Here is a 144,179-nt window from a genome sequence, read left to right as displayed (position 1 = left end):
GAAGATGATGCTTCTCTAAAGACTGGTACAACACACATAAATGGCTGGAATACTCTCAGAGTAAAGACTCTGCTTCAGTCTCCCCTCCTCAGGTGGTTCAGTATTTACATCTAAAGAGGGGTTCAATCATTGGAAAAAGGTCACCTTCAAAGATGGGGGACTGTTAGGCCATGCCAAATCTGAAGCACATACTAATACCATGTTGGCATGTGCAGAGTAATAAAAAATCCTCTTCAAGCACATCCTCTCTGTCAGCCTCCTTAGATGCAGAATACAATAAATTAGTGAAGGAAAATGGAGAGTACATTAAAGTTGTTGAAGTAACCCTGCTCCTCACAGCTACGCAGAACATAGCACAGAGAGCACATAAAGAATCGGAAGGTGAGAATAAAGGAAATTTTCTCTCTATTATGGAACTGCTAGCCAAACACAATCCCACAGTCAAAAGAAAAATGACAAGTCAAAGAAATGCAACATATCTTGGGCATGATAAACAAAATGAAATAATTGATTGTCTAGCTGAAATGGTCTGCACTTCAATAACTAGTGAAGTTACCCAAAGTGAGGCTTTCAGCATTTTGGTTGATGAGACTAAAGACCTAAGCAAAAAAAGAACAGATGTCCTTTGTAATAAGATACTATTACACTGAGTCAGTATGTGAGAGCTTCCTTGCCTTTGAGGCAGCACAGCGCCCCGATGCTGCATCACTTTCACAGAAAAAATGTTGCAGAAGCATGGCCTTGACTACAAAAACCACCTTATAGGGCAAGCATATGACGGAGCCTCAGTCATGAGCGGAAAAAACACAGGTGTGCAACCATGCATGAAATCAGAGGCCCCATTAGCTATTTATGTGCACTGGAATGCACATTGTTTAAATTTAGTATTAGTTGACAGTGTGAAATGCATCCCTGAAGCTAATTGCTTCTTTTCTCTTTTGCAGAAACTCTATATCTTTGTGTCAGGGTCATTTGTGCACCAAAGATGGCTTGAGGTACAGAGAGAGATCTTTCAGGGGGCCCCAAGAGAGTTACAAAGACTGATAGATACACGGTGGCCATGTAGGTATAATGCCTGCAAGACAGTGAGAGACAGACTGCCAGCCATCATACGTCTACTAAAAGAAATATCAGAAGAGCAAAATGTTGACAGAGCTATAGAGGAAAAAAGGTTTATTAGCCCAAATAGATCTCAGGTTTGTTAGCCTCCTTGTAACATTCACCAGTGTTCTTGGTGAGATGAAATATCTGTCAGATATTTTACAGTCCCCACAACTTGATTTGGCACAGCTGTCACACTTGTTGACTCTCTTGTTGACACATTGGAGAGTTACAGAGAAAGCTCTCTCTTTAATGACATCTGGGAAAATATTGTAACTCTTACAGAGCAATGCAACATCAGTGCCGCACCTCCAGGCCGTCAGGTTAGACCAACCTGTTTGCTTGAGGGGCATTACTTGTTCACTCCAATAGTTCAAAGACAAGTCAGCACAGAGGAGGAGTCCTTTCGGACAGGTCTGTTTGTTCCAGATATTGATGTGTTTCTCTCTGGTGAAGAGAAGATTTTCTAAAGAAAATTGTGTCATAATGAAAGGGATACAGGCCGTAAATCCGTGCAACGCCACATTTGGTGAGAAAGATGTAGTGTTTCCTTTTGCCTCACAATACAACTGCAATACTGAGGATCTACAATATGAGATGCCCCAGCTTAAGCACATTCTTGAGAGGAAGCAAAGTAGTGGTCAGGAAACACCAAAGGCATTAATAGAGCTCACTGTCTTTCTGGAGCCATATAAGGAGGTCTTCCGGCAAATGTTTAAAGTGTGCAAAATTGCACTTGCGTTACTTGTGAGCACTGCAACCTGTGAGCGAAGTTTTTCTATGCTAAAGTTAATCAAAACTGCCTTGAGAAGTACCATGACTGATGAGCGTTTAAGTAATTTGGGTGTGCTGAGTGTAGAATCAGGGGCTTGGGCCATAAATCTTGATGACTTTGTGGATGTGTTTGCCAAAAAACATAGCAACAGGCGAATAAAGCTGTTTTGAGTAATCAGAATCAGAGACTATTGATCCCTGTTGGGATTTTCTTTTTGTAACAGTAATAATTATTTTTGTTTTACATTAAGCAAAGATGTAAATGTTTCTTACACATACTGTATAGCCTGGTGATCAGAATCAGACTATTGATCCCTGTTGCGAAATTCCTGTTACGTAAAGCAAAGATATGACTGTTTCCGCATTTGCTTTTATTTATATCTGCCAGTATCTGCTTTCCCCCAGTAATTGTTTTGTTCACAATAAATGTACCCTTTATTCCTAATATAATTACACAATAAAACGGAATTGTTGTGCAATTCAAAATGTTAACTGTACTGTTATTAGTGTATTCACATTAGATCATTAGTAATATTAAATATAACACAATAAACCAAATTATATCATTAGGCGTTTCCTCAAGTCTTTCTGATAGTTTTCTACAGGCAGGTTTACTACAACAGTAGAATAAAATCCTGAAATTATGGCTCTCAGTGTCAGTGTGCCACCCCAAGAGTTTAAGTGGCTCCATCTGGCCACCCCTATGAAAGATTTCTGGAGGTGCCATTGCTTTAAGAAGCGCAGATGAGGTGAGCGATGGACGTTTGATAGCCATGGTTCTGAAGGTGCTTCCAGAGGTATTTAAGCCATTTGCTATTTATATCACTCAAAGCGAAGATGGAGATAAATTGACTTTTGCAGAGACTAAACTCAGAAGCTATGAAGACATTGAAAATATGCACGCGAGTGTATCTAAAGACAATGTGATGAAAGCTAACGTACACTCGGGCACAAATTGCGCACCTAGAGTTGCAAATGATCCTGGGGCCGGAAGTTCTGAAACGTGTGCTTAAAGTGTGGGATGAAAGACCACATAAGCAGAATCTGCCAGTGGAAATGGTGCAGTCACTGTAAAAATAACACACACAGCAACAGAACCTTCAGGTGGAAAAAGCAGTGGGACAACGCACGCAAATAAGCCGAAGAGGAGAATGGCGCTGAGAAAGAGTTTGCTTTCCGGGTGAGTGACGCTGACATGCAAATGGACGACAACAAGAGGAGAGGTCTGATGGTGGACGCCGGAGCAACGTCACACATTATTACTGACATCAGGAAGTTCCGGAGGTTTGATGAAAGTTTCCAGGCCGAGACACGCTTCATGGAATTGGCGGATGGAACAAGGTGTGTTGGGGTTGCTAAGCAGTGAGGAGAAGCGGAGGTGTATTTGATCGACAGCAGAAGTCGACGTCTTAAAATGGTGCTGAGGAACGCACTGTACATCCCATCATATCCGCACGACATCTTCTCAGTGAATGCTGCCACATCCAGCGGAGCAACTGTAATCCTCAAAGAAAGAAAGAACGTTCTTCTCAGACAGGGTACCAAATTCCCCATTCACGTAGGTAACAAACTATTACTTACCGACCACAGACAATGAATGGGGATCAGAGTAAAAAATGTTATGACTTACAAAGTAGGCATGAAATTCTAGGAAATTGCAATTATGGAGATGTGTTGAAACTAGAAAATGTTGTCCATGGCATGGAAATTAAAGGAAGAGGTAAACCTATGCCATATTGTGAAGTCTGTACAAAGGGAACATTTGTTCAAACAAGGAACAGGAAGCCAGATGCAAGAGCTAAAGTGCCACTGGCAATGGTTCACACAGATTTAGCAGGACCTATAGACCCAGTGTCCAAAGATGGTCACAGATATGCATTATCCTTTACAGAAACTGGAGAACCTTATTTGACATGGCTAGATGTATGTTAATAGATGGTGGACTACCCAAAATGTTATCGCCATATGCAGTTCTGACAGCTGCTGTAGTGCGAAACAGACAACCTACTTCATGTTGACAGGCAGACAGCCTAGCATTTCTAGGATGCAGAAGTTTGGATGTGTTTGTTATACTTACAAACAGGAGAAAGGAAAGCTTGATTCAAGGTGTGAAAGGGGCATTTTTATAGGTGTCAGGTATTAATTAGTCAAATTCAGAGGAAAGAAGTATGACACAGGGTCTCTGTTCTTCTTGCGCAAGAGGTAGCTCACACTTTGCAGTGCAAATCTACAAAGTGTTGGCACCTGATGGAGTTGTTCCCCAGAACTCCTGCATGTTCATTTGTTTTGGAAAAATTAAGTCATATGCTATACTGTTTTAGTAAAACTAAATAATAAAAGAAACACAGAGACTGCGCAGTTTCTTTGCCCGGTCGGAGAGAGGTTCTAGCTTGCATCACCACGAAGACTTCTGGACTTTTTCTCCCCAGAACAGGGTTTTTATTCAACAGCAAGGCGTATACATTTGCAAAGAAAAAACACACTTTTTATCGCGTCTCAGTTGAACTCTTACACCTGGCATTCAGCTGGCTGTTTGTCCTTCACACTGTTCGACCTTTACAACGTTTCCTGTTATTCTACTTTTGGCTGTTATCTGCAGACTTGTACAGAAATCTGCAGACATACAGAAATATCTTCACTGTTGCAAGGCAGATTATAGCTAAGTCAAACACACACAGGCCTGTTTTGAGTAAGCCACTAAGTTACACAATACATTTTATTTCACACACTATTAAACATAACTTGAGCATAGCAATGCAGACCCTATTAAGTATTTTAAATGTTTTCCAACATCACCCCCTTTTGAAGTCTCAATAAGACTTCACCCTAAAATGTCCGCAGATTATATTTTAAGCAACTTTAAATCTTCAGCATGCCTTCCTGCTCCTCATCATCACTGTCTACCTCTAGCAGTGGCATCATGGTGGGATGTTGAGAAGCCTTCCCTTCAATAGTGGAAGTGATAAATCTTATAACCAGAGATCGAATACATGGCACGCAGCTACACCCACACGTCACCACAATAGCTACAAACACAGCAATAGAAATGAACAAAGACATTATCAAACCCTTCCAGTGTCCAAACATGCCCGTCATCCACTCCTCAAGGGGATTATCAATTCCAGAATGTTCATGCATGGTTGCGGAGAGGGTCTTAAGTCCCTCTAAAGCCTTTGACACTGAACCATCCGGTGCAGTGTTGTTGGGAACAAAAGTGCAACACATATCTCCAAACATCGCGCAGACGCCCCCTTATTCTGCTAACAACATATCTAATGCCATTCGGTTTTGCACAGCCATGAGGGAGGTCGGTGCCAATTGTTCAGACAGGCATTCTACTGCATCCCTTGTTAGGTTAGCTAGACGTTAAACATTGTAATGGATGTAGTTCATGCGGTCAACATTCTTATTTGGTGTCACCGGGAAAAAGGCTGCAATTATTGGGATATTTTCAAAACCTGCTGAGACTTGATCTGCGATTTTATATTCATTTGGCACTCCCCGAGGTACTCCTATGGCATCAATGTAAGTGGGGGAGCCCTGACTCAGGTCAAAGGTTCCTGCGCTCCTTTTCATGACGTGCCTTCTTCTTCTACGTGTTAACGCCCTGGTCTTATCATGAGTGGTCGTAGCAGATGTTATATTAGGTCCTATCAGGACCAGTGGTGCCTGTAGCCTAACCATGGCACACAATCCTATGGCCTTTTGTGGGATATTAGTGAGCAGTCTATGGTCTCCGCAATAATACTAGAGTCCTGACCTTGCCCAACGTCCAATGCCCCCACCTGAAGCGGTCCTATTACACCAATCTAAGGGGATCTGTCCCACATTGATTTTAGGGTTTTGAGCAATAAAATTAAAATAAGTATGAGTGCCATTCCCTTTTTGAGGGGTAAATGGTCCTGTTTTGGTGTTATTGGGGATGGGAGGAAAGATGCTGGCTAGTGTGGTGCAGTTAGCTGGTGTGGCCTCCTTAGTTAGTTGTATCATACAATTGTAACCCCACGTGTCCTCTGGATACAGAGGGGTGGGATCGGTGGTAAGATGTGGTCGGGCCGAGGCACAGGCCACACACTCAGTTTTGCTTTGTTCTTTTGCTGTTTGTGCTATCCACTGAAGCCAAAGGTTATCTTCAGTATATCCTGTGGCCATTTGGATTACCTCTATAGGTTTCAATGTGGAATAATCAAGTTCCATCACCTGGGGTTTATTTTTTGGCCTAACTGTCGGTGGGACGGTAATTGTATTGTCCTGTTGCACAGATGGTGTTTGAAAATTAATTTTTATTGGTTCCCATGTGTCTGTTCCTGACTGCCATACTGCAAGAGTAAAATACTCTACAGAGGGTTGAGTGCAGTTAATGTACATGGAGAGCATAAGGGGGTTACGTCCGTTGCTAATGGCTCCACTTAGCGTGCCGCGCTGGATGCTGATATTTGTCAAATTACCGGGTACTGCTTTTTTATCAGGAGTCCATCCAGAGCCCGTCCAAGTAGTCACCCCGCTCCAAGAGCCACATGGTGGGGGCCTGGGCAAGGAGTACCTCCGTTGTTTACAGTACTTAGACCATCTTTCGTCCATGCATAAATAAATGGCATAACCTTCCCACCCGGTTCTGCCATTCCTGCAATTCACCACCAGACAGAGGTCAAAAGAAAAGGTGGTTTTGGCCCCACAAACATAATTGAGCTCTACCCCCTCGATTTTATCCATACACCAGTCCGCTTTTCCCTTATTGGTTGCGCGTTTGAACATTTGCTCAGTTTGGCGGCTGTCAGAGCATGTCTGGAATGGAAGTCCACAAAACAAACCCAAAATCACTGTAATAATGCAAAAAGATATGACACACAAACATCCCATGACCCAACCCTTAGAGGGTTTTGGTCCTACCCTTTGGCTCCCCATGATTATTCCTGGTAATACTTGTGAGTAATATAATCTTTGATCCCTGTAAAAAAGAAATTAATAGATACAAAAGTTTTAGTTCAGTTTTTTTTATTTTATTTAGTATTTTACAAGTGGGAGGGAAAACTATACCCCTTTCAGTGAGAGGGAAACTCAATCACTGCCGCCTCTTCTCCTGATGTGCTTTCTCCTCTTCAGCTCCAAGGTGTAGACTGATCTGGAGCCTTGCGTTCTCACACCTGGGGATTATTCTGCCCCTTCAGTGGTGTGAGAAATTTGATCTTCCTTCCCAGTGTTTTCTCTTAGGTTTTCCTGGACCTCAGCGAGGGATCTCTGCGGAGCGTCTGTTGCTGTACACTGACTCCAGTGGTACCAGGTGTTGCCTTTACCCTTGAGTCTCACCGCATGTGAGGTTCTTTCTGTGACCTGGAATGGACCGGTCCACCTGGGTTCTGACCACTTCCTTTTGATCACCTTCAGCAGGTCCCACTCAGCTTCCGAGGTGGTGGTGCCGGCTCTGGTCTCTGGTTCCGCTGGAATCTGTTTGGAGAATGCTGTGACAAGACTGTGGAGAGATCTGTAATAATCACAGTGAGACATAGACTGTTCACATTCATTTAGAAAAGGTAGCCTGGTTTGGGGACCTGGAAATGGTCTCCCTGTCTGCAGTTCATGTGGACTCAGACCATGCCTCTGATTCACGGAGCTTCTTACAGACATCAAGGCTAACGGCAAGGCTGTGACCCAATTCATTTTGGTCTGTGCACAGATTTTAGCCAATTTGGTCTTGAGGGTCTGATTCATTCTTTCCACCTTTCCCTGGAACTGTGGATGGTACACTGTCCCAAAGGAATGTTTAAGTCCCAAAAATGTATCCGCTTCTCTGAGCTCCTTGTTTTTTAAGTGGGTGCCATTGTCTGATCTTATTTTGGCTGGAAAACCATGTCTGGGAATGTAATGATTTATTAAACACTTTACGACAGACTTGCTGTCTTCTTTCTTTGTGGCCCATGCTTCGGGCCAGCCTGTAAATGCATCCACACACACCAACAGATATCTGAACCCATTCACTCTTTCAGTCATATCTGTATAGTCAATGATGATTTCTTTCCCTGCAATAGGATCCACTGGGAATTTCCCTGGCGCTGGCTTCAAGGTAGGTTTGGCATTGAACTGTCTGCAAATTTCACATGAGTTTATCCAATGCACTGCCATTGGTTTTAAATAAGGATGCCACCAGTGTTCGAGATTTTTTATCATTTGTGTGGTCCCTACATGCCCCATGCCATGGGCTTCTTCCAGGGCTGCTGCAGTGAGCCCTGGTGGCAGGATTGGACGTCCGTCTGGACTTCTCCAAAGTCCATTTTGGTCCTCACTGCCTCCTCTCGCCTTCCACATCGACTTTTCTTCTGGTGAGGCCCCCTTTTGTAGTTTCATTAATTCCTCCAGAGTGGGCTCTGGTATTCACCCTACCTCTGAACACAGCAATATATTTTTTGGTTGATACCCAGCACACTGCTTCGCTGCTTGATCTGCCGCCTGGTTACCCTGTGCTACTCTGGTATTGCTGCTGTCATGTCCTTTGCACTTGATAACTGCCACCTCCTGTGGTAATAGCAATGCTTCAGCCAGCCTTTTCATTTCCTGTTCATGCTTAATGGGTTTCTGTCCTGCTGTCCTGAACCCTGTTCTCAACCATTGCTTTAGTTCAACATGCACTGCACTTGTGGCATATGCTGAGTCTGTGTAAATGTTTACTTTCTGTCCTTCTCCTAATTCTAGGGCCGCAATCACTGCCAAAACTTCTGCTCTCTGTGCTGATTGTGTGTCTGTCAGCCTTTCCGCTTTAACTGTTACTGTTAACTGTTAAACTGTTAACTGTTAGTCCGACCCTGAGTCCTCCACCACTGCATATGCTGCTTTAAGTCCTTGTGTGTCATGTCTGAAACAGCAACCATCTGTATACAGATTTCTAGCATCTGTCAGAGATGTGCTTTGTAGGTCTTGTCTGATTTTTTCATTAAACTCCACTTTTTCTGCATAGACACGTGGTTCTCCTGATGTCATTCTGTCTGCCATGTTTATGCCTTCATGTGTGTATGTGATGTTAGGAGCTTCCAGCACCCTGCTCAGTCTCTGTTGTCTCAGTGGTGATAGTGTGAATGTTTTTGAGTTCACAAAAGCCACCACTCCATGTGATGTGAGAATATGAAGAGAGTGTCCCATAACTACATGGGCTGTTTTCTGGATTATTTTAGCCATCCCTGCTGCATGTCTGGTGCATTCATGATGTCTTTGTTCCATGTTGTCCAGCATAACACTTATGTACATAAGAACAGTCCTAGTACCCCCTTTTTTCTGAAACAGCAACCCATTCGCTGTGTGTGCTGTTACAGAAACATCCAAATAGAATGGCAGCGTGTAGTCGGGGTGCACCAAGTGCGCAGCTTGAGATAAGTTTGTTTTGGGAGTAATAAAAGCTTCTTCAGAGTCTGTGGTCCATTCCAAGGGGGCAGTGAGATTTTTCATGCCCTGTTTTTTCACTAGGTCTCTAAGGGGAGCTGTGAGATCAGTGTAGCCGGGTACAAATGATCTACTGTATCCTGTAAGGCCCATAAATGACAACATGTCTTTTACAAAAAGTGGTTTTGGATGAGAAAGTACTGCAGATTGATGCGCAGGTGACATACCGGTCCCTGGCTGGGAGATCACCCTGCCCAAGAAGTCCACCTGTCTTCTGCAGATTTGAAGTTTAGCTTTACTGACTGTATAGCCTGTCTTGGCCAAATGTGAAAGAACAACAGCAGTAGCCTCCAAATATTCAGTTACATTAGGTGTGGCCAAAAGAATGTCATCAACATACTGGATGAGTGTAGTATGTGGTGGGAGTGGGCAGTCCTGTAAGGAGTCTTTAAGAACTTGGTTAAAGATTCCTGGGGAGAGAGCAAAACCCTGTGGCAAACGAGTGTATCGGTACCTATGTGATCTATAGGTGAAAGCAAAAATGTTCCTGCATTCTTCAGCTAAAGGCAGGCAAAAGAAAGCATTGGCCAGGTCAATGCATGTAAACCATGCATGTTCAGGATTAAGATTAGTGAGAGCAACATAAAAATTTGGAACAGGGACAGTAGGAGTGGACAGTGCTGCATTAACGGCCCTCAAATCATGTGCCATTCTCCATTTCCCTGTTCCTTTTTTCTCAACTGGTAAAATAGGGGTATTCCACGGGGAGGAGTCCGCCGACTCTAATACACCGGCATTCCACAGACCCTCAATTGTGTCCTTAATGCCCAGTTCAGCAGTGGGTTTATGAGGGTATCAGGACCTCCAGATTGGTTGATAAGAAATAAGCTGAAAAGTAATGGGAGTACAGTGTATGAGGCCCACGTCCGTGGGACCTTCTGCCCAGAGTGTGGAGGGCATGTTTTGTACAACTGCAGCTGCCAGTGGGTGATCTGATTTTTCTCTACCATGATGTCTGTCTAACTGTACATGTTCCAGGGTGCCTACATCTGTGGAATGATTAAGAATGCGACAAGTGTTCCCTGAAGGTGAATAGGAGAGGTTAGGAGTAGAAGAGAGGCGCCAATCCTGTAGGGAGAGGGAGCGTTTTAACACACCCCTAACTCACGTGCTTCATGTCCTGGATGAAGGGCTAAAGAAACGTGTGGAGCGCCATCAGACCACATTTTAAACCATGCTTCCTGTTCTTTGGATAACTGTGCAGAGGCGACAACGCCTTCTGGAGCTACATAAATGTCAGTGGTGACAATGTCCCACGTCTTACCCCCCAGCTCATCAGCAAAGCTTTCCTGGTAGCATTCACAGTTATTTCTGTCATAAAACAGGGTGACATGCGGCGGGTTGGGAGGAGGGATATAGGTTGCCAGGGTGGAGATCCAGGACTTCCACCGAAGGAAAGAAGAGAGAACACCTCTGCATGCTGTGGTTTCTGGGTGTAGCAGGACCCAGTAAATATCAACCATACAGGTCCTTCTCAAAATATTAGCATATTGTGATAAAGTTCATTATTTTCCATAATGTAATGATGAAAATTTAACATTCATATATTTTAGATTCATTGCACACTAACTGAAATATTTCAGGTCTTTTATTGTCTTAATACGGATGATTTTGGCATACAGCTCATGAAAACCCAAAATTCCTATCTCACAAAATTAGCATATCATTAAAAGGGTCTCTAAACGAGCTATGAACCTAATCATCTGAATCAACGAGTTAACTCTAAACATCTGCAAAAGATTCCTGAGGCCTTTAAAACTCCCAGCCTGGTTCGTCACTCAAAACCCCAATCATGGGTAAGACTGCCGACCTGACTGCTGTCCAGAAGGCCACTATTGACACCCTCGAGCAAGAGGGTAAGACACAGAAAGAAATTTTTGAACGAATAGGCTGTGGTTCAGGGTTTATCCCCCTATTTCGGTTCTTAGGGGTTTGGTATATGGCAGGACCTGTTTAGCCCCAGAAAACCCCATGACAGTGGTAGTCCTTGTGGAGAGAGTGTTGGGAGGGGCTTGTTTGATGGTTGAGCATGTAGCCCCCGTGTCCACTAGATAAGGAAGACTTTGTCCATACACCGTCACGGACAGTAAGGGGTCCTCAGTCCCTCTGTCCGGGGGGTTCTGTGGGGACCCTCAGTGGTGGTCTGGCCAGAGACTGGGCTCATCCCAGGCTGGCAGTTGGAGTGAAGGCTGCTGCTGTTGGCCTCCACGGGGTGGACCACCTCTCCCTCTGCGGGGGCGGGCTGGACCCTGCCATCCATGTCCACCTTGGGCGTTTTTGTAGGGACATTCGCGGCTCAAGTGGCCTGGCTCTTCACAATAATAGCACACATCAGCATTTCCCCACCGCCTTGGCAGTCCTCTTTGGATTCCCCTTCCCCTGGGCCCACCCCATCCCCTGAAACGACCAGCATGTCCCTGATGAGGACCAGAGGTCATAGGCCCCTGTACAAACGTGTCCTGGTGGCCAGGAAATGGAGGAGCTCGTGGTGGTTGGGACACAGCACCCTCATACATTATTTTAGGGGTTTTATTTTCTTTTATCTTGTCCCCTGCTTTTTGTTTTGCTTCAGCTAACTGCATTTTTAGCAATTGTGTTTGTAATGTTTTAAGTTCTTCCTCATCTTTCTTGTTTTCCTGTCTTATTTTAGATAAATGGTGAATTAAAAAAACTCTCAGCACAGCGTCTCTGAACCAATCCCTCTGTGAGCCCTCATTGGCTGGATTAGTTCCTGTTTGTGTTTGCCATATGGATTTGCATTGATCCAAATATTCTCTTGGATTGGTGTTTGGATTCCATTCAAATTTAGGGATAGTGCGCCCCCTGGTTACAGGGTATAGGTCCCTTAGCGCGTCCCCTATCCACTGGGAATACTGAGTGAAAGGGTCTGAATCTGGGGCTAGGGTGGTGTAAGCTGTAGTTTCAACCTCTCTACAGGTGTGTGGTTTCATGCAACGTGCGGCAATTGCACGGTAATCACCTAGGCCTTATGTGGTCCCTGCCGTCAGGGAATCTAAGGTTTGTAACCAAATTGAAGCACCCTCGGTTATGGGAGGAAGCTTGTCACAGAGTGTAGATCCCCCAGGGAAAAAGGCTTATATTTGCGCTGACCCCCGGTTCCAGGCTGATGAAGCAGGGGCATCTGTTTTTTATAGAACCCGGGCTCCCCTCTTGATGCCACCTGACGGAGGACGCGTGGTTGCATGGTTTGAGTTTCTGGTTGGGGGGCACTGCGCTCAGGTGTGTCTTCTGGTGGTTCATGTAGGTTTGAGACGGCTTCATCATTTTCCTGGGCCTCACATTCTACACTAGGAGTGAGTGAAGCCCAAGGAGTAGATGTCTGTGGTGGAAGTGTGGCATCAGGCCGCCAGTCACCATACACAGCAACAGTCACTGAGCCTACTTGCGTAGATGGGGCAGGTGTTGCCATGGTCATGCTTTGGGGTGAATAATCTGTGCAGGGTGAAGAGGGTGAGGGATGGTGCTGAGAAGGAGTTAAAGTTGGGATGGGAATTGTTACACCATCCAAGATTTCTTGCAATCTTCTTAGCTTAAACACATCTGGGCTTATTTGAGTATAAGAGCCAACAGAGAGTGCTTCAGAGCAAGCTGGGTCAGTTACAGACAGAGAGTCTTGTGATTCAGATAAGAAAGAAAATAAGTCCTTTTTGTTATTCTTGTGGAGCTGTAGCAGCGGGACAGTAGGTGAAAGCAGCCTGTGGGCTGGGCAAGCCATGAACAGTTACATGCCCTTTTTTGACGTCAAGTACAGAGTACAGCCCTGTGGGAGGAGATGTAGGAGGGGTAAGAGACTGGGCAGGACCGGTGGGAGGGGCGTATGGAGGTGGTTTTTCAGTTATTTCCTAATTCCTGTCAGTGTGTGGTTCTGTATGTGTGGTGTCAGTTTTATCAAACATTGCATATTTTCCTCCCTGCCATATTAACACCATCTGAGACCAGAATGTCTCATTTTTTGCTGCCTTGTCCCTTGTCTCTTTGAACTTTAAACCATCCACTGTCTTTGCTTTTCTCTTCTGCGAACTCCTTTTCTTTTTTAGCTTTCTTCATATTCAGCCAAAACCATCTGCCAACACTCTTCCTGCTCTTTTCATCTGTACCATCTCTCTCCAGTTCCTCTTGTATTTTCTGGTTCATTTTCTTAATCAACTTTTCAGCCTGTTTTTCCTCCTGAGTCTGTGCTGTACCAACTGTCTTACAACATGCACCTGTTCCTTAAACGTTTTCCAAACCGGTGCCTCTGCACCCGAACCTGAGTCATCCGTCTCCCTATCAAACTGTCCGTCCATGTTTTACACTTTTATGTATTGTGGCCAGCCGGAAGATATGGCACGCTATGTCCCGAGTTTCCATCCCCTTTGAGAATGTTCTAATGAATTCTCAAGACACCACAATGTAATTTACTATATGAAACATTCAGTCAACAGCAATCAATTATCTGTCCTTCTGTTAACACCGCTAGGTTTTCAGTCAACCGCTAATGAGAGTTCTGCCAACTGCAGCGTTTTCTCTCCGTTCGCGCTCTCACTCACTCCGCCTGACAACGTCTGTGTCACAGATTATGTTTTCTGTGCACAGCTCATACGATTTATGTGTTTGTGTATTATGTACTTTTCGCTGGAGTCCACTAGATGTCCTCCAAGTCTGACTATTCTTGCTGAATTATCCTATTTCAGCTCATAACTTTTCGGTGAACTGGTCTTGCTCCAAATGTTATTTATAACACATTCACCCTTTCTGTTGTTGTTATAGGTTCACCTTCCCTGTTCACAACCACTTATAGCTTCACGGGACTTTAGACTATGTGTTTTATGAATTATCACATCTGTTATCTGGTTTTATTGAGACAGAACTCGAATAAAACACAGCATTCAAACCTTTGTGTCTTGCCCGATCTTAGCTTCTGCCTGCTTTAAACATAAAACTCTCAGGGACTCAAACCCTGCTGAAAGGGACTCAAACCCTATTTAAAGGGACTCAAACCCTATTTAAAACCGCTTTCAGGATTCGGAGCTGCCCAAACTCCGGGCCTTTAACCCAACAAAAATCACGCTTTTTCGTCAAAAAACATGTGGAGTTGCCAAACTCAGACAAAAGTAATTTCTTTATCCCTTAACAGTATATCAGTTACTCTTCATCCTTTCTTTAAACATCATTAAGTACTAAATTTAGCAGAGTTTTCCACTTACTTGGACATCAGTCACCATTTAATTTAGTCCTATTGAAAATGTCAAACGCAGACGTTCGATTAAAACAGGTTTCTGCTTACCTTATTATGCTGTGATGGGTACCCGGTGTCAGATGTCCGTTGGTGGATCTCTGTTTTATCCGAATCTCTCTGCTTTTCCCGAAATCACGTCGGGGTCACCAAGCTGATGGAGTTGTTCCCCAGAACTCCTGCGTGTTCGTTTGTTTTGGAAAAACTAAGTCATATGCTATACTGTTTTAGTAAAACTAAATAATAAAAAAAACACAGAGACTGCGCAGTTTCTTTGCCCGGCCGGGGAGAGGTTGTAGCTTGCATCACCACGAAGACTTCTGGAATTTTTCTCCCCAGAACAGGGTTTTTATTCAACAGCAAGGCGTATACATTTGCAAAGAAAAAACACACTTTTTATCGAGTCTCAGTTGAACTCTTACACCTGGCATTCAGCTGGCTGTTTGTCCTTCACACTGTTCGACCTTTACAACGTTTTCTGTTATTCTACTTTTGGCTGTTATCTGCAGACTTGTACAGAAATCTGCAGACACATACAGAAATATTTTCACTGTTGCAAGGCAGATTATAGCTAAGTCAAACACACAGGCCTGTTTTGAGTAAGCCACTAAGTTACACAATACATTTTATTTCACACATTATTAAACATAACTTGAGCATAGCAATGCAGACCCTATTAAGTATTTTAAATGTTTTCCAACACACCCCTCTCCCTTTATTTATACATGCTGGTTTACACACAGTTCAACAAACATTCAGGGGGTGTGTGTGCGTGGGGTCAGAAAGGTTAGGGTTCATGTGTCTTGATTTTAAACAGAGGGGGAGTGGGGACTTGGTACGAGCAGCCCCTAGATGTTGCTTTCTGTGGCATGTAGGAGGGAAAAGCACTTAGAGCAGACATTGCTATGAATCAGAAAAAGGCGGACCCAAGATTCAGCCAGACACAGTACTGAAAGTTTAAAAGGTTTATTCAGCCACAGGAAAACGTCACACAGGTAACACTCCTCACAGCTTCCAGGAATCACTGAGGCAGAAAGAAGGATTAGTGACCTGTAATCTCTCCAGATTTTGCAGATATCAGAAAAGCCACTAACCTGCTTTTGTCTTGAGTGGAACTTGAAACCCAGAGGGGAAACTTCAGTGGGCGGCAGGCGATGATCTCCACAGCACAGGTAAGAAGTGAATCCAGGCTGAATAATCCGAGGGCTAGGCTGGCTCAATAATCCATGGACAGAAACAGGGACAACGATCGGAAAGAGAGGCATCAGGCAAGGGGCAGGCAGAGGCATAAACCAGATACAGGAAACAAGGTCGACAACCAAAATCCAAATAGTTTTAGAAATGTAACTTCCTCTGCTTTTTAATAACTTTTAATAACTAGAATAATTGACCCTGAATATTCCACAATGAAAGAGACCTTGCTTCTCTAAAAGAATTAACTGGAAAGTATCAAATGAGCTAAGTTATCACCCTTTTGACAATACTTTTCTAACCATAAAATAATATTTTAACCCACTATATCTGTCCACGTCAACCAAGTGTGTCACATGAGCAGCGGTTAATAAGCATTCTTTGTTGCAGAAAATAGGAAAAGATTTATGCAAATGTGTGTGTGTTTGTACGTTACCCCCCTCAGTTTTTAAATCGCTCCAGAGTCAGTCATGGCACACAGTCCTCTATCAGTCCAAAAACAACCCAGGCCCTTCCCGGGTCTGTTGGTGGGACATTCACTCCTTCCTTGTCCACTTTAACTTCTCCAGGAGGGAGAAAGAAGTTTGCTCCGGCCTGTTTCTCTTCTGCTCGCATAAGATGTGCTTTCAATATAAATCCAGTGTATCGCTCTTCTGGCTCTGGCAAACAGCATGGATCATTGTGCATCTCAGTGGGTTTGGGCCAGACTTCTTCTGAGTTTCGTTCTGGTGTAAACACACTGTGATTTGCAGCAGGCAGACAGGCAGGCAGACAGGCAGGCAGGCTCCCTCTCTCTCTTTCAGGCCATGCTGAAGAAGTGTCTCTGGTGGAGTAGCCATGGGAAGGGCAGGTTTCTAAAGTCTAGACTCAAAAACGCAGATGTTGCACTCAAATCCCATATATATGTGTGTGTGTGTGAGACAGAAGAAAAAGTTTAGTATAGCTTCAGATTTTGCACACAGAAATATTATCAGTCAGTCAGTTGTCCACCTGCCTGTCACTTCCTTTCATAACATGCACTATACACCTTTCTTTTCCGACTAATCGCAATATTTAAGACAAACGAAACTTCCTGCAGGAAAGATTTAACTCTTTAACACCTTAATTGATGCACTCTGTGCTTTTTAATCTTTTTCTTATGTTTTTTATTTTTCTCATCTCCATCCATCAACTGTTTTACTTGAAACTATTTAAACTATTTAACTTATTTATACTCAAACTTCCACTCTGTGAAAAACCAAAACCAAAACCAAAACCAAAACCAAACTTACCTTCCCAAACTAAAGCACATTTAACACAATCATCCCCACCTTTTTCTTTCATTTTTTAGGAGATGATGGTTAATGTGTAATAAAAATAATATACATTATATCATACAGAGCAACTTCTCACCCAGATATATTTGTACACAAATACAGGTCCTTCTCAAAATATTAGCATATTGTGATAAAGCTCATTATTTTCCATAATGTAATGATGAAAATTTAACATTCATATATTTTAGATTCATTGCACACTAACTGAAATATTTCAGGTCTTTTATTGTCTTAAAACGGATGATTTTGGCATACAGCTCATGAAAACCCAAAATTCCTATCTCACAAAATTAGCATATTTCATCCAACCAATAAAAGAAAAGTGTTTTTAATACAAAAAACGTCAACCTTCAAATAATCATGTACAGTTATGCACTCAATACTTGGTCGGGAATCCTTTGGCAGAAATGACTGCTTCAATGCAGCGTGGCATGGAGGCAATCAGCCTGTGGCACTGCTGAGGTCTTATGGAGGCCCAGGATGCTTCGATAGCGGCCTTTAGCTCATCCAGAGTGTTGGGTCTTGAGTCTCTCAACGTTCTCTTCACAATATCCCACAGATTCTCTATGGGGTTCAGGTCAGGAGAGTTGGCAGGCCAATTGAGCACAGTGATACCATGGTCAGTAAACCATTTACCAGTGGTTTTGGCACTGTGAGCAGGTGCCAGGTCGTGCTGAAAAATGAAATCTTCATCTACATAAAGCTTTTCAGCAGATGGAAGCATGAAGTGCTCCAAAATCTCCTGATAGCTAGCTGCATTGACCCTGCCCTTGATAAAACACAGTGGACCAACACCAGCAGCTGACACGGTACCCCAGACCATCACTGACTGTGGGTACTTGACACTGGACTTCTGGCATTTTGGCATTTCCTTTTCCCCAGTCTTCCTCCAGACTCTGGCACCTTGATTTCCGAATGACATGCGGAATTTGCTTTCATCCGAAAAAAGTACTTTGGACCACTGAGCAACAGTCCAGTGCTGGTTCTCTGTAGCCCAGGTCAGGCGCTTCTGCCGCTGTTTCTGGTTCAAAAGTGGCTGGACCTGGGGATTGCGGCACCTGTAGCCCATTTCCTGCACACGCCTGTGCACGGTGGCTCTGGATGTTTCTACTCCAGACTCAGTCCACTGCTTCTGCAGGTCCCCCAAGGTCTGGAATCGGCCCTTCTCCACAATCTTCCTCAGGGTCCGGTCACCTCTTCTCGTTGTGCAGCGTTTTCTGCCACACTTTTTCCTTCCCACAGACTTCCCACTGAGGTGCCTTGATACAGCACTCTGGGAACAGCCTATTCGTTCAGAAATTTCTTTCTGTGTCTTACCCTCTTCCTTGAGGGTGTCAATAGTGGCCTTCTGGACAGCAGTCAGGTCGGCAGTCTTACCCATGATTGGGGTTTTGAGTGATGAACCAGGCTGAGAGTTTTAAAGGCCTCAGGAATCTTTTGCAGGTGTTTAGAGTTAACTCGTTGATTCAGATGATTAGGTTCATAGCTCGTTTAGAGACCCTTTTAATGATATGCTAATTTTGTGAGATAGGAATTTTGGGTTTTCATGAGCTGTATGCCAAAATCATCCGTTTTAAGACAATAAAAGACCTGAAATATTTCAGTTAGTGTGCAATGAATCTAAAATATATGACTGTTAAATTTTCATCATTACATTATGGAAAATAATAAGCTTTATCACTATATGCTAATATTTTGAGAAGGACCTGTAGTTCGGATCCAATCGGCCAGAAGCCGCAGGCAGGCACTAGGACTCCCCTCCGTAAAATGAAGGTGGACTGAGGGCAACGTCTCAGGCTGGCCAGGCGTCCGTGTTCCCTCCTGCGGTTTCCTCTGGCACGTTAGATCCTGTTCGTGACGCTAAAATTGTAGTGGAATCTTCTTATCAAAGTGGGGTAGAAATAACTCATTAAAAGAGCACCGGGCTTTGTCTTTATAAGTTTTATTCAGAGGCATTCAGCGTTTGAAGACCCTGTTACTGAGCTTAGTCAGTGAAACAGAGCCCCGATCAACATTTAATTTCATTCCCTTCCGGCGAAATGCTACCAACTAAATTATCCAGTTCCTTTACGGCGGAACTACCTAGTCGTTTCTGATCTCCTTGCGGCGAGATCCTACTTAATTTTATCGCTATTTCCTTCCGGCGAAATAATACCTATCCAATTGCTGTCTCCTTTCGGTGAGACACTACCAGCGACTTCCAACTTTCTTTAATATTAGACAAAACGTCTCACCTCTGAGCTGACTTCTAGGTGACTCTCTGGACCCCCAGAGTCACCCGGCGTCGAGTGAAGCAATTTAATCCACCGGCCCGATGTGAATTTACACACCGGGGCTTTCAGCCACCAAGCCTAGGTGCTGCTGTACGGTATCGCTTCCTCGGCGTTGGCGGTCCCCAGGGTTCTTTAGTCACTGCAAAAAAAACAAGATTAGGTTAGTTTAAATAATTATCCGGCATCGAAGGACCAAGTTTATGTTAGGTATTAATTAGTCAAACTCAGAGGAAAGAAGTATGACACAGAGTCTCTGTTCTTCTTGCGCAAGAGGTAGCTCACACTTTGCAGTGCAAATCTACAAAGTGTTGGCACCCCTCTCTCTTTATTTATACATGCTGGTTCACACACAGTTCAACAAACATTCAGGGGGTGTGTGTGCGTGGGGTCAGAAAGGTTAGGGTTCATGTGTCTTGATTTTAAACAGAGGGGGAGTGGGACTTGGTACGAGCTCCCCTAGATGTTGCTGATAAAAGCATAACTCACTCGTCTCCCCCATCTCCCTTTCTGTGGCATGTAGGAGGGAAAAGCACTTAGAGCAGACATGAGTGATAAACAATACAAAAGTTTTCAAACCCTAACAATAGGATATGATAAGAATAGTCCAGCCTATATGGTCTATTATCCAAGCAGTGTGAAAATTCAGAAGCACAGGCTTGTGGAATTTCTATCCAAAGGGAAAGGTGAGACAGATGCAACTTTGGTTGATGATGATGATATGGTTAGAGTAGGTCACATAGCAACCAAAGTGCCAGATACTAATCCAGAAAATGTTCCTGACCGTTAACTAAGCATAGGAGATGACCCAGTGGCAAGTTCCAGCCATGCAACAAAACATGAGCAACCACCTGAAAGACGATACCCTGACAGAGAGAGAAAGAAACCAGGTTATCTGAATGACTATGTTTGTGGCATTGATGAGGATGTAACCAATATTGATTATTGTTGCAAACTAATTAGTAATGTACCACAAACCTACAAAGAAGCTGTAACATCAGTAAATGCAAAAGAATGGGTTATAGCAATGGATGAGGAAATGCAGTCATTAGACAAGAATGTCACTTTTACCATGGCCAACTTACCAGAGGGCACAGCTGTAGTGGGGGGTAAATGGGTGTATGCAAAGACAATGAATGGTGATGGTTCAGACAAATATGAGGCTAGATATGTTGCCAAAGGGTACAGTCAGGAGAAAGGTGTGAACTGTGATTAAACCTCACCAACTGCTAGCATGACAAGCATCAGAATATTAATGCAAAAGGTGGCACAAAAGCACATGTTTGTTCACCAGATGGACGCAAAAACTGAATATTTACATGCTCCAATAGAGTATGAACTTTATATTGATCAACCAGAGGGCTATAGGAAGGAATCTCAGAAAAATGAAAGACTTGTGTATAAACTGCAAAAATCCCTCTATGGGCTTAAACAGTCTGGCAGAAACTGGAACAAAATGTTGCATGACTACCTATGTGAAATCAAGTTTGTTCTAAACCCTGCTGATCAGTGTGTTTACTCAAAGATTACTGGTACTGAAAAGTTGTTTATAATCATATGGGTAGATGATTTGATCATTGCTGCCAGTGATATGAATACCCTTAGAGATGTGAAAGAGAAACTTAAGTTCAAATTTAAAATGAAGGATTTAGGAGAGTTGACACATTTTCTCGGTATTGACTTTGAGCATGGTGCTGACAGTATTAAAATGTCACAGTCCAGATATGTGGGAAAGTTACTGAAGAGGTTTGACATGCAAAACTGTAAGCCAAGGATGACACCCTGTGAACGGGAACTCAACTGTGCTGATAATGCTGAAGTAATGAGTGACGTCAGAAAGTACAGGGAGGCAGTAGGGAGCTTAATCTATTTGTCAACATATACAAGACCAGATTTAAGCTATTTAGTAAGTAAACTGGCACAGTATTTAGCAAACCCTACCATAGAGCAGTGGAATACTGTCAAACATGTTTTTAGATATCTAAAAGGCACGCAAAATAAAGGACTATGTTTTAAAAAGGGTGCCAGTGAAAACCTTATATATGCATACAGTGATGCCAAGTGGACAGCTGATGTAACAGATTGACAAAGAACTACAGGTTACTGCATGAGCCTAAATAATGATGGTCCATAAGTCTCATGGAAGACCAAAGGTCTACTCTAGCACTGTCCACGTGTGAGGCGGTGCATGGCACTAGCTGCTACTATACAGGAGTGCCTATACCTGAGACAACTGTTATTCAACATGGATGGTCTGGATTATTTAGCTAAGGTCTATGAGGATAATCAAGGTACCATATCCTTAGCCAAAAATCCTGTATACAGACAAAGGTGTAAGCATATTGATATTAAATATCACTTTATCAGATCAGTTGTAAATTAAAGAAAAGTTAGTCTGGAGTACTGTCCAACTAATGATATGGTTGCAGATGTACTAACCAAACCAGCAACACAGATTAAGTTAAGGAAGTATGAAATATTTATTTTTGGTGTATCAAAAATTTATTTGGAGTTGAAACATTAAGAGTCTGAGGGTTGACATTGAGAATGTTTTTTTGTATTTAATGCTCTCATTTGTTGTTCTGTTTTTCCATTGGTTTATTGTACGTCACGTGACATGTCTAATTTAATGCACCTGTGTGAAATAAAAGATGTGTGTGCTCCTTAAACAATGGGAGAAACACCACAGAACCGAGTTGAGCGTTATGCGTGTTGTGTTTAATGCTGCGCCAAAAAGTGACTCTGAACACATCTCTTTTGGTATTGCCCATTTGTCAATCAATTTTGGCAGAAACTATGGGACTTTATTCACAACAACATTGTACAACATTTTGCTTTATTGTGGGAGAATGTGTTGTTTGCCCTCCTCCAAAAGAAGCCAATTCCTCATTCATCTTGTTATTCTCAAAATATCTCATTCATTCTTTACAGCTTTTAAAAATGAGGTCAAGCAATATATTCAGACAATTAAAGACTCTGATAAAAAAAGGCACATAAAACCACTGAGATTTGTACTGCAATTTATACATTTTCAGATCCATGAATCCCTAGCATTCCTTTATATTTTCATCTGTTATGTGAACTGTTTATTATTATTTTTATTGCTATTATTGTTTTCTCTTCGAATGCTGACGCTGTACTACGTATGGTTATAGATAAAGTTTTGGAAAAAAAATAAGGTCATAGACTTCCAGCTGATCAATTTCGCATATCGGCCCATTTTATTTCTCGCTTCGATTTTGTAGTCCAAGCTCAAGTATGCCTAGACTGAAAGAGGAGAATTTTGGTTCGGTTGTTGGGTGTATTAACCCACACAATTCATTACACCGTCCTCCAGCATCAGAACCTCTTAAAAATGCTTGGTTAAATGTTATTTTTCATGGAAATCTACCCAGATCAGTGAGGAAATTCCCATTTTTCTGAATTCAAGGATGAGTGCCTTCAGCAACCTCCACCAGTATCAAGAAGGATTTGCTGAAAGACTTCATCTTCTCCTTCTGTCTATAGAAACAACAGACACAGCAAAGCAGTAAGCTGCAAATAACGCTAAAATGAAAACAAACTTTATTTTAATAATAAATGTATTGTGTGTTGATATGACGTCCTGGCCATTGTTCTGATAGCAGTAGCATCGTTCTGCTTATGTTAGTTCTGTGTGCTGCTTTTAGCTCATTGAGGACAGAACCGTACTGCACGTTTTAAATAGTATTATTACAATAAAAGTTTTGTATTGTTTTTGCTGTTTTTGTTTTGTTTCTGCCGCACAAGATAATTGTGATCATGCTACAAAAATGGCCAAACTGGTTAAAGTGCAGTGCTCTTTGACCTGGAGGGGGGTGGGATGTGAAGCGCCTCAACAGCATTTAAAAAGACGGCACCTAAACGAGTTGCTCTCAGACGCACCTCAGAACAGGTAAAAGAGGAGCCTGTGGAGCAACAAAAACAAGGAATTCAGACCAAAGCATCGCAGTTCCACCATATATATAGACCACACTGAATGATTTAAGACTGGGAAGTCTCCTTTGAAGTGGGGAACACCATAAGCCTTCCATACCCAGGGAAACGTCGTGTGCAGCCATTTCGACCAGGAGGTGAGACTGGGGAGCATCTGGGGAGCATCTTCTCCCGATCCAGATCAATAAGTACTGGTGCCCCCCAGGGGTGTGTTCTATCCCCACTCCTCTTCTCTCTGTACACAAATGACTGCACCTCATCGGACTCGTCCGTGAAACTCCTTAAGTTTGCAGACGACACCACTGTCATTGGACTGATCCAGGACGGTGAAGAGTCTGCATACAGACAGCAGGTGGATCGGCTGGTACACTGGTGCGGTCAGAACTACCTTGAACTGAACCCACTCAAGACTGTGGAAATGGTGGTGGACGTTCGGAGAACACCACCCCCATACACCCCACTCACCATCCTCAACAACATTCTATCGGCCGTGGACCATTTCAGGTTCTTAGGAACCACCATCTCTGAGGACCTGAGATGGTCTTCGCACATAGACACTGTTCGAAAGAAGGCCCAGCAGAGACTGTACTTTCTGAGGCAATTCAAGAACTTCAACCTTCCACAGGCGCTGTTGGTCATCTTCTACACTGCCATCATTGAGTCTGTCCTGTCTTCATCCATCTCAGTGTGGTTTGGCTCATCCACAAAACAGGACAGGTCCAGACTGCAATGAATAATCAGGACTGCAGAGAGAATAATCAGAGCTGACCTTCCCTCCATCCAGGACTTATACAGGTCTAGGGTCAAGAAAAGAGCTGCCAAAATCTCTGCAGACCCCACACACCCTGCACATAAACTGTTTAGAGTTTTACCTTCAGGCCGTCGCTAAAACCAGCTGCCACAAAGACAGTTTCTTCCCCCAGGCTGTTTCTCTGATGAACATTCAATAGAGTACAGAACAACAGCATACAGATGTTGCAAATGCACCCTTTCTATTAGATATGTGTATATTGTACATTGTAAATTGTAAAATTGTATATTCTGTAATGCAAAAACAGAACAAAAGAGCAAAGTGTACCAGAGTCAAATTCCTTGTTTGCATGCACGAACTTGGCAATAAAGCTGATTCTGATTCTGATGAAGGAGAGGTAGACTCGATGAGTGTAAAGAGGGGCTAAGGGCAGATAGTTCTGAGTGTGGCATTGAGTGAATATGTTCCAAAAACAGCTGGGCAAAAATCTGAGCTTGGTATTAATACATTCCTGCAGGGCTTCTCGATTCCGAAACGCCAACGGGTAATTTCCATGGTTGCTGGTTGACGAAGTGTTTTTAGGCCTAGGAGTGTCAGGAAGGCGTGTGCGATTCTGCGCTGTGGCGTTGGATCCTCTTGTGGGGATGACAAGGCCCCAGCTGGTGTGGTTGCTGGTCTGCTGGGATGCATCTGGTTTAGTGGACACATTCTCGTCACAATTTAACTGATATTTCCCCCAAAATTGCCAACGGGGAAACCAGGCTGGGCAACTCACAACTCTGGAAGGAGCCTTGTGGATAACTACAGGCTCCCAATAACCTTGGCCTTTAAACTGTACCAAGGGCCGACAGGCTCAGTCGCAGTGCCACTCCGGGACCCCTCGGTCAGGGTGAATCCAATTGCAGCGAATTGTACGGCGGATGAGTCGGTGCAGGATTCTCACCCATATTATTACACCTTCGTCAGTGAGTTCAAGGTTGGAGATAGACCAGGTGTGATTGACAGGTTGTTGGGTCATGGAGTCGTTTATCCATGCTGGGTTTCTCTGTAGAACCTTCTTCAGCCTGGTGAAATTGGTTTTTTGGCTTTCACAAAATAACACAGACTGGTTCTTTACGGGAAGGTATTCTGTCCAAGGCAAAAAGACGTTCAGAGAGGTTGTGTTCCACCAAGTTTGGTTGGCATATTTTGAAGAACCATGAGCGACCTTAACATGGGTTAAGTTCCATGGTCCCACTCCAGCTTGGTAAAGTATAATCAACAAAAGAACGATGCCAATAAGCAAGGCAAAAAGCCTAAGCAAAGTCTTCAAACAAGACGCTTTATCCGTTTCCATAGCTTGGGTCGAGTAGAGGCACTTGTGTTGTCAGGGTCGTCAGGAGGCTCTTCGTCTTGGGCATTAAAAGTAGCTAAGTAACTGAGAGGAAATATATCCGAATAAGTCTCTGGCATGGTTATCCTCAGGAATAGCCTGCTAATTCCAGTTGATCTGCTTCTTCAGTTCTGTCCACTCGTCCTTTGAGCAGGGTTTGATAAATGGGTGATGGGTAATGCAATCCAGGTTCCAACCCCTTCCACACCCATGTCCACTGGTAGACTGCCCAGTAGTCAGGTTGTATTTGTGGTCCTGCAAGGGTATATCCGTCTATGGCTCGCCTTTGTCTATAGTTCTCATAAGCCAACCCCACTTCTGACAAGGTACAAATTGACGTGTACAGTGGGTGGCCGTGAATCTGGAGTTCGACCCGACGGCCTGGCCGAGCCGGAGTGGTACAGTGTGGGTGTGGAGGGTTAGGGTAGACCGTGCCTTCTGTCATCGAAATGGGTAATTGGGTGTTGTTGAAGACATATCTGCCAGGTTGGCGCTCTTTTCCCTTGACTTCTTTTGACATAGAAGGTGATGTGGCCCAAACTACAGTTCCGGCCATTGAAACTTCATAATACATGCCTTGTAATGGTTCTTGATAATGTGGTCCCCATCTGATTCCCAGAACTGCTCCTTTTACTTTAAGGTGGACTGTATTGAATATCCATGGCAGGCTTTAGGGTGAGATTATAACTTGAGTATTCAGCGGGTGACGCCCTTCATTGCCAGGCCAGGACATTGAGCGATATGAGAGGAAAAAGTTACTTACATCCCATGGCAAGGCTTGACATTTTCCAGCATGGTCAGGCTTTTGCAGATCTGCTTTTCTGGCTGGCTGTAGACTCATCTTCCCTTCCTTGCGCTGGTCTTCAAAAAGATTTGCTGTCAGCATGCAGCTGGCTCTCGTCACTCCTAGTTATCCTACAGTTCTCTTCCTAATCTGCTCAGTCTTAAACTTTACACAGTATTACACATTCCATTGTCAGCTTTTTGCATTTACTTTAAAACACAGTTACAAAACCATCACTTCATTCTTTTTATTTATGCTTCACAAATGATCAACGTTATATCTCTTTCATATATAGCTGATTTTTTACTTTAATTATCAGTTCTTAACCATATTTTAATCATACATCTTTTAACTTGATAATCAAAGATTACTAATTTCATTTAATACTCGTAAAAGAATGGAAAATCATCATACATCATTTCTTTGGATACACTTGTTTATATTTTTGCAAAAGATAAGACAGATAATATGTGGCTCCACACAGGCCCCTCCAGTCTCTCAGACCCAGAATATGAGAATATGCTTGTTTTCACTCTCTACTGCTTCAACTGTGTATTTTAATAATTATTGCATGGATTACACATAAGGATATAAGGATATTTATTGTAACATTTATGGAGTTAACTGTGAGCAGTTACTAAATGTTGCATGGATTACATGGAAAGATCTCACCTTATTTTGACACTATTTCTATCAATTTCTTTTCCTTTTTCATATTAATATGTTTGGGAGGGAAAAATCATATATTCACAACAGGTTTCAAGGTGGCTAAATTAAAATAATAAAAGAGAGCTTCCCTTTAATGTGTATCTTTGTCAGTCTTAACCATTTTTCTGCAGCCTTTCGTCCCAGTGCAGTTTTACTCATGGAGCTGTCTACAGTGGAATATGAGCAGTGAGTACATGGAGACATGGAGTGTTGCTATCCGCCCTCTCAGCAAGAACAGACGGCAAGGCAAGCCACCCCTGCCTGCAGTGAGGCACGGAGAGAAAGTGTCTGCCAAATATCCAACTTAAGACTAACATCTAACTTAATAGTGAAGGAGTAGAAGCGGACATTTGGAGGAAAGGAGAAGGACTATTCAATCAAAACGGTTTGAGGGTGGAGTTGGAAGTCAGACCCCGCCCAACATCTGACCCCTCCCCATCCCGCGAGCTGCAGCAGAGACCTTCTCGCAGGTGGTCTCTCAATGCAATTGATCAAATTTTCTTGACGAGAAGACATGGTGAAGGAGAGCCCAACTTGTACGGGCTGGACGTTTTTCTCTGGATACACAATGGACTCCTGGCAGAAGTGGAGGATTGTGTATTTGTCGATAATGTCAGTCGAGGATGTTGAAGATATGTATATAATTGGATGTTTGATATCAGGATTTCTGCTTTTTGGAGTCAGCGGTTACCTGGCATATCGAGAAATTTGGAGAATGTCAGCAGCTGCGGCAATTGTGAGGCTGCCTGGCATGTATGATGGGATCTTCAGGGTGATCAGCACTCAGACTGAGATGTTACGTGAGCTGAATCGCAGACTGGATGTGATCCTTACACAGGATCGCAGGCAGGTTGCGGTTCCTGGACTCAGGGGTGAAATGGGCTAAATCTTGGAGAAAGCTGTTCGCTCGGATCTGGCGAAAGACCAGGAATTTGACTGTTTGGATTTGCCTTTGAGAAGCACTAGCGAGACTCTCAAGGCTGATGGAAAATTAAGAGTCTGCCTATCCCAAATAATTGTTGTTTTTCTGAATCTGGCTCCACTGCACAGCCTTGATGGCTGGCTATCTTCAACCTCTCCTGGAAGTTATGTAAACATGACGCTCTGCTCCCTCTGCCCCCTCCCTTCCCTGAAGACAGCTGTGGACCTGCTCAGAACTTTGTGGCTGGTTGATGAACATTCCAACGTACAATCAAGGACAATGGCCTCTGTGACAGTGCTTCATGGACTTACTTGCACACACTCACTTGCACACACACACACATGCTCAAGATAAATATATGCACCCCTCACACCACCTTCACTGTTCCCGGCATGATGTTGTTTTGTAAACTTGTTGCTTCTTTGTGCTGAGGTTTTTTGCAATCTCAAACTGTATCCTGCTAAGGATAAAGTGTGAAATATGATTTTTTTCCTCTACTTACCTAATGTGGCCTCTTTTCCCATCTAGCAAGGGCAGCGCCTGTGAGTGGGCAGCAAAGCCTCGGTGACCTGTCCCCCCCTTGTCTTGTGTCATGATGTATGTTTGGATGGGTTGTACTGGAATTCTAATTTCCCCTCGGGGATCAATAAAGTATCTTTGAATTGAATTGAATTGATGACTTTCAGGAGGACCCACTCGGCTTCCGAGGTGGTGGTTCCAACCCTGGTTTCTGGTTCTGCTGGGATCTGTTTGGAGAAAGCTGTAACAAGACTGTGGAGAGATCTGTAATAATCACGATGAGACATAGATTGTTCACACTCAGTGAGAAACGGTAACCTTCTTTGGGGGCCTGGAAATGGCCTCCCTGTTTGCAGCTCATGTGGGGTCAAACCATGTTTCTGATTTATAGAGCTCCATACAGACATCAGAGCTAATGGTAAGGCAGTAACCCAATTCATTTTGGTCTGTGCACAGATTTTAGCCAATTTGGTTTTAAGGGTTTGATTCATTCTTTCAGCCTTCCCATGTGACTGTGGATGGTACACAGTGCCAAATGAGTGTTTCAGTCCCAGAAATTTTTCCACTTCCTTTAGTTCCTCATTTTTGAAATGTGTTCCGTTGTCAGACCTTATTTTAGCTGGAAAACTGTGTCTAGGGATATAATGATTTATCAAACACTTCACCACAGATTTGCTGTCTTCCTTTTTTGTAGGCCATGCCTCCGGCCATCCAGTAAATGCATCCACACACACCAACAGATATCTGAACCCATTTACTCTCTCAATCATGTCTGTATAATCAATGATAACCTCTTTTCCTGCTATTGGGTCTACTGGGAACTTTCCAGGTGCTGGCTTCAAGGTTGGTCTAACATTGAACTGCCTGCACATCTCACATGAATTAATCCAATGAATTGCCATTGGTTTCAAAAAAGGGTGCCACCAATGTTCAAGATTTTTCAACATTTGCGTTGTTTCCACATGTCCTACTCCGTGTGCTTCTTCTAGGGCTATTTAGTAAGACCTGGTGGCAAGATGGGACATCCGTCTGGGCTTCTCCAGAGACCACTCTGATCCTCTGAGCCCCCTCGGGCCTTCCAAACTGATTTTTCCTCAGGAGAGGCCGCCTTTTGTAATTTCATTACTTCTTCCAGGGTGGGTTCTGGTGTCCACCCTGCTTGTGAACACAGCACTATGTGCCTGGGCTGATATCCTGCACACTGTTTAGCTGCCTGGTCAGCTGCCTGATTCCCTTGTGCTACTCCGGTGTTACTGCTGTCATGTCCTCTGCATTTAATGACGGCTACTTCTTGAGGGAGCAACAAAGCTTCAGCCAACTTTCTCATTTCCTGTTCATGTTTAATGGGTTTCTGTCCTGCAGTTCTAAATCCTGTCCTCAGCCACTGTTTGAGTTCTATATGTACTGCTCCTGTAGCGTATGCGGAATCTGTGTAAATGTTAATCTTCTGTCCTGCTCCTAGTTCCAGAGCAGCTATTACTGCCAAAACCTTTGCTCTCTGCGCTGATTGTGCATCTGTCAGTTCCTCTGCCTGTACTGTGACAAAATCTGTCCCTGTGTCTTCCACCACCGCGTATGCTGCCTTAAGTCCTTCTGTGTCATGTCTGAAGCAGCACCCGTCTGTGTACAGGTTTCGGGCATCTGTTAGGGATGTACTTTGTAAATCTGGTCTGATTTTTTCATTGAACTCAACTTTTTCTGTACAGACATGTGGTGTACCGGTAGTTATTCTATCTGCCATATTTATTCCTTCATGTGTGTATGTGATGTTTGGGGCCTCCTGCACCTTACTCAGCCTCTGTTGTCTCAGTGGTGAGAGTGTGAAAGCCTGAGAGTTCACAAAGGCCACCACACCATGTGATGTCAATATGTTAAGAGGATGTCCCATCACTACATGAGCTGTTTTTTGGATTATTTTAGCCATCCCTGCTGCATGTCGGGTGCACTCATGATGTCTTTGTTCCATGTTGTCCAGCATTACACTTATGTACATGAGGACTGTCCTAATCCCCCCTTTTTTCTGGAACAGCACACCATTTGCTGTGTGTGCTGTTACAGAACCATCCAGCTGAAATGGCAACGTGTAATCTGGGTGTGCCAAATGTGCAGCTTGCGAGATGCTGGTTTTTAAGTTAATGAACGCTTCTTCAGCTTCTCTGGTCCATTCAAGCGGGGCAGTGAGGTTTCTCATGCCCTGTTTTTTGACAAGATCTCTTAAGGGGTGCAGTGAGGTCGGTGTAGCCGGGCACAAAAGATCTGCTATACCCTGTGAGTCCTAGGAAAGACAACATGTCCTTGACCAGGAGTGGTTTTGGGTTGGACAAAACTGCAGTTTGGTGAGCTGGGGACATCCCCGTGCCAGGTTGGGAAACTACTCTGCCCACAAAGTCAACCTGGCGTCTGCAGATCTGGAGTTTGGCTTTGCTAACCTTGTAGCCTTTTTTAGCCAAATGTGACAAGACAATTGTTGTTGCCTCAAGGCATTCAGCCACAGTGGGTGTTGCGAGGAGAATGTCATCCATGTACTGAATCAGAGTGGTGTTTGGTGGTAATGGGCAATCTTGGAGAGAGTCTTTTAGAACCTAATTGAAGATTCCTGGAAAAAGCGCGAATCCCTTCGGCAAATGAGTGTATCTATACCTATGAGATTTATGCGAAAATGTCCCTGCATTCCTCAGCTAAAGGAAGGCAGAAAAATGCGTTGGCCAGATCAATGCAGGTAAACCAGCAATGGTCAGGGTTAAGATTTGTCAGAGCAACATAGGCATTGGGCACGGGAACGGTAGGGGTGGCCAAAGCTGCATTTATGGCCCGTAAATCATGTGCCATGCGCCATTTACCTGTTCCCTTTTTCTCCACTGGCAAAATGGGTGTGTTCCATGAAGAGGAATGAGCGGACTAAAACGCCTGAGTTCCAGAGGCCTTCCACTGTATCTTTAATGACTAATTCTGCTGCTGGTTTGTGAGGGTATTGGGGCTTCCATATTGGTTGGTCGGTGGTCAACTGAAAGATAATGGAGGAACATTGAATCAGGCCTACATCTGTGGGTCCCTCTGCCTAGAGGGTGGAAGGCATTTTATCCACAATAGCAGCTGCCAGCGGATGGTCTGTTTTTTCCCTACCATGGTGCCTGTCTAACTGAACATGCTCCAGTGTGCCCACATCCGTGGAGTGGTTGAATATGCGATAAGTGTTACCTGAGGGCGAGTAAAAACTGTCAGGGGTTGCCAAAGGCTGCCAATCCTGTAGGTTCAGGGAGCGTTTTAACACACCTCCAAGTTCAGTTACAAGTCCCCGATTTTATTTTATAAGATAAAATAGTCAAGTTAAAGAATAGGAGAAAATATAAGATAAATCTATATTCAATTATTTCAACATTCACGTGCTTCATGACCTGGGTGCAGAGCCAAAGAGACATGAGGCACGCCATCAGACCACATCCTAAACCACACTTCCTGCTCTTCAGCCAAGTGAACCCCGGTCACCACTCCTTCTGGTGCTACATAAATATCTGTGGTGACAATGTCCCAGTGTGTACCCTCTAACTTGTCAGCAAAGCTTTCCTGGTAACATTCACAATTATTTCTATCATAAAACAAGGTAACATGCGGGGGGTCAGGAGGAGGTACATAGGGCGCCAGAGTGGAGACCCAGGGTTTCCACCGATGGAAAGCCAAGAGAATGCCTCTGTGCGTGGTGGTTTCAGGTTGCAGCAAAACCCAGTATATGTCAGCCATTGAGTCCTGCAGTGGCTGGAGGAGGTACTGTCCATGTAAAAAAGAAGTGTTATTGCCACAAAATAACTGGATGCCATTGGGCAGGTGAACCTGCAGTCCATCAGTCCTGCATAAAGTGGTTGCTCCCAGTTTTATTAACATGTCTCTACCCAGTAAATTTACTTGTGTGTCAGTGGAGACTAGATAACTGTGATTCAGTGTCTGTCCACCAATTTCAGTCTTTAAGGGCTTGGTATATGGCAGGACGTGTTTTGCCCCTGAGAACCCCATGACAGTTGTAGTCCTGGTGGAGAGTGTGTTTGGAGGAGCCTGTTTGATGGTTGAACATGTGGCCCCAGTGTCCACCAGAAAAGGAAGGCTATTTCCGGACACAGCCACAGACAGCAGGGGGTCTGCAGTCCCACTGTCTTCTGGGGTCAGTGGGGACCTTCAGTGGTGCTCAGGCCAGAGACTAGGCTCGTCCCAGGCCGGTAATTGGAGTTGTGATCCGTGTGCACCGCGTGCTGAGCCACCTCTGCCTATATATGGACATGCTGGAGGAGCCATGGCGGGACCATAACACCCATACCCTCCGGGTGGACCATTCTTATGGGGGCAATCTCGGGCCCAGTGTCCAGGCTCATTGCAGTAATAACACACATCAGAATTACCCAGTCTCCTCTGTGGTCCTCTCTGGAATCCCCTTGCTCTTGGCCCTCCCCGTCCCCCAAAACGACCAGCATGTCCCTGATATGGGACCGGGGCCTGATGCCACTGTCCTGCTGTTTCTCGTTTTCCAGGAAATGGAGGAGCCTGAGGGGGCTGAGACACTGCCCCTTCATACATAATTTTAGATGTTTTACCCTCCTTTTTCTTTTCCCCAACCTTCTGTTTAGATTCTGCTAATTGCATTTTCAGGAGCTGAGTTTGTAACGTTTTTAATTCCCTCTCCTCATTTTGTTTTACCTCTTTGAGTTTAGATAAATGATGCATCAGATGGCGATCCCATACTCCAGTCTCTGATCCAGGGAGGTCGGGATTATCCTCCATATTAGTTTTAACCTGCAACGGTAACCCTCTTAAGACAGCATCCCGGAACCAGTCCTTCTGGGGACCAGCTCTGTCTGGACTAGTTCCTGTCTGTGTTTGCCACATGGATTTGCACTGATCTAAATATTCTCTAGGATTTGTGTTTGCGTTCCACTCAAATTTTGGAATGGTACGTCCTCTGGTTACTGGATACATTTGTCTAAGAGCTTTGCCTATGAGAGTGGAATAGAAAGTAAATGGGTCCCCATCTGGTGCTGTTGTTGTACCCGCAACAAGCTCTATGTCCCTACAGCTGTGTGGCTTCATGCATCGTCCAGCAATGGCCCTGTAATCACCTAGAGCTAACGTGGTGCCTGCTGTCAGGGAGTCCAGTGTCTGTAACCATATAGATGCACCTTCTGTGATCGGGGGCAATTTATCACACAAAGTGGTGAGATCTCCCAGTGTGAATGGCTTGTATCTTTTTCCTCCAAATTGTTGTTGGAACAGTGGACCCATATAAGAAGGTTTGGGCTGGGTTCGGGGTCTCATATTATAGCCATGTCCAGCAGGGGGAGGAGTAGCCTCAGGTACTGGTGGCATTGGGTTTGAGGGAGATGACATAACTTCCTCATTTTCAATTGGTGCCTGATTCTGTACTGTAATAGGTGGTGCCTGCATAGCAGCGTCATAATAAGTTACTGTAGTCAGTGGTTCTTGTTTTACCCATTTCCCTGACACTGACATATTAACTGAGCCCTCAGTTACATCTGATTTCAGAGGTGTGACCAATTCCATATCACTAGGTGAATGGGAAATACACGGGGTGGAACACTTTATTGGGCCAGAAGCTGGCTGCAATTTGTCCCGTAATACCCGGTCAGCAAATGGGTCAGTTAGTGGAGCCTGTGAAATGAATGAACCTCCAGAGGACAGTGCAGACCCAGCAGTGGAATGTAAGCTCACAGAGACGGGGGCGGAGGAGGAGGAGGGGGCAGGCGGTGATGGGCCAGGAGGAGGCTGGGCAGTTACTGGCGGGAGATCACACACGCTCACGTGTCCCCCAGTAACTTGCAGTGTGGGGTATAAGCCAGTAAGAGGAGAAGTGGGGGCTGTGGTGTGTGATAAAGTGGGCTGATGTGCGAGAAGTTCATATGATGGCAGCATTTCAACTGTACTGCTATCTTTAATCTGTCTGCTTTTCCTGTCAGTCATCGCATGATCACTATGCCACAGCAAACCCATTTGTGACCAAACTTTTTCATCTCTTTCTGCTTTGTGTGCAAGTTCCTTCCACTTTCCTCTTCCCAACCACCTGCTGTCTCTACACTGTTTATCAGCCAACTCTTTCTCCTGCTTTGACTTTTTCACCTTCAACCAAGACCACTTGCCAACATTCTCTCTATCTGTCTTGGCTCTCCATCTTTTGACAATTCTTCATTTATTTTAGAATCCATCCGTTTAACCAACCTCAGTTCCTCTGTGTATTCATGTGATTTCTTAATAGCAGCTTTCATTACTAGCAGCTGGTTCTCTATGCTCTTCCATGGATCATTCTGTTTCTCTCCACGATTATCAAATTCACCTTCCATTCTTATGACAACTACTATCCTTTTTTCTAAAAAATATATTTTTAATACGTTATCTCAGTCACTCATTCATTCAGTTCTGACCGACCTTCAAGACACCAGAACACATTCACCCCCCAGGAGCCTGTTTTCAGTGGCCAGTCCTTGTTATCACCGTCAGGTTACCAGACTGAACACGTATCCAGTCCCCCAGGCCTTTCACACTGTTTTTTTAAGCCGCAATGGGAGCCGCTCGCTGCTTGTCGTTCTTCCCCACACACACAACCGCTTTCATTCACTCGTGTTTTCCTAATTAGTCTGGTCTTGCTGGTGTGTGTCTCCAGCTCACAGCTCATTCACTTTTTAACCCTAACAAGTCTGTTGTTGGTTATTTATATCCAACTCACAGCTCATTCATTTTTAACCCTAACAAGTCTGTTGTTGGTTATTCATATCCAACTCACAGCTCATTCATTTAACTTTTATTTCTTTCTGATCTTGTTGGTTTTACCCAGCTCACAGCTCATGGCCGGTTTTACAGTTGTAATAACCTCTGTTCACAGCTCTTAAGAAAAACATCTCAAACTCATAGGACTTTTCTATCTGTTGCGGTGTTATTTCCACCACTTACAGGTCCTTCTCAAAAAATTAGCATATTGTGATAAAGTTCATTATTTTCTATAATGTAATGATGAAAATTTAACATTCATATATTTTAGATTCATTGCACACTAACTGAAATATTTCAGGTCTTTTATTGTCTTAATATGGATGATTTTGGCATACAGCTCATGAAAACCCAAAATTCCTATCTCACAAAATTAGCATATTTCATCCGACCAATAAAAGAAAAGTGTTTTTAATACAAAAAAACGTCAACCTTCAAATAATCATGTACAGTTATGCACTCAATACTTGGTCGGGAATCCTTTTGCAGAAATGACTGCTTCAATGCGGCGTGGCATGGAGGCAATCAGCCTGTGGCACTGAGGTCTTATGGAGGCCCAGGATGCTTCGATAGCGGCCTTTAGCTCATCCAGAGTGTTGGGTCTTGAGTCTCTCAACGTTCTCTTCACAATATCCCACAGATTCTCTATGGGGTTCAGGTCAGGAGAGTTGGCAGGCCAATTGAACACAGTGATACCATGGTCAGTAAACCATTTACCAGTGGTTTTGGCACTGTGAGCAGGTGCCAGGTCGTGCTGAAAAATGAAATCTTCATCTCCATAAAGCTTTTCAGCAGATGGAAGCATGAAGTGCTCCAAAATCTCCTGATAGCTAGCTGCATTGACCCTGCCCTTGATAAAACACAGTGGACCAACACCAGCAGCTGACACGGCACCCCAGACCATCACTGACTGTGGGTACTTGACATTGGACTTCTGGCATTTTGGCATTTCCTTCTCCCCAGTCTTCCTCCAGACTCTGGCACCTTGATTTCCGAATGACATGCAGAATTTGCTTTCATCCGAAAAAAGTACTTTGGACCACTGAGCAACAGTCCAGTGCTGCTTCTCTGTAGCCCAGGACTGGGGAATGCGGCACCTGTAGCCCATTTCCTGCACACGCCTGTGCACGGTGGCTCTGGATGTTTCTACTCCAGACTCAGTCCACTGGTTCCGCAGGTCCCCCAAGGTCTGGAATCGGCCCTTCTCCACAATCTTCCTCAGGGTCCGGTCACCTCTTCTCATTGTGCAGCGTTTTCTGCCACACTTTTTCCTTCCCACAGACTTCCCACTGAGGTGCCTTGATACAGCACTCTGGGAACAGCCTATTCGTTCAGAAATTTCTTTCTGTGTCTTACCCTCTTGCTTGAGGGTGTCAATAGTGGCCTTCTGGACAGCAGTCAGGTCGGCAGTCTTACCCATGATTGGGGTTTTGAGTGATGAACCAGGCTGGGAGTTTTAAAGGCCTCAAGAATCTTTTGCAGGTGTTTAGAGTTAACTCGTTGATTCAGATGATGAGGTTCATAGCTCGTTTAGAGAGCCTTTTAATGATATGCTAATTTTGTGAGATAGGAATTTTGGGTTTTCATGAGCTGTATGCCAAAATCATCCGTATTAAGACAAAGAAAGACCTGAAATATTTCAGTTAGTGTGCAATGAATCTAAAATATATGAATGTAAAATTTTCATCATGACATTATGGAAAATAATGAACTTTATCACAATATGCTAATTTTTTGAGAAGGACCTGTATATTGTTCCTTCTGTGTTTATGCAGACGTCTGTAATCTGAGTTTTCACAGAGAAATGTCTTCGTTACTCATCAGCATTCACACAGTGTATTTTGCCTAGTCTTGTTCTCAGTTATATGTAGAATTTGAGGTTTCTCAATCCCCTCGGGCCTCTAACCCAGCTAACAGTAGTCCTCCGTCGAGGACATATGCTGAACCGTCACGTTCGAGAAACTACTATATTTTTCCACACAACACCACCACTAAATCTTGTAATTCTCTTAAAACAACATCCTATTCACCAGTTTAAATCCTAGTCAACATTTATGACACTCTTTTTCTTACGTTTTGGTGGACTTCAGACTTACTAAGACATCGGACACAATATTAATTTAGCCTATCGAAAATCCAAAAGCAGAGTTTGATAAAACAGGTTCTGCTTACCTTTTCTGTAGTTTTTGGCTAGCCTGTGTCCGATGTCTGTTGGTCCTTGTCAGTGATCCCAATTTTTTCACTTGTTCTTCCAAATCCTGCACGAGCCCCCAAGTTGTCGAAGCCGTCTCTGCTTCCCCGGGTCCGTTGATTTGGGCACAGGTTTCAAAAGAGTGAAATAAACACAAAGTACAATCAGCTTATGTTCACCTCTGTGCAGAGTGAGAGAAAGATGCCCCAGCCAAACACCTGCGAGCAACAACTCTGGTCTCTCTCCGCTTCCAGCTCGTTTTGTTCAGTCTCAAGGGTGTGTTCAACATATGCATATATCATGTCACTCATGTATAGCATAGCAGTTCCTTAGGTCCAAATAAGGAGTGCTTCTGGTTATTTTCTTCTAGCAAGCTTGTCCTCCCCTATCTTCTTCACCCCCATCCACTAATCCCCTGTCCTTCACCAATTTATGACCTTGCACTTTCTATGCTTCACTCCCCTCTGCTTGACTCCCCTCTCCTCTATCTGCACATTCCAGTTATACACATAGATGGTTTATATTCTACCACCCATACTATAGATAAAAGTGGTTCTATTAGCAAATAATTCAAATATTCATTAGAATTATTAGAAGTGTCAATAATTGGATTCTCAATATAAATATAGGTTTATGATACAAATTTCATTTATTCTTCTTTAAATTATGCAATGAGACAGCTCCCTGTGAAAGAGAACTTACCCTTCGTATGTTTGAGAATGATAAGATTTTTTAAAGATAAATGTAATTTATGTATGAAGCCATCATCAGATCGTTACAGATAACTCCTGGACCCTTGATAGGTTTATTGTTATCTGCTAGACCTGAAATGAATTGTGGTGTTGTCTAAGTGGACACATAATGGCAGACATATATAGAGGGTAAGGTCATTTTCATTGAATTAATGTTTTGCTATAAAAACTGATCTTTCTGCAGTGACAGTCTTGGTAAAAAGAAAGTACAACCTGTTTAAGGGTTTTATGCCTCTAGGGTTTTTTGAAGTATAATCATTTTGGTTTCAGTTGCTTGATAGAATCTGTAGTTTGTTTTGGTAGACTCAGATTAAATTTAAATTATTTTACAACCTAGTAAAGGCCTAATCACTTACAGGTCAAAACCCTTCACCTGACTGCTAAGTTACATGATGAACTGCAATGCACTTACGTTTCCTTGTCATGTAAGCAGCAGAAAGTAAGCTGCTAACAGAGCTGCTGTGGTCAGTGTGGTGCACTGTGCTACTATTAATTATTGTGTGACATTGTCACATTAACGTAATCTGGGTGAAATAAAAATAAATAAATCAATACAATTCAAATAATGTTTGTATCATTGCAAGAATGTCTTATATATTATTTTTTCATGTATGGAATGATCCAGTGGAATAATTATAATTCAGTTTTATTTATATAGCACCAATTCACAACACATGTTGTCTCAAGGCACTTCACAAAAGTCAGGTACATACATTCCAATTAATCCTAACCATTGAACAGTGCAGTCAGATTCAGTTATTTATTCAAATTGGATAAAAAGTTTTTCTATCTAAGGAAACCCAGCAGATTGCATCGAGTCAGAGATTTGTAGCATTCCCTCCTCCTGGTTGAGCATGTAAAAAATAATCGTAAATAATTATCTGGCAGACAGTCCAGCCACAACTTAAGGCAAGGGGGGGTTTAATGTAAGGGGGTTAGGCAGAAGGAGTGGAGAGATGCCAGGGTTTTCAGTGCAAACATTCAAACATTGACATGAAAACATAGAAAATGCACATTACATAAAATATATTGTGAAAAACATACCATCTGATATTCAGCTAAATAGATGTTTATACATGAATGTGTTAAAAACTACTACCGGTGCCGTGACCCGGATGTCGTGAGCATAACCGAAGGAGATCGCATCATCAGCGGGGACAAAGGTAATCCGTTTTTACTTGGCTGTTTCCCCGCTGTATGATGTGATGAACCTGAGGTGTATTTAAAGGGCCGCGCTGAGGTGGTTTAGAAGAGCGGTTGGGATAAAAAACTCTGTGCCCCAGAGCTGGTCGCTGGCCTAGCCCCCCTTCTATCGGATGCAGAGTTGCGGATTGTGCTGAGACTTCTACACTAGGGATTTGGCTCACCCAAAACGTGGATATAGTTTAGTTGGGGACGTTTGGACTTAGGAACGGGTTGGCTCACCCGGAGGTTTGCGCTCACCTCAAACAGGATGCACTCATAGGAGCGGTTTGCCCCGCCGCGTCAAAAGCAACCAAATGTGTGGCCTTGGTCAGGACCTAAATGTTACACTCAGTTAACTGAGAATCTTTCTCTTTGTTGCCGGCAACCGTAGGGTTTCAACTATCTGCTTTCTTTTATTTCCCTTTTCTCTCCTTGCTCTGCACAGTGTGTGTATGCGTGTACATGTATGTGACTGTGTGTGTTTGGCTGCGAGTGGTGACATCATCGCATGAGCTGTTTGTGAAATTTTGAGGAAACAATTATTGTGATTCGAACACTGGTTGGTTTTGTGCTGCAGTTATCAAATAGTAACATGGAGGAGTATTATAGGTTGTTTGAGGATGTTGACAGGGGAAATGGTTGGAAACCCCTTGCAAAACAAAATAGATGAATTGTAGCGTATTTGGATTAATCATATAGATTCACACGACGTTAATAAAGTAAAAGAATGTCTGGAAAATGCTGTCAAAGTGAAGGGAAATACGTATAACCATGCGCGTAGTTAGAGCTGGGCGGGCTTCTTGATAAAATACATTTAGAAATATTAAAAAGATGCAGCCACAAAATGGTATTGGACTTCACATTTTTATTTAAAAAAATCAGCTGTGTTCCATATACTCACGTCCCGTTCCACAATAACCTGACAATGAGGTAAAAGGAGAAGACAAAAAATAGTTATTTGCGCACTTGTGGCTCATTTCAGAGCAACCGCGGAGCCAACCGAAGAGTGGGAGGCTGGTGTGTTCAGGAACAGGTGGAAGCAGAGCGGTATAACCCAGAAGAAGATAGTGATAGAACCTGAATGCTAACACGGAATGGGCTAAAACGTTTGTCAGCAAAAGTCAGATTAAGTTCTTTTCTAAATACCTCAAAATGTGTCATTATTTGCTCCAGTTATTCAGTTATTTATTATTTTTCTTCAGTCCTAAACTCTGTTTCTCCTTGTCCTTCATTCAGCTTCAGAACCCATTGTTCCAGTGGAATTAAAGGGACACGTTGCTATTTCTTGTGAACACTGAAGCCACGTTTTCCACGTTGAACATTCCTCCATCCAATAAAATGTCTTCTCTGATGGGGTGAAACAGACTCTGGCTGTGTTTACACCTCTTCACACTATGGTTGGAAAACAAAACCTGTTGCATTCATTGGTTGTTTCGCCTGACACACCTGTGAATCAGAGACATTTTGATTGCAGTTGGAGCAACAATGCTATGTTCCATGGATGGGTTGGTTGTGACTTTTCCAGATGGAACCATGCCCTGAAGCACATCAGTATTTACTGCCGTCTGTAGAGGAGCCCTTTGTGACCATTTATCAGGGATTCATTGAGCCTGAAACCCCTTCTGGTGCTGGGGTGAGGTCCAGTTTCCTTATCTGGAAAGCCTGGATTCGGGCCCTGGCTCCTTGCGCCCCAATACCTGCTCTGCCACGTGTGGGTAGGTATTAGAATGTTTCCACCAACCACGGACCCGCGTACGCGCAGAAGGCAGACACCTCGGATTGCTGGGTTCAGCGTCAGAAGGAGGAGGCTATGAGCAATCTGCCGACCAACCTGGAGGTTGTGCCCTCTCCACTTCTGCTGGAGGAGATGGAACTCGCACCTGCTGGTCCTGGGTATGGCCGCGATGCGGTGGACCTCTTTACGTTCCTGTCTCGGGAGGCGGACAAGTCGTTGTGCCGTTCTGCGGGGCTGTCAGTGCCGCAGTCGGCTTATGATGGATCCAGGTTGGCGATTCCAGTTCCGGGGACAGGACCCCTTCGTCGCCTTTCTCCGCTTGCTCCCCTGGCTGCGCACTCTGGTCTGGCAGTGAAGCCCTCGCCCTCCTCTCGCCGCAAGAAACGCTGGCGTGGAGCACCTTCCTGTGGTGCGGCTGGGGAGGAAGTGGTTTCCCAGCCAGCCTACGTGAGCGCTGCGGCAAGTAAGCCCGCATCTTCGCCTGCCACAGCACTGTCTCCCAGGCTCGCTGCACCTCCACCCATGCCGTCTGCGCTCACTCCAGCCCGGTGTTCTGAGGCAACACCTGACGAGCTGGAGCAGCGTTTGAGGTTCTACGCACGACAGATAAAGAGCTTCAGGAAGACCAGCCTCATGTATTCCTCTCCTGAACTGATGGACAGAATCAGGCAGATGGAGAGGGATTATGAGGCTGCAGTAAGGCAGTTTTACTGCCGTCCACCTCCTTCCACGCCAGTACTCCAAGGAGCTGCTGCTGCTGCAGAGCAGCCCACTTCAGGTCTCCAGGAAGCTGCTGCAGAGCAACCCACTTCAGGTCTTGAGGAAGCTGCTGCAGAGCAGCCCACTTCAGGTCTTGAGGAAACTGCTGCAGAGCAGCTCACGTCAGGTCTCCAGGGAGCTGTTGCTGCTGCTGCTGCTGCAGAGCAGCCCACGCCAGGACTCCAGGGAGCTGTTGCTGCTGCTGCTGCTGCTGCAGAGCAGCCCACGTCAAGTCTCCAGGGAGCTGCTGCAGAGCAGCCCACTTCAGGTCTCCAGGAAGCTGCTGCAGAGCAACCCACTTCAGGTCTTGAGGAAGCTGCTGCAGAGCAGCCCACTTCAGGTCTTGAGGAAACTGCTGCAGAGCAGCTCACGTCAGGTCTCCAGGGAGCTGTTGCTGCTGCTGCTGCTGCAGAGCAGCCCACGCCAGGACTCCAGGGAGCTGTTGCTGCTGCTGCTGCTGCTGCAGAGCAGCCCACGTCAAGTCTCCAGGGAGCTGCTGCAGAGCAGCCCACTTCAGGTCTCCAGAAAGCTGCTGCAGAGCAACCCACTTCAGGTCTCCAGGAAGCTGCTGCAGAGCAACCCACTTCAGGTCTTGAGGAAGCTGCTGCAGAGCAGCCCACTTCAGGTCTTGAGGAAACTGCTGCAGAGCAGCTCACGTCAGGTCTCCAGGGAGCTGTTGCTGCTGCTGCTGCTGCAGAGCAGCCCACGCCAGGACTCCAGGGAGCTGTTGCTGCTGCTGCTGCTGCTGCAGAGCAGCCCACGTCAAGTCTCCAGGGAGCTGCTGCAGAGCAGCCCACTTCAGGTCTCCAGAAAGCTGCTGCAGAGCAACCCACTTCAGGTCTTGAGGAAGCTGCTGCAGAGCAGCCCACTTCAGGTCTTGAGGAAACTGCTGCAGAGCAGCTCACGTCAGGTCTCCAGGGAGCTGCTGCTGCTGCTGCTGCTGCTGCTGCTGCTGCAGAGCAGCCCACGCCAGGACTCCAGGGAGCTGTTGCTGCTGCTGCCGCTGCTGCAGAGCAGCCCACGTCAAGTCTCCAGGGAGCTGCTGCAGAGCAGCCCACTTCAGGTCTCCAGGAAGCTGCTGCAGAGCAACCCACTTCAGGTCTTGAGTAAGCTGCTGCAGAGCAGCCCACTTCAGGTCTTGAGGAAACTGCTGCAGAGCAGCTCACGTCAGGTCTCCAGGGAGCTGTTGCTGCTGCTGCTGCTGCTGCTGCAGAGCCGCCCACGCCAGGACTCCAGGGAGCTGTTGCTGCTGCTGCTGCTACTGCAGAGCAGCCCACGTCAAGTCTCCAGGGAGCTGCTGCAGAGCAGCCCACGCCAGGTCCACAGCCAGGTCTACAGCCTGACACACCACAGCCTGACTCCAGGCCAGACACACGTCGCAGAGGAAGTCGTAAAAGGGACGCCCCGGCTCAAGTCATCGGGGGCCCCGGCGACGCCTCAGCTCGTGTTCCTAGCCTGCTGGGGTTCAGTGAGGAACTGGTCTTTGTTCTGGCTTCAGAACCCTGCGACGAGGGGTTCGAGGAGGAAGCGCCGCTGGACCCTGTTCCGGAAGGGTTCAAGGAGCAACTAGTCATCATTCTGGCTTCTGAAACCTGCAACGAGGGGTTTGAGGAGGAAGCGCCGCTGGACCCTGTTCCTGAGGGATTTAAGGAACGTTTTGTCCTCATTCTGGCCTTTGAACCCAGAGATGAGGGTTCGCCAGGCTCTGCTTCAGCCTCTGCTCACGTCACTGAGGGTCCGGGCGACGCCTCAGCTCCTGCTCACGTCACTGAGGGTCAGGCCGACGCCTCAGCTCCTGCTCACGTCACTGAGGGTCAGGCCGATGCCTCAGCTCCTGCTCACGCCACTGAGGGTCCGGCCTCTGCTTCTGCTCATGCCACTGAGGGTCCGGCCTCTGCTTCTGCTCATGCCACTGAGGGTCCGGCCTCTGCTTCTGCTCATGCCATTGAGGGTCCGGCCTCTGCTTCTGCTCACGCCACTGAGGGTCCGGCCTCTGCTTCTGCTCATGCCACTGAGGGTCCGGCTGACGCCTCAGCTCATGCCACTGAGGGTCTGGCTGACGCCTCAGCTTCTGCCTCTGAGGGTGCGCCAGGCTCCACGCCTCTGGAGTTCCACAGAGCGTCTGGGAGGTCCCCTACTGTGCTCAGTCAGCCTCCACGTCTTTGGTGCAGTCCTGGTCGCCCGCCGGAACTCTGTGTCTGCTCGGGATGACCTCCTGGTCGCCCGCCTGAACTCTGTGCCTGCTCGGGACGACCTCCTGGTCGCCCGCCTGAACTCTGTGCCTGCTCGGGACTACCTCCTGGTCGCCCGCCTGAACTCTGTGCCTGCTCGGGACGACCTCCTTGTCGCCCGCCTGAACTCTGTTTCTGCTCGGGAGAACCTCTTGATCGCCCGCCTGAACTCTGTTTTTGTTTTTGGCCCTCCTACCAAGGCCCCCACCGCCCGCCCTGGTCGGGTTGTTTTTGTTTCTGGCCCTCCTACCTAGACCCCCACCGCCCGCCCTGGTCAGGTTGTTTTCTTTTTGTTTGGACTGTTGTGGGCATCTGGTATCCGCCCTTAAGGGGGAGGGGGGGTTCTGTCATGATGAAGGGTTGTTTGGTGTTTGGTTTCGGGTTTCTTATGTTTTTCACAGTTGAGGTTTTGACAATGAATACAGAAATTAGTGCATCCACAGGATTAACTAGGAAGCCATCATTATTCTGGACATTGACAGTGCAGGAAGAGATACATTTGCATACAAAGCAACAATGAGAAATATTCCTTACTGAACAGGAGGAACAGTTCTTGAGTGATGTCCCTGATAAGTTATGGTCAAAAGACCCTACTGATGTGGGTTTAGTAAAAGGAGTGTTACCTGTCCAAATTAGAGCAAAAACAGAATACAGGCCCAGTGTAAAACAATACCCTTTAAAACATGATGCTCGTGAAGGAATAAAACCAGTAATAAAGGATTTAATAACTGCAGGGGTGATAATAAAATGCGAGGATTCACCATGTAACACCCCCATTTTTCCAGTTAAAAAACAAGCTCCATCAACAGGATAGTGCATGGTACAAGACTTACAGGCAGTTAATAATGCAGTTGTTCAGAGAGCACCGTGTGTTCCTGATTCTTATACATTATTAAATTCCCTAAGACCAGATGCTAGAATATTTACTGTAGTTGATATAAGCAATGCATTTTTCTCTGTACCTATAGATAAAGATAGTCAGTTCTGGTTTGCATTTACCTTTGAGGGACAAAGATATACTTATACCAGACTACCTCAAGGCTACTGTGAAAGTCCAACTATATACTCTCAGGTAATGAGTGCAAGTATGGCCAAGTTTGACCCTCCAGGAGGTAGTCAGGTTTTACTATATGTTGATGATGTGCTATTAGCCTCTCCTGATGAGGAGACTTGTAAAAATGACACAATAGCATTATTAAAACATTTAGCAGAAGAGGGACACAAAGTCAGTAAAAAGAAACTTCAGTTGTGTAAAAATGAGGTTAAATCCCTAGGCCACAATCTTAGCGCAGGGGGACCCACAATTGTAGAAGAAAGAAAGACTGCAATATTACAAGTTCCAAAACCTGTAACAAAAAAACAAATGATGTCCTTCATTGGACTAACTAATTATTGTAGAAACTGGATGCCAAATTATGCATTAAACAAACTAATGTATGAGGAAGAGCTGAAAATGACGTCTGAACTGAAATGGAGTGTAGAAGCTGAAGATGGAAATTAACATGATTGTCAAGAATTAGCAGAAATAAAAGCAAAAACAAGAAGTGATTTGCAGGATCACGAAATAGTATGTGAATGATTTCTCCAAAAAAGATGAGAGAGGGAAGATACAAACAGGATATGCATTGGTGACAAAAGATATAGTGTTAAAAGAAATGCAACAACAAAGCCCACTACAGGAGATAGAAATGTGGAAAAAACATGGAGCTGCATTAAAAGATGAAAATTATATTTGACCAGATAATAAACCTGTCCTACCAAAGAACCTATATAAATGGGCGGCAATATTGAGCCATCGTGTTTCACATGTCTCAACAGGGAGGAATGGTAGGACAGATATATTAATATTATATAACAAATGGATTTAATTCTTAATTCTTATTAAAAAATGTTTCGTAAAACATGTTTAACATGTGCAAAACATAATCCACAAGGGAATTTAAGACCATGAAGGGAACAATTTTCAAAACCAAAATACCCTATCAAACAATTCATATGGATTTTATTGAGTTAAACCACAGTGAAGGGAAAAAAGTTCTGTTTAGTCATTATAGATGCATTTTCTAAACGGATATAACTATTTCCAACTAAACATTACAAGCACCTCAGGGCTAACACCCTATGAAATGTTATTTAGAAGACCATACCGATTACCACAGTTAAAAAAATAAGTGGGAGTTAGATGAAGAAGCTAACCTAGCTGATTATATGAGGAGTATGTTAGAAAAGCAACAGAAACAAATTCAAACTAATGAAGAATGTTCTATTTCCCAGCAGGAAAACCAACTAGTGGAACCAGGAGACTGGGTGTTAATAAGGAGTGTAGAAAAGAAACATTGGTAATTCACCTAAGTGGGAGGACCCATATTAGGTATTATTAACCACTCCTATAGTAGTAAAATAGCTGAGAGATAAACCTGGATTCACATTATACATTGTAAAAAGGTCATTTCGGTTGAAAGCTCCACCAGGGGAAATGATTTACAGACTGATAATATGGTGGACCCAGACATTTAGAGGCTGGAGAGACCCGAAAGTCAGTGAAGAAAATTAAGACACTGGAACCACTTAGAGGAGTCAAACTTTCAGCCAAAATGATTTTTAGATGGATGAACAATGCTGTCCGTTGCTGGGTATTTATATTGTTTCTCATATTGATTTTTTTATTTGTCTGGTACTTCTGGGAACCAGTCAAGATAAAACAGAATGTAACAACACCTGCTATGAGTAAGGAAAGGGCAGGATTATAGAAGTTATAAATGGTACTTAACTAATGACAGAAGAGACACCTCATGGTCCAGGATGGTAGCTGATGAAGAAAACAATTGGACACCAGAGTGGGGCACCACTGCATATGCTAGTCATCAAAAGAAGTTGTTTAAGCTCCATAAAGCTGATAATGCAATCCAGGTAACAAAGCGAAGAGAGTAAAAATTATGTTAGGAAACTTAACCACAGATGACTATTGTCGAGGTAGGAAAACTTTACTAGCTGTCCGTTAACTCTTACATTACTCCTCACCTCTCATCGACTCTTTTTATTTGGCACCCCAAAGGACAATCCTCAGTCAGAGATCAGTTGTATGTTTCCACAAGTTTTATTAAAACCAATCTAAATTCAGAGAGGAGACCTCACACTTACACGGGTACCTGGAAATGTCTGTGTGTTGTCTACTTTGGAGGCGCGCCACAATACCTTTATATACCCCTCGCTGCTATGCAGTACACATTGTTGAGGTATTTAATGCTATCACTGATATCCTTGCGGCCTCAACCTCTCCCAGTCCGGATGTTGTGAGAAAGAACAGATGAAGAGCAGGAAATTAAGATTATTAAGTTTTGTTTGGAAGATACTAAGTCCAATGATTTCTAATGCAAAATGAATATACAAAATAACACAATAAAGGAAAATTACAACAAGAAGAGAGAATTTATGTAAGGGCCCTTACAGAGAGAGATGGATTTTCAGCAAAGCATGGCTGTCTTTACCCAGATGTCTCTGTCATTACAAGTTTTCAGTACATCTTTATACCGTTGACTTCAAAGCTTACTGACTGTGCCTTCCCTGTTCCATCAGGTGTTGTAAATCAGCCAAGCTCCCTTGTGGCATCTATACCATGGCCAAAAGTTGACATTTATTGTTTTATTGTCCCTACAGCCAGCTTTTATGGCTTGCAGCTGCTGAGAGAACCTAACCCCTGTTTCACCCATGTGCCACCCTGACCCCTGCTGTGATCTCTCCCCAAGGCTCACTCATGTTAAATCTCAGTTTAATGTTCTCACATGCAAACTAAACTAATAACATGAAATTACATGATTTTAATTCTCAACAACATACACAATCATTTTGCCTGCGGACGCCTCCCAGCAACAATACAACAGTTCCTTATATCCAAATAAGGAGTGCTTCTGGTTATTTTCTTCTGGCAAACTCATCTTCCCTGTCTCCTTCACCCCCATCCTCCATCTATTTACGACCTTGCCCTCTCTCTAGCCTTTCTCCCTTGTCATTCACTAATTTATGACCTTGGACTCTCTATGCTTCACTCCCTAAGCTTTCACTCCCCTATATCTGCACCTTCCAGTTACACACATAGATAGTTTATATTCTACATTACACACATAGATAGTTTATATTCTACACTAGTTCCAGGTTATTACTGGAGTATCAGGAACAAATAATAACTGGTTATTGATGGTAGAGTAAGCGGCTAACATGAAAGAGATTGTGTCGTGTGTATGGGTCCCAGGCTTTTGTTACAAATAATTCCAGCTGTGATACCACAACCCTGTGTGATGGAAGTAATGAATCAAACTAATTTTAATGAAATGTGTCAGCACAAGAATTCTGTTTTTCCTGTAATTAGAGCAGATAAGGATAAATCAGTATTCCATAAACGGGTCAACACTGGAAACTACACATGTATAAATATGACAGAGAGAGGAAATAAATTGGGAAATCTCACTGCAGTATGGTGTATTACAATTGTAAAAGTAAATAAGTATTTTAAACCAGTCTCTAGAGGAGACATTTGGTGGTGGTGTGGTGACGACAGGTTGTTTGATTGATTACCTTCAAATATAATGGGACTCTGTGCTCTAGTCACTTTATTGTTACCAGTTTCAGTATATCCTATGTTAGTAGATGAAGTAACAGATGGACTATCTAGTGTAAACCCACATGATTGGTGTGATAGAAAGTGCAGAGCAGTAGCTTGGCAGACTGAGGGAGACTCTACATACATAGATGCTATAGATGAAGATAAATTAACTGATCAAGTAGCTGCATGATTTGAATCAAGTATCTGTAGGTGGTGTACGATGAACAAAAACGTAGACAGGATCAACTATATCCATTACAATGTACAAAAACTAGGAAATTGGACACAAAGTAGGTTTGAAGCTGTCCATGACTAATTGGCTTCAACTTCCCTGATGGCATTCCAGAATAGAATTGCTTTGGACATGTTGTTAGCTGAAAAAGGAGGAGTTTGTGCTATTTTTGGAGAAAAATATTGCACATTCGTACCTAACAACACTGCTGCTGATGGCAGCCTCACTAAAGCCATAGAAGGTTTGAGATCTCTAAATGGCAAAATGAAGGAGCATTCTGGAGTAGACACCTCGATGTGGGACTCCTGGCTGGATGTGTTTGGGAAGTATAAAATTTTAGTATCATGAGTAATAATTTCCTTTGCAGTGTTTGCTGCAATTTTCGACATTGTGTGGATGTTGTTGTATTCCCTGCATTTGTTCTCTGCTTAACCGTCTCATCACCACAGCTATTTCTCCTATGGAAGACAGAGTTACCCAACTCTATCTGTTACTTAAACAGCAGGATGATGAAGATGATGAAGATGTGACGGACCACTTTTCTGACCTGTACCCAGATCCATCTCTATATGAATCTGTGATTTAAATGTCAGTAAGTACCTCTGAGTATAATTGCCTTTGTACTCATGAAAATAATCTTACAGTTAAAAAATCCGAAAGAAGTGGCTGTTAAGTGATATGAGAATATGAGCAAATATAAGATAAACAGGGAGGAAATGTTGGAATAATTGAATATAGATTTATCTTATTTTTCTCCTATTCTTTAACTTGACTATTTGATCTTTATAACCTTTCATGATGTTTGTGTGAGTAAAGGATGTGATGAGTTTGTCTGCAGGCAAACATCAAAAGTGAAGCTGAGGAAGAAGCAGTCCGCAGTTGAGGAGGTCATAAAAGATGAAGGCTGATTGTGCTGAACGGACAACACACTGATCTTAGGATTGGAGGAGACTGTGGAAGTGTGTTGTTAAAAGATAATGGTGTTTATGACCTGTTTACAATGCAGCTGTTTTTCCCATCCTAAGAGAGTAACGTTCTTTGTAATTAGGGACCCCCGAAGAGATAATAAAAAGAGAGGGTCGGACAGATGGTTTTTAGAGCGGTAGAGAGATTTGTAACTGAAAACACATCTCTGTCCGTTCTCCTCGCTGCAAGTGAAATAACTAATTATTTGTCTTTCTCTTCTTTTTGTGATGTTATAAGTATTTTAGGTTGTTTAAACCTGACAGAATCAGGATTGGAAATTTGAACATACTCTTGATTTTGGTTGTGTGATCATTGAATGTGGTGTCTTTTCTGTCAATTAATCTTTGGAGCATTGGGTATATGCTATTGTTGTTTTATGTACTTGATGTATGACTTTGAATCAACATTTCTGAGTAAATCCCACAGTGTGTGAAGGTTATAAACTCCTGGGCTAAGTGGGATTGATCTGATATAAAGAATGAAAATGGTGATGCATGGTTGGGATGTTAGTTGTATATCAAAATGTGGAGGAGGTTTCATAATGTCACTTGTAGGAATAATTGTATTCTTGATATATGATGTTTTCCAGAGTGGTGAGCACCCCTCCAGTCCCAATTTCTGCAGCCGTCATCATCTACTCCGGAAAATGACTGAAATATCGGACACATGCATTAAAAGACGTGGAGGTATTGAACTAGATTATGTACTTGGCTCAGACACCATGTTTCAGTTTGATCTCTGTTCTGTGTTTACATGTGAGGGTAGTGAGCTAGCCTGGACTAAATATAATGTGTATCTGAGTATCTATCAAAAAGGTGCGGTGGATGGTATGGAGAACATCGGCATGCCAGCCCAGGGTTTTGTCATTCGGGACACTAAACAGGGAAGAATACTGTCAGATAATCCATATGCAGAAACATTTCAGCATTTGGTGACCTTGGCTAGAGGACAAGCGAAGGGTAAATTGACAACTGGAGGTGTCAATCCAATATTACTCAGCATTGGAAGAATACAGAGCAACCCCTACCACAACCCTAATATTACAATAAGATCACCTACTCTTAGATGTGGAAATATGAGTTCCGGATTTTATATGTATTTAAGAATAGATTTGCCAGGATGGCTTGCACGAGATCAGGGTAGAATTGTTAGAATTAATCTTGTTTCTGTTATGGCCATAGGTGGTGAAGTGAAAACCGCTATGGTTCAGATAGACTTTAACACCTTAACCCCGGAAGATGTTATCCAAGGGGCTCTGGGATTTACAGAGTCCAATTTGTGATTGACGTGGATGGCTCAGACAGCATGTGAGGCCATGAGCAATTGTATAGCATGCTAGACCCACTCTGGTCACTGTACCTGCCCCCATATATGAGAGGATGGATCCACTAGGATTTAAATGCATGATTCTATTAACTCATGGTAAAGAAAACCCTGCTTGTCATACCTAAGCAAAGATGTTTCCGGTTATTGGCAATAGCTCACTGGTAGGCCCTTTTTCTCCTCAGAGGGAGGGATATGATTATCCCTGTTTCAATTTTACAGGGGTTACTGAAGAACCACAGTTAAAATTAGGAATTGTCTCTTCCTCATGGTGCAACAAAACTTACCCAGCTGGCACTGTAGGGCACTGGGCCAGAGAAGGTTTATATTACTATTGTGGTGGAAGTGTTTTATTACCCCAAATTGCCCCTAGGGCAGTAGGAAGCTGTGCAATGGTGCGGCTAGTGGCTCCCTTACTGCTGTGGGGGGAGAAATCTCCACATGAAGGAATGGTGAGGAAGACCATATCCTTTGATCTTATGGACAGCTCGTTAACTTATATCGATGCAATAGGTATTCCACATGGGTTCCTGACAGGATAAATTAGTTGATCAAGTGGTTTTGACAATTTACCAGTAATTTCAGCGGTTTTTCCTGTAACCCCAAATAAAAATGTAGACAAGATCAATTACATACATTACAATGTCTTAAGGTTGGCAAATCTGACACGAGATGCGGTTGAAGGGTTGGCAGAACAGTTGGCGCCTACTTCTCTTATGGCTGAACAGAATAGATTGGCTCTGGACATGTTGTTGGCTGAAAAGAGGGTTTGTGTGCAATATTTGGTGACACGTGCTCCAATTCTGCTCCTGATGGTTCAGTGACTCGAGCATTAGAAGGCTTGCGTACTAAGAAAATGCATGAATATTCAGGAATTGGCGGGAGACTGGAGAAGTGGTTCACCAACACCTTTGGTAAGTATCTCATTGCTGAATTCATTGTCTGTATTTTTGGTATTCTTGTAACATGTGGATGTTTTTGTGTGCCATGTATTCGCTCCCTTACTGTACGACTCATAACGTCAACTATTGAAAAAGGGGCACGCACTCATGCAACTCCATATAATATGATGCAAAATGTTGTTACTGAAGGTTGGGAATTAATGGTCCAGTTGTAATTCATGGCTTGCCTTTGTCCCTTCGCAGAGTACTAATCTTTTGGTGTGCATTTGTTACTATAATTCCTACATTTTTGAATATTGACCTCTTTTGCAGAGGTCAAAAGGGGGAATTGTTGAGAATTAAAATCATGTACTTTCATGCTATTAGTTTAGTTTGCATGTGAGAACATTAAACTGAGATTTAACATGAGTGAGCCTTGAGGAGAGATCACAGATCACAGCAGGAGTCAGGATGGCACATGGGTGAAACAGAGGTTAGAAAGTTCTCAACAGCTGCAAGCAGTAAAAGCTGGCTGTAGGGACAATAAAGCAATAAAGGTCAACTTTGGGCATGGTATAGATACCACAAGGGAGCTTTGCTGATTTACATCACCAGACTGCATAAGGGGAAGGCACTGTCAGTAAGCTTTGAAGTCAATAGTATAAAGATGTTCTGGAACTTGAAAATGACAGAGACGTCGGGGTAAAGACAGCTATGCTTTGCTGAAATCTGCAATCTCTCCGTAAGGGCCTTATGTAATTTTCTTTCTTTATGTTATTTTGTATATTCATTTTGCATTAGAAATCATTGGACTTATGATCTTCCAAATTAAACTTGCCTTAATCTTAATTTCCTGCTCTTCATCTGTTCTTTCTCACGACATCCGGACTGGGAGAGTTTGAGGCCGCAAGAATATCAGTGATAGCATTATTTTACCTCAACACTACACAGATAGTTTCAGTTCAGATTATTTAGTTAAACGGCGCTTATTTACAACAATGTCGTCTCAAGGCACCTCAAAAAGGGTCCCACTGATGGTCATTGTTATACTAAAAACCACAAGGATTGGGGTACCTCTCTCTGTCAGACTAATTATAACCATTGGAAAAGAGAAGGAGTCATACAGGTAGCAGAAATGGAGGGCGTGCTTGCACCTCAACCATAACTGAGCTGGTTTAGGCTAAACCCGACTCTCCCTTACTCCAATCAAAAGGGAGGGAGGAAGGCTCCCTCCCTGATAAACTAAGCCACTCTAACTATAAGCTTTATCAAAAAGGAAAGTTTTAAGCCTAGCCTTAAAAGTAGACAGGGTGTCTGCCTCACGGACCAAAACCGGGAGCTGGTTCCACAGGAGAGGAGCCTGATAACTAAAAGATCTGCCTCCCATTCTACTTCTAGAGACTCTAGGAACCACCAGTAAACCTGCAGTCTGAGAATGAAGTGCTCTGTTAGGAACGTATGGAACAATCAGATCTCTGATGTATGATGGAGCTAGATCATTAAGGGCTTTATATGTGAGGAGGAGAATTTTAAATTCTATTTTGGATTTAACAGGGAGCCAATGAAGGGAAGCTAAAATAGGGGAAATATGATCTCTATTTTTAATTTTCATCAGAACTCTTGCTGCAGCATTTTAAATCAGCTGAAGGCTTTTAACTGCATTTTGTGGACATCCTGATAGTAAAGAATTACAATAGTCCAGTCTTGAAGTAACAAATGCATGGACTAGTTTTTCAGAGTCACTCCTGGATAGGATATTTCTAATTTTGGCAATGTTCCGGAGGTGAAAGAAGGAAATCCTAGAAACCTGTTTAATATGGGATTTAAATGGCATGTCCTGGTCAAAAGTAACACCAAGGTTTTTTACTTAATTACCGGAGGTCAATTTGATGCCATCCAGGTTAAGTCATTGACTAAGCAGTTTATTTTTTAAAGACTCCGGTCCAAAGACGACAATTTCTGTCTTGTCTGAATTTAGAAGCAAAAAATTTTAAGTCATCCAAGTTTTTATATCTTCAAAACATGCTTGTAGTCTATCTAACTAGTTGGGTTCATCAGGATTTATGGATAAGTAAAGCTGAGTATCATCAGCATAACAGTGAAAATTTATCCTATGCTGCCTGATCAACCCAACATCAGGAGGCTCTTGCTATGGTTGCTACTATGAAAGCTTCTGAGAAGACTGGTGCTACATCCCATTCATTCCAGAAGCAGGTCAATCTGGAATGAATGGCATTCTTGGCAGCACTGCATGGGATGTATTGACTAAGAACAAAGTAGCTCACATCATAAAATTTGCCAGTCTTTTGGATATGATGCTGGGGCTGTCATACCTGACACACTTGAAAAAGGTTACTTTTAATTAATTGCACAGGGTATTGTTAAGGGAAACAACTTGGTATTCATAAGAATACTTTTACTCTCTTATGCGAAGTGTACTTCATTATATATTTGCCAATTTGATATCTTGCTCTTCCAGGGTGATGATGCAAAATACACATCAGAGGAGATCACGTAGGAGATGGTGAAGGTACTATCAGATGAACTTTGTCAGAAAATCTTCCCAGGCATGCAAAATAACCCATACATTTTGAGTGACGAGACCGCTGATGTTGCTGTTACTAGGCAGCTTATCACTTTTGGCTGCTATCTAAATGACAGACATGACGTTAGCTCCGTACATTATTATATTCAGTGAACAAGCTAATGCATTTTCAATATTACATAGCTATGAAGTTCAAATTTTTATGACGATGTCACAAGCATTATTTTAGTAGATCAAAAATGAATCCACCTTTGCATTAAAATGTCAATGGTCACAGGATCAATATCGAACACTTCCAATATGAATTTATTTTCCAGGTGGTAACGTCATTCCTGGGAATTTGGGACATTCCAAACGGCACAGCAGTCACCATGGTGAAAGCAATCAAGGGATTTCTAGGGTCTATAGTTGATGTGGACATGACCAAGATGGCAGGCTTTGGGTCTGATGGAGCATCAGTTATGGTTGGCAACACCAATGGAGTGAGTGTCACATAGAGATGAGATGTTTCAGACAGCTTTTGTGAAACCTATGACCATGGAAATGATTCAACTATACAAGACTATGGTGTGGTTAGCAAAACTGATACATTTTACTTCACATTATACAGCCCACCAGGGGCGTTTTTAGGGTTTCAAAACATTGGGGGCTTTAGCCCAAATCCAAAATATTTAGATTTCAATAAGACAATTTATTAGTAATTTAAGGTTAAAATAACATAGGACATATTGTACCAGTTCTCTGTCTCGGCTGGTTTTAGACTGAATGTAAATTATTGTGAATCAAACAAAAATGGTTTGCAATAATTTTACTTTTTATTTTTGTTAGAAGCTGAATGAAAGACAAGGAGAAACAGAGTTTAGGCCTGATAAAAACCACTTTGCTGAAGCAAATAATGACACATTTTGAGGTATTTAGAAAATAACTCAATCTGAATTTTTTGCTGACAAAGGTTTTTGTTAAACTCAGAGATGTTTACTTTGGGCCAGATAAATGTGCTTGTTTTGTCATCTACATAAATGACCTTTTTAAACGTTACATTGTCATCAAAGTGTTCCACTCCTGAGGCTCCATTGTCTTTATTCTTATATTTCAAAAAAGGAAAGTGGAATAAAGTGGAATAAAGTGGATTTTCCTAAATCTTAGTCAAATGGTAAAATCCTAAAACACATTTATTTCATTATACAAAGAGCTTTTGAAAAATTTTATTAAAATTGTTCCTTCTTTTATGAACCTGTTCTCTTTTATGGCCATCTTTTCAGCCCTTCATTCCACTTCTGGAGAAATTTGGCCTGTCAAAAATAATAAAAGAAACATTTTTCAACCCAGTCTTTTGTTCTACATGTGAGATATTAGTGCAGTTCTTACTATTAAACACTTTGAGTGGAAAGGGTGTTAAGTTGTGGTGTTTAAAATATAGCATAGAGCCTCATCCTGGACCTTATCAGTACTAATATTACAGTTATTAATAACTGTATACATATAGTATGTATGTCTCACCTTCAGTAAAACTGTATCCTTGTTTAATTAGTTTAGTTTATATAATATTACATGTGTAATTCAGAAAAATAAAAGTTAACTAATTAATGGTCCACCTGTGATTAATTGCTATGATTTCTTTCTTAATTATCCTGCATCTTTAAACCCAGAACTTTATGTTTAGAATCAGCACAGAAGATATGAAAGAGAACAGGGAGGCTTACTTTTGAACTTTCTACTACGTCTTACTGGAACCAGGAGATATTTTCCTGGTTTATTGAGCAAAACTTTTTTCTGTCTACATGTAGAACTAGACTATCAGACTGGCTGAAGCAATGAGATGCAATGCGTTGATCTGAAGGAACTTTTAATGTGTTCAGCTACGTTAGAATTAAATGCTTTTATTTTGACTGAAGTAAAGGACCAGATATTTTCATATTATGATGCTAATCCGGCTAGAAGCTCACAGAGAAGGTTGCTACGATCATTTAACTTTATCTGTAGCTCAGGTGAAAGTTCCTCATCATGACCCTGATGATACTCATTAGTGAACATCCACCTCATGTCTTGCTGCGTGAATCCTGCGTGAATTAGTCATTAGCTTTAATTTACAATTAACCCATTCCGAGTCAGCATTCAGGTTTCACCGCTATCTTCTCCTGGGTTCATACCGCTCTGCGTCCACCTGTTCCTGGACACACACACCCACCAGGCTCCCTCTCTCCGGTTGCTCTGAAATTAGCCCTGTTCGAGGCGCTCAGTGTAACTTTTCAGGTAATGAAGGAGGCAGGTCGACCTGGAGTGAACTGCTGTTCTGGACTTCTCCAGGATGGAGTCCGTTTCTGCCTGTGCGCGTAGTTGCGCATTCGTGGTGCTGCGAGTGCGCAAATAATAATTTTTTGTCTTCTCCTTTTAACTCATTAGGTGGAGCGGGACGTGATTATATGGAACACAATTGAAAACATTTGATTGTTTTTAAATAAAAATGTGAAGTCCAATACTATTTTGTGGCTGCATCTTTTTAATACTTCTAAATTTCTTCTATCAAGAAATCCGGGACTATTCAGAAAACATCCGGGGCTTCCACCCCGGAAGCCCAGGTCTAACTACGCGCCTGCTGCCCACTTAATTGCCTCTAAACGGGGGCTATGTCTTAGTAATATTTTTTAGGTTTGAATTAAGGCAAGGGCAGTAGACTGCTTGACAAAGTTAGAGCAAGTCAATAAATGTGAGTATACAATTATAGCACTTGTCGACAGCTGTCGGACACAATTCTGCTAATAATGAATTGTACTCACAAGAGTAGACTGTAAATATAATGGGGTCATGCGCCCCCTTGTGGCCAGAATAATTTTGATAATTAAATCATTCTAAACCTAATCAAAGTCAGTCAGTTAGTCATTTTCTATATCGCTTCTTCCATAGTGGGTCGCGGGGCCTAATCAATGTCTAACTCTTAATTTGTATTTACAGGTGGCTGCACTACTGAGGGCTGACAACACCAAGCTTCTCAGTGTGCACTGTATTGCCCACAGGTTGACATTGGCTGCTGGACAGGCAGCTGAAGGGATCCCTTCTTAAATTTAAGGACCTGCTTGGCCAGCTGTTTAAGTTCTATGAAAACTCGCCTGTTCGGACGTCTGGGCTGAAGGATATTCAGGTTTCTATTATTATTATTAATAAAGCTGTCATAAAGAAATTTCTATTATGTACATCAAAATTATACAATTTTCCTGTGTGGAGACAAGACAGCAGTTTATATGTCGAATGTAATATGTTCTAAAATTCTCTCACCTATTAAAAATTTAAATGAAGGACATACAATATAGTTCTTTATACACAGAATGTATTGATATCTGTTTTTCCACTGTTTGATTCAGGCCATTGTCAACTCCAAAGATGACTGTGCTAAATTGACACAGGCCAAAAATATATGATGGCTGTCGCACAATCAGGCAGTTGATGCGCTGCGTCGCACATTTGCTGCTGTTGTGATGAGCCTTGAGAAAGAAGTAACAGAAAGGAAGAAGCTGCTGCCATACGGCTTGCTGTGTTCCTAAAGACGTTCAGGTTCTGTGGCACACGTCTGATGTCTTGCACTTCCTGGCTAAGCTGTCCAAACTGTTTCAGGTAATCTTATATATATATATATATATATATATATATATATATATATATATATATAGCAAGATATGAACTTTAGCCACATTGATATCAATGTGGATGCCATATTAGGTGCACTCAGAAAGTTAAAAGAGACTCCTGGTGTCAACTTCAAAGGGCTCAATAGTTTTCTAGAGATGGAGACTCAGGCGGTGGCAAACATCCAGTACAGTGAGGCGGAGGTGGAGCAGTTCATGAAGCAGGTAAATGCACTTTGGCCTATTATGGAAGGACTGTAGGTGGTTGCTTTAATGATTATAGACCTCTGAATGAAAACTGATATTGAAGAAAGGCTGAAATCAATGTCTGCAAAGACAATCTGATATATTAAGAGTGACTCTTTTGAGGTTTTTAGATATATAGAGAGATATATAATAGGGGCGCTGCCATAATAATTACAACTTTTCAGATCTATCAGCCCTTCCTGAACAATATCATTAAAAATGTGCAGCAGAGATTCCCGGACAACCTGCTCATGTCTTCCTTCTGCATATTTGATCCATCTGAGGCAGATCAGGACCAGACACATAGGCTAGAGGTGTATAGGTTTGTTTTCACACTTGAATCATCCAGTCATTTACGTTCACAAAGTGAATTATGTCCTTGCAGCTTGTGATTTGATTATGATTCAGTTATTTTTTTGTGTTAACTTGCCTTTAACATCTTATAATTACTGACTTGTTTGCCAGTTACTCTGTGAGCACTACAGCACAGAGGTCAGCTCAGAGAATGCACAGTGAGTATGACGTTCTATCAACCCTGCTCCATACACAGTACAGCACCCTGATCACCAACCAGGTGCTGAAAGAGGTGCTACAGGTACATACCAACACCATAGCTAACCCTGCCAAGCTGGCACTAGCTATTGCTGTCATCCCTGTGTCAACTGTTTTAACAGTGTTACGACACAGAAATCAATTTAAAAATAATATTGCCCCTCCAAGCTGCAAGGTGACCCTTCCAAACACCTTTAACCCCCACATAAATATTCTTAGTGAGAACCCTGGAGCCTGCCGTCTGGACCTAGTAAAGCTCCAATGTTTGCCTGGAGAAATGACAATTTTAGCCTTTATGAGGATGTTTTTGTCTCAGCCATGGCTATAATGAGGACAAGGACTTTTAAACGCAAAACCACAGACTTCTGGCCGCAGTGAAGTTAGTTTTAGGTTGGATGTTAGATATTAGTGGGCTGCGTATCCTGGGGAATACTTCTCCCATTAGATCCAATATGGGCAGTTGCTCTCTGCCTAACACTCAAACCTAACACTCTATTTCATGGTGGTATTGTTTGTGTGTTTTGGAGGAAATGTTTGTGTCTGAACAGTGATTTTATGGGTGATCAGATTTAGGATGTTATAAATACAGCCACCTGCTTCCATGTAATTCAGAAAGCTGATGTGTCCTTTTTCTTTTCTTTCAGCCTTCAGACATGGTTTAGGATTTTTAAATAGTAATAATATACTGTATTTCGGTTTGTCCCCCTCCGGCCATACCGGTGCTTAACATTTTTTTAGTCGCTCTTGAGTTCTATTAACTTTACCTGTACTACTTCAGTTGAAACCTTGTCATTTATCTTGGTCCCATGGACCAATCAATGAACAGCAGTCTGTTCACCTCACATATAGTCCCTAATTAGCCCGATCGTTAAGTGGAGCCGGGCTAAGAGGAGCCAGTGGAAAAGGGGCATTAGTCATGAGAAAAATTAAGTATGCCTCAAAATTCAACATTCTGTAAAGTCTGTAGAAGCACCTATAGCAGCAGGAAATTGTCATTGCTGTGGATTTTGGCTTCAGCCATGGAGCAGACATTCATTTATGCTTCATGGCATTACAGTTGGGTTGAGGTCTGGACTTTGATTCTTGAGTTTTTTTAGCCATTCTGTCATTAATATCCTGCTGAGTTTGAGATCAATGTCTTGATGACCCAATTTGTCACGTTTCAGATGTTGGACACATGGTCTGAGATTTACCACTATAGTGTATAGAGGAGATTTTTTGTTGATTCAAAAACTGCAAGGCGCGCAGGTCCTCTGGCTGCAAAAAACAAGCCCATATCATTACCCAAAGCAACGTTGATTCTGTGCCTCTCCATTCGCCCTCCAAACTAACCGATCTTCATTTCCAAATTAGTATTAGGATTAGCATGTGATATCATGAGGTTCCAATCTTTAACTTTATCACAATGTTCTAATATTCTGATGCACTGAAGTTGGATTTTCATGTTCTGTGATCATCAAAAATAGCAAAGAATAAGACCTGAAATATTTCACGAAATGTGTAATAAACCTATATAATATATGAGTTTCACTTTTTGAAATGAGTGACAAAAATATTGGACTTTTGCTCAATATTCTCACTTTTTGAGTTGTACCTGTGTAAGCACAAAATTACTGTTTCACACAGTAATTTGAAGAATATTGAACACATTTATCTTCTATAGACACGGAAAATATTGCAATGTTTCTATTTCACCATTTCAAAGCAGACGATTTTCATATAACCACACATATAAACAAACTGGTTGAACACATCCACCTGCTGTCCAAACGCGAGTGCCTAATTTAACACGCACCAGTCCAGTATAAACTCTATTAAATTTGCAGCAGGTGAGTTCACCTGTTTCTAACAAACATAGAGCCTGAACCAATACACAATAAGAGGGGTAAGTCCACAGGCGGGAAGAACAAGAAGAAGAGATAGATGGGCAGATAAAGGAAGCCTTGAGGTATAGACAGATTATCCAGAAAGAAGGCTGAGTTCATGAAATAAATTCCAAATAAATGATGCTAAGGGAGGCTGGACACATAGAAGCTTCAGTCATTTTGACATTCTGCCAATACCACCAGTGAAAACTGGTTTCTATCTAAAACGGGATTCAGCAGCTTATGTCACTGAGGTCTAAAACCTAAAACACATTTAGATCTTTGACTTTCTCATGATTAATTTGGACATCTGTGCTGTTCAAACCTTTTTTCCCAAAGTTCCTAAGTTAAAAGTACTTGAAACTGAAATGGAAGTGAAAACATAGTTAATACATTTGTATCTAACATTTTCCATTTACAGACGATTTGTTGAACAGACCTTAAATGAGTGAAAATCAAATTACCGTAAAAACCTTAAAAATGTCCGTCTGCATTGACCGCTTGTGCTGGTGGGCCCAGTTTGTATCATTCAGGAACTGTGGTTATGGGGCTGCCAATTTGATGGTGCTTATAGAGCCCCATGTGTTTGAGAGAGAATCAAGTATGGATGGATGGATGGACAGGAGAACAGATATTGTCTGCAGCAGGATAATGACACACAAGAGAAGTAAAATTCCACACTGCATTACCCCATGAGTCCCATGCATATCCCCAACAAGAACATCATCCATGATCAGTGGATTAACCTCAGAGCATGGGAGGCCCATAGATTCCTCTGAACAGCAGGTTTTGGGCAACAAAGGATGGGTGAAAATCTTGCAAATATGGCTTGAAATACTCTAAACATGGTTGAAGAATGCAATTACAAGCTGAGATAGATGCCTGGGGGAACTGTGCTGTCCATGCAGTGTGCCAAAACCTCTGCTTCAGGCTCGTTTATGTTGTTGTTTTAAAACTGTTACACGAAACTCTTGTAATTTCTCACCTCATGGCTCCCAGCAGCAGAACATTTGATTAAGTCATTGCTTATGACAGTATTCTCTGATTTCAACAGATAAGATACAGGCAGCTTCGAGCACAGCATTCACCCACCAGCAGCATGTGACAGATAAAGGGATTTGCTTTGAGGCATCAGAACTTGTCTGAATGTAGTTTTGTAGTTAAAGAGCAATGGCAGAGATTAGAGATTTTCCCCTTTTTTCTGCTTCCACACATTTAAAGAAAAAGACTAAATCCCTGCTTTGTTTAAACGGCTGATGCTCGACTATTTTAGATTGCTGTCTGAATGGGAATTGTGCCTTATAAAAACAGCTCGCTCCACAGCGCCTCAAGGCAGCTCTGCCTGCGGCCTTTCACTATCTGCCAAGAAGCACATCGTCCATAATGTAAAGCCTACGCTTGATCCTATAGAGTTGAATGGTAAAAGAGACAGGAGCAGCAAAGCCCTGAGACCTTATGATGCAAACAGACTGAAAAAATCAACCAAAATTTCACTCCATTTGGCTGTAAACACACACTTCAGGTCCTCTTAGAACAACTTCTGGATGCAGACTACAATATATGGAGCCTTCTGACATCATGAGGCCTGTTGACCTCAATGGACCAATGCCAGTAATGAAGTCTGCATTTGAACCTTCATCTTTTGTTGCCTATATTTCCTCAGAATTCTTCTACTGTATGTACACTTGTACTTTAGGTAATGAAAGACCAATCCTCTGCTGCCATCTAGTGTCTGTATTTGTTCTACCACATAGGTCAGCAAACTTGCAATCCAGCAGGCCATTTTCCTTTTCTGCATGCTAAACTGTTTGGAGCTTCGAAACTCTTTGTTATGTTTGAAATTCTATAAAAATTTAAGATATACATAGAATCATGTTTGACTGTGCATGCTTCCAAATTTTAATTGCATGCTTTTATTTCATCACACTTTTCTTCATGTGTGTCTAAGGCCAAGCTTTTATAGTTTTATTCCAGACTGTCGTCTTCTATTAAGCTTACTTTGAAATGTGTTAAAAATAGTTAGTCAAATGATTTTAAAGCCAATCAAAGCAGGAGTCATAACAGGGAAAGGTGTAAATAGAGACTAATTCAATAAGAAGCAAAACTTAATTTGTACAAAGCTCTTTCTCTTTTAAAGGAGCTCAGGTTTAGAGTAGTTGGCACCAGTTATAAAACATATCCCAGGTGAAAAACTGGCTAAAACCGAGACAAACCTGTGAACAATGAAGTATCCACTACTGGTCTGAAGTTTTATTTTTGTTGGATTTTCTGCTTTTATCTTTGATTCAATTGCTATTTTAAATAATTTTTAATGCTAGTTTAAAATATTTCTTTGCATCTGTAGTTTTAAAGGTTAACCTTCTAACCTTAGTGAGGTGATTATGTTGGTATTCAGCCAGTGTTTGTGGGTCCAATGGACCTGCTGCATTTTACATTTTTAATTCAATACAGTGAAACAATTTATGTTAAAATGCTCAATATATGTTTACTACATTCAAATTACAGGCAAGATAAATATATATGGTTTAGGTTTGCTCTTTAAGCTTTAAATCATAATGCAATAAAAAATAAATCAGTAAAATAATATATGAGTGAAAAAAACTGATTTAAAAATTAAAGTAAGGGTTTTCATAACAATTTCTTTATTAGAATACATTATAAACCAATCATTTTGGTTTACACAACAAGACGAACGTATACAGAAATGCTCAGAAATGCCACGGAATTACGAATAGGGAAGTTGTGAAGAAAACTGCAATACACCTCCAGTCCAGCAGATGGCATTACTCATTTTCTTCCTTTAACAGACTTAGCTAATAAATATATATATTTTTGTTTCAATTGATGAATATTAGTACGTGATGAGCAGCTTTAGAGTCATACGGTTGAACATTTCCTTCCATTATTCCCTAAGCTGCATTGGATCCATCAGCAGGAAAGGTTTAAATCATTATTTTACATTCCATTTTTTTACCAACCTGCATCTGGCCAGAGTTGTTGCTTTACAAAAACTGCATGATTTATTTACAATAACTACTTAACACTGATTAACACACTTATTTTTCCTTTATTATCATCAGATAAACATCTGTCAGATATGTACAGCACAAACAGAAAAATTACATAAAAATCAAGTCTTAGGGAAATTAGCAGCCAGATCGGCCTGTAAGCAGAGCTGTGCTGCTCGGTAAACTCAATAACATTTGAATGTAGGCTGATTCTTAATAAAACTGACTGCGCAGATGAGGTTTTCAGGTCAATTTTCTCACTTAAAAACATCTTAAAACTAAATTTTGTGACTAATGGTTTAAAATCAATAAATATGTATACTCACTTTCTACAAGCAATGGAAAAGGGGCTATATGGTCTTTTCAGTATTTAACTCTGTTTCTTTGTGGGCTATCTTTCATCCAATAGACTTTTTTGGCATTCTTCTAATATATGCCACCTGAGTCATTCATTGTGGACATTTAACTCATAAAATACTACAGGTCCTTCTCAAAATATTAGCATATTGTGATAAAGTTCATTATTTTCCATAATGTCATGATGAAAATTTAACATTCATATATTTTAGATTCATTGCACACTAACTGAAATATTTCAGGTCTTTTATTGTCTTAATACGGATGATTTTGGCATACAGCTCATGAAAACCCAAAATTCCTATCTCACAAAATTAGCATATCATTAAAAGGGTCTCTAAACGAGCTATGAACCTAATCATCTGAATCAACGAGTTAACTCTAAACACCTGCAAAAGATTCCTGAGGCCTTTAAAACTCCCAGCCTGGTTCATCACTCAAAACCCCAATCATGGGTAAGACTGCCGACCTGACTGCTGTCCAGAAGGCCACTATTGACACCCTCAAGCAAGAGGGTAAGACACACAAAGAAATTTTTGAACGAATAGGCTGTTCCCAGAGTGCTGTATCAAGGCACCTCAGTGGGAAGTCTGTGGGAAGGAAAAAGTGTGGCAGAAAACGCTGCACAACGAGAAGAGGTGACCGGACCCTGAGGAAGATTGTGGAGAAGGGCCGATTCCAGACCTTGGGGGACCTGCGGAAGCAGTGGACTGAGTCTGGAGTAGAAACATCCAGAGCCACCGTGCACAGGCGTGTGCAGGAAATGGGCTACAGGTGCCGCATTCCCAAGGTCAAGCCACTTTTGAACCAGAAACAGCGGCAGAAGCGCCTGACCTGGGCTACAGAGAAGCAGCACTGGACTGTTGCTCAGTGGTCCAAAGTACTTTTTTCGGATGAAAGCAAATTCTGCATGTCATTCGAAAATCAAGGTGCCAGAGTCTGGAGGAAGACTGGGGAGAAGGAAATGCCAAAATGCCAGAAGTCCAGTGTCAAGTACCCACAGTCAGTGATGGTCTGGGGTGCCGTGTCAGCTGCTGGTGTTGGTCCACTGTGTTTTATCAAGGGCAGGGTCAATGCAGCTAGCTATCAGGAGATCTTGGAGCACTTCATGCTTCCATCTGCTGAAAAGCTTTATGGAGATGAAGATTTCATTTTTCAGCACGACCTGGCACCTGCTCACAGTGCCAAAACCACTGGTAAATGGTTTACTGGCCATGGTATCACTGTGCTCAATTGGCCTACCAGCTCTCCTGACCTGAACCCCATAGAGAATCTGTGGGATATTGTGAAGAGAACGTTGAGAGACTCAAGACCCAACACTCTGGATGAGCTAAAGGCCGCTATCGAAGCATCCTGGGCCTCCATAAGACCTCAGCAGTGCCACAGGCTGATTGCCTCCATGCTACGCCGCATTGAAGCAGTCATTTCTGCAAAAGGATTCCCGACCAAGCATTGAGTGCATAACTGTACATGATTATTTGAAGGTTGATGTTTTTTGTATTAAAAACATTTTTCTTTTATTGGTCGGATGAAATATGCTAATTTTGTGAGATAGGAATTTTGGGTTTTCATGAGCTGTATGCCAAAATCATCCGTATTAAGACAATAAAAGACCTGAAATATTTCAGTTAGTGTGCAATGAATCTAAAATATATGAATGTTAAATTTTCATCATTACATTATGGAAAATAATGAACTTTATCACAATATGCTAATATTTTGAGAAGGACCTGTATAACTAACTAATACAGTTCTAGTGGAACTGTTGCTGGAATGACATGTAGTTTTTAAAATCTTACCACCAGGCGGCGGTGATGGATTAGAATGAAGCAGCCTTTTACAGGCGTGCGCCCTCTGCTTTAACAGGGACAGCAGACGCTTTGTTTAACATAATATTTTAGATTTATCTTATATTTTATATTTGCTTTTTCTTTTTTAAGATTTCAGGTCATTGAAAAGCAGCAGCAGCAGATTATAATGTGTTAGTGATTGGTGAGCACTGATCCCTGTAAGTAGGTTTGTCTCTGCTGGCCCCTACAGTGAAAGGCAAGCTGTGACTGATGATTGTTAAACAAAAGTAATATAATGCCTGTTTTTTTTTTAAAGGTACATTGTATCCACCAGTTTGCCCTCATAGAATACATCCTGTAGGTCATGTGTGTGTACGGATGGGTGTGGGTGTGTGTGCATGTGTGTAGCACACAATAACCTCATTCTTACTTTGTTGCCTACTGTAGAAACTACACAAGCCCCAGCTTGTGTGAGGGTGCAGGCAGTACAGGTAATGAATACCTTTCCCTGCTGCTCAGGGCAAAACATGCTCAAAAATTATTTATGTAATTCTTTAGCTCAGAGATCCTGGTTTTTACAACTGTTGTGCAGTTTCAATTCAATTCAATTCAATTTGGTTTATTTATATTGCGCCAATTCACAACACATGTCGTCTCAAGGCACTTCAAAAAAGTCAGGTACATACAATCCAATTAATCCTAACCATTGAACAGTGCAGTCAGATTTAGTTATTTATTCAAATTGGATAAAAAGTTTTCCTGTCTAAGGAAACCCAGCAGATTGCATCGAGTCAGAGATTTGTAGCATTCATTCCTCCTGGATGAGCATGTAGAGACAGTGGACAGTCACTGGCATTGACTTTGCAGCAATCCCTCATACTGAGCATGCATGTAGCGACAGTGGAGAGGAAAAATTCCCTTTTAACAGGAAGAAACCTCCAGCAGAACCAGACTCAATGTGAGCGGCCATCTGCCACGACCGACTGGGGGTTTGAGAGAACAGAGCAGAGACACAAAGAGAACACAGAAGCATTGATCCAGGAGTACTTTCTATGGGAAGGAAAAGTAAATGTTAATGGATGTAGCTCCTTTAGTCGTTTCACCTAGAAAGAAAGAACAGATAAACTCTGAGTCAGTGTTCAACGTTAGAATCTGAAAGAGAGCACATATAATTAGTTACAGTAAAACCTTAGTCAATTACTATGTCTAGGAGAGAGAAAGGGTTAAACACTGAAAGACAGGGCCACGTGGATCATCGGTAGAGGGTGAGCATTAAGTTGTTGCCAGCAGAAGCTCGGACGATGCCGCTCTCCAGAAAGGTGTCACAGGTAGACACAGAGTCAGGCCAGGTGTAGCTTCTAGGAAGAGAAAAGAGAGAGAACAAAGTTAAAAGCTGAGATAACAGTAAATAATGTAAAATTGGAGAGTAGTGTGAGAATGTAGCGAAGAGGGTGAAAGTGGTCCTTATGTCCTCCAGCAGCCTAAGCCTATAGCAGCATAACTACAAAGATAGCTCCGGATAACCTAAGCCACTCTAACTATAAGCTTTATCAAAAAGGAAAGTTTTAAGCCAAGCCTTAAAAGTAGACAGTTTGTCCATCTAGAGCCCACTGATGGCCATTGTTATACTAAAAACCACAACGATTGGGATACCTCTCTCTGTCAGATTGACCATAACATTGGAAAAGAGAAGGGGTCACACAGGTAGCAGAAATGCACGGTGTGTTTGCACCTCAACCATAACTGAGCCGGTTTAGGCTAAACCTGACTGCCCCGTACTCCATCCAACAGGGAGGGAAGGTAAAAAATAAGGAAGATAGCTCACGATAACCTAAGCCACTCTAACCATAAGCTTTATCAAAAAGTAGAAAAAGTAGAAAGGGTGTCTGCCTCACGGACTAAAACTGGGAGCTCGTTCCACAGGAGAGGAGCCTGATAACTAAAGTATCTGCCTCCCATTCTACTTCTAGAGACCCTAGGAACCACCAGTAAACCTGCAGTCTGAGAACGAAGTGCTCTGTTAGGAACATATGGAACAATCAGATATCTGATGTATGATGGAGCTAGATCATTAAGGGCTTTATATGTGAGGAGGAGAATTTTAAATTCTTTTTTGGATTTAACAGGGAGCCAATGAAGGGAAGCTAAAGTAGGAGAAATATGATCTCTCTTTTTAATTTTCATCAGAACTCTTGCTGCAGCATTTTGAATCAGCTGAAGGCTTTTAACTGCATTTTGTGGACATCCTGATAGTAACGAATTACAATAGTCAGACATGTCCTGGTCAAAAGTAACACCAAGGTTTTTTACTTTATTATCGGAGGTCAATTTAATGTCATCCAGGTTAAGTAATTGACTAAGCAGTTTATTTTTTAAAGACTCCGGTCCAAAGACGACAACTTCTGTCTTGTCTGAATTTAGAAGCAAACAATTTAAAGTCATCCAAGTTTTTATGTCTTCAAGACATGCTTGTACTCTATCTAACTGGTTGGGCTAATCAGGATTCATTGATAAGTAAAGCTGAGTATCATCAGCATAACAGTGAAAATTTATTCTATACTGCCTGATAATTTTACCTATTGGAAGCATATATATATATAGTAAAGAGAATTGGCCCAAGTACTGAACCCTGTGGTACTCCACAATTAACCCTGGAGTTTAAAGATGATCTTTCTAAGAGAATATTATGGTCAACTGTATCAAATGCAGCACTGAGATCTAACAGAACCAGAACAGACACAAGTCCATTCATTATCTGAGGCCATAAGAATATCATTAGTGACTTTCAGCAGAGCTGTTTCAGTGCTATGATAAGCTATGAAACCTGACTGAAACTCTTCAAACAGGTCATTGCTGTGTAAATGCTCACACATTTGATTAGCAACTATTTTCTCAAGAATTTTAGATAAGAATGGAAGATTGGATATAGGTCTGTAATTTATTAAATCATTTTTATCAAGTGAAGGTTTCTTAAGTAAAGGTTTAATTACAGCTACCTTAAAAGCTTGTGGTACAGATCCATTTACTAAGGATAAATTAATCATATCTAAAATGGGGCTGGTAATCAGAGGGAACCTTAAATAATTTGGTTGGGATTGGGTCTAACATACAAGTTGAAGGTTTAGATGAAGCTAGTACTTCTGATAACTCAGGAAGCTCCACAGGATCAGAACAGTTCAAATACAGATCAGGTTCTACAGTTACGTCCAATGTTGTCTCACTTGCTGATCATCTTCGGGAGTATGTCAAAGATTTTCTTTTTAATAGAATCAATTTTATTTTGGAAGAATCCCATAAAGTCATGACTGCTGAGAGCTAAGGGAATGGATGCCTCAACAGAGCTATGACTCTGTGTAAGTTTAGCAACTGTACTAAAGAGAAACCTAGGATTATTCTTGTTCTCCTCTATTAATGATGAGAAATAAGCTGTTCTAGCTTGGTGAAATGTCTTTTTATACAACAGTAGGCTATTTTTCCAGATTAAGTAGGAATCCTCTAGGTGTGTAGAGCGCCATTTTCTCTCCAATTTTCTAACATTGTGCTTTAAAGTACGTAGCTTTGAATTAAACCAGGGATCTAGTCTTGTTAATGTTTTGAGCAAAGCCAATTGAGTCTAAGATAGCATTAAACGCTATATTTAAGCTATCACTGTCAGTGTCAACATGAATGTTAAAATCCTCCATTATAATAACCTTGTATTTAACACTAAATCAGATAAAAGGTCTGAAAACTGATCCAAAAATTGAGAGTAAGAGCCTGGTGGATGGTACAAAACAACAAACAGAAATGGTTTTAGTGCTTTGCAATTTGGATGAGGAAAATAAAGGATTAAATATTCAAAAGAGTTGTAGCTATTGATTGGTCTGGGAGTGGTCAATAAATCGGACTGAAAGATGGTTGCTACTCCTCCTCGCCCAGTATTTCGAGGAATGTGAAAATTTAAATAATTAGTAGGAGTTGACTCATTTAAAGTAACATAATCCTCTTGCTGCAGCCAGGTTTCTGTGAGACAAAATAAATCAATCTGATTGTAACAAATCAGGTCACTAACTAGCAAAGTCTTTGAAGAGAGAGATCTTATGTTCAGTAGGCCACATTTAATTGTTTTATTTTTATTTTTAGTTGTGTTTATTTTTATTAGATATTCCTGATTTCCTCGTTTTAGATTATTTTCTAATTTGTAACTTTTTAACATGGAAATTCTCTCTACTAAATAACAGTGCATGCCTCCATAATTATCTTTAGAGGTCACGCACATTTGGGTGGAGCCTTTGGCCAGAAATGGTTGACTTCTTGCAGAAATGGCTAAGTTAATTTGATGTTGGACAGTAAACAGCAATCTTTATGTTATTCACAGATTTTTTGGTTAAGCATATCAATATAAAAAAAATCAAGACACTGAACTTGTGTTAAAAAAATATTCTACCCTCTAAAGGTCATTCCCTCTGAATGACTCATGAGTGTGGCTCCCTTAGTGATCACCGCATTCTCACCTGAGCAGAAACTGTTGCCTTCTTATTAGAAGTCACTTTTACGCATTCAGTTTTCGCCTTTTCTATGTGTATATATCAGAGGAGCAAAACAGAACAAGAAGACAACCTGCTTTTCTGTCCCATGCATGGAAGTGCTTACAAGGTGGAGGCGGTTCTGAGCTGGATTGTTGTTTAACTAAGGTAAACTGAAAAGACACCTGGCACAGTTACATGTGTGTCTGCCCAGAAACAAAAAAGGGAAGTTCCATCACTTCCCGAACATGACTGCCTCAGATAAAACCTTAAGATTACAGTGCCTTGCAATAGGTATCCACCCTTCTTTCACTTTTTGCCAATTCAAAACCACAAACTGCAATGCTACTTTCTTTTTTGTGATAAACAAAATAAAATATAAAATAATTGTGAAGTGGATGGAAACAGATACATGGGTTTCAACATTTTTATAAATACAAATCTATAAAATGGATTGCATTTGTACTTTGTCGCCTTTAATCAGATACCCCTAAGTAAAGTCAGGGGAACACTGCAAACAAAGAAGATGCTCTGTGTCAAATGAGACCAAAATGTAACATTATCATCATGCAAAATGTGGTGAACAAATAACACTACACATTAGCCTAAATGGACCATCCCCACTGTTAAATGTGGTGGGGGAGAATTGATAGGAAAATGAAAGAAGTTTAATACAGGTCAATGTTGGAAGGGAACTGATCAGAGGCTTCAAAGGACTTGGGACTGGGCAGGGGTTCATCTTCCAGCAGGTCAACAACCTAAACGTACGGCCAGAGCTTGAGCTATTTTAAGAAGAATGGCAATAATGAAATTCAGCAAATGTTGAAAACCACATTTAATTTTCCCTCCCCTTCACAACTATGCTCCACTTTGTGTTGGTCTATCATTAAATCCCAGTGACATACTTTGAAGCTTACATGAAACTGAGTCTGAATCCTTTTTACAAAACACTGTATTTTATTTGGCAATAGAGACCTTTATTTTTCATTATTTGACAGTAGGCATACAGGAAAGAGGGGCAGAGAGAGACAATAGGCAAAGGTCGCCGGGTCCAGGACTTGAACCATGGACAGCCGCATTAAGGACTATAGCCTCTATATGTTGTCACACCCTGAACCCCTATGCCACCAGCACTGCACCCAAAAAATGCTATAATGCTTTTTTTCTGTTTCTGCTCTCGGTGGAGGAAGACACTTTTCTCCTGTCTCTGTACCCTCCACTGTCTGCCCTGCTTCTGCTCTGTGTCTTGTCTTCTTTCGGAGCTTCTCTTTGCATATCTCCTGAATTGTGAATTGTGGATCTGGTCAGCTGGTCTCTCAATGCAATTGATCAAATTTTTTCGACGAGAAGACAGGATGAAGGTGAACCCTCTTGTCCAGATGGGACATTCTTCTCTGGATACACACTGGACTCCTGGCAGAAGTGGAGGATTGTGTGTCTGACAATGATGTCAGTCGAGGACGTAGAAGATCAGAATCAGAATCAGCTTTATTGCCAAGTTCGTACATACAACAAACAAGGAATTTGACTCCAGTACACCTTGCTCTCTGGTTTTTTTTTTGCGTTATAAGATATATTCTGCATATATCTTTATGTCCTTAAATACATATATACAATATACACATATATAAGGTGGACTTGCGACTGTAGTATGAGGTTGTTTGGTATTAAACGTTCATCAGAGAAACAACCTGGGGGAAGAAACTGTCTCTGTGGCGGCTGGTGTTAGTGAACAGTGCTCTGTAGCAACGACCTGAAGGTAAAACTCTAAACAGTTTATGTGCAGGGTGTGTGGGGTCTGCAAAGATTTTAGCAGCTCTTTTTCTGACCCTAGACCTGTAGAAGTCCTGGATGGAGGGAAGGTCAGCCCTGATTATTCTCTCTGCGTTCCTGATTATTCGTTGCAGTCTGCACCTGTCCTGTTTTGTGGATGAGCCAAACCACACTGAGATGGATGAAGACAGGACAGACTGAATGATGGCAGTGTAGAAGATGACCAGCAGCTCCTGTGGAAGGTTGAACTTCTTGAGTTGCTTCAGGAACTACAGTCTCTGCTGGGCCTTCTTCTGAACATTGTCTATGTCTGAAGACCATCTCAGGTCCTCAGAGATGGTGGTTCCTAGGAACCTGAAGTGGTCCACAGCAGACACGGTGTTGTTGAGGATGGTGAGGGGGGTGTATGGGGATGGTGTTCTCCAAAGGTCCACCACCATTTCCACAGTCTTGAGTGGGTTGAGTTCCAGGTAGTTCTGACAACACCAGTGTACCAACCGATCCACCTCCTGTCTGTATGCAGACTCATCAACGTCCTGGACCAGACCAACGACTGGTGTCGTCTCCAAACTTAAGGAGTTTCACGGACGAGTCCGATGAGGTGCAGTCATTTGTGTACAGAAAGAAGAGGAGTGGGGATAGAACACACTCCTGGGGGGCACCAGTACTTATTGATCTGCTGTGGGAGAAGATGCTCCCCAGTCTCACCTGCTGCTGTCAGTCCGTCAGGAAGCTGTTGATCCAGTGACAGGTGGAGGCTGGGACGTTGAGCTGGGTGAACTTCTGGTGGAGGATGTCTGGTATGATGGTGTTGAAGGCCGAGCTGAAATCTACAAACAAGATCCAGTCAGGTTTCTCAGACCGGGCCATACAGCTGAAGCATCACCAGTAGAAAGGCTGTTCTTAAGCTTCTCACTGTAACTTCTCTTGGCTGCTTTGATATCCTTTGTTAGTATGTTCCTGGCCTGCCTGTCCAATTTCCATTGCTGTGAGCTTCTTCCTTATCCCTGCGCAAGTTCCTGAGATGTGGAGTAAACCATGGCTTGTTGTTCCCAAAGGGGCAGAATGTCTTGGTCTGCACACACATGTCCTCACAGAAACTGATGTATGATGTCACCACATCAGTTAGTTGGTTTAAGTCAGTGGCTGAGGTTTCAAAAACAGTCCAGTCTGTGCATGCAAAGAAGGCCTGTAGCATCTGCTTTGATTCCTCAGTCCACTACTTAACAGTGTGATCCGTGGGTTTGGAAGCTCTTAATCTCTGCCTATAGGTTGGGATGAGGTGGATAAAACAATGGTCCGAAAGTCCCAGAGCAGCCCTAGTAACATGTGGTAACATCTAAGACGTGTACATAATTAGATTTCTGATGGAGTTTGTGGTTACCTGGCATATCGTGAAATTGGGAAAACGTCAGCAGCAGCTCTGGCCATTGCAAGGCTGCCCCGCCTATGTGAAGGGATCTGCAGAGCTATCAACACTCAGACTGAAATGTTAAGGGAGCAGAATTGCAAACTGGATGTGATCCTACAACATCGCAGTCTGGCTGCGGTTCCTGGACACAGAGGTGGAATGGGATAAATCTTGGAGAAGTTGCATGCTCGGATCTAGCGAAAGACCAGGAATTTGGCTGTTTGGATTCGCCAATTGAGAAGCACCAGCGAGACTCTCAAGGCTGACGGAAAATTAAGAGTCAGCTTGGCCCAAATAATTGTTGTTTTTCTGAATTTGGCTCCCCTGCACAGCCTTGATGGCTGGCTATCTTCAACTTCTCCTGGACGCTCTGCTCCCTCTGCCCCTTCCCTTCCCTGAGGACATCTGTGGTGTGGACCTGCTCAGAACTGTTTGGCCGGTTGATGAACATTACATCGTACCATCAAGGACAATGGCCTCTGTGACAGTGCTTCATAGACTTACTTTGCACACACTCACATGCACACGTGCAAATGCTCATATAAACATACGCACTCCTGACATACAGCCTTCACCATATCTCTGCAATATGTTGTCTCGTATATGTGTTGCTTATTTGTGCTGAGTTTTTTTTTTGATATCTCAAACTGTATCCTGCTAAGGATAAATTGTGAAATTTGATTTTTTCCCCTCCTCTTACCTAATGTGGTCTTTCTTCTCATCCTCTTTTTACCTAAATGTGGCTTCATAGATTTTTAGATTGCTTAGAAGGATTGCAACTATTTCATACTAGTGAAAGCCAAACATTATTAGTATTTGAAAGTTTGGACTAAAACAGTTTTATACCAACTGCCTCATACCAGTGACCTCGAGGATTAAAATGATATTTTTTCTTCTAGCACAGGATGAATTCTTTACCACAGAGGACTTAATGAGCTAATTACCTCTATTAGAAAGATTGGATTGGAACCAGCTCTTACCAGTAAACCCCCAAGGATTATTAATGTCATTTGATTTGTTTTCCTGTTGTTTTGTACAGCGCCTTGAGTTCCTTGTTGGTGAAAAGCGCTAGATAAATAAACTTGACTTGACTATATTTTTAACACTGATTTAATAATTGATGTGCATATGAAAATGCTTTGTCGGTGTATATATATATTGCCTCCTGTCCAGTCCTGTCAAAACGGAGGGTCCGCCAGCTGTGAGGGGAGAGCTGACTGACCATCACCTTAAGTCCTCTCGTTTCACCATGCCGGCTAGTTTTATTTAATGACTGTTGGATGGGTGCGAAAACCTGTTATCCCTCATGTAAAAACTTTGTGCTGTAGTGCAGCTGCTTTGTATCATGCTCTGGTATGCAGTCCTCCCTGTGTGTGTGGGATATCCGTTATCTATTTGTACACACACACACACACACCAGAGGGTGAATCACATTCTGTGAGAACCAGCCTCTTCTCACACACACACACACACACACACACACACACACACACACACACAGCAACATAATCCTCATTTAAACTGGTCTAAACTCCGCATTGAATCCTGGTCCACCAACTTTCTCTTTTCCTGCTTACAATCTGTAGTTCCCCCTAGAGCCGGTCCATCTACCCCAGCTGTAGCCGATTCTATCGATCTCTCTCTGGTACCGGAGGAATACCATGATGGAAACTTCACCCTTGTGCCTTTTCTCCTGGAGGTTGTCCAACACAGAAAAAAATTACGACTTGGGAGATCGAGAACTTCTGGGGATCGAGTTGGCCCTTGAGGAGTGGCACCACTGGCTGGAGGGCGCGAAACATCCTGTGCTGTACAAGAATCTCTCATATCTCCAGTCCACTAAACGCCTGAACTCTAGATAGTCCCGTTGGTCTCTGTTCTTCTCCTGATTTAACCTTTCCACCCAGGCTCCAGAACGACCAAACCAGATGCACAGTTCTCAAGACAAGACAGTTCAAGATCAAGACAGTTCTCATCCGATGACACTGACAAGGAACCTGCCACCATCTTACCCCCCCCAAATGCATCATAGGATCCCTCACATGGGAGATTGAGGACCTCGTTCATCAAGCCCAACAGACTTAATCTGATCCAGGAACTGGTCCACCCAACAGGACTTATGTTCCATCCTCTGTCCGCTCCCGTCTCATCCACTGGTTTCACTCTGCCAAATTCTGTGCCCATCCCGGTTCAAGCCGAATCATTGCACTAATCTCCAGAAGCTTTTGGTGGCCATCCCTTCACAAGGACGTAAAGGAGTATGTCCTCGCTTGTGTAAGAATTATGATTATTGATTAATTAATATTTATCAAAAATGATCATTTAAAACCATAATTAGAAAAAAATTAATTTCTTAACCAGAAATCATTACTTACAAATCGAAATCAGAGAAGTCCTCTGGTGTTGTAATTATGGCTCAAGGCCCTTGATAATTACAATTATTACATTCTCAGTAATAATTGATAACTATTACTAGATTTCATGTTTAATCAACCGCTTCACCAAAGGTGGGGGAACTTTGACCTTATTTTGACAGACAAATCACTCTTGCTCAAAATAAACACAAACGCTTTCTCTTTATCTACGTGAATATTTATTAAATCAACAGCCCTGATACACTTCGATATTCTGATTCAATAATCTTCACTTAATCAAGTATGCAAAAATTCTACACAAGAGGGGTAAAATAACTAACTAAACAAGATCAAATAGCATTGAGTGTATATGAAACAAGGGAAAATATGGTACTGGGCGAAGCTTTGGGAGCGGCCTCCACCAGGCTGCAGTTATAAAACCCCCAAAGTTGGAGCTCAGTGAAACACAAAGGGTCAAAATAATTTTAGGTGGCAACCAGTGGAAAAACACGAAGAGTGAAGATAATGGAATACTGAATATTCCACCATGAGGGTTCTAACATTCCAACTTTAAGTTCACCTGAGTCTGCGCTCAGGTGTTCAAAACACAGACACGCACAGCTTCAAAGCGCATCGCCTTTTGGAGTCCAACAGCAATCAAAGTTTCAATAAGACATTGCATGCACATACAACATAGAACACATTGGACTATAAGTGGCAATTCTAAATCACCCTAAAATCCTACTCTATCCTACCCAAGCTATTTCTAATAGAAATAAAACAAAACAGGATTACTTGGCGTCGTCTTCTCTGGAGCAGTGGTAGAGGGGGGAGTTTGTTACGCGTCCGTAACAAACTCAAAGACGGTCGGCCTTCCTCCTTTGGCAAAAGGGGAAAAATATGATGGACCGTCAGCAGTTGACTGGAATAAAAAAAACAAAGAGGAAAATTTTGTCTCCGTGGAAAATCTCCATAGGTTTTTCTTGGGTTACGTGCTAAATCCACGCCTTCGATCGGTAAAGTAAAGTTTACTGGTCTTCTTATCCCAGAAACTTAGCTCGTTGAGCTTCTCATGAATTTGACCAGTGAGGAGAATTAATGAAAACCCATGTGTGGTTTCTTCTTCAGAATGATGCGCCTTTGTTGCGTGGTAACCGCGTGTTGGTTTCCAGCGGGAGAAAAAGCAAAGGTGGAGCGTCTCCCGTGTCCTTATATAGCTCACTGTGACATCAGAGTTACGACGCCCCTTCTTATCAGCTGCAATTCCTGCTGGGAGTTGTGGTAGCAGACCATCCTGGGGTATATAGTAGCAGATGACACTGGGAGGTATAGTAGCGAACAAATGGTCCAACACTTGTCATATCTGCGCCCGCAATAAATCATCCTATAACTCCCCGTGTCTCAAGGTATGACCGACATCCTCACAATCATTGATCGTTTCTCTAAAGCATGCCATCTTGTTGCCCTCAGAAAACTACACTCTGCATTCCAGACTGCTCCTCTACTGGTTAAGCATGTATTCAGACTCCACGGTATCCCTAGGAAATCCTCTCTGACTGCGGACCCCAATTCATCTCTTGGGTTTGGAAACAGTTCTGTTCAGCACTCAATGCTAAAGTCTCCCTCACCTCTAGTTACCATCCACAGTCTAATGGCCAAACAGAACGTATGAATCAAGAACCACACTCAGATGCCCCACTTCCACCAGCCCATCAGACTGGAATAAGTTTCTATCCTAGGTAGAATATGCACATAACTCACATGTCTCAACTGCCACAGCTCTGTCCCTCTTTGAAGCCTCTCTAGGTCATCAACCACCCATTTTTCCCTCCGATGAGAATGACATATCAGTAACCTCGGTCCACCATCACATCCGCCACTGTAAACACATCTAGTCCAACACAGTCAGAGCCCTTTAACGCACTGCTGAACAGAACCAAAGATATGCAGACAGGAAACGCAGACCTGCACCACAATATACACCAGGTCAAAGAGTATGGGCTTCATCCGGTGACATTCCATTCAAATCCATTTCCAAAAAACTTGCCCCTCGCTTCATTGGTCCCTACGAAATCGAGTCTCTAGTTAGCCCCACTGCAGTCCGCCTCCGTCTACCATCTAATCTTCGTATCCACCCAACTTTTCACGTCTCCCAGATCAAACCGATCCTTACCAGCCTTCCCTGATCACTGACTACCAATCATCTCTTCTTTGTACTTCTTGTGGGCCGCCAGGGGGGGATGATGTCAGGGACTTGGAGACTCCGTCTCCTGTTTCTGCCTGCTGCTTCCCCTGTTCTCCTTTAGGTGGCGCCTGAGCACGGTTACTCGAGGTGTGACAGTTGCCGCCCATTAATCCTCGTCTACTGAGCAGTATGAGAGGAGCCTGCTGACAGTACTTTGATGCCTGAGTGTTAACCAACATGGTAAAACTCTAGCCCTCTGAGAAACTTGCCGATTTATTTTAAGAAGATTCTTACCCTTGTTTTGTGCTCCTCCTCAGATTGTTAGTGTGCACTGGATTCTCCTTCAGTTCACCATCTGATTCCAAGCCTTCCTCTCTGATTCTGACACCCTCCTGGACAAGACTCCAACTGACAGCATCCTAGCTCCTCTTACTCCTGGATTAAGTAGCGAATCCTGCTCACCCTCCACCGTGCTCGCCTTTAACCTTCCCCCCGTGCTCCACTGTTACCCTTCTGGAATCCATCCACTTCCTGCAAGCAGTTGGCAGTTCCAGATCAAGAGCAAAACCCATCAGACTCTCCACTTCCAGACCCAGATCGTTTCCCCCCTGGCAGTAACCCTCTCAATCAACTGTAAGCTCAGTATTCAGCAATATCTTCCCAGAAATTCTCAGACTCATTCTAACCATCCTGTCTTCCTCCCCGCACAGTTGATGAGTTCCCGGTTCCAGATTCCGGCAAACAAATTCTCACAAACCTGTTAAACCTTCTTCTGCCTCCTGAGTGTGCTTCTGCATGTGAGTCAAACCAGCAGTAAAAACTATGACATGCTTGTATTTTCTAGAATGGTTCATTGTTAACCTGGACTCTTTAATGATGACTGTAATGAAAACCGTTCCGAAACTAAATAATAACTGACTGTAAAAGAACAGCAATGTCCAATAAAATGTCATAAAAAGGATATTTTATGGACGTTAGATGTATTTTGTTTTAGGACTGATGGCTTTCAGCATATAATGAAGCAGTACATGATTGTGTCACTCCTTTCTTTCTGCTATTTCACTTTAACAGAGTCAAATAGTTCATAAATAAAAGTTAGAATTTCATTAAATCCCTCTCTGAAACGACATGTTTCACTACCTGTCAGACGGGTTAACCTTATCTGCTACCCAGAGGAAATTTCCAGATGTCTTTCATATTTTCTTTGTTCTTTATAAAATGCAACAAACATTCACAGCCAATGCACTGTCTTGAACCTATGAACTTTGCATGTGGTGCACGGTGACCTTTCGCCACCTCTCACTCTCTTAACATTTCTTCATCAGGAACAAGAATTTTAACCCATTTCTGCTTCCCACCTGTTGGTTGTGAGTCCATTTGACCCCCCTAACATTTCAGGCTGGGTTGCACGACTGAAAGTCTGGCCAGGCAGGCAGTGCTGTTCTCAGACTCTACAAGCACATAGATGTATGGGTAACGTGCAGTCCCTGCCACAAAGAGAGCGAGTGAGAAAATAAGAGGTGAAAGTGAAGCAGCGAGGCACTCTGGAACCCTTTTTGCTTTGCAGGCCCAGACTCGCCTTAGAACCTTGAAGGCTCGGCATGTAGACACAGGCTGATCAGATCAGGAGCCGGGCATGCGGCTGCGGCTCAGGGCAGGCTGCATCTCAGAAAGAAAGAGCGGCTGTTTACCACTCAGAACGTCACTGGCTTGATCTTTGGTTTTCCCAGGCCACATGTTGAAGAGTCTCGGGCAACACACTGGAAATTACCCTGAGTCACAGCTCTCATTTGTGTGTAAGTGTAACAGAGGGACATAATTTCAGCTTAGTAAAAGAAGAAGCATTTTTTAAGTTCTCAGTGAGACTTAGTCATTCAGACACATGCTCACAAACAAACCATCATTTAATTTCTCCTGTTTCAACTGTTGTGACAGTAAATTACCACAGAAATGCTGTCCCATAGACAGGAGCACAAAGACAGGCCTTCTGGGCGATGAAGGGGTCAGACTATGGGGTGACTTCATGTCAAAGCTGTGAGCATCTCTCAGCACTACAAAGTCTCCAAGGCCAGGCTGTCTTACCGACATTCATTTCAAATGCAACTATTTTCTGAGCACATTCTATTTTATTAAATTCGTAAAATAAAATAATTTTAAATATATATAGTGGTACAATCACATGTCTACATACACTGTAAAAAAGGCTTAAGTCTTTTCTATCACTCTCTATGATAAACATTGTTTTCTATTTGCACACCAAGATTACAATGCCTTTAAACAATTTGGGACAGCCCACATGACTGTGTCATGGCTTTGTAAGCCTCTGATAGATTCATTCACAAGATTTTAGTCAAACGGAATCACACCTGTGGATATATTTTAAAGCAACACATCAATCTCACTAATTCCTTGTTTGACATCATAAAAAAAAATCAAATGAAACAGCAAAAGCACTGGGTAGAGAAAAGTGGACCCACAAATCTGGTTCATAGATAGTTATCTGAATGTGCCACATTCATCTGCTAAAACAGATGAAGTATAAATATTGTGGAACAGTCCAGCCATCCAGTAACAGTCACTTCCTGATAATACATTTGTTGAACTTTTTCCCTGTCTCCTTGGTGGTTGCCTGCACTAGAGTCTCCTGGTCTCACCTAATATGACAGATTAAGCTTGCAAGCCTGAGAATGCATTCCCAACTGTGAATTAGCACCATGTTTTGGTATTTTGCTGCAGGAGGGATTGGTGCACTTCAAAAAGCATTGAAGCAGAGGTTAAATCCAGTGCACAAACAATCCTGGGCATAACACCTAATTAGCTGCAACATGGCTTAAGGACAACTCAGTCAACACTTTGAGTGTATTTAAACTTGTGAATTTAAAGGCAGTCGTAAGAATTGTTCTTTTATTATTGAAATAATTTAGGTAATTCTACATTTTGGTAATCCTAATATTTTTTTTGTCTCAGAGAGTGAGACAAAAAGGTTTCTTTGTCTTTCTAAACCCTTTATGTAAATATTTGATTTCAACTTTAGGTTGTACCAATCAGTAAGGTTCTTTAATATCAGTCACATTTGTTAGATTTTTCCCTTTCGCTCTCCACAGCCACTTCAACCTCGCACTAGCAGTGACACCACAATCAATGTTAGGTTACTGGGAGGGGTAAAAGCCTACCATGTTTAATTGCATGCCACCTCAGGGTATGTGTTCAACGTGAAGTGAAAGTCAGATCTCCTTCAGTCTTCTTAAGCAGTTTCTTTTTCCAAGTAAAAGAGTCATTCGCATCCTAAAAGTTTCATTTAATTCCAGACCGTCTAAGCCTGATTGTTCCAATACAGAGAGATGATTGAGGGGCTGTAATGCGTTCTGTACCCCACCTTTAGCCAACCAAACGTTATAATGGTGACCTTAGATGTATCAAACTATTCCTTTTGGGTAATTCATTTAATGCATTTGGGAGTAAAATCCTATATTTGTTTATTTGAAAGGGACTGAATGCTTTCAAATACATAAACCTAGTAGTGAGTTAATCAAAAGGCCACTTTTTCATCAGTTGTCCCTGTGCCTGATATTAGTATTGAGCATGTAGAATAAAGCAACAGTATTATCAACACAATAATCATGATATAAAATATAAACAACCATTACATTTTCATTAAAAGAATACAACAACCAAGTTGCTGGTTGTTTTCATCTCAAGAACTACTTAACATTGACTACATTTGCTAAGAAGGGGAATGAAAGACCCAGGTTAGGAAATATAATTTTTTTAAATCACTGGTGGGTGGGGCGGTGGAGCATATCTTGTACCTGCACTGGGGCGGCTGGTGGGATGTGCTTGGCCTGGAGCGGTTGGCCTGCCCGGCCCGGTTACCCGGTTGGTGCATGTTTCTCTCTCACGAGCTGATGGGCTTAGGCTGCTGGGGTTGGCCGAATGGTTGGGCAGGCTTGGCGGTGTGCTGCTCCGCTGGCTGTTGTACCTGGGGGGGTCAAGGTGGCGGGCTAGAGGGTGGCATGGGGGGCTGCAGTGTGTGGGGTGGGGGGGTTGTGTCCTCTTCTTGGATGTGGGGTCACCCACCGGCATTTGGATCGGCTGAGTTGCCGATCCAAATGAGCTGAGCTGGATAATGTTTCGCTGGCCGGGGACCTCTTGCTGGGGGAGTTTGTCCCATCTTGGTGTGGAGTTTGGGATTCCGTTGTGGGCTTGGTGCTCAATGGTGTCTGCCCTGTTGCGCCTGTGGGTGGGGGCTGGGTTAGCATTGCGCGGGGGCCTTGCCTTGCGGTGCACTGTGTGGGGGGTGTGACGCGGCGGGGGTGCTTGGAGTGGGACTGTGTGTGAAGCTTGTGCTGTGTGGGTGTTGCTTCGTCTGCTTTTTGGGCATGACCTCACCTGTGGGGGTGTGCCCTTGTGCTGTAGGGAGGGGATTCATGGCGTTTGGGTTTGTGGGCATGTGTTCCATATCTGTCTCCTGGTTGGGGGTGTCCCTGTAGGGAAATTCATGTCGGGGTTCATTGGGGGTGGGGGGCTCATGGGGTTGGGATTGGAATTCATTGTGGGGTTGGGACTATTTTATTCTGTGGTGGCTCTGGTTGGCGGGCTAGTTTGGACCATGTATACCCCTCTTTTGTACATGGCCTCCTCTCAGGATGAGGATCGGGGTCGTTGGGGATTGGGGTCGGGGTGGGGGGGTCGCTCAGGTTCAGGCATGAGCCCAGGCTAGCCTGGACCAGGTTCAGGTGCTGGGGCGGTCTGCCTGTCTCCATCCCCTGAGGGAAGGGGACCACCTCCTGGGTCCGGGGGCTGGTTGTCCCAATGGGGTATCGGCACCTGAACCTGGGAGTATAGAGTATGTATGAGGAGTGTGAGTGAGTGTATGATGTCCATTGTTGTTTGTCTTCACGTTGGGTGCATGGGTGTGAGTGTTTTTCTGTATACGCATGAGGGTGGGAATGTGTGATTGTGACTGCGTGTGCCTGTTTTTTTCTGTCAGGTTGGGTCCTCTCCTGGATCAGTTTAGGCCCCCCATCAAATGTGGGGCCTATTTCCTCCCCGCCACACTACCTGCCGGTGGTTGGTGTATATGCCCGCCGGTGTACTTGTGGTTCTCGGTATCCAGGGCTGGGTGCTTTGGTGTGTGCTGGCTCACTCCCAGTGGCTCTGTCAGGCCTCTGCTTGGACAGTGACACGGTTTAAAAAAAAAAATTGTATTGCACAACGAAGATGAATAATGAAGAACTATCCAAATTCCTCAACTTCACCTGAAATGAACTGCTAAACGGTAGTAATGTGGATGCAACTAGATGATTCCAAAACACATCAAAGTTAGATTTGGAATTGGCAAAGCAAGCTAATATCAGGTTTCTGGAATGGTGTTCCCAAAGCTTCAAGCTCACTTATGTTCAGCATTTGTGGCACTAGGTTTAGAAATTAAATCTTTGATAAGGAACAATCTAATTTATGTGGACTCTGCCATTTACGCAAAAAAAACGCTCAAATATCCTGGCAGAATTATGCCAGAGGCCTGTTAATGACCAGCAGGAGCATGGGGTTAAGTTACAACTTTCTGAGGCACATTTAACCAAATTATTTATGGGGGATTATATATATATATACACCTGCAAAACCATCCCTGTTATTTGGGGTGGTCTCATTGTTGCCCCTTTAATCCACCTGTTGTTAATTTCATTAACACTAAAACAACTGACACCGACTAACAACACCCTCTGCTATACTTAACAGAAGAGATCAATATTCCAGATGTTTCACTGACTGATATTATACTCTGATTAAAAAGTGTTTCTTTAAGTTTTTTTGAGCAGTGTACTTAGGTGTGTATGCACTGTATACTGTAATTCTGACCCAATACTGGTCAGAGAAAACCCCCAATAAATCCAAACATGTGGTCCTAGTTTGTTTGTCAGAGAAACAAGTATATTGTCTAAACAGTCCACCATAGAAAAGAACAGTTTTTCTAATTAACTAAAAATCTTAAAGGGGACATATTCTGCTTTTATATCCTTCCTTTTCACATTTAAATCATTCAGTTGTGGTCTATATAAACGGGAGCTGCAATGCTTTGGTCTGAATTCCTTGTTATTGTAGCTCCACAGGCTCCTCCTCTTTTGTTCGGTGCATCTGAGAGCACCTCGTTTTGATGCCGTCTCTTTAAATGCTCTTGAGGTACTTACACCCCACCCCCCACAAGGTCAAAGAGCGCTCCACGTTAATTTTTGTAGTTTGATAACAATTATCTTGTGACACAGAAACAAGACAAAAACAATACAAAACTGTTATTGTAATAATACTATTTAAAACAGACAGTACAGATCTTTCCCCAAGGAGCTAAAAGCAGCACACTGTGCTAACATAAGAAAGCACGATGCTACTGTTATCAGAACAATGCCCAGGACATCAGATTAAAACACAAATTTATTTCTAAAATAAAGTTTGTGGTCAGTTTAGTGTTATTTGCAGCTCACCACTTTGCTGCCCGTCGTTTCTATAGACAGAAGGAACTGACCCCTTAATCAAGTCTTTCACTAAATTCTTCTTCATACTGGCGGAGGTTGCTGAAGAACTCGTCCTTGAAGTGCTTCGCAGGGACAAAGAGGAATTTCCCCTCTGATGTAAGTTTCCATGAAAAATAAAATTTAACCAGCCACTTCAAAGAGATTATGATGCTGAATTGTGTTGGTAAATACACCCAACAATCGACCTGAAGCAGCATAGGCATACTGGAGGATTACTGGAGCTGAAGAAATAAAAATGGCGGATACGCGAAATTGATTAGCCTGAGGTCCATGGCCTTGTTTAGCTGTTCCGCAGCAAATACTGTGACATAACAGTTGGAAAGAGGTAACAAATGATATAGATAACTGAACGGACCCAAACAGAATATAAAGATATCTATCAGCATCCGGAGAGACTAAATTGAACTTTTCTGCACTTTCTACAGTCCCCAAGCACACAACAACATGTATTTAAGGGCTGATTTTGCAAAATATGTCTCCTTTAAAATGATATAGTCTTTATGCTCATGATGAGTGGATGTAAACATCTGACAACAATTGTATATTGAATGAAACTGAAAAATTAATTTTAGTAAAATAAACCAAAAACCATTTTGAGTTCGTTCTGTCCTCAGGGAAATACAAAGGAAAATAAACAGAACAAACAACCCTCCAATTCCTCCAAATGGGTTCAGAGATTACTTACATTTAGGTGAGTCATCTCAATTGGCTTGTTAGCTATGTGAGAAGGATAAGCTGAGTTGAGCTTCCTTGATCCAGCCACTTTGAGCGAGTAAAGCTTTGGTAAATTAATGCATCAGCCATAAGGTGAAAGGATGGCAGCTCAGTAAGGATCAGTGCTAAAACTGAGCTTCAACGACCTAAAAACGGCTCCTGGACACATGGCTACATCTTTCACTCACCTTTTCATTAGTTCACCGACTCTTGTTCCTGGTTCCACCCTTGTTTGTCTTTTGTTACATACGCACCAAATAAGCGAATCCAAATCAGGTTCTATGAGAGGATACATGATTAAAGAGAGTCACTAGCCTGAGCGCTCCCCTCTTTTGAAAACCTCTTTGCATCAGCTATCTGAATAAAGCAATGCTTTGCATCACTCACTGCTCACATTCAAACTCCAGCAGCACATCATTTCTAGTAACTTAAAGAGATTGTTGGGGACCTGTTGGTGCTGCCTGGGATGTGATAATGTAAGTCTGAGCTTTTTCCTTTGAGTCTCTTTGTGTGCTTAACAAATGGTTGCATGGTATTCTGAACAGTGTTAAGAGAAGTTGGCTCACTGCCAGAATCACAAGCCTAAAAATGTAAGAGGCCTTAAGTGCGACATTTAGTCTGTACTGTTCTGTACCACACTGGCACTGTAGATGGCTACCTTCTTCCTCATGATGCCCCAGACTGGGAATGGAAACTGCAGAGAGAAGACAACTGATCTCAGCTGTCTGCCACTGATGAACTGGATGTCAGTAACTGGATCTAAATTTACCAACAAATGAAAAATCGAGATACTAAAATCCAGCACGTCGTTCCTTTAAGTAGTGAAACATGCAGACGTGTCAGAGTTTCTACTTGTGGTTTTTTGTCGTTGCTGGTCAGTGAACCTTGAAGAACATGCAGGTGTTTCCCTCCTGCATTGTTCAAAACCAAACCCAGCCAGTCTTGGGTTTAAACTTTAGCTAGAGGTGGTTAATTTCAGATTTATACAGCTAGGATCATACATTAAAATAACAGAAATTACTTACATTTTTTATTTGTTTTTGCGCTTTTTAAAGACATTGTATCTTTACACCCTTCAGTGTAATTCAGTTTTTGACAATTCAGTTCACATTTACAGTCATAGCAAAAAATTCTAGAAGATATTATAAAAATAATTTCATCAGCAAATTCCAAAAGGATTTGATATCAGCATCATCTGTGAAAAGGAACTGAAGTAGTTTATTCACAGTGTAAAATTGTTGCATATGAACTAGTTTCTGCATCTCTTTTAAATTTGCTTTTGACCGAGATATGCTCTGCATAAAATCTTTTAAAGCCATTTACAGTTCAGCCAAAAATGGAAGTCTAATCCAGGCTGATAAAAAGCTTTTTTTTTTTTACCAGGTTTCCCCCAAAAAATACAGAAACATTTTCACCCAGGAACAAAACACCTCTTAGTCTACAGTCTTGACATATAGTTCTCTCTGCCCCCATATTCATACATAGTTGTAATAGTGAAACATACAAAAATGCAAGATACAGTGTCTTTCAAAAGTATTAATAACTCTTGAAACTTCCAAAGAGTTTTCCTGTTATAGCCACAAACTTCAATCTATTTTATTGGAATTTTATATGACAGACCAATATAAGGTGGTTCAACTGTGTTGAAAAAAATGAATTTATTTGTGTGGCAGAAAATGAACATTGTAACATCACACTGAAGGCACCATATTACACTATGAAAGAAAGCGGTGGCAGTAGCATAGTGTGGGGATGCTGCTCCCCCCGATGAATGGAGCTAACTACGGAATGGTCCTGGAAGGAAAACCTATTTGAGGTTAAAAACACAAGTTACAGCTAGAGATAAAATGGAATGGTTTATATTCAAGTATTAATATGGCCCTGTCAAATCCAAACCTACATGCAATTGATAGTCCTTAGCAAGAATTTTTGTTTACAGGCATTCTCCACCCAATCTGACTTAGCTATCACATAAAATCCCACTACAGTTCTGAAATTTTGTGGTTTTAATGTGACAAAATAAGAAAAATTTCAATGTATATGAATACTATTGCGCTGTACTTACATACCTTTACCTTCCTTTTTTTACACATATGAGGGCATTTCCTTTTCAACAGCTGCACTGCCAGATAAGATGGCCTCTTTTTAGCACTATTTACAGAAACACATACACTGCTCGTGCATTAACATATCAGCGCTGAATAAACATTTTGCCAACATGTTGTGCTTCTGTGCAACATCTACAAGACAGGCACACAGTGTAGCTGCAGACAGTGTCACATGCACAAAGTGCTGAGTTTGACACCAAGCAGGGATTTGACCTCAGGCTCTTAACATTATACACTTTGATTCAGCACACAGAAACAGACAGAAATGTTAGAGGAAAGTGTCGTGCTCATGGCTGATTTTTTTACACGCCTCTGAGGTGGTTTACTGCATTATCTTGGAAGATCTGTTAATAGGATATTCTGTATGTGTGTGTTCTTTTCTCGAAGGGCTTCTGGAAACACTTTATGGGTATTTATGTATAGTACAAGTGCACACCTATTAAGACATGGCTGTCCACCTAAACTGACTGGCTGAGGAAGGAGAGCATTAATCAGAGATGGTAACTCTGACAGAGCTGCAGAGATGAACAGCTCAGATGGGATAATCTGTTGATAGGACAACTACGATTCACCAGAGATGGCAACTCCAGTTTGAGACTCCAACATGAGTCACACTTAAGTTGCAAAAATAAAAGTATTCAGACTTGACTATTGCCCTGAAAACCTGAAACCTGACTTGTTCTCCTGGTCTTAGACTTGACAATCTCCGACCAGGAGTTCAAGTTTTTATCTCATGTAATGAAGAGTGAAAGGAAACCGGTATGTGAGCCACAGACTGCTGCTGATGCCCATGTTTGACTGTGGAAGGATGAGCTTGATTATTAGCCAGTGACGTTGGTGGATTATAATGGGATGATACAGGCTCATAACAAACAATTCATTTTAGCTGTAGCTTCATAATAACGACTCCATGAATGTCTCTTCAGATGAATGCTGTACTAAATAACTTTGGATCATTTAGGAAACAAAATAAATTTAACTTACCTCCAGCATTCTGTTGCTGCTAAGCTTACTGCAACATTATAAGGATACTGAAAATATCAAAATAAAAGAACTTCCTGTTCCAGTCATTCAGTAGTTTAACACTTATTTATTTAATCACTACACTTTGTCTTGTTTATTATGTTTTTATTTATTCCTTAAATTTAAACATCCTTACTATATAGAATTGAAAACAAAGGTTTTAAATGTGTATTTAGAAAATGGTTTTCAATATTATTAGAAATTCTCCAGCTTAAAGTGAGAAGAAAACTCTCCAAACCAGAGTTAGTGCAATATATAATGGCGTGGACAATATGATGACAGGGATGAACATGTAATAACTTACGTGGTATAAAGACAAAAAAGCACTTTGTTTGACTCATTCAGAAATTTGACATTAACAGGTTTTAACTTCTTTTATTTTTCAATGCAACTCTAAATTGCCCTTAGATGTATGAATGAGTGTGTGGTTGTGTGTGTGTTGCCCTGCGATGGACTGGCAACCTGTCCAGGGTGTACCCCGCCTCTTGCCCATAGACTGCTGGAGATAGGCACCAGCTCCCCCGTGACCCACTATGGAATAAGCGGTAGAAAATGACTGACTGACTGACTAAATTTTTCAATGCCTATTTATATTTCTAATAGGCTAAATATTACATTTGATCAAATTTCAAGGTAATATTAATCAACCTATAGCTGATTTTGAATGGTAAATTATAAGATAACTGTTAATTAATATTAAAATATTAAAAGATAATTACCTAATGCTCATGTGGTGATTTAAGCCCACGGACAAACAGCACAGGGTTAGAATCCTGGCCTACAGCGATGCAGTGTTAGAGGTGAACTAGATGTCAGAGATTTCATGAGAAAAGGTTTATTTCAGTTGTTACTTGAACCTTGACCCTGACTTGGGGCAAAAGACATGATACCTATCTTGGACTTGAAAAAAATTTGGGAACATCCGTGCAGTGTTGTTTAAAGAAAATCATAAAATGTTTCATTTGTTTGCCACAAGCCATGTTGGGCATACAGCCAACATGTGGAAAAAGGCGCTGAACAATCTGGCGAAAATGCAGAAAGCTATGTGTGACAGGAATTTACACATGACCCTGAAGACACCTCAGCAGGGACAAGACAGCTGGATATTGGCTCGATAGATAATAATAATAATAATGATAATGTTATGGCACTTTCTCTGATTTTTATTGGAAAAATAAAGAAAAAGAATACAATCCATTCTTTTCTTTTCACATCACAAATATGCTCTACTGTATCTTGGTCTCTTACATAAAATCTTACAAAACAATTATTGGTTTTAATGTGACAGAAAAGAAAAACCTGGTGTGAATATTCTTGACTGTAGGACATGAGTGTTGAAGGTTGGTTTTAGTTTATCTGAACAGCAAGTGTTTGTGTTGAGTTGGAAAGAGGAAGTTCCCCAGAAGTTACTGAGTGTGAAGTAGAAAAACAGCTGCTTTTTCTAATAAAGCTCTGTAATATAATATGTACGCCGCACGATTTAAAAACTGTTCACACTTTTTAGAGAGTATTTCTCTCATTACATCATTGACCTGTTTCTTTAATTAATCACTTAAGATCAACAGCGTTTCAAGCCATACAGATTAATCATTTGTAATAATTTGTTATATTTGAAAAAATTCTCCTAATCTTTTTGTTTTGGGGGAAAACCCCGGCAGCACTTCCTTCATATTTGAACTTGTTGTAACAGCTTGCACCTGACAAAAAGGGAAAGCAAAGATTTTGTGAAAACAGTTAGCCTAGAATAGGAACTAACCTTTGCCAAACTTTTGTGTACTGTTTTCCTGCTTGAGTCTATTAAAACATGATCAAAATTTGTTGAGCCTTTTGGCAGGAGTGCTTGCAGCAGGCATGATGCATTAGAGAACCTTGGTATCGTTTAGAGGAGGAAAAGGCAGATTGTTTTCTGGCTCATAGATCAATCTGTGTCTTCAAACGAAAGCAAAAATCATTTTCCACTCCTGCCCTTTTGCCCACTTTCCCATTTTTTCCTGACAGGTGGCTAAGGGTGGGTGAGAACTTTCTCAGCTGCCTTTGAGCAACGTCTTAATGTGAAACGTGAGGATGACAGAACGTCAAGCTATAATTAAAAAAAAGGAACTTGGGGAAAAAAAGGGGCGAGACTCTGGAAGGTGAGCAAAGTTTAGTTATTTGCTGTGAAAAGAGCAGAGTCAGAGCTCTGCTGTCTGTGGTGTTAGGTACATTTTACTGCAGCATATTGATACCAATTATTTTTGTTGCACCCTCCTTCCCTACTGTAACGCTTAATGACTCTTTAGAATAATATATTTTCTTCTCAATAATTATTGTAACACATGAGAGTCAAAGTCACATGTCTAATCTGATCTTCTTTCTATTATTGTTGGACCACAATTAAAGACACTGTGCCAAACGGTGTTTCAATGTTCCACATTAATCTGTTTGCACATGCATCTACTTTCCAAAGTATTCATGTCTCTTTAACTTCTCAACATCTAAATCCAGCTGTTCTGTGAAGGCCTCAGAATGCTGTCAGAGGGCAACAGTGAAGGAACAGCTTCATAAAGACAAAGGCACACAGCAGACAGATCAGGAAGTCGTGGGGACGTTTAAGCCTCATCTGGTGCTCACGTTTTTGGTTCTCAGGTTTGTAGGTCTGATAGACTTGCAGCATTTTTGTTCTTTTTTTTAATTTAATTTCAATACAAACAACTTTGCAGGGCTGCACGGTGGCGCAGTTGGTAGCACAGCTGCCTTGCAACAAGAAGGCAACTGGCGACCCACTAAATGATTTGTTCGGCACTCGACCAACTAATCAAACATGTAGAGAATCTTTACTGAAAGCCAAGGCAGTTAAAATGGACACAATTTCTCTTTTACTGACAATGTTTCAGCTTTCATTTCAGTGTTGTGGTAAATGAATCAACACACAACCCCCACAAACCATTGATTAACCTTGGCCAAATACAGGAAGTGCTGACCCAAGTCCCATTCTTGTTTTTAAGTGTGGACAACAATTTGTTAAAAAAAGAAAACAATTTACCCAAATACATGGAAATTGTATGCCTGTCTTTTAATAACTCAATCATGCAATACCCTTTTAAATAGTTTTGCATCTGCAAAGACTCTAGATTTATTTTTTACAACAGATAAAAAAATGAGCAGATAAAAAAAATGAAAGAAATGCTCGTGGGTGCTCTTAACTTGACAATTTTGGCACTCATGGAAAGAAGTTGACAGTACTGTGGTACAGTAATGAAAACACAAATATTTGGTGATGTGGGTAATGTACAGTAATTTTGAGCTTGTTTATGTTATGATTATGGCATGTCTGTCTGCTGTCTCCGATGGCAGCATAATGAACTTAACCTCTGCACCTGCTCCGCTGCCTATATATCCTGGTCTCCTGCACACAGACAGTGCCAGATTTTTGAAAGCCTTATGTGAAGAGACATCCAGCATTGCTTGCCCATCTTATTGCTTGATCACAACTACCTCTCATCCCTTGGATTTCCTTACCTTGCCTTGCACTCATCGGATTTTCTTCCTGGCTTCTGACTTCTGGACCTTGACCATGATCTGTCCCATGACCTACTCCCCTTGTCTAGCCCGTGGATTTGTTTGCTGGCCTCAGCCCTCCTGTATATGACCCAAGCCTTTCTTATGGATCCCTTTCTAGTCTCTGTGATTCTGTCCACTGTGGAGACGCAGCTTGCAGTGGCGTCATCTCTCTGCCTCTCTCTGCCACAGCTTTTCAGATCCCTTTGGAACCTCAACATGACCACGGCCCTGCCTGATTTTTTTTTTTTTTTCCATCAGCCATTGAATACTCAGCAGACAGCCACTAACCTGTCTCTTTCCCTTTCAGCAGTTGCTGATTGTGTGAGAAACTGTCATCTAGGTTTTGTTTTGAACTTTCAAATGAGCCCACTGGTTCTAGGGAGGTAAGTTCAAGACTGATTTTCAGCATTTTTTACAAATATTTAAGTGTTGCCTGCATTTACATTGAGCCCTACTGGGTCAATACTTCGTAGAACCGCCCTTCTTTGCAGTTAAGAGTGTAAGTCTGTTGGGTTATGTCTCTCTGATCTTTGCACATCTAGAGACTGAAATGTAAGTCCATTCTTCTTTGCAAAATAGCTCATTAAGATGTAAAAGGGTTGTCATACTTCTGAAACGTGACCCTCTCCTTCAGCATCAAGTCTTTCAAACTCTAACAGGTTTTTCTCCAGGGCTTTCCCACCTTTAGCTCCATCCATCTTCCTATCAGCTCTGGACAGTTTCCTTGTCCTTATAATATATAAAAGCAACCCCACAGTATTATACTGCTACAACTATGTGTCACTATAGGGGTAGTGTGTTGCCTACTTGTAAAACACGGTGTTGGGTATGAAGGCAAAATTTAAATTAAAAGTTTGCTCATTTGACCAGAGAACCTTCCAATGGGACTTCGGAAATGGTTTCTTCTTGCCCCTCTTCCATTAAATTGAGATTTGTGTAGTGCATGACTAATAGTTGTCTTGTCAACAGACTATCTCACCTGAACTGTAGATCTTTGCAGCTCCTCCAGAAGACCTTTTAATTGACATGTCTTGGTAGGTTTGCATTCAAGGCTCTGCAGATTTGTCTAGAAAATGTCTGTGATGAAATTTTTTTTTGTTCATGAGGCCTTGATGTGAGCTCAGTAAAATCTCCTAGGTTTCTATCTTAAGGACTGAGTCATCCCATCTTATTTCTAACCAGCTCATGCTTAAACTCTAAGTTAATGTTTAGTCAGCACTGTGTTTTTAGACCAGGTCATTGAAGGTTGTTATTTCTTATCTGGAACATCTGACACTCTACACAAACACCACCAGCTGGGCCACTTCACTGGTTTCATGCCTAAACAGGTCAGTGCTGGCAAACCATTCGGTCTAAAAAGCCTGAGCCTGTGAGGCAGAAAGATCCGGCTCTTAAAACTCCCATGACTTCTTTATTTGCTCCTCCCTGAAAATTAAAACTGGGATGAAGGATTCATTGCAAAATTATGTACAATGTGATTCCTCAACAAGTCCCGACATATATAAGTAGGGTTTTTTTTTCCTCTCTCTTCACTTTAGTATCAGAAGTGTCAGGTTGTTATCTTAGCATGCAAAACTCTTTAAGGTTGTTAGTAACACAGTACTGAAGAACATCTCCAAACAGGATTCCCAATGAAGTAAAAAAAACTCCTCATCACTTGATTTCTATGTAATTTCAACTGCTTGCTCAAAGATATTGAAGTCATTGGTAAAACAGAAAAAAATTGGATAATTTGAGGAATGCTCTAGATAAAAAAACAAAAAAACAACTCCCTGTTCACACTGAATTAAGATCCCAAATACAATGTAAAAAGAAACCCATTAGGAAGAGAAAGGTCTGTAGAGTTTTCTTGTGGGGTTTTCTGCAGCATATGGATTGTGCTTCTCATTACGAATGATGGAGCGTTTATGTTGCGGTGTAGTATTGAGTATTCATAAAATTAGTGCAAGAAAGTCCAAAATACCCTTGAATGTAGTTAGTTTATCATTGTGGTATATGGGAACATAGTGGCAGCATCTGCTTGACATGGGGCACGTATTCATTGGCGTGTCTTGGTTGTTGAGAATTTCAGGCAGTACTGCGCAAGTTGTCCTTATGCCTACCCCACCATGCCCACACAGTGCTGGCAGTGCTTAAAGTAAGTTACTACAACAGGTACAAAGTACAATTTGCTTGGTCTCATTGTGGTCAGGCTTGTTGGACCAGGACGTTTCTGCTGGTTGAACCTCTGAACAGAAGACTTCTTTAACTTTAAATTCTTCTGCATCCTCTCAACTATCTTCCCATAATGAATATAGACTTGTTGCCTTAACATCACACATGGTGAAGGTCTCTGGGAACCTCTTATTGTCGTAGAGTTGGAGTTAAAGATCCACCATAAATTTGCTCCAACAAACCCACTGTCATCTGGACAAAGGAGGCCGCAGCAAGATTATCATGTTCTTTGATTTGTCCAGTGCTTTTAACACAATTCAGCCAATCTCACCATTCCTTTTCACTCTGTAGACCTCGGGCTTCCAATACAAGATAGACTCTTGTCATCTACAGATATACTCAGATTATGCAGTTTTTGGCTCAGCCAGAGATGGACAAGAAGGTGAGTAGAAAGAGCTGGTGGATCGTTCTGTGGCATGTTGTGGAAACGATTATCTTATCTTGAATGTGGATAAAACAAAGGAGATAATCAAGAGATTATTTCAAGAGAAAACAGGAATAGGTCAATTTTTTTCATGGAGGAAGAAGTGGAAGTGGTGGACTATAAATATATCAGTGTTCACCTAGACAACAAACTGGACTGGAGACTGAGCAGAACAGGAAAGGCTGTACTTACTGTTGATCTTCACGTCTTTTAGTGTTTGAAGCAAGCTGCTACTGATCTTCTGGCAACATAAGAGTGACTTAAAATGAGCCAAAGCTGATTAAAAAAGGCTAAGCAGACAGACTATTGGATGTGTTCAGCATAAAATACTATGTAATTAATTTGTTTAGTAAATTATCATGGATTTATAAAATAAAGGAAGGTGCAATACACTTCTATAATTACACAGCAGCTACAGTAAAAACTGTAGCATTATTAGGTATTTTTGCTCTATTTTAATTGAATTAGCCTAAGAAAATCTACATAAAATAAAGACAGACCTGCAGCATGTACTACAACCAAATAACCTGACAATCACCAGCAATAAAGACATGGTCTAATAATTTAATCTGCAACTATTTTCTGAAGAATATTGAAATGGGGTCAAAGACATTGTTCTTTCCTATTTCATTCAAAGCTTTGTTACTCTTTTCTCTTAACACTAAAAACGGGACAAACAACGTCAAAATTGCAGATATTTAAGATTATAGATGAGAAAAAAGGTGAAAAGTTTAAGCTTAATCGTTTCTTTTCCAGTTATGTTTAACAGGGACACAGTGTTCCTATTTTTCCTCTCGAGGACTTATTTCTAAGTAAAAGGAGCAAATGATGGAAATGAACTGACAGAAGAACTAAACAGAGACTCACATTCTGTTCAACATTACAGGGGTTGGACAATGAAACTGAAACACCTGTCATTTTAGTGTGGGAGGTTTCATGGGTAAATTGGACCAGCCTGGTAGCCAGTCTTCATTGATTGCACATTACACCAGTAAGAGCAGAGTGTGAACGTTCAATTAGCAGGGTAAGAGCACAGTTTTGCTCAAAATATTGAAATGAACACAACATTATGGGCGACATAACAGAGTTCAAAAGAGGACAAATTGTTGGTGCACGTCTTGCTGGCACATCTGTGACCAAGACAGCAAGTCTTTGTGATGTATCAAGAGCCACGGTATCCAGGGTAATGTCAGCATACCACCATGAAGGACAAACCACATCCAACAGGATTAACTGTGGACGCAAGAGGAAGATGTCTGAAAGGGATGTTCGGGTGCTAACCCGGATTGTATCCAAAAAACATAAAACCACGTCTGCCCAAATCACGGCAGAATTAAATGTGCACCTCAACTCTCCTGTTTCCACCAGAACTGTCCGTCGGGAGCTCCACAGGGTCAATATACACGGCCGGGCTGCTATTGCCAAACCTTTGGTCACTCATGCCAATGCCAAACGTCGGTTTCAATGGTGCAAGGAGCGCAAATCTTGGGCTGTGGACAATGTGAAACATGTATTGTTCTCTGATGAGTCCACCTTTACTGTTTTCCCCACATCCGGGAGAGTTACGGTGTGGAGAAGCCCCAAAGAAGCGTACCACCCAGACTTTTGCATGCCCAGAGTGAAGCATGGGGGTGGATCAGTGATGGTTTGGGCTGCCATATCATGGCATTCCCTTGGCCCAATACTTGTGCTAGATGGGCGCGTCACTGCCAAGGACTACCAAACCATTCTTGAGGACCATGTGCATCCAATGGTTCAAACATTGTATCCTGAAGGCGGTGCCGTGTATCAGGATGACAATGCACCAATACACACAGCAAGACTGGTGAAAGATTGGTTTGATGAACATGAAAGTGAAGTTGAACATCTCCCATGGCCTGCACAGTCACCAGATCTAAATATTATTGAGCCACTTTGGGGTGTTTTGGAGGAGCGAGTCAGGAAATGTTTTCTTCCACCAGTATCACGTAGTGACCTGGCCACTATCCTGCAAGAAGAATGGCTTAAAATCCCTCTGACCACTGTGCAGGACTTGTATATGTCATTCCCAAGACGAATTGACGCTGTATTGGCCGGAAAAGGAGGCCCTACATCATACTAATAAATTATTGTGGTCTAAAACCAGGTGTTTCAGTTTCATTGTCCAACCCCTGTATGTCCACATGATTTACAAGGTCAAATAAAATGGCCTTTTCGACATTAAGACAGAAATACAAATATGAATGGATCTGGTATGGAGTAAAAAGACATGTATGTGTCAGGGTTTGGACTTTGTTTGTGTTTAGTCACTTATGTTTTGGTAGTCGTGTTGTTTTGGTTACTCCCTCTCACTCCTGATTGTTTGTTTCCCCCCCTAGTGTTGTCACCCTCCTCGTTCATTGCTCCTTTGTTTATGGTTGCTTTCTTAGTTTTGACTTAGTATGGTTTTCTCTTTGTCATTTTGCTATTATTATTATTATTATGCTTATTATTATTTGTACTCTGTTTATCTTATTTCACCAGCCCCTCTGGTTGGGTTGTGTTTACTTATTGTTTACTTTTTGTTTGTTTACATCCTAGTCCTCATGTTCTCTGCTTCCCTTCCTGTCAGTTCAGTCTGTGTGATGTTAGGTTTGCTGTATGGGTTCCTTGTTCGTTCTTAAGTTATGGTGCTTCTTATGTTCCCTCTAGTTTCTCGGTTCATGTTTATTCTTTACTCTCATGCTTCATTTGGTTATTTGTTTATAGCTTTGTTTCGGTATTGTTTATTAGTCCCTTAGTCATGTTTTAATCTATGTATTGTTTTCACCTGTTCCCTCTGCCTTCCTGCCTCCTCGTTACACCTGTTCTTAGTTCCTTGATTACCTGTCTTTGTTCTCGTTCTGTATATTAGTTGGTTTTGTTTAATAGTCCTTTGCTGGTTCCTCTCGTTCACTACCCTCGTCCATGCCGTGAGTTCTGCATGTTCCTGCAGTGTCTCTGTAAGTTTGGATGTCTGACTGGTTTACACCTGCAGTGTTTTTTTTTTTACTTTTCACTTTTTGAATAAAGCTAAAGACTGCTTGAAATGCTGCTCCCAAGCTCTTGTCTGCGCTTTGGTCCAACCCAAACCCGAATGTGACAGTATGAGCTTTTAAAAGAACAATAAATGTATCAGTTTCCAGGTGTTCAATGAGGAAAACACAGATAGTGAAACAGATTTGTCAGAAATCATATTCTACCTTCAGCTTGTAACAACAACAGAACCCGGCTGCTAACGTTATTTTGCTTAACTGTAACTTAAGGAACATTTTAGAAAGGTTAGCATTCACTCTCAGAGACTCTGCTAATTTAAACCCAAACTAATTAATTTAGATATTTGTTAACACTCTTACATTGGATCAGCTAATTGTGGCGCATCAGTAGTTAGTTCCAGTTTTCCTTTTGGTGCATCCGGACCCCTGGCGGTCCATCAGAATGAGGGACTACAGGGCGCAGGGCTATTGTTTGTCTTCTGAATTAATTTTTTTCCAATACAAAGCATGACAATAGGGTGGCAAAGCTCCACATTTGTGCTATTATTTATTTAATTCTCAGCTTTTTTTGTTGTAGCAGCTGTGCCCCCTTTAGTAGTTGTTTCAATAGGCCAAGAACATAAGTTTAAAAACAAAAGTAAAACATACTTTTGCTGACCAAAATCTGCACCCTCAGTCTAAGTCAGTAGCCCATCCATTTCCTGTCTTATGGGACACCCCTGGTGAACAAAATGATCATCTTTTGTAGATGTATTGAACATCAGCGTTTGTCTTTAAGATGTAGGTCCAGGACTTAAACCAGTCAATGTTGACTACACTTTTCTTGGATAAAACATGTTACATTGCTAGAAGGAAGACACACTCTGTCACTTTTTTCACAGCTGACTATTATAGACAGCATTCAGTCATAACACTGGGACTAGGCTTTGCTTCTCAGTCCTTTATAAGGCAACCTAAGATGGGGATCTCTACTAAAATTATAAAATTGTGTTCTGTCTGCATTAAATCCATCAGCATCTTTTTTTGGGTTTCTGTTTTTATTCTTTAGCCATTTTTCAAAAGTGCATTTCGTGCAAACTAAGATTCTGCCAGCTTGTCAAGATAAGACGACCAATGGAAGGAAGTATGTAGAAGTCTATTTGCATAAAGGCTTTTTTAATCAATTATTCTATCACGCTTTTTATATTTTCTAGCCATTTACTTCCACACGTTCTTTTCTTCAGCTCCGTTTCTCCATATATAATATTTGGTCTTTTGTAGTTTTTCTTTAGCTTGAACTGCATGAAGACTGAAACTAGATGCAAGGGGTAGATCTGTGGTTAGAGAAGCTGCAAAGTCCCTGGGGGATTGTTAGCTAGCTTCAGGCTGTTATAAAGCACGTCAGTCATCCCGCCACTTTGATTTTCTTCAGTTAAACTGTTTGATATTTTGGCCAGATAAACACTATGCACTGGGAAAAATGTAAGTACATCAAACTGTTACTTCTTCACTTTTGGAATGTACACTAACCTTTTCAGCCATTTCCTAAATCAGAGATGAATGGAGTGGAATCTTTTATTCTACTTCTCTGAATGTTCTACTTTGTTTGTGTACTTAGATGAAAGAGAATAAAAGTATAATGGAAAGAATAAAAGTTTTCTAATTTCATGTTTAGTCAAGATTATTGCAGTTATTGTTATTTTAGAAGACATAATATCTATTTAAGCAACATGGAATTATGCAACGTTCTTGTTCTGCCAGTGTATCTGTTAGTAAATGACATTAATCCCAAACCGCAATGTCGTTCTGATCATGATTCAGATTTTTCCTGTTTGAGAAGTTCTGGAATATGGTTACGGAACAAAATCAGAGAAACGTTCTGATTCTAACCCATATTTTTTTCTTAGAAGTGTTTAATATTACATGAATAATTTATACTCAGAACATTCCAGCACATCTCTCTGATACTGTCCACACACACACACACACACACACACACACACACACACACACACACACACACGCAGTGTGTCCATGGTTGTGACGGACAACATCGGTAAAAGAAAAGGAACTGCTGTGGAACTGAGTCGGGACCAGTGTCTAAGGTGTTGCGTGCCACCATTTTGGAAAGAGGAAGGGTGTCTTTTTAAAGTTGGCTGCATGTTGCCATTGGGCTGTAATCTTGATATGCAAAATGCAAGCGAGGCTCCCACCGCAGTAAAAGGCTGCACATCTGGGGAGCTTCCTCTTTTGTGTTGATTGAGTCGGTGTTCATGCGCTGTGGTGATTGTTTGCTGGTGTGGGCTAATGTGGAATTGTCTGAACCAGAGAGACATGAAAGTCAACAACACTTTCTGCTCTACTGTGCTCCAGGTCAAGTTTGTTTCTCAGCTCTTGTCTTAGAACATGAACCTTTTATACTGGGAATCTTTGTTCGCTTTGAATGACCTTTTTTTTTACAATAAAAACATAAACCATAAATATAAATAGAAGGAACTGTATTCCTTCCTTAAATATTTTAGTTTTTTTGTATTAATAATATAGGTTTTACAAAATGTTACTGCTATTGTAAATCATTTGCCTCGATAGGCACCACATCCATGTTTGCTGCCCACTTCTTTAGCGTTTTGTCGAAAATTCTTCCTTTTGAAAAAAGGTGCAAACTTGTTCAAACTACAATAGAAAGCAGGTTATTACTCCAGTTAGACATCTCTAGCACTTTGGTTGCATATTTTCTTACAGCAGCCAGTGCAACAGATCATGTAGCAGGACAGCATGAAATATTACAAAGTATTAGTAAAGAAACAGTTTGCTGGCTGCAGGACAACCTCACTTATCTATTGCAACACCAGAGCTGCTTTCAAATTGATACAAGACTACATAGCAGGACATTAATTCTGTAGAGTTCTGTAAACACTCATTTCATATCCAAGTACATTACTATTGCATATTAGTTTTTTTTTTATCTTAGTGGTATTTATTTTATCTTAGTGGTATTTATTTTAAGAATAATCTTAACAATGTCACATTTCACATGTTATTTAATTTAGTTGGATAGTATTTTTAAAAGCTTTATACTAGACCCTGTTTTGCTTTATTTTAGTTCTGATTCCTGTTTGTTCCAACTGACATCTCTGAAATATGGCAGAAAGGGCAGAAAATAGCAAAAAATATGCACTTAGTGTGAAATGAAATCGTGTGTGGCCTATAAGGCTTACATGGTCTTTCAAAATCTTTTGCTGGAAAAGTCCCTGATTCTTACATGACAAAGACTTTATTTAAAGAAAAAATCTTCAGCCCTTGGAGGCAGCTTAGTCAGCTTAGTTCCTCGGCAGAACATCCAGCCTGTCACGAGGGGGGTCTAGTAGAGGACATACATAGCAGTTGGGTGGACCACAGGTCTCCTTCCTCTGTCAGTGAGAGGGATGTAGTTTGTGAAGGATAAATGAAAGAAGGAGTCTTTAAAAAGTCACTTTGGGGGAATCCTTTACATTCAAATGAATTTGCATTAATCAAGCATTTTGACCTTAGAAAAGATTGATTCCAGCAGATTGAGATTGAAACGTTTTTATCAAATTGTAATCTTTACTTTTTCAGCAAATCTTAATTCTAATCTTTTATTATGTAAATGTTTCTGTATGATGAGCTGCTGCTGGCCAATTAAAACCCAACAAGGGGATTCATTTAAGCTGCTGGGCAGTTATACAGCTCCCACATGAAGTGAGCAGAACAAAGCCCCACCAAGTAAGTCATGTCAGTTAAACGACTCCCTGTGCGAGCAATGAGAAAAATATTGGTACAGATAGTTTCCACTGAGCGTGATTTTCCAGATGTTTTAAGTAAGAACATTGCCAGTGTTTTGGGGGGAGTTGGATAACATTGAAAATTTGACAAGATCTAACGTGCCCAGAACGAAGACTTTAAAAGGAACAAACTGACCTCCAACATTGTTTCTCTTGTGAATTCAGAGGTTTCTTGTTCGAATCAGTTTGCCGAGAAGTCCCCCAATCACAACTGGCTGTGCTTGGTGGGACCAGCCCATCTGTTCCTTGTTAGTTTTCCAGCTCTGATCCACGCAGGTCGGATTCTCTTCGTTCAGGATAAGAGTGCAGACTAACGGCTGCTGTAGTAGTATTGCTGCCACCACCAGCAATGCACCGTTTCACCATATTAACAGTTTTTAGTGTAACTTGGCTTCTACTTGAACTGTTTATCATTGATGCTCACACAATGAATGACCGGAGACTTCCCCTTTGATGTCATTTCCAGGCGACTTTATTTTGTGTTACAATCACGTCTTTAATCCTACTATCATATCAATTACTGCCCAGTTCCTTTAATATATAAATGTATTCTTTCAATTTCTGCATTTGTGGGAAAAGTGTGTCACAGGCACTAATAATTTAGTTGAACCTTTATAATTCAGGGTGAAATTATTACACAGAAAAAACTACAAAGAGTTTTAAAGATAAAGAACTATGTGCACATGTTTTTGTGCAGGCTTAAACATAAATGTGTACCTCCATCATTTGTTTAGAAATCCTTCAGCAAATGAAACCTCAACCAAAACCTTTTTGCAGTCATCAACAGGCTTCTGGGATTAATACTTGGCTTTGGCTTCATTTACATTTGAAAAGAAGTAATGTGCCAAGTCCAACTCCTGGAGACATCCCCACACCACAATCCCCTCTGGACCCAGGCTTTACACCTGACACATGTAGTCAGGCAGGTGTGGTCTTCCTGTCAACTGCCAAACCCAGACTCATTAACTGGACTGCCAGACAGAAAAGCACGATTAATCATTCCAACTTTGCAACGGTACTGCAGAGTTTGTGAGCTTTTATCATCTCTTAATCTGACACTTTAAGAACACTGAATTTGTTTGGTGTCCAGGAAAGATATTTCATTTTAGAATATTCAGGAAATACCCACCACACTAATGCAAATGGCGACTCTGGCAAGGAAACACTTGTGTTCATTATATTCATTAACAATTTTACAAAAAGTGAACAAGTTAATGAGAAACAAACTGTCAGAAGTCGAAATAAACAGTTAATTTTCAGTGTGCTTTTCATTTGGTGCAGGCAAACTGGATTTGAAGTTGGTAAAAAGTGAAACCTTGAACCATCTATGTCAGAATTCCAACTTTAAAGAACATTCCAGTTGGTTCTTTCAACTTGGAAATACCAGCTTTAGAAAATAAATGCAATGCAACAAAACTCCATGGGTTTCAGATGCTTTTGTCAAATGCATGCCGATTTCTTGTCCCCTTGGTTTGGCTGTCTGTAAGTAATTTCAGTTTGGATTAATTGTGTTGTATCCGGCTTAGTCAGTTTATATTTGGATCCTGCCATCATCTTTATGACATGCCAAGGAGGCTTCCCACATTCACATTTAAGTCCTTCCTGTATTTGACAAGACTGATCAAGACACCATCATTATAAGTTCTAAATGCTTATTTTCAACTTAAAAGCTTATAAAAAGGCAGAATGAACGAAACAGTGAATTCTAAAAGGGATCATCTTTCAGTAAAACGCACAACGTTTTTGGATCACTGTGCTCATGCCGTTTCTGCCTATCAACAGCCCGAAGGAATTTTGGCAGTTGCACTAACCTTAAAGTGACCTTAAAGATGTAGAAGGGGAACCCCCCGCACATGTAAACTGACTGCTGCTACAATGGCCAGTAACACAGACAGCAGCAAAGAATCTAATATTTCTTTGGATATATTTCAGTCACTATCACAGAGGTGAAGCAGCAACAGGACAAGAAAGTCAGCTATCATCATATGGCAGAGCACAAGTGCTGCTACGTGTGGACGGTCAGTAGAGTCTATTTATGCTGGATGCCAGAACACGGCCGGAGTCAAATCTACATAAATCATACCGCACCACCAGGAAACAGAATGAGCACAACATCCGGATTTTGAAAATAATTCATTAAAGACAGACTACACCTCGCTACATTAATAAATACACGCATATATTTATATATACATGTATATATTAGCAGTTGTTAACATTAGATAAATTAGATCAGTTACTGGGTTAACTGGCATTATAAACCAAGCAATTAAACATTAAACACACCAAATAAAGCAACAAATATAGCTTCTCTTCACGGCATTGTACAGCACTGAGTGAAACAACCGAAGGCAAAGCTGATTAGCATGGAGCAGTAGCAGAAGAAGGAATGATTCAAGATCTGGAGACACTACCTGGTGTGTCATTTTTTATTTTTTTACTTTTATGTTAGAATCTTTAGAAAAACATTCATTTAATTATATTGTATGCACATGTAATTTATCTTAATTTCATTATAATAATTTTGGATTATTATTATTGATAATAAAATAATAATTGCTGATATCTGAATGCACCTTTGTGACAATGAAGTGTTCTTACCTCCTTACCTGCACCAGTTCAGCTAAAGTTTTGAAATCTGGGAACATTTGTCTAATTGAAGTGATCAGAACTTGACGAGACTCTCTGAATGAGGTGTTTTCTCATCCGCAAAGCACTCCCTTCAGCCGAACTAAACATCTAATTAATATGCTAACTCGGTCAGGGGTGTGAATTACAATCTGTCAAAATGACATGGTCTTCAGATTTTTCTTCAAATGTGGAAACATCCCTTGTGTCTGCTGCTTCTGCTCCATGCTGCTCAGCTTCGCCTCCAGTTATTTCACTGCCAGGTGTCGCTGTCGGCTCCACTAGTGGCACCAACATATAAAGAGTTGCGCCCAAAACTTGTGCTCTGCCATCTGATGTCGGACAGCTGACTTTCTTCATCTGACTCTGCTTCGTCTCTTCCTGATAGTGACTGAATATCACACTTGTACTCGTCATCATTTCCGATCTCGTTCTTTCGGTCATGACCCAAAGTTCATGGCCATAGGTGAGGGTAGGAACGTAGACCGACCGGTAAATCGAGAGCTTCGCTTTTTGGCTCAGCTCTCTCTTCACCACAATGGACTGACACAGTGTCCACATTACCGTGGCAGCCACACCAATCCGTCTGTCAATCTCCCGCTGTAATTCTCCACCCACTCGTGAACAAGACCCCAAGATACTTGAACTTCTCCACTTGAGGCAGGAACTCCTTGAAGAGGACAAGCCACCCTTTTCCAGTCGAAAAACCATGGCCTCGGACTTGGAGGAACTGATCTTTATCCCACTCGCTTCATACTCAGCTGCGAACCGCCCCAGTATATGATGTAGGTCTGGGCTAGAGGGGGCCAGCAGGACCACGTCATCCGCAAAAAGAAGAGACGAAATCCACTGGTCCCCAAACCAGACCTCCTCTGGCCCTTGGCTGCGCCTACAAATCCTGTCCATAAAACGTCTTACCTACACCAGTTCAGTTAAAATTTTAAAATCAGGGAACATTTGTCTAATTGAAGTGATCAGAAGTTGGTGAGACTCTCTGAACGAGGTGTTTTCTGATCCGCCAACAAAATCGCAAAGGTGTAGTCTGGAAGTGGCTTTTTAGGGAAATTTGTGACCATATATCTCAACAACTGTTAATTTCAGCAGCATGAATTTACTTTTTAAAGTATTTTATTAATGTTTCCTTTCTATAAATTTAATTGGATTTATCATAAAATTTGATGTCACTTTAAAGCTACAGAAGATCGTCATATGCTTTATACTGGCTTCAACTCATGCTGTTCAGGAACTATGGCCATGTGTTGGCTTCATGCCAGAAGTGGGCAGTCACCGGGAGCTCCTATATCTGTTCTATATCTGTGGTCAAAGTGTAGTTTGCATACAGATGGCACAGATAAACGAGATTACATTCTTAATTGTACATACAAAGTTCTCAGCATGTACAGCACCTAGTTTTGAAGTGGAAACACAAAGATGTGTGGTTTCAAAACTTTTTACAGAGAAAAATCTGAACATTGTGGTAAACATTTCCATTTAGCCTTTCTTAGTAATACTGGTCCTTCTCAAAATATTAGCATATTGTGATAAAGTTCATTATTTTCCATAATGTCATGATGAAAATTTAACATTCATATATTTTAGATTCATTGCACACTACCTGAAATATTTCAGGTCTTTTATTGCCTTAATACGGATGATTTTGGCACACAGCTCATGAAAACCCAAAATTCCTATCTCACAAAATTAGCATATCATTAAAAGGGTCTCTAAACGAGCTATGAACCTAATCATCTGAATCAACGAGTTAACTCTAAACACCTGCAAAAGATTCCTGAGGCCTTTAAAACTCCCAGCCTGGTTCATCACTCAAAACCCCAATCATGGGTAAGACTGTCGACCTGACTGCTGTCCAGAAGGCCACTATTGACACCCTCAAGCAAGAGGGTAAGACACAGAAAGAAATTTCTGAATGAATAGGCTGTTCCCAGAGTGCTGTATCAAGGCACCTCAGTGGGAAGTCTGTGGGAAGGAAAAAGTGTGGCAGAAAACGCTGCACAACGAGAAGAGGTGACCGGACCCTGAGGAAGATTGTGGAGAAGGGCCGATTCCAGACATTGGGGGACCTGCGGAAGCAGTGGACTGGGTCTGGAGTAGAAACATCGAGAGCCACCGTGCACAGGCGTGTGCAAGAAATGGGCTACAGGTGCCGCATTCACACTTTTGAACCAGAAACAGTGGCAGAAGCGCCTGACCTGGGCTACAGAGAAGCAGCACTGGACTGTTGCTCAGTGGTCCAAAGTACTTTTTTCGGATTAAAGCAAATTCTGCATGTCATTCGGAAATCAAGGTGCCAGAGTCTGGAGGAAGACTGGGGAGAAGGAAATGCCAAAATGCCAGAAGTCCAGTGTCAAGTACCCACAGTCAGTGATGGTCTGGGGTGCCATGTCAGCTGCTGGTGTTGGTCCACTGTGTTTTATCAAGGGCAGGGTCAATGCAGCTAGCTATCAGGAGATTTTGGAGCACTTCATGCTTCCATCTGCTGAAAAGCTTTATGGAGATGAAGATTTCATTTTTCAGCACGACCTGGCACCTGCTCACAGTGCCAAAACCACTGGTTAATGGTTTACTGACCATGGTATCACTGTGCTCAATTGGCCTGCCAACTCTCCTGACCTGAACCCCATAGAGAATCTGTGGGATATTGTGAAGAGAACGTTGAGAGACTCAAGACCCAACACTCTGGATGAGCTAAAGGCCGCTATCAAAGCATCCTGGGCCTCCATAAGACCTCAGCAGTGCCACAGGCTGATTGCCTCCATGCCACGCCGCATTGAAGCAGTCATTTCTGCCAAAGGATTCCCAACCAAGTATTGAGTGCATAACTGTACATGATTATTTGAACGTTGACGTTTTTTGTATTAAAAACACTTTTCTTTTATTGGTCGGATGAAATATGCTAATTTTGTGAGATAGGAATTTTGGGTTTTCATGAGGTGTATGCCAAAATCATCCGTATTAAGACAATAAAAGACCTGACATATTTCAGTTAGTGTGCAATGAATCTAAAATATATGAATGTTAAATTTTCATCATGACATTATGGAAAATAATGAACTTTATCACAATATGCTAATATTTTGAGAAGGACCTGTATTTTGTAGAACCACCTTTGTTGCAATTACATCTGTAGGTCTTTAGGGGAAATATTTTTGGGCTTTGACTAGGTCCTTCAAACACATGAACATGCTTTGATCTAAACCCTTCCATTGTAGCTATGACAGTAAGTCCAGCATTGTAGCAAAAGGCTGATGCACTGTATTTATCTCCATCCTTCTTCCCATTCACTCTGACCAGCTTCGCTCTCTCTACTGAAGAAAATCATCACCACATGATGCTGCTACCATCATGTTTAATAATTTTCTTAATGAAATACTTGAAAATATATGAAGAATAAATTACATCCAGGAGGACTACTAATTAAGTGACCTTTAAAGGTAACTTGATGCTATGGATTTTTAGGGGTATCACATAAAAGGAGCTGAATGCAAATTAATGCCACACCTTTCAGATCTTTATTTGTAAAAAAAAAAAAAACGGCAGTTCCCACCTGAAGAATAGCAAGCCCCGATCATGGTGCTACCCTCACAGTGTTTTACAGTGGACATGATGTTTAAGTGTTCCTCCTGACTGATACTTTTAACTTTGAGTAAAAGATTCAAATGACCAAATGTAAGGGAATCCTACTAGCAAAGCTACATGTTATTTTAAGTTAACCAGATTCTTTGCAATTGGTGGTAGGTTTGTACACAGAAATAGTAAATGCTGAACTTGGATCAAAGGGTGCATAAAACAGAGATATTTGTCTGTGGTTCGGCACACTTAGATGCACCCTAACCCCAACCCATATTAAAATGTTAAATGTCACATTAAATGTAGAAAAAGTATTGAAATAATTATCATATTCTCATTTATACATCACAAAAACATGGCAATTTGACCCATTTCAGATCCACTTTATGCCTTCAAGGTAATGTGCTACTTTGTGTGGATCTATCACATTAAATCCCAATAACATACATTGAAGAATGTAATGCCACAATATTTGAAAAGGTTGCACCTGTAAAATGATAAAACACTTTACTTCTGTGCTCACTAAATATTCAAAAGCCAGCGCCCAAATAAGCTAGTCAAAATGGAGAGTAGCTGGGGAGTTGATATGATAAAAGACCATTTTGGGGGAGGTTTATGCTTGTTTAAAGTTAACTTCAGGTATTTTAGTTTTTCTGATATTTATTTTGTGGGGTTACAACATTCATTTCTTTCTTTCTTTAGTTGATTTCTGGCATCAAATTCTAGATTTATTTAAATACTGTGAAGAAACTGAGAAGTGTGCTTAGCTTTACCAATGTCTAAAATGTATGGCCCCTTTCATCCAGCCCTGCCCTCCTCTCAGCGCAGACTTTATAGCACCCACCTTACTCCTCTGGCTCCTTTGCTTCCTTTATGGTATAGCACAATCCCCAAAGCTAACATTGCTGAAATGCAATAAGGTCAGTGCAGGTCAATGCCTCTGCTCTATGACTTTGCGGCTTTGGGCTTTACTGACTGATTGTTTTTGTCTGTAGCTCCTTTCTGCTTGTTGAGTGTTACTGGGATGGCTTTATTCGGTAGAGACTCTCATTGTTGGATCATGCTCATACCTGCAGTTATTGTTGTGCTCTAAACATATGGTCATGCTCAGAGGTCTTTTTGCTGAACGTCTCTGTCAGTGTGCTGTTCACAGGCTTCCTCCACCCAATCTGATTGAACTTGAGCTATTAGACAAAGAAGAATGTGCCTAAATTTCACTCTCTAGATATGGGAAACTGTAACTGCAGTGGAAGGGGGTATTAACTCAGAGGGTCAGTGAATATTGTTGCACTCCACACTTTTCAGATTTTATTTCTAAAAAGACCGAAAACTATGTATCATTTTGCTTCCTCTACACAATTACGCATTACTTTGTCTTAATCTGTTACATTAGACCCATAAAAGATTCAAGTCGTGTGAGCTTTTTTGCAAGGCACAGTGTATGTTCATTCTACCAATTTAGAAGCTCTTTTAATGTTTGAATCAATAACAGAGTATTGTTAAGCTCTTCTTTCCTAATATGTCATGTTCAAAAGCTTTACTCAAAATAAATGAAGGAGCAGCCATAGTGCAAAGGCTACAACTGTTGCACAATAGCGTTGTTAAAAAACCCTGGCTCCTTCCAAACAACATCTGAAAAAAAAGTAGTTGCCTGTTTAACTTTAGGACCTTTGTACCTGACTGGTAATTGCCTCCACACATGAACTTGTGATTATCCCAACAAGGTTTCCCTATGGCAGTTAAAAGGGAAAGCACCCTCATGTCTGTGTGTGATTCTGGTCTTTCCAGCACAGCCATCCACACTGGGAAGGTCCCGTCCGTATCAAGGAGTCAGAGTCCGAGATCCGGTCAAGGAGCTGCTGAGGAGAAAAAGGAGCCTGGAACATCACAGCGCCAGAACACATTCCATAGCTGTGAGCACACCATGAAACATGAAATTAACAATCACATAGTGCAGTGGTGTTCAAAGTCAGTCCTCCACTGCTGATATTGTGCATGTTTCAGATCTTTCTTCTGCCCCAGTACACCTGCATCAAATGTTTCATTATCAGGTTTCTGCTTACCTAGATAAGATAATGAGGACTTAACTCACCCTTTTGAATCAACTGTGTTGGAACAGGAACAGACATGTAGGACACCGGCCCTTGAGGACAGGTGTTGGACACCACTGAAACAATGCATTTTGTTTTCATTTACATATGTTTTGGTGATATTTCCTGAGTCATATACACTACCAGTCAAAAGTTTTAGAAACACTTTTTGATTTACTGGTTTTCTTTTTTTTCATGACAATTGACATTGTTAAATTCAATTCAGTTTTATTTATATAGCCCCAATTGACAACACATGTCGTCTCAAGGCACTTTACAAAGTAAATTCAGCCGAATCATACAGATTTCAAGTCAGGTACATACATTCCAATTAATCCTAACTATCAAACAGTGCAGTCAGATTCAGGTTATTTATTCAAATTGGTTAAAAGCTTTTCTATCTAAGGAAACCCAGCAGATTGCATCAAGTCAGTGACTTGCAGCATTCACTCCTCCAGGATGAGCATGTAGAGACAGTGGACAGTCATTGGCGTTGACTTTGCAGCAATCCGTCATACTGAGCATGCATGTAGCATGCTCAGTTTTTCCTCTCCATTGTAGCGACAATGGAGAGGAAAAACTCCCTTTTAACAGGAAGAAGCCTCCAGCAGAACCAGGCTCAGTGTGAGCGTCCATCTGCCCAACCAACTGGGGTTTTGTACGTAGATTCTCCCTGAAGGCATCTAAACTGTAAATGAACACATCTGGAATTATGTATCAAATGAAAAATTGCACAAGAACTTTAAATATATTTTATATTTTAGATTCCTTAAAGTAGCCGCCCTTTACTGAAATATTAACTTTTGGCCATCTCTCAATGAACCTCTGATAAGTTCTTTCAAGACTCTTTGTAAAACCATCTCAGGTGACCACCTCATGAAGCTCATGAAGAAAATGTTAAGAGAGCAAAGAAGTCATCAAAGCAAAGGGTGGATACTTTGAAGAATCTAAAATAAACAAATGTTTAGAGTTATTTCACACTTTGTGTTTACTACACGAGTTCATGTGTGTTCATTCACGGTTTTGTTACATTTGGTGAGAATCTACAATGTTAATAGTCCTGAAAATTAAGAGACACATTAAGTGAGAAAGTGTATCTAAAACTTTTGAACCACATCCCACTATTGTATTTCAGCATTATTATCCCATGTGGTTAATCAAATGCGAAGCATGGAATTAATTGCAGTAACATAAAACATAGAACCATGACTGAGTTAAGTGCTGACAAATCAAACAGCTCTAATTCTGAAAGATTTTCTTGATGGATTTTGTGGAAGTTAAAATAACATGACAGTTCTTATTTGAATTCACATCCATGGACCAGCATATCCACCACTGCCTTGTTTTTGAGTCATATGTTTCTTAATGTTTTAACATATTACTTCTTAATTGCACATCTGTGACTAAGATTGTTCACTCAGAAGTGTCACAATTATAAAATGAACCAATCATTTTCGATATCTCTGCAGCAGGAATACCAACAGAGATGTCAGAATGAGAGCTGAAGCCTGTTAGTTTGCAAGACAGCTCCTCTGAGCAGAATAGGGCAGTTTGCCAAACATGCATTGTTCTGTGTGGGAGATATACATCTTTTGACAAATTATGTGTGACTCCCGAAAGGTGAAAGAAGGAAACCCTGTGGGCCTATCTGGTTGTGAACAGTCAGGAGCCAGTGCCTATTCCAAGGCACAGAGGGGGGTTTGTCCTTATATAATCCAGGTGTTTTTCCATGGCAGTTACAACCATTGCTCCAGGGCTGGGCATGCAGCCCTATGCAAAATAACTCATACACTTGCCAAAGAGCCCTCCTACTTGTTTTTTTTTTTTTTGTACATTTACCACTCATCCAACCACACTTATACACACACTTGGTTGAGCTCCTTTGAGCAAGTAGTGTGATAAGATATAATAAGTAGAGCACGTTTATTAGGTATAAATAATCTTTTATTAGATTATAAAATGGAAATGAACATCCTCCTTAATTCAAAGTGAAAGCATTTTTGTTGAAAACCAGTACAGTTTTGAAAGTTATCTTAATTCAGATTTTCTTGTCAGGAACTGCTGTGTGTTCTCTGTAGAATCCACCTAAAGGTGGAGTACTGTGAAAAAGTGTACGTTGGCTGATGAAGTTTCAGGTTTCTAACGGGGCACGCAGTGAGGAGAAAAAAGGTCAGTTGTTAACATGGATGATTCCCAAACATAGAAAGATTTGTCAGGCAGTTACTGCATCACAATTTTTGGCCACTGATTAGGTGTAGATGCATGATGCAATTCTGACCAGAAGATTACATCCTCTCACCATTGGCATAGATGTCTTCATCATTTTAGACATTTAAATATTCTTTGAATGTTTTTTCTCCCACAGTTGACTGATAAAACATTTAAAGGTTTTCTTAAAAAAGTATTTTTTTAAGTAATTTGTTTTTGGATTTTAAAGTTATTTAGTTTCTCTGGAGACAGGGACCAGCTGTCCCTGCGACCATGCAAAGATAAGCAGCAACATTCAAACACCAACATTAAAGCATGGTGGTGATAGCATCATGTTGTGGGACAGTTTCAATGCCCATGGTAGTGTTTGATTGCACAAAGCAGATAGACTAAAAAAGAAGGAATAATTCTAAATTCTTCAACTTCACATCAAATCCACAGCTACAAAGTTTGAAGGTAGACACTACTGGTAATGCTTACAGGACTGTGATCCCAAAAACACACCAAAACTGTTTTTAGAATGGCTAAGGTAGGATAGCAACAAAAATCTCAAAGCCCCGACCTCCAACTCATTGAAAAATTTTGGTCTGTCCTTAAAATTACCATACAGGAAACCAAACAATTTGAATGACCTCTGCCAAGAGAAGTGGTCAAATGTTATGCAGGAATTGTGTCAGAAGCATGTTGACAGCAATAAAAAAATATAGTTCAGATGTAACCCCCTAAGAGACCTGCAACGAAAAAGTTGTTGGGATGTAAGTATATTTTTGGGTCTGTATGTACAATTGTTAATGATTAAAAACCCTCAACAAATTCAAAAATTCTTGTTAATCAAATTGATTGAATTTTAGACATATTATAAAAAGCCCAAGATTTAATATGACATTTCTAGTCATAATCATTGGATGTGAAGATCTATCCAGAACAATAAACGCAATTCGCAAAACGCATTCAGCATTTATTGTCCCCGAACTGAAGGCGCAGGGATGTGACCCTCTCATCCGCTGCGGTAAACCCCAACAAGCAACAAGCAAACCCACCCCAGTTTGCCGCATCTCCCCGCGGGCCACTCCAGAGTAGAAGAGAGTCCATCCCCTCTTGAGGAGATGGGTTCCAGAGCCCGTGCTGTGGGTGGAGGTGAGCCCGACTATTTCTAGTCGATATCTCTCGACCTCCTGCACAAGCTCAGGCTCCTTCCCCCCCATCGAGGTGACATTCTACATCCCTAGAGCCAGCCTAAGCATCCGGAGATTGGGCCACTGAGGTCTCCACCTTCGTCCGCTGCCCAATCCTCTTTGCACCGGGTCCTCATGGTCCCCCCTGCAAGTGGTGGGCCCACTCGTGGATGACCTCGCGTCGCTTGTTCAAGCTTGGTGCGGCCAGGTCCCACGAGGAGCAACCCGGCCACTAGGCGCTCTCCGACGAGTCCTGACCCCAGGCCTGGCTCCAGGGTGGGACACTGGCTCTGTGGTACCGTCACATGCCTCGATTGTGTGGTCCTCGTGAAGGTGCCTTGAACCACTCCTTGTCTGAGCCTGTTTGCCATGGGAGACCCTACCAGGGCCATGTAAGCCCCAGACAGCATAGCCTCTTGGATTATTTGAGCACAAACACTGTAATAAGCTGCTTCAGTGTGTGTGGTGGGGAACTTAAGGTTACAGGAGGGAATGATTATGTTTAAATTGTTTCAAACAGTTTTGCTAAATAAGAAGACTTAGCTCAGCACTCAGTTTTACGTAATAATCTAAGTGGGTCTAATGTATTGTCATCTTTGAGTGGTGCTTCTGGGTGTTCTTTTAAAGACGTGAGTTGAAAAAAAAAACATTAATCTGTTGCCACCTTTAGGATTTACCCCACCCGTTTGATGGGATTGTAAAAAAAAAAAAAAACCTTGCTTTTTACTGCTCTTAGCCGACATGTTAAGTGTTACAGAAAATGGAGAACTTCTGATCACAGTTTAAAAAAATGAGAACAACAAAAACATATGGGCTAAATAAAAAAAACTTATATGCTTAAACTAGCAGTAATTAATCACCATATTTTTAAATATTGGTATCAGCAGTAGAAAAATGCATATTATTCAACCTTTATGCACAAGTCAAATTAGTATTCTTGAACAATTATATGTAATAGATCTGCAGCTGTTTGTGTTTTTGTTCTTAATTATGTTTATATTTTGATCCTTTCTGTGTCAATTTCCCCAGTTTCCTGCTTAGTTACTCCCTCAGCTGCTCTGCCTTGTATTAATAAAACCTGGTTTTATTGTAGCTTATTACATGCTGTATTTAAGTTCCTGGTTTCTGTTCTCACAAAAATAACTGCTAAACTGCACAGCTAAATGTACTTCAAAGCCCTTAACAACATTCCAGGCTTGTGATTTTATATGTTTTTCATATGATAGTGTCTTTTCAGACTGCAAAATCTATACTCTGGCTCAGAAAAGATGAGAATCATGATAATATCTCCTGTTTAAACAGAGAAATGGATTTTTTCTGCCTACGTAACACTATTCTTCAAATAACCCTAGATTTATGAGAACCATTAACAAGGAGGTCTAAGGATTGCAACATGTACTGGGAGACTCTATGACCTGTAAGCCACTAACACTATGTTAACGTTTACATCGGATGGATCAGTTTGAAATTCCTATGTTATTAAGTCAGGATTTAGTAAGGAGTAACAGATTTCATGAAGTTTAAAGACACACACACCAAGTGAACTTGTTTTAATCTGCTATTTTCACTGATGTACACATGTTTTCAAAGATTAAAAAGACACTTTTCACAAACTAAAACTTAATTAAATTGAGATGACAGTAAGATGGCATATTACCCAGATTGGGTTACTGTTGTAACCCTCTCACCTCTAGGGAGAGCTATAACTTTCACCAACTTTTCCTCCACAACCCTTAAAGTTCCTGACAACAAGTGTCCTGCTGCCTGGGAACATCACCCTCTTGAATGCAGGATTTTATTATTTTAATTTCTCTCTTTTTTTGTTTTTTTTTTTACCACAGGAAGATAACGCCAGTGTTTAAGTTGGTTGTGTGTTGCAGGACAATATCTGGACAATGCAGGGCACTGGCACTCGAGGATCAGAACTGTTCACCTCCAGACTGTACTGTTGCTAATTACTCGTGATGGATAACAGATCAGAAATATTGAATGTCGAACTGATACCCCTAATCAGAACCAAGTAAAAGGTCTCTCCAATTTCATCAACTAACCAATGGTTAAAGGGAACATTTTCAACATTCATGTGTAAGAATGTCACTTTTAATTATCTTAAATGTGCCTTCAGGCTGCAGAAACAAGCTCTCTATATGATTCAGTCTATCACTGTTAATCAACTAGGGGCACATATTGTAGCAAATAATGTTTTATTTTTTACAACTCATGTGCAAACCAATTATGATTTTATACGATCTACAGGGGTTGGACAATGAAACTGAGACACCTGTCATTTTAGTGTGGGAGGTTTCATGGCTAAATGGACCAGCCTGGTAGCCAGTCTTCATTGATTGCACATTGCACCAGTAAGAGCGTGTGAAGGTTCAATTAGCAGGGTAAGAGCACAGTTTTGCACAAAATATTGAAGTGCACACAACATTATGGGTGACATACCAGAGTTCAAAAGAGGACAAATTGTTGGTGCACGTCTTGCTGGCGCATCTGTGACCAAGACAGCAAGTCTTTGTGATCTATCAAGAGCCACTGTATCAGAATCAGAATCAGAATCAGCTTTATTGCCAATTTCGTACATACAAACAAGGAGTTTGCCTCCAGTACACTTTGCTCTTTTGTTCTGTTTTTGCATTACAGAATATACAAATTTACAATTTAAAATTTACAATGTACAATATACACATATCTAATAAAAAAGGTGCATTTGCAACATCTGTATGCTGTTGTTCTGTACTCTATTGAATGTTCATCATAGAAACAGCCTGGGGGAAGAAACTGTCTCTGTGGCAGCTGGTTTTAGTAAACAGTGCTCTGTAGCGGCGGCCTGAAGGTAAGACTCTAAACAGTTTATGTGCAGGGTGTGTGGGGTCGGCAGAGATTTTGGCAGCTCTTTTCTTGACCCTAGACCTGTATAAGTCCTGGATGGAGGGAAGGTCAGCTCTGATTATTCTCTCTGCAGTCCTGATTATTCATTGCAGTCTGGACCTGTCCTGTTTTGTGGATGAGCCAAACCACACTGAGATGGATGAAGACAGGGTAATGTCAGCATACCACCAAGAAGGATGAACCACATCCAACAGGATTAACTGTAGACACAAGAGGAAGCTGTCTGAAAGGGATATTCGGGTGCTAACCCGGATTGTATCCAAAAGACATAAAACCACGGCAGAATTAAATGTGCACCTCAACTCTCCTGTTTCCACCAGAACTGTCCGTTGGGAGCTCCACAGGGTCAATATACACGGCCGGGCTGCTATAGCCAAACCTTTGGTCACTCATGGCAATGCCAAACGTCGGTTTCAATGGTGCAAGGACCGCAAATCTTGGGCTGTGGACAATGTGAAACATGTATTGTTCTCTGATGAGTCCACCTTAGAGAAAAATTCTTCCCCTAAGGACCTCTACAGATGATAATCCATATAGAATTATATTTATTGAACAGAGAGCTCCTGACCCAGTTGTAAAGTGTGAAATTGAATCTGAAAATAATCTCTACCTGAAGAAGAACATTGGTAAAAATTGTGGCCTTTACAGAAAGAAAAAACCTTAACTTGTCTTATAAAAACCAACACCAGCTGGTTAACATGGGGAGCTAAAGCAGCTGCTCTTTCTGCAGCTAAAGCTGCTGTCCTCACAGCTCTTTCTGCAGCTCTTTTTGTCTGTGAAAGATGTGGACTCTGTGATAAGCAAAAGATTCTACAGTTTAAAATACTGTGGAAACTGTTGCCCACTGAACTGTTGCCAGCTCTCAGTGACTAGAATCTTGGGGCCTCAGTCAATATGGAGCTGAGACATAAGCATGCCATAGCACTTGCCCGGCAGGTATGCGAGCTCAGTATACCTGGATTAGTAATCTGCTACTACCAGATAACCAGTCTTTAATCTACTTCACAGATATCAGCCCCCTCTCTTTCCCAGGGCATCCCTGGTAGAGGGGTTGTTATGAGTGGCTCTCTGTTTTGAGATGGTTTTGCTGCTATGCAATGATGACAATGCTCAATCCACCTCTGCAGGGCTTTTCTGAAACCAGGCCATCAGACACTCAGGCAGTTAGGATAATGGGGCAGCTGTGGCACAGGTGGCAGGAGTTTTTCCTGTATTGCTGTATTTCCTGGGTTACCGGTTTGAATTCCTGCTCTGGCCATCTCAGTCGTTGTGTCAATCTGTCCTTGGGCAAGACACGTCACCTGCATTACCTGCTGATGATGATCAGAGGGCTTGGTGGCACCTGTGTATGGCAGCCTCCCTTCTGTCAGTCTGCCCCAGGGCAGCTGTGGCTACACTGTAGCTCACCACTATCAGTGTGTGAATGGGTGGATGACTGGTTGTGGTGTAAAGCGCTTTGGGGTCTCTGGGGACTTGATAAAGCACTATACAAGTTCAGGTCATTTACCATAATCCTGTTATCATGGAGGTGCAGATTGGAGTAGGTAGAGATTAAAATCTTCACTGCATAACATGGCTTGGGCTATCAGGCATTTGAGATGCATATTGTGGCCACCCATTTGTCACAAACTCTGTCACCAGTGGCCAGAATCATTCTTTGTCTGTTTCTTGACCTGATCCATGTGTGAGCTTGACATTGGCTATTCTGATTCCGTGGTCTCCTCCAGAGTCTAAATATCTGCTGAAAGCTCCACTATGATGCAAATGGTAAATGACTTATATAGCGCCTTATCAATTCCGAGCACCCCAAAGTGCTTTGGATTACAATCAGTCATCCACCCATCCTCACTACACACTGACTTCGGTAGTGTACAATGTAGCCATAGCTGCCCTGCAAAGTTGCAAAGAGGTATCTTGAAAGTGCATCTGCCACAACAAGCTTATTGGATGGAACTTACAATACTCTGCTTTTGCATTGAAATGCATCATTCTATAGAGAATTCACTGGTATAGCATCAATATCCTTGTCTTTGAAAAATGAAACCAGAGGCTTATAGAGTGTCCCTTAAATCTTTAATCTTTAATGTGCCAAAATTGCAATTTCTGCCAGCTTTTGGCATCCTTCTGTGCATGCTAGTGGAATATTGCCCTATCATGCATTACAGTTACCTTTGGTATGAAGTATCCATCAAGTTTGTCCAGTAAGATCACATAGTTATTTATATCTCTCTTGTTAGTGTAGACAAAAGTCTTTAAAATCTGTTTGGCCTCGCTGCCTTGTGAATACAGTAGGGTACACACCTGCATCTCTCCCTCCTCTTTGTCCAACGTGATAGCAGTCCGGTACCTGTGGTACCCCCCTTTCCATTCCAGCCAGAGTTCAGGGTGGTTGAAGTCAAAGTTTGGCTGTGGAAGCTTTGCCACATTTCTGACATCATGTAATCTTCATTAATCATTCTTTTTTCCTGCAGGAAATTATTTTATTCACACATGTGCATTGGGACAAGTGGAAACATCATGGGAATTCCTGCACATATGGGCACACTATTTTTAATAGTAGATAGTACATCAACAACAGATATTGAGACTTTGAAGCAACTCAATGTCACTGGGGAGGACAGGGAGAAAGCACAGGGTCACAGAGATAGTCCAGGGACATGGTACTTCTTGGAAGCATAATGCTACGGAAAGCAGGACTTGGAAGTTTACCATCAATTCATAACATTCCCACCTGGAATGTTTGTAGATGAATGTCTTGAGCAGTGATACTACGGTTTTGGGTGAAGGCCAGTTTGACTGGAGAAAAGACCAAAACCACAAGAACCATTACTGAATCCAACAATGAGGGGTATTAAGAAAAGTGAACAGAATAAAATGACAAACAAAAAAACTGTATTATTGAAGGTATTGAGGATGGATGTGTATCCATCACATCACATGGAGGCTTCTCTCAGCAGCCTAGATCATTGTCAAATAGTTGTCACAGCTAGAGTGGAGAAATTAGTTGTGCCCACAATTCTGGGCTCATCAATCAATGTCTGATAAAGTGACGCATTTAAACAAAGCGTTGTATACAGACACTGTTCTCTCTTGCATGTTTACATACATTTCAGATCCGTCATCGGTCAAAAGAAGAGAGCAATTACTATAGAGTGTCCAGGATAGGAGGCTTTTTGAGTGGAACATGGGACAACAAGTCCTCAATCATAGTGGCCTTTAGGGGGATCCATAATTGAATTGATTGGCTTCTTTTTTGCTTTTTTTTTTACCTTCCAGAATTTCTTTATTTGATCTTGCACAGATATATGGTTTTATACAATAGATGGATGGGCAGACTGATGGATGTATGGATACTAACTACTTTCTTTCACTTTTTGTTTATTGTGTACACCATAGGTTTTACTGAAGCTAATGAATCATGATCTACTGTTGGTTTCATAAACCTGCCTATCCTTTATATGTAGCACACTGGAAGGAATTGTTAGGCTGCATCTATAATATTGTGGAACACCTCACTAGCAGGTGAATAAACCTTATCCTTATTTGCAAGCTAGATGCTCCAAAAGAGCAAATGATGTGCAATCAGAATGCTTATGTTACTTAATATTTAATTAAATAACCATTCGGTCTGGCAAGTATTGTCTTGTGAATACCAGCCCAATATAGGAGTGATATTAAGACAATCGATGAAAAAGTCAGATATTCAGTTTGTGCCTTTCCTTTCCTTTAGCTGCTACGTAGCGGGATAGAGAGCAAGGTGGAAACGAGAAACTGTTTTTGTTAGTGACTACATAACATCACGAGGTTTCAAGCTGTAACTTCTCCTTACACGGCTGGACAAAGTGTAGGTTAAAAACTGTATTTAAATGCTGATGTTAGCTTAAAGCTAACAGCGTAATAGTGTAAAGCTTAAAATGAGCTAACACTTTATTCAATATGTTACATAGATACAGACACTCACAGATACTGACCATGGGCATCATTTTTGTTACATTACTAATAGGATCTTACAAGAACTTTAAAAAAACTTACTTGCAGCCAACCTCTGCTGCAGATGTGTGCTGTGAGAGGCTTTGCTTGTGCAGGTCAACTAAATTAATTTTTTGCCTTTGCCATGAGGGAATCATGACAGGGATGAACCAGGTGACAATTAAGGTTGGTTGTACATGTCAACATTTTCTATACTGTTTCTTCCATGGTGGGTTGTGGGGAAGCTGATGTCTATCTACAGCAGTCTATGGGCAGGAGGCAGGGTACACTCTGGGCAGGTTGACAACCCATCACAGGGCAACACACAAACAACCAAGCACATACCTAAGGATCAATTAACCTAACAGTCATGTCTTTAGGAGGAAGCTGGAGTGCCTGGAGTGCAAACTCCATGCAGAAAGGCCGGGAGTTGAACCCAGGACGCTCTTGCTGCAAGGCAACAGTGCTACCAACTGTGCCACCGTGCACCCCTAATCATTGTAGTGAATTTAGTTAATAGTGGGTAAAAAATGTGGCAAAAGAGAAAAGCTAAACTTTTTACTGTTTCTGCGGGTATTTGTTTTAGCATATATTGCACATAAACTTCTGCACTGTAATTATTATCTTGTCTCAGCCGCAGCTCCCACCAGGACCTGATATTGATATTTAGATATCAACATGGAGTTTAAATGAAAATTCAACATGGAAGACTCACCATCACCTCCAGCTTTGTCTAATTACTCCTCAATGCGGCTCTGCTCCACCAATCAGTGTCAAGTCTGCATTTCTCCCCCAGCCAATCATCCTTCAAGGCTCCGCATTAAAAGATCTTCATCCATGGAACTCTCCGTTCGGCAGCTAAACTTTGACCCTCGTCCACCCCATCTCCACCATTTGGGTTCCAAACTCTTTCCAAATCTCCTCAGGCCTCCACTCCACCACCAGGGTCGGATCCCAGGCGGGGAAGACATCTCTAAATCTAACCTTAAGATGTTCACTCTAGCGCATGTCATTCTCAGCATTCACATCTTCCACTGGGGTCCGAGTGCCAAAGAAATAAACATTCACTAATAAACTTTTGTAATTGCATCCCTGTCTTCTCTTTGTGAGTTTTTCCAGGTTGAAATGACATGGGTGGTTGTTGTTCTACTGATGTGACAATTTCAGATAACCATCTTCCTGATATTGTCTGTTTGATTTTTCAGGATGTAGTGGCTCACAATAATCAATTATTTACACAAGGTACGTGCTCCACCTGTAATGAACCCCATTACACATTAACCAAAAAAAGAACACTGTAAGTAAAAAAAAAGTCTTTAATCTCAAATTGTTCTTTTATATCCAGGTGGTTTTGGTTCAGATGTTGCCAGTGCTTCCTCAGCTGAGCAGTCAGTTGGAGACTCAGATGAAGGGCTGCAGTGTGCACGGTGGAAAGCTGCTCCCTCTGTCACCAACACTGGGCTACAGCCTGCTGTGATGCCATGGTCTTCATCTGACTACAACCAGCAGGACTCTGCAGTTCAGAATCTGGCTTACCCAAACGCCCCTGCTCTCACTGCTGATGTATACATGCAGACTCTATGTCCCAGCTACACAATGCTGACCTACACGCACACACCACTACTCACTAACTTTGGGGTAAGAAATCACTATACAAACTTCAAATCAGCTTTAGAATTCTAGCAAGGAACTGAATCGAGTGCCTCAGAGAAAAGGTTTCTGTTTGTTGTTTTTTTCTTCTTTTAAGTAAATATTAAAAACGAGAGGACCAGGAAGAATAACTGGATTGGCCATCTGTTTGCAGTCTAAACAACAGACCTCGGTGCCAGTTTGCATAAAGCCAGAAGATCCAAACTAATTCTTAACTTCAAAGCCACATTTCCCTGGAAGACCTTAACTGTGATACCAAACACCCTGTGAAGTGGTAGTCTAAAAAGACTGCCAGTATGGTTGTTAGGGAGTCTAGTAGCACATTTCACAAGGAGTTGATGATTACCTTGACTCTACTTGCTGCAGTTTATAAAATTACTTTAAATTAAAAAAAGTTAATCAATATATATCAATGTATATATACTATGGCTGCAGGTGTATAAAGTTAGGTGTGAAGAACATTGTCGGTCCTGCACAGAATCCTGACCTTAACTTTCTTGAACACCTTTGGGGTGAGTTAGAGAGGAGGCTGCATTTCTGGTTTCTCATCTAACTATGAACACACTCCTAAACCTTGAATAAGATGTTCACAGAATAGTTAAAGTTGCTTCGGCTGACAATGGTGGGTCCATCAACAAATTGGACCTTATAGAAAGTCTGGTAGAACTGCATCTAGCCAAGTGATGGCCAAAACAATGACTGTATGTCTGTTTGTGCTAAACTACGACTGAACAGATGGAATGTGCAATCAGACAAAAAATGTTAGTCATATATTTACCTCTCTATTTCACTAGCAGACACACACGTATGTTTCTAATGCTTTGCGTTAAGAACAACAAATGAAAATGAGATATTGTCTGAGGTCAAAACTCAAGTAATGCAAGCATGGCTAATAGTATGTTTTTAGTTTGAAAACCTTTTAAATGCATCAGTACAGAGTATGTATATATGGAAAACCAAATGGGTCAAAGTATTTGCAATCCAAAACACCTGGTGAAAGCATAAGCTATCAAGAGAAAGGTTTTTGTTGTAAAATTGTCTCTATTTTTCAGAAGATGAAGGCCAGGTTTTACATTGTTGTTTTCATATAAAGTAAGAGCCTTTTTAGGTGGTCATCTAATCAAACTTTTATTTTGTCATATGGTGTTGAGGGCACGGTTTGGTTAATTTGGTGTCACAATTAGAAAAGAGTTTAAAAGTTTCAGACAAAGTTATGAGTGGACAAATCCATTTGTCCACTCATTACTTTGCCTTTCACATAACCCTTGCCTTTCACAAGGGTAATTTGTTTTTCTCATTTTTCATGACTTTTGTTTTCAGTTTAAAATAAAACAATAACATAAAACCCTTATTATTAGTTTTTGCTACTTTTGGCAATTGTATCAAAGCTTTATCAAACAGTGATTTATTGATGACATTACACCTCTGTTAGTGCCACCAGTCAATTTCATTCTTCAGCTGAGTTTAATTGGCCCTCTATTATCTGACAAAGGTGCATGGAACACAACGGTATCTTATGTATCTTGTGTGCAAAAACAAATTTATCAGCCTCTTAGTTCTTTGGGACAAATGACTAGGGCAAACAATGTTGTGCAGGACTGAGAAGGCAAAAAAGAGTCCCCCTGAGAAAAAAAAGGTTGCATAGGTGGATTAAAATGTGGTGAGTGAAGCTCCAGCCAAAACCTGGCTGGGACGCACATGCTGAACGAAAACCAGTTCAGCTGTGGAGGCGCCTCTGTACTTCTTAACCCCAGAACACACCCCAAGCATGACCCACGGAAAGCGATCAATCCAGTTGCCAAAAGTCAACGCAAAAACTGTGGGCCTCTGTCAGGAGTAATATCTGAAATGGAAGACAAAAACAACCGGGCCACTACTGGAGATGTTGTGAATGCCACCACCTCTGGTGATACAATCGATCATGGTCAAGTGATCTATTAACCTTGCAAAGGCGGCAGGGGACCCTCCAGGTCCACATGCAGATGATCAAACTGCTGACTAGGAATGAGAAACTGTTAGAAGGGTGATTTCGTGTGCCTGTTGACCTTTACATTCTGGCATGGGACACACACACTAACAGTTTTGTGTAGTCCGGGCCAAACAAACTGATCAGTTTTGCAGAGGCTCGAACAGATGTGAAAGGGAATGTACAAAGTCAAAACGCAGTGAGGCCACAAAACAGGAACCATAGGGGGTGAGTGACCAGTGGAAATGTCCACTGGAGAGGACCACCTTCCTGCACCTGCCTCTCCTCCAAACTGAGACCAGTACGCGCAAACAGGAATGAGAGGATGCATGTGTCCCTACGCTGGTCTGCAGCCATAGCGGGAAAATCAATGCCAGCATAAACTGGATAGACCGGATAGAGACATGACAGACAGCCCCCAAGCTGGACTTAATGACTGTACTCGTACTTTTCGTCTTCCGCTTTATCCGGGACCGGGTCGCGGGGGCAGCAGACTCAGCAGAGACACCCAGACATCCCTCTCCCCTACACCTCCTCTAGCTCCTCCAGGGGGAGCCGAAGGCCAGCCGAGAGACATAGTCCCTCCAGCATGTTCTGGGCTGTCCCTTGGGCCTCCTCCCGGTGGGACGTGCCTGGAACAATTCTCCCGAGGAAGGCGTCCAGGAGGCATCCGGTATAGATGCCCGAGCCACCTCAACTGGCTCCTCTCGATGTGGAGAAGCAGCGACTCTACTCCAAGCCCCTCCCGGAAGGCCGAGCTCCTCACCCTATCTCTAAGGGAGTGCCCGGCCACCCTACGGAGGAAGCTCATTTCAGCCGCTTGTATCTGGGATCTCGTTCTTTTGGTCATAACCCATAGTTCATGGCCATAGGTGAGGGTAGGAATGTAGACCGACCGGTAAATCGAGAGCTTCGCTTTTCGGCTCAGCTCTCTCTTCACCACAATGGACCGGCACAGTGCCCCCATTACTGCGGCAGCTGCACCGATCCATCTGTCGATCTCACGCTCCATTCTTCCCTTACTCGTGAACAAGACCCTGAGATACATGAACTCCTCCAGTTGAGGCAGGAACTCCCCTCCAACCTGGAGAGGACAGCCACCCTTTTCCAGTCAAGAGCCATGGCCTCCGACTTGGAGGAGCTGATCCTCATCCCAGCCACTTCAAACTTGGCTGTGAACCGCCCCAGCACATGCTGTAGGTCTTGGCTAGAGGGGGCAAGCAGGACCACGTCATCTGCAAAAAGAGGAGATGAAATCCACTGGTCAACCAAAACAGACCCCTCCGGCCCTTGGCTGCGCCTAGAAATCCTGTCCATAAAAGTTATGAACAGGACCGGTGACAAAGGGGAGCCCTGCACCGGGAACAGGTCCGACTTAGTGCCGGCAATGCAGACCAAACTCCTGCTCCGCTTGTACAGAGATCGGATGGGGCAATAAAGGGCCCCCGATTCCATACTCCTGGAGCACACCCCACAGGGCATCACAAGGGACACAGTTAAATGCCTTCTCCAGGTCCACAAAACACATTTGGACCGGTTGGGCAAACTCCCATGAACCCTCAAGTACCCTGTTGAGGGTATAGAGCAGGTCCAGTGTTCCACGGCCGGGACGAAAAACACAATACTCCTCCTGAAGCCGAGGTTTGACTATTGGCCGGACTGTCCTCTCCAATACCCTGGCGTAGGCCTTACCAGGGAGGCTGAGAAGTGTGATCCCCCTGTAGTTGGAACACACCTTCCGGTCACCCTTCTTATGACCACCACTCCAGTTTGCCAGTCCAGAGGCACTGTCCCCGACCGCCACGCAATGTTGAAGAAGCCTGTCAACCATGACAAACCCACAACATCCAGAGACTTGAGGTACTCAAGGTAGATCTCATCCACCCCCGAAGCCCTGCCACTGCAGAGCATTTTAACCACCTCGGTGACTTCAGCCTGGGTGATGAAAGAGTCCAACCCCGAGTCCTCAGCCTCTGTTTCCACCAGGGAATGTATGATGGCAGGATTGAGGAGATCCTCGAAGTACTCCTTCCACCGCCCGATGATGTCCCCAGTCGAAGTCAGCAGCTTCCCACCCCACTGTAAACAGTGTTGGCAAAGCACTGCTTTGCCCTCCTGAGGCGCCGGACGGTTTATCAGAATTGCTTCAAGGCCAACCGGTAGTCCTTCTCCATGGCCTCACCGAACTCCTCCCAGGCCTGAGTTTTTGCCTCTGCCTCTGCCACAGCCTGAGCCATGGCATGCTTGGCCTCACAGTACCCGTCAGCCACCTCAGGAGTCCCACAAGCCAACCACAGCCGACTCCTTCTTCAGCTTGACAGCGCCCCTTACTCTCGGTGTCCACCACCAGGTTCTGGGATTGCCGCTGTGACAGGCACCGCAGACCTTACGGCCGCAGCTACGGACAGCAGCATTGACAATAGATGCGGAGGACATGGTCCACTCGGGCTCTATATCAAAACATCTAGTGGGAATATCTCATAATAAATAATATTATTAATTCTTCCATGCAGACGAACATCCATTTGGAACAACCCAGACATCCTGCAAAATAAAAGGTCCTAAAGTTTCAACAGAACAGTAAAGGAATAAATAATTTACAAGACGTATTAAATGGAAAAGATTTCATACCTTTTAATGATTTAAAAGGTATGATAATAAATTTATTATTTGAATATCACCAACTAAAATCTGTTATCCAATCCTAATTTAATATTGAACAAATTAACATAGAACTTTCTCTAGCAATAACTAGCTTCTTTTAAATTCAACCCCTAAAATTACTCACTAAAACCTACAGAAGTAGATTTAACAATCTAACTTCCTATCAGTAAATGGGATACTGATTTATCTACTGAAATTATTTATAGTTTTAAAATTTGCATAAATGCTTTTAGAATGACTCAAAATGCCAACCTTCAGCTCATACAATAAAAAACCTTTCATAGAACACACTACACAGGAAAAAATATGTTTCAAATAGGTTTTCCACTGCATGGGAGATTTACCTGACAAGAATCTACAGGTCCTTCTCAAAAAATTAGCATATTGTGATAAAGTTCATTATTTTCTATAATGTAATGATGAAAATTTAACATTCATATATTTTAGATTCATTGCACACTAACTGAAATATTTCAGGTCTTTTATTGTCTTAATATGGATGATTTTGGCATACAGCTCATGAAAACCCAAAATTCCTATCTCACAAAATTAGCATATTTCATCCGACCAATAAAAGAAAAGTGTTTTTAATACAAAAAAACGTCAACCTTCAAATAATCATGTACAGTTATGCACTCAATACTTGGTCGGGAATCCTTTTGCAGAAATGACTGCTTCAATGCGGCGTGGCATGGAGGCAATCAGCCTGTGGCACTGAGGTCTTATGGAGGCCCAGGATGCTTCGATAGCGGCCTTTAGCTCATCCAGAGTGTTGGGTCTTGAGTCTCTCAACGTTCTCTTCACAATATCCCACAGATTCTCTATGGGGTTCAGGTCAGGAGAGTTGGCAGGCCAATTGAACACAGTGATACCATGGTCAGTAAACCATTTACCAGTGGTTTTGGCACTGTGAGCAGGTGCCAGGTCGTGCTGAAAAATGAAATCTTCATCTCCATAAAGCTTTTCAGCAGATGGAAGCATGAAGTGCTCCAAAATCTCCTGATAGCTAGCTGCATTGACCCTGCCCTTGATAAAACACAGTGGACCAACACCAGCAGCTGACACGGCACCCCAGACCATCACTGACTGTGGGTACTTGACATTGGACTTCTGGCATTTTGGCATTTCCTTCTCCCCAGTCTTCCTCCAGACTCTGGCACCTTGATTTCCGAATGACATGCAGAATTTGCTTTCATCCGAAAAAAGTACTTTGGACCACTGAGCAACAGTCCAGTGCTGCTTCTCTGTAGCCCAGGACTGGGGAATGCGGCACCTGTAGCCCATTTCCTGCACACGCCTGTGCACGGTGGCTCTGGATGTTTCTACTCCAGACTCAGTCCACTGGTTCCGCAGGTCCCCCAAGGTCTGGAATCGGCCCTTCTCCACAATCTTCCTCAGGGTCCGGTCACCTCTTCTCATTGTGCAGCGTTTTCTGCCACACTTTTTCCTTCCCACAGACTTCCCACTGAGGTGCCTTGATACAGCACTCTGGGAACAGCCTATTCGTTCAGAAATTTCTTTCTGTGTCTTACCCTCTTGCTTGAGGGTGTCAATAGTGGCCTTCTGGACAGCAGTCAGGTCGGCAGTCTTACCCATGATTGGGGTTTTGAGTGATGAACCAGGCTGGGAGTTTTAAAGGCCTCAAGAATCTTTTGCAGGTGTTTAGAGTTAACTCGTTGATTCAGATGATGAGGTTCATAGCTCCTTTAGAGAGCCTTTTAATGATATGCTAATTTTGTGAGATAGGAATTTTGGGTTTTCATGAGCTGTATGCCAAAATCATCCGTATTAAGACAAAGAAAGACCTGAAATATTTCAGTTAGTGTGCAATGAATCTAAAATATATGAATGTAAAATTTTCATCATGACATTATGGAAAATAATGAACTTTATCACAATATGCTAATTTTTTGAGAAGGACCTGTACATGCTCTCTAGCACTGTCCGCCTGTCTTTGGCTTCTGGCTAAATGTATGTGAACATCAACATGCCTAGAGTATACAGTTCCAATCTGCCCCTCACGCTCCCTTCTTGGGGACACCCGAAAGTAGATTTGGAAACAAATTATACATCCTTCTTGCAGTTTTTAGCATTGCAAAAAACCATACTTGAGAAATGGAAGTATAAAAGGAGTTTAAATGTAATGCATTTTATGTTGTTAAAATTTGTTTCTATGGAGAGAACATTAACAATCAGCAGCTTGTCTGTTTGTGAGAAAAACTAACAGAATTACTTTAAAAACTGCCTGGACCCCAAAACTCTTTGTAGCTAGGAGTCTGCAGTCAACTTCCTCCACTAGTGAGCGATAGTCCTTCAGGAGCAGTAGTGAAGTGTTGTCGAGGACAGCACCCACCAGAGCTGTCGGAGGAAGAGGTGGTACCCAGAAGGGATAGCATGCTTTTTTATCAGCTCTAAAGCTTTGCCATCCCCCAAGCCAGAGAGGGAGAGGAGCTTTTCAGCCCTTTCTGCATCGGAGAGGGACTAACACCATAGAAGTAGCTGCTTGAGAGCGACATATTTTCCATGGTCCGGGGGGTCCTGGGGCAGGGTCATCGCTTGTCGGGTGGACAGTGGATCCAGCAAAGCAACCACATGATGGTATTGTGTGTACTCCGAGGAAATCCCAAGAGCAAATTGTGTTTCAATGTGGACGAACCGTGAAGGCGGATCAGTAGGGGAAATAACACTTTGTCCAACTTTTGGGACACTGTTTCTTCTTAGGGAATTGGCTCAGATTGTTTCTGCAGGACCTCAGACAGACAATTTCAGGGAGCTAGTCCTTTCTTCGGCTGGGTTATGGTCACAAGATACACAAAGAGCGGACAGTACTTTACCTTGGATCCAAGGTTTCTTTGAAGACATCAAGATGTTCACTCGCTTATTCGCTGCTTATATTCTAAAGAGAAGAAACTGCTGCTGTGCATTGAGTTTTAAACCTCTGACATCGAGGAGATTACAGCTGTGAAATTCCCCTTCTTTGGATCTGTGCATGAAAATAAGTTAATTAAATGCATTCTAAAATCCATAGTTTTTACCAGTCTTTTTTGTTCTCTGTGTGCAGTTCAGTGCTTGTTGTTCCTTCCATTGCTAGGTCCAGCGACTTGACTTATGACTAGGAAATACAGCATCTTGTTTAAACTTTGTTACATTCCCACTACAACCAGAAACTTCACTGTGTTTTATTAAGATTTTGTGTAATAGAACAACCCTAAGCAGTGCATAATTGTGAAATGGACAAAAAAAAGTGATGCATGGTTTTAAGGGTTTTTTACAAATTAAAATCAGAAAATCTTAGATGCACTTTGTTTTCAGCCTCCCGGAGAGAAACTATTTTGCAGACTTTCTCTCCAAGTTATTTGGGGTATGCTTCTACAAGTGATATCTTGGTGTGTCTAGTGTAATGTGCAATGTTAGCTGGATCCCACACAGTGCTGTGCATGTAGATCAAAAAGTAACATTTTGGTCTCCTTTGACCACAGCACCTTTTTCCACATTTGCTGTGCCCCCTACATGGTTTGTGGCAAAATGCATAAGATACTTTTTGTGGCTTTCTTTCAGCAGGGACTTGCTACCATTCAATAAAGGCCAGATTTGTGAGTGCACAACTAATAGTTGTCTTGTTGATTCTACCACCTGGTTTTGGATCATCACAGCTCCTTCAGAGTTACCATGGGCCTCTGTGACTTCTTCTCTGATTATTGTTCTCTTTGCCCAGCAAGGCAGTTTGGGGGACGGTCATTTCCTGGTAGGTCTGCAGTTACACCATACTCTTTCCATTTTTAGATATTGGGCCAAGGAGTGTTCTGTGAGGTGTTCAAAGCTTGGGACACTGTTTTACAACCCACCCTTGCTTTAAACAACTTTCTCCCTGACCTCTCTGCTTTGTTCGTCTTCATGATGCGTTTGTTCAAAAATGTTCTCTAACAAACCCTTTTGAGGCCATTGCAGAAAAGCTGGATTCATACTGAGGTTAAATTACTCCAATTCTTTTTGTGTTGGTCATGGAAAGGGTCTTAAAGATTAATATTGAAGAGGAGGGTGTCTAAGTTGGGAACTTCAGGGTCTCATCGTTGCTTTTTGAAAATGATGTGTTTCTGTTGGTATCTTGAGGCTAAGATCACCAGCAGGCACTAGACCAGGACAAGTCTGAGTGTGAAAATGGTGTCAGCTCTTTGAAGTTAAAGGCCTTGGTTCTAAACCGAAATAAAAGGTGTACTGCCCACTGCAGGTTGGGGTTAAGTCAACTGGAGGAGTTCAAGTACCTTGGTGTGTTGAGAGATGGATGATGTCTGCAGCGGTGCGGACATTGCTGTGGGCTGCCATAGTGAGGTGAAAGCTCAGCCAAGAAGTGAAAATTGCAAATTACCAGTCTGTCTATTCACTGACCCTCACCTATGATTGTAAGATATGTATCATGACCAAAAGAGCAAGATCCCAGACACAAGTGTTGGACCACTTGTTTGCTAAATATTGGACCATTTGCACGTTGCTGGACGCCACCAGGCCTCCTGGCGTTTTCAGTCATTTTGTATCCAGGACAGTTCGTTCCTACAGATCATTGCGACTGATATGACGGGGCGCCCCAAGTCTGACGTCACAGGACGCTATATCGGAAGGCGCCCATTTTGAACACTCGCCTTCAGCTGGAGACCGTGACACGGTTACCAACATCTGAAGCATCACCTGGAGAAGAGTCCCGAGTGGATTTCATTTATTCTCTCTTGTTGGCCAATGAAGAATTCATGACTGAGGTTTCTGGAATAAGAAGGCCAAAGATTTCACTTTGCCGATCAAAGACGTGAGTTTAACAAGTAACTAAAAAACCACGGAGTTTCAAGGAGCCACCTTGTTTTGTCCTACCGTCAACTGTGATGGTCAGATCATATTTTCCCTTTCGCCAAGGAGGCCAGAGGACGAAGATTGACCGCTTTTCCTGAAGTTAACTGTGGACGCACATTAACTTCCAACTTCCACCCCATTCTCTCGCAACCCCGCTCAGAAGGAAGACGGCGACAAGTAAAACCCATCCTTTATTTTTGTTTCTTTCTTAGAAAGTCTGGGCAGGGTACAGGAGGTTTTAGTGCGATGAGATTCGCTATTTAATCTAATGTGTCCTGAATGATATGTGCATGTAACCTTTTATTGAAACTTTCATGTGCCGTGTTGGATGCCTGGAAGCCGCTGCGCTACCCAGCTTTGTGTGTGTTTTGCGGGGTTGTTGAACACCTGAGAGCAAGCGCAGGTGCGCTGTGAGAATGGACTGTTGTAATAACCTCATGGTGAAATTCACCTTGTTCTTTGTCTTCAACCTTACTGCTTATTAGCTTGCCGCCAAAAGTTTTATAACTCTTTGTGTGCTCAGCCGCGCAGAGTTGGGGGAGGTTTTATGACTGAGTATAACTGAGTTACAGTTGGAGCTGCACCCCAACCTCCACTCACCACCACATCCCTTTGTCATATTATCATTTTTGCCATAACTGCTGGTTTGATCCCACTGCTGTTTTGCTTTATTTTGTTTAGTTAGATATTTTACCCCTTTTGTGTAGAACTTTGCATGTTTGAGTAGGTGAAGATTATTAAATTGTAAGAGCGAGTGTATCAGGGCTGTGATTTAATAAATATTCACATAGATAAAGAGAAGGCGTTTTGTGTTTACTTTGTGCAAGAGTGATTCGTCAGTCAAAATAAGGTTGAAGTTCCACACGTTTCGGCAGAAACGGTCGATTAAACATTGACATCTAGTAATAGTTATCAATTATTACTGAGAATTTAATAATTGTGATTATCAAGGGCCTTGAACCATAATTACAACACCAGAGGACATCTCTGATTTCGATTCCTAAGTGATGATTTTTGGTTGAGAAATAAAAAAATTTCAAATTATGATTTTAAATTAGAATTCTTGATAAATATTAATTAATCAATAATCATCATTCTTACACCGTCCATGATCTATTTATGTCATCCATACATGAAAACAGTGGGCTTAAAGAATTGGAGTCCTTTTTCTTTAGCAGGACATTATTTGGGTATCATCTGCATAATAGGAGATCTCATATTTTCTAAAAATAGTGCCATGAGGAAGCAGGTACAGCATGAAGAAGAGGAGGCCTAAAACTAAGCCCTGCAGAACTCCACACAAGAGAGGAGCAGAGGAAGACACATGGTCACCATGGCAGACACAGAAAGTATGCTTGCCTCAGTAGGACCTAAACCAGTCTAGGGATGTACTGCTGATAACCCCCCCACACACACACTGCTCCACTGTGTATCACAGTAAAGGGGGTGGAAGACAAATGCACACTGACATCTTCAGATTTTAATTTGTCAAACACTGAAAATCACGTGTCCTTTTGTTTCCATTTTACAATTTTGCACTACTTTGCGTTGGTCTAACCCAATAAAATACATTGAAGTTTGTGGTTATTATTACCTCTCCCCCGAAAAATATTATTATAATAAGGCCATGTGAACATTGCCTGATGTCAAATGGCAAAGCAGGGAAATGATACCGATTTCAAATTCCTAACCCTGGGTGAGGATATCACCAAGTTTCTGAAGAGTCAAACAAATTCCAAATAATTCCAAATACATAAACAGAGCTTTGAGTGATGATTTTTTATGCATTCATTATCACCAAATGAATTTAGGGGAAAAATACAGCCTTACATAATTCACTATTTGTACAAGCTCGGTCTGGCTCTTGTGCAGTTCTTTAAACAAACTTTGAAAACAAGGCATTTTTTAAATTGATTTTTCAGGTTGATAACCAGATGAGGGAAAGAATCACTGTTTTTGGCAAAATATTAACCTCACCTTGATTTACAGTCTTTTTTAGTACCTCTCTTCCTTGTGTGCTTTTGTATACTTGTGTGTATGTGTGTTTCAGTAGAGAGTTAAGGCAGGAAACACAGTAAAGACCTGTTAGCAGTTGCTTTCTTGACCTTTTGGCTTATGTTCTTGCAGACATTACACCGCCACTGTCAGCTGGCGTCAGATTAATACATTCAATAATAGCAGTCTTCCTGTGTCTTAGCCACAATGCATTACATAAATACTCGTACTTGTACTCATCGTCTTCCGCTTATCCGGGACCGGGTCGCAGGGGCAGCAGACTCAGCAGAGACGCCCAGACGTCCCTCTCTCCAGACACCTCCTCCAGCTGCCCAAGGCATTCCCAGGGCAGCCGAGAGACATAGTCCCTCCAGCGTGTCCTGGGCCATCCCCTGGGCCTCCTCCTGGTGGGACGTGCGTGGAACACTTCCCGAGGAAGGCGTCCAGGAGGTATCCGGTATAGATGCCCGAGCCACCTCAACTCGCTTCTCTCGATGTGGAGGAGCAGCGGCTCTACTCCGAGCCCCTCCCGGATGGCCGAGCTCCTCACCCTATCTCTAAGGGAGTGCCCGGCCACCCTATGGAGGAAGCTCATTTGAGCCGCTTGTATCCGGGATCTCGTTCTTTCGGTCATGACCCAAAGTTCATGGCCATAGGTGAGGGTAGGAACGTAGACCGACCAGTAAATTGAGAGGTTTGCTTTTCGGCTCAGCTCTCTCTTCACCACAACGGACCGGCACAGTGCCCCCATTACTGTGGCAGCCACACCGATCCATCTGTCAATCTCCCGCTCCATTCTTCCCTCACTCGTGAACAAGACCCCGAGATACTTAAACTCCTCCACTTGAGGCAGGAACTCCCCTCCAACCTGAAGAGGACAGCCACCCTTTTCCGGTCGAGTACCATGGCCTCCGACTTGGAGGAGCTGATCCTCATCCCATACGCTTCACACTCGGCTGCGAACCGCCACAGCGCATGCTGTAGGTCTTGGCTAGAGGGGGCCAGCAGGACCACGTCATTCGCAAAAAGAAGAGACAAAATCCACTGGTCCCCAAACCAGACCCCCTCCGGCCCTTGGCTGCGTCTAGAAATCCTATCCATAAAAGTTATGAACAGGACCGGTGACAAAGGGCAGCCCTGCCGGAGTCCAACATGCACCGGGAACAGGTCCGACTTAGTGCCGGCAATGCGGACCAAACTCCTGCTCCGCTCGTACAGGGACCGGATGGCCCCTAATAAAGGGCCCCCGATTCCATACTCCTGGAGCACCCCCCACAGGGCATCACGAGGGACACAGTCGAATGCCTTTTCCAGGTCCACAAAACACGTGTGAACCGGTTGGGCAAACTCCCATGAACCCTCGAGCACCCTGTAGAGGGTATAGAGCTGGTCCAGTGTTCCACGGCCGGGACAAAAACCACACTGCTCCTCCTGCAGCCGAGGTTCGACTATCGGTTGGACTGTCCTCTCCAATACCCTGGCGTAGGCCTTACCAGGGAGGCTGAGAAGTGTGATCCCCTTGTAGTTGGAACACACCCTCCGGTCCCTCTTCTTATGAAGGGGGACCATCACCCCAGTCTGCCAGTCCAGAGGCACTGTCCCCGACCGCCATGCAATGTTGAAGAGGCATGTCAACCATGACAGCCCTACAACATCCAGAGACTTGAGGTCCTCAGGGTGGATCTCATCCACCCCCGAAGCCTTGCCACCGCGAATCTTTTTAACCACCTCGGTGACTTCAGCCTGGGTGATGAAAGAGTCCAACCCCGAGTCCTCAGCCTCTGTTTCCACCGCGGAATGCGTGATGGCAGGATTGAGGAGATCCTCGAAGTACTCCTTCCACCGCCCGATAATGTCCTCAGCAGTCTCCCACACCCACTATAAACAGTGTTGGCGAAGCACTGCTTCACCCTCCTGAGGCGCCGGACGGTTTGCCAGAATCGCTTCGAGGCCAACCGGTAGTCCTTCTCCATGGCCTCACCGAACTCCTCCCAGGCCCGTGTTTTTGCCTCTGCCACAGCCCGGGCCGCAGCACGCTTGGCCTCACGGTACCCGCCAGCCGCCTCAGGAGTCGCACAAGCCAACCACAGCCGATAGGACTCCTTCTTCAGCTTGACAACATCCCTTACTCCCGGTGTCCACCACCGGGTTCTGGTATTGCTGCCGCGACAGGCACCGCAGACCTTACGGCCGCAGGTACGGGCAACAGCATCGACAATAGTTGCGGACAACATGGTCCACTCCGACTCTATGTCTCCAACATCCCCCGGGATCTGGTCGAAGCTCTCCCGGAGGTGGGAGTTTAATACATCCCTGGCCGAGGGCTCCGCCAGGCATTCCCAGCAGAGCCTCACTATGCGCTTGGGCCTGCCAAGTCTGTCCGGCTTTCTCCTCCTCCAGCGGATCCAACTCACCACCAGGTGGTGATCAGTGGACAGCTCAGCCCCTCTCTTCACCCGAGTGTCCAAAACATGCGGCCGAAGGTCTGATGATACGACAACAAATTCAATCATCGACCTCCTGCCTAGGGTGTCCTGGTGCCAAGTGCACTGATGGACACCTTTATGTTTGAACATGGCGTTCGTTATGGACAATCCGTGACTAGCACAGAAGTCCAATAACAAAACACCACTCGGATTCAGATCGGGGAGGCCATTCCTTCCATCACGCCTTTCCAGGTGTCACTGTCGTTCCCCATGTGGGCGTTGAAGTCCCCCAGCAGAATAATGGAGTCCCCGGGAGGGGCACTATCCAGCACCCCCGACAGAAGAAGGCCGGGTACTCTGCACTACCACTCGGCCCGCAGGCTGAAATGATAGTCAGAGACCTCTCCCCAACCCGAAGGCGCAGGGATACGACACTCTCATCCACTGGTGTAAATCCCAACATGAGATGGCTGAGCTGGGGGGCAACAAGCAAACCCACACCAGCCCGCCGCCTGTCCCCGTGGGCCACTCCAGAGTAGAAGAGAGTCCAACTCCTCTCAAGGAGATGGGTTCCAGAGCCCACGCTGTGCGTAGAGGCGAGCCCGACTATTTCTAGTCGATATCTCTCGACCTCCCGCACAAGCTCCTTCCCCCCCAGCGAGGTGACATTCCACGTCCCTAGAGCCAGCCTAAGCATCCGGGGATCGGGCCACTGAGGTCTACACCTTCGTCCGCCACCCAATCCTCTTTGCACCGGTCCCTCACGGTTCCCCCTGCAGGTGGTGGGCCCACTGGGGGATGGCCTCGCATCTCTCGTTCGGGCTTGGCCCGGCCGGGTCCCGCGAGGAGCAACCCGGCCACCAGGTGCTCTCCGACCAGTCCCGACCCCAGGCCTGGCTCCAGGATGGGACACCGGCTTCGCCGTACCGGGCGACGTCACGTGCCTCGATATTTTGGTCCTCACGAGGGATTCTTGAACCACTCTTTGTCTGACCCATCACCTAGAGCCTGTTTGCCATGGGAGACCCTACCAGGGGCATTTAGGCCCCAGACAACATAGCCTCTAGGATCATTTGAGCAATCAAACCCCTCCACCACGTTAAGGTTCAAGGAGGGGATTACATAAATACTCCCTATCTCAATGGTAGCTTAATTTACAGACATGGTCAAAGTACTCTTGAAATTAAAAGTTCAATAAACTAAATAGTGACAGTTGTCCCATGCATTACATACATAGGTTTTAGTAAACTAAAGGCTGAATCCTTTCAGCCTTCTTATTTTACTATTTAAAATACATTGCAATAGTTTCCCTACTTGTTGCACAATGATCTTTGTTGTTGCATATCCTGCAAAGTTTTCTAAATGAAAAGCAGACAGTTGTGTGACAGTTGTGTCCACTTTTTTGTGAGACCTCCCCCAAAAAAGTGGACTATATCCATCAATTACCAAGAACATGACAGTCAGAGCACACACAATAAACTAATTATTTTCTAAAAAATTATCAAATATGAACAAAAGAATATTTTTATTTCATTTAACATTCAGTTCAACTTCTAACAATATTATAAGAAAGACAGGAAACAATGTGCACATATATCTTTAAAAGCCCAAAACCTTTATCTTGGGTTTATCCTATCTTTTATCTATCTGTAATATTTTTGTTTGCCTTTCTTGTGATAAAGTGGCTCCAAATGCAAGTACGTTTTTATCGAGTAAAGTTAGTTGCTTCTTTTGTATTTTGAAAAAGATTTTTTCCTTTTTTAAAATTACATTCACCAGCCACTTTATTAGGTACCCCGGCGAATCAGCCAATTACATAGATTTGGAAAATGAATTGCTGAAATTTTGAATGCAGATGGAAGTGGTCTTTGAACATGACATGGTTGTTGGTGCCAGACTGATTGGTCTGAGTGATTCAGAAACTGCAGGGATTCTGATGCACAACCATCTCTTTGGTTTACAGAGAATGGTCTGAAAAATAAAATATCTGGTAAGAGGCTACAATTCAAACAGGCTCACCAATATTGGGCAATAACAGACTGGAGAAATATTTTCTGGTCCAATGAGTCTTGATTTCTACTGTGACATTTAGATAGTGGAGTCCACATTTTGCATTAACAGCATGAAAATAAACTGCCTTGTATCAAGGGTTCAAGCTGGTGGTGGTAGTGCAGTGACATAGGGGAAATTCACTTTGAATACTTTATAACACTTTGTATAAACTAGGCAATACTTAAATACCACAGCCTACCCCAGTATTAGTGCTGACCACTTCCATCCCTTTATGACCGCAGTCCACACCCATCTAATAATCGCTACTTCTAGCAGGATAATGCTCCATGTCACAAAGCACAAATCATCTCTAACAGTTTTTTTCTTGAACATTGCACTGAACCATCGTGACATCACAGTAACCCGTTTTAATTAAGCTTCATTATAGACAAATTTGCAGCAAATGAGAATGTTATTATGTAAATATGGACCAAGATCAAGTAATGTTTAGTTTATTTCACAGAGAATTAAGACAGTTCTGGAGACATAAGGGGCTGGAACTAGCTAGATGTGTCTGATTAAGTGGCAAGTGATTTTATTTTTGACCTTGCAGGTGTTCTCCTTGGCATTGCACCATCTTGGAAATACATCATTATTTTTTTGGTATAAAAGGCTTGTTTAATGTTGGAACTTCTCCTTCGGCTTCCTAATGTTATCTTGATTATGCTAGCAAAACTAACTATTAGGAAGACAAACAGGTTAAAAATGATTAATAGTCTTCTTGGATCTGTCTAAATTGTGCCCCTTCAGTACTAGAGTTCATTGGGAAAATCCATTTATTGAAATTTACTAGAAATGTTGAACGGTTTAAACGAGCTAAAGCTAAGAATTGTTACTGTTTTTAAATAAGAACACAGGATTGTACAACAAGATGACACAAGCATGAATCACACTTAAATTTAATGGCCAGTTAATTAGTTAACCCTTCATGTACCATATTTTTTGACTAGAAGAGAAAGCCACTCATGCATGGGGAAATCACTCAAACTCCACACAGAAACATCCAAACCAAGCACATTGTTACTTAGAGGAAATAGCACTGGTCCTCTATGCCAGTGTCAACCCAAACCCACTCCCTGTTTGACATTTTGTGAACCAACCAGTCATCTATAACTTCAAACATTTGATTTTAAAGAGTGTGATGTTAACATTGTATTAGCAGCATATTATGGTTTCCTAGCTTTGTTTCAAGTAATTTATAATACAACTTGGAATGTGTTTTTTGTTTCAGACCATACCAGTGGCTGCAGGTCAAACCTCCCTTGCTCAGATGGAGCTCCCAGACTCAGGGCTGGCCTACCCCTTATGGGCACAGCCTCTTACCACCATATCTGCCATGCCCAGTCCAGGAGTTCAGTTTGCCCCGGCTTCTGCTGCTCTGCCTGGATCCCCTTTGGTTCACATGCCGTTACCCATGTCTCTGACCACCATGATCCCTCAGCCAGAGACGCAGGAGGTTGACCCTCACCCTCAGATTCTGGACGTCTCGCAGCACTCAGAGCAGGAACTGGACCAAGAACTACAAGATCACTCTCTGAATAAAGATCCTGAAGTTGAGCCAGAATCCCCCAATCTGCTGGATAAACTTCTGGAAGACCATAAGGGGCATGGTGAAGAAGAAGACAAGGATGCATACTCCCGTTCCCTGTTCTTGCCCAATGTCTGAAGACCCAACCGTTCATTTTGTTGAAACAGAAAGTATTTCTTTTTTTACTCAAAGGTTGTATGTTTATACACATTGCTGGTAATTTTTGCCTTAGTAAAGAATTCAAATGTTAAACATTGTTTGTAGGCATTTTCTGTAGCTGTTGAAATTTCCTAAATTTAAGATAAACAGTATCATCTCAAACACCACATATCCCACAAGTGTGCAGATGTTTCTAAACTACTCATACTGCCTAGAGTATATTTGTGACTTGGAAGGAAAATTAAACAGAATTATTTACATTTTTTACAAATAAAAATTACATGATGATGTCCATGTGTATTCATGACCTTTACTTTGATACCCCTATATACAATCCATCGCAACTAATCAAGTGCTCTTAGGACAAATCCAGATGGTCCCCTGCACTCTCCCTATCTGATGCAGAAAAGCTTGTTCATGCCTCTGTCTCTGCCAGACTCAACTATTGCAAAGCAATTCTCTTTGATATTCCTGGCAAGAACATACAAAAATTCCAGTATATTCAAAGAATGTTCTCATCAGGGTCCTGAAGAGAGTGCATAAACACAAACCCCTCACCCTTGTTCTCCGTACACTTCACAAGGTTCCTGTCTCTGCCAGGATCACCTACAAAATCTCCCTGCTCGCTTCCCACTGTCCGCACGGTAATATGCCATCTTACTTAAAAGAACTCCTCACTCTTCACTGTCTCTCACCCACTGTCCACTCATCCAACACCAACCTTCTTCACATTCCCAGAACTCGCTCCCGCACCATAGGAGCCCAGGCCTTTTCCTGGGCTGTCCCTCGGCTGTGGAACCCTCTGCCTCCACACCTGAGGGCTTCACAGAACATGGCATCCGTTAAAACAGGTCCGAAAACCTTTTTTACTAAATGTTTTAATAATCTCGCTTTAAATGATTTGTCCTGTTTTTATTTGTGTTTGTGTTTATTGCACTTACAGTTTTACTTGTATTTTTTATTAGCATTTTAAGGTCCTTGATTTTATTATATTGATTGTTTTACTAATTGTACCACTTTGAGATTTCTGTAAATGTGTGTTATAAATAAAATTAATTATATATATATATATATATATATATACACTCATTCACACGGATACTGTAAATAAGTCATTGTATATACTCAAACTAAAGGGACTAGATTAAGATCTTCCCAGTGCTGTTTATTTCCTTTTCTCCAAACTCAACATAGAGGTTTTTTAGTCTGTCTATCTGAAGTCAAGGATGTAGGGATTTTGTGCTAATCTAATGCTGCTTTTGATGTATTGTTGGACCTGAAAACTTGCATACAGGGTAGTAAAAATAGACTGACAAGTGAGAGACCTGGACTGTCTCACATGTTGCCCCTCTATTCCTCAGTTCACTTGCTTTTGGCAGTAAAGGCCTCCCTTTCTATGGGTTGCCCGAGGGAGAACTGAAAGGGTGAGATGGAGCGCAGCTCGTTGTCAAACCCAACACCTGAAAACACCAGAGATCCTATCACAGGGAGAAAATGAGACAGACCTGCACATGTCTGAGGAGAAGTAGCTGTTGGCACATGCAGACGTCCAGACTGAAAACAAAGAAAAATTATTCAACAGGCATATCTGAGACCTAATGAGTGCTAATACACAGGGGATTAGAATGGTGAAAACAAGTAAACAAAGCATGGTGATAAACAAGGACCATGGAGAACCATCAGCTTATTGAAAGAGTGAGAGCTGATATGTGACATGCTTACAGGTCCTTCTCAAAATATTAGCATAAGTTAATTATTTTCCATAATGTCATGATGAAAATTCAACATTCATATGTTTTAGATTCATTGCACACTAACTGAAATATTTCAGGTCTTTTATTGTCTTAATACGGATGATTTTGGCATACAGCTCATGAAAACCCAAAATTCCTATCTCACAAAATTAGCATATCATTAAAAGGGTCTCTAAACGAGCTATGAACCTAATCATCTGAATCAACGAGTTAACTCTAAACACCTGCAAAAGATTCTTGAGGCCTTTAAAACTCCCAGCCTGGTTCATCACTCAAAACCCAAATCATGGGTAAGACTGCCGACCTGACTGCTGTCCAGAAGGCCACTATTGACACCCTCAAGCAAGAGGGTAAGACACAGAAAGAAATTTCTGAACGAATAGGCTGTTCCCAGAGTGCTGTATCAAGGCACCTCAGTGGGAAGTCTGTGGGAAGGAAAAAGTGTGGCAGAAAACGCTGCACAATGAGAAGAGGTGACCGGACCCTGAGGAAGATTGTGGAGAAGGGCCGATTCCAGACCTTGGGGGACCTGCGGAACCAGTGGACTGAGTCTGGAGTAGAAACATCCAGAGCCACCGTGCACAGGCGTGTGCAGGAAATGGGCTACAGGTGCCGCATTCCCCAGGTCTAGCCACCTTTGAACCAGAAACAGCGGCAGAAGCGCCTGACCTGGGCTACAGAGAATCAGCACTGGACTGTTGCTCAGTGGTCCAAAGTACTTTTTTTGGATGAAAGCAAATTCTGCGTGTCATTCGGAAATCAAGGTGCCAGAGTCTGGAGGAAGACTGGGGAGAAGGAAATGCCAAAATGCCATAAGTCCAGTGTCAAGTACCCACAGTCAGTGATGGTCTGGGGTGCCGTGTCAGCTGCTGGTGTTGGTCCACTGTGTTTTATCAAGGGCAGGGTCAATGCAGCTAGCTATCAGGAGATTTTGGAGCACTTCATGCTTCCATCTGCTGAAAAGCTTTATGGAGATGAAGATTTCATTTTTCAGCACGACCTGGCACCTGCTCACAGTGCCAAAACCACTGGTAAATGGTTTACTGACCATGGTATCACTGTGTTCAATTGGCCTGCCAACTCTCCTGACCTGAACCCCATAGAGAATCTGTGGGATGTTGTGAAGAGAACGTTGAGAGACTCAAGACCCAACACTCTGGATGAGCTAAAGGCCACTATCGAAGCACCCTGGGCCTCCATAAGACCTCAGCAGTGCCACAGGCTGATTGCCTCCATGCCACGCCGCATTGAAGCAGTCATTTCTGCAAAAGGATTCCCGACCAAGTATTGAGTGCATAACTGTACATGATTATTTGAAGGTTGACGTTTTTTGTATCAAAAACACTTTTCTTTTATTGGTCGGATGAAATATGCTAATTTTGTGAGATAGGAATTTTGGGTTTTCATGAGCTGTATGCCAAAATCATCCATATTAAGACAATAAAAGACATGAAATATTTCAGTTAGTGTGCAATGAATCTAAAATATATGAATGTTAAATTTTCATCATGACATTATGGAAAATAATGAACTTTATCACAATATGCTAATATTTTGAGAAGGACCTGTAATTGGGCTTGGGCATGGGCCAATTTTGGTAGTTTGATGGCAACAAGGTAATTACACAGACACTGAAAAACATGGTTGCAATCGTTTAAAGCAGAAAAGCAACAATTATTCTCACTGCGCCTTAAAACAGTGCAACATTTTAAGTACGAATGTGATGATACATCACACTCACAAGACGAAATTAGACCATAAACATTATTGGGCTCAACAGTATAGGACAGGATGGCTTTTAACAATATCTTTAGAGAACAAAAATGGCGTAAAGGTTTCAGAAATCACACACTAATTCTAATTTGGGTCTGATACCAGAAAAATACTGAATAATGCTCCCTTTTGTGGTTTCACATATAGAGGAAATGTTTCATTACTCTCAAACTGTGTTTTAGGGAATCTCTGATCGGAATTATGTTTTTCAGGTTGTAGCACTTTAATTAGACTTTAAAACAGAGCAAGTCGAATGTAATTATCATTCATTACAACATTGGTGCCCACTCTAAGCTTTGAAGCATATGGCCACCTTAGTGTTGTTTTTTTTTTTTTGCAGTGTTTCTTATCTTGTCACCGGGTCACAGTTTTACTTTCCTACTCAGCACCCAAAATGGTGCCACCGATTTAAAGTGGTTGGAGCGTCTTTAATGCTTTTGGAACAGGTGTTGTCTGTCTGCCTGAAAAGTAATTTGATCACACTTTGTCAACACAATGGAGTAAAACAACTTTTCCTCTTTCTATTTAAAACTAGGACTCTAAAACATTGATACAATATGATTTATAGCTGAAATTCTTAGGATTCATAAAAATAACTAAACACTTACCAGACGAAATCATGAGCTGACAGCCACTGAATGACAGAGTAACTGTTTTTATTTTGATGGGAATTATCCTGGCATTTCACCCCAAATTATTACAATTTTAATCACGTTATCTTTAACATTTATTTATTGTTGATTGGACTTTGATACATTAACCTAGCAATAATATAGAATAAATCATTTTGTAGTAGCTTTGTAAGTGCTTACTGCACAAAATGCTGTTGTAACAGCTGTAACACTGTTACAACAGGCTGACATCAGATGGTTAATAAGCTGCTCTGCAACAGGTGGGGGAGGGGTATCTGTGCATCACTGTATGCTGGTTTCATGTTTGTTAAATGTTAGACTCTAATGCTTGCAATAATCACACACAAGAAATGTTTGAAAGGTTTCTTAAAACGTTTGCGCGTTGGATGGTTCTTTCGGGTTTACTGTATGTTGGCAGTCTGGATTGGCACTAAGGAGGTGAGGTACGAGGTTATTGTCTGAGATTGGAAAAAAAGAATAATGTTGTATAATAGTTGAAGAAAGGTACTTACTATTGGAGGCTTGGAGTGATAAAGTTCCAGGGAAGGTGAGTTTTATGCACAGAGTCTGAGGTAGACAGGTGGTGTTGAATGGCAGCTGGAATATTGTTGGTAAAAAAGTGATGGTATTGAAGGAATCCAACTGCTTGTAACGAGAGAGCAAACAGAAGCAATGAGGAGATTTGCAGAAAGAGTCTTGAGAGGAT

General features: G+C 42.2%; 1 protein-coding gene across 1 annotated transcript; it reads left to right on the top strand.

Annotated features, from left to right (window-relative positions):
• Nucleotides 1-78,513: 78,513 nt before the first annotated feature.
• Nucleotides 78,514-140,407, top strand: LOC124884015 (POU domain class 2-associating factor 1; the record flags this gene model as incomplete). The annotated part of the gene is made up of 6 exons (XM_047391601.1): nucleotides 78,514-78,787; nucleotides 78,865-78,951; nucleotides 109,487-109,611; nucleotides 121,241-121,277; nucleotides 121,381-121,673; nucleotides 138,859-140,407. Coding segments are annotated over 6 exons (1,251 nt in total), but the record flags the coding sequence as incomplete, so codon positions are not given.
• Between the last annotated feature and the right edge of the window lie 3,772 nt (nucleotides 140,408-144,179).

This window comes from Girardinichthys multiradiatus, chromosome 18, assembly GCF_021462225.1.
Source record: "Girardinichthys multiradiatus isolate DD_20200921_A chromosome 18, DD_fGirMul_XY1, whole genome shotgun sequence".
Classification (NCBI taxonomy): Eukaryota; Metazoa; Chordata; class Actinopteri; order Cyprinodontiformes; family Goodeidae; genus Girardinichthys; species Girardinichthys multiradiatus.
Note: the sequence above shows the minus strand (reverse complement) of the source record. Positions and strands in the feature narration are given on the sequence as shown.